Here is a 123,565-nt window from a genome sequence, read left to right on the forward strand (position 1 = left end):
CCGTCTCCATTGACTGCAGAAGGACCAAAGACAACTAACATTTTAAATAGCTAGTGTTCAATGTGATTCATCCACCAGGGCAGAAAAGTAAGATGGTGATGAGGAATGTGGATAAAAAGTTTGTATCATGAGCAGAACTCCATGGTCCTAGAAAGGCATGTGGTGACTTCAAACCCAAATTAGAATAAGACTGGAAGGTGATCAAGAACTCTTAGTAAACATACAAATGTAGAGAATTTTGCTAATTTTCTCATATCAAGCATAAGGTTACAGTGACTAAACTAGCAGTAATGCAAACTGCTAGCAAATCAGACTGAAATATGTGTGGAATGAAAACATGTATTCTTTTTCCAGAATACTGTCTGGAATAAATGAGTATTTACTTAAAAATGAACAAAACTTAAAGGAAAAAAAAAAAAAAGTGGTTGTAGGTAAATGTGGTCAAGGGCTATGTCTGAAGTCTAAGAAATCTTATCCCCAAGCATCAAGAATCAAGAAAACATTTGAATAAACTCTGGTCTACAAATTGACAAAAAAATCAATTTCTCAGGCAGAGGCAATGCTGGTCTAGTTTGACATAAGAAAATTAGATGTCTTTCTTTATGTGTATTTATATATAAATGGGGTCCCATGGTTCCAAAAGAAGAGTGGAACTCACTCAGGAAAACTCTACTTTTCAGTTGTCAATTTTGCCTTCCAAACAAGCAACATTTGCAGCAGCTGTCCCAGAAGAGGTGGAATAGTCAGTAAGTCTCTGAAATACCTAAAAACCAGCTATTAAAATGCACATCTTTTAAAGATCAGTGCTGAAATGCAACTTGTTCCAGCGGGCACGTTGAATTCCTGACGTCCAGAAAGTCATAGATTTGAGGGCGTCTCTCATGGAAGAACCTTCTGGAAGCTATAGTATCTAAAATAAAACCTCAGACCAGTCAATCAAATTACGTTCGATGTAAGGCATGTAACAAACTTGTCACAGAATCCAAAGCTCTACTGGTGGAACATTCTGGATGATCATACCAGCCATTATGTAAATGTGGAAAGGTGTTTAGCATATGAATTATTAGAAAAATGTGCAGTAGATGTACTGCAGTAATGAGGGCAAAATTTGAGAGAATAGGCCAGTTTAGAAAATATTAATCCAAATGCTGATAAATGAAACTTCTTCACAGCTCACATTCCACGTTACTTATGACCACAGCTGATAGAGGCTGGGCCAGTAGCAAAATGAAACTATGGCAACAGATGCACTTACGTGTTTGTCTGACACTAACCATTAACAAGCATATTTATTGTTCCCTTCAGGAATGATTCTCTCAATTGTCTAGGAGATCTCAAATAGGTCACCAAATGCTGTCTGAATGCTGAGAAAGAGAAATGAACACAACAAAAAAAAGAAGAAAAAAGTTATTTTATGGCATAAAATGAAGCAAAAAAGAATTAAGGAGGAAAAGTTCAGTAAAAATTTTCTTAAGCTTGTAAGCCAGTACTTTCTGTAGACATATGGATGCCCTCCTTCTGGTCTAAATAGAGAGAAAGAGCAAGTGAGGGAGAGATTTTGTCCCTGTCTGACAAGGGTAGAGCTAAGTGGTAGAGCCTGGAGCTCTTTTGAGTTCTTTGCTCCTGTTGACCGACACAGAGGAGCCTCTGCTTTATGCTACAAATTTTCTCATGTGTCCACTTGCAAAGGAGAAAAGACAGTCATGGCATGCTGTAAGCAGTTTCCTAATCCTGATGAGAGGAGCAGAAATAGGACCCTGAGATGTACATCAGATCACAACCTGCTGGCCTTTGTTGGGCTTTGAATAAGAGCCCTACTGTGACCCACAGGAATGGATCAACTGTGGAGTGACTGGTGTGTCTAGGGTTGCTCTCAATTTGCACATTCAAGTGTAAAGAGTTCCCTTCTTGTTTCATTTCACACTCAGCAGAAAACAAATTCCAGTGCTTCCTCGTTTTTAATCAAATAAATCTAATTTCTGTTCCCTAGTCACCTAGAGAAAAAAAAAAGCCCTTCCTACCAGTTGTAATGTTAAAGCATCCTTCTTTGCAGCTTTTACCCTTTTAAATGTTTTTTTTTTTATTATTATTATTATCATTGCTTGAATCTAATTGAATATCCATCTCATTTCAAATATCATTTAAAAATATATATATCTTTTCTTTTGCTTAAACCAAACTCTACTCTCCGTTTATTATTCAATTCAGTTGGATAATTGCATTCCTTAATGTCATTACCCTCTATTTTTCCCATTTCTTTTATGCAGAGAGATTGCAGGCCTGAATCTGATCTTTAGTAAAGTCAGTAGAGTAATCTAAAATAACTGGATTTATTCCAGTTTTTACTGTAATGTAATGTTATCAGAAGCTAGCCTGTTTGTTTCAGACTTAGTTCATGGCTTATGTTATCAACAGAATGTTACGACTGTTCTGAACATCAGTATGGGGTTATACACATAAATTTTGCTTAATTATGTTTTTTCCACTGTTCCCTGGTGTAAACCAATATGTTTTGTGAAAATTTCCTAACAGGGCTTCAGAATTGTGTAAGGGGGAGACCACTGCTTGTGCCTGTTGGTCTTCCACTGTGTTGGTGCCTTCAAACTGTTGTAGTAATTTGATGCCACTACATCACAAGATCCTACAGCACTAGCAAGACTACCTTGTCTGAAGGATTGTCATCTTTCTCATGTGTTAGAGGTAGAAAAGGCATTCCCTGTGCAGTGTGGTTCTGCAGTGGGGTAGGGCATAGCTGGGGGTCATCCCTGCTTCATGCAAAATGGCTTGGAAATGGTGATGGTAGCTCAAGAGAGGAGATGCTTCACAAGTTGCCAAGGAAGCAGTGCTGTTGATAGGGTCATTACAATTGTAGCCCATATGTGGGGTTTGGATGGGAAAATTCCTCTTCCACTCATACTCTTCTGAGGCTTTGGATGAGATTGTTGGCTTTTCTGTTTGTGACAGGATGGGGCTCCAGATTTCTTCTGTGAAATAAACAGTAAGTGTATGTGAGGGATCGAAGCATCTGTGTGATTCGATAGCTGCTTCCATCCATCCTTCATGCCGACATTAGCAGAGAAAGGGCAGTGGCAGAAGAAGCCCGAGGAGAAAGGAACAATGCTGGGAGCTGTCAAGAGTTACAGTTCTTAGCAGCACATAGCTGGAAATTCAGTTAGCAGCCTGATCAAAAATAAAGGGAAAATTATTCTGTTATTGTGAATTATATGCATAGTTCTGTGCTTTCCCCAGCATTTAATTGCTTTGGGTTTTGTTCCCTCTATATATCTGTGTATGTTGGAGTCTATACAGTGTTTAATGTACCATTAATAGATTTGTATTGTGTCAAAGATTGCAAAGACACCCACCATGCTTGCCTGCTTAGTGCCTGGATTTCACATGTAGTACCCAGGAGTCAGCACATTTGTGTAGGAGGCTGTGGGCTGGGAGTGGGCAGAGGGGTGGGGATGAAGCACAGCTTTCCTTCCAACCTAATGAGTGCCTGCCAGCACAGCTGAGCTGGCAAAGGGAGTGTTGTCATTTGCTTCTGGCATAGTCCACACGACTCATTCCCATTTCTCCGAGCCAGGCAAGAGCAAGAAAAATGTGTGCCTTACTAGAGGACTCATTTAATGCACATACTCCATGTAGCTGCAGAGATGCTGATTGACCTTCTCCCTCAGGTCATGCAGGATGACTGGCAAAGCAAGAGCAGGAAACCAGCAGGTGTTAAAGCAGACAAAATGTACTGATAAGTTGGGGCAGTCGCAGCGCTTAGAGGCAGGTAGGTATCTTTGCCCAGAGTCATAGGTGAATCTGCTTGCGCTCCTTTGGGGTCGATAAGGGGAGGAGGTGACTGTGGTCATCACCTCTAAGTGATCCGTTTGATTCCCAGCTACCTATGGAGGAAATTTAATGAAACTAGTCTACTGGGGATACCGATAGTCAATCCGTATGTCTGCTACATTTCTCCCTAATTGTTTCACAGAGTCAGTGAGGTTGCAAGGGGCCTCTGGAGACACTGTACTCCAATACCCTTCTCATGCAGGGTTCTCAGGCAGGACTTTGTGTATTGCTGGGGGTGGAGACTCCACAACCTCTTTGGGTAACTTGTACCCATTTAAAAAAAAAGAAAAGAAAAGTTTTTCTACAGCTTTCAGAATTTCCTGAATTTCAGTTTGTGTCCATTGCCTCTTATCTCCCTGCTCACTACTAGCAGTGCCTCTCTCTGTCTTCTTTAAATACCTCTTGGGAACTTGCACATTGATAGGAGCCCCCCTGAGCCTTCCGAAATCCAGTGTGAGCAGCCCTAGCTCCCACAGCCTCTCTGTGTATGACATACGCTCCAGCCCCCTCCAAGGCCCTACACTGGGGTCTCTCCAGCATGCTCAAGTCTCTCTTGTACTGGGGTCTCAGAACTGGATCCAGAACTCCGGGTGTGCCTCACCAGTGCTGAGCGGAGCGAAAGAATCACTTCTCTCCACCTGCTGGCAACACTCTTAATGCAACTTGGTAAGAAAATAGTGTTATAGAACTGAGGTAAGCAAAGCAAGCAAGAAGGCACAAAACTGGATTTTTGGAGACCTGACTGGACATTGCTGTTGCTGTCTTTTCAAAGGAATTTAGGTCCTTTTTTCAGCACAAAATATGACATCTTTAGCAGTACTATTTACTCTTCCATAGAAACAACCAGAGTTCTATTTGTTTGCACTTGGTATCTTTCAAAATTGAAAACCTGCCGAGGAGGCCAAAGGGGAATAGAGTGAAAGGGAAAAAGGAAGCAGGTGGGATTGGAGCTGTGTTACCATCAGTTTGGAGTTATTTTGAAATCATTAAAGAGCAAAGGAGCTTCCGTAAGTCATGTTTTGCTATTGAAATTCAACTTTTTTTTTTTTTTTCTTCTGCTTAGGTTTTAATAATCAGAACTTTAATCTCATTATTAACTGATCTCACGCTGGTAATTTAGTACTAGCAAACCATGTGGGAAAGGCAGACTTGACGAGCCTGTGTGGGAATAGCTGCAAAATACTTCAGGGAAAAGCCCTGCCGTTGGCCAGGGGATTTGGGTGATGGCCGTATGGAGAGCAGGGAGTTTTTAAACCTCGTGTGGAACATGGGGTAGCATCACAGGAAAGATATTGAGCAAATGATTCATCAGGGGAGAACTGGAAGGCATCTTCGTATTTTCCCTGCCTGCTGCTGGCACAGTCTGGGCTGCCCCAGGTTTGGAATCTGTTCTTTAATAAAATTCCAGCTTTTAAAACTGACCCTCGAAGTGTAAAAGCAGCCGTTCAGGTGCTGCTGTGTGACAGCCGGCGTCCTGCTGCCCTAAGCATTTCTGGGAGGACGATGTCTGTGGGTGGCTGATGCGCTTCAGCCAAGAGGGTGTCTCTTTTAAGTTCAGCCTTTATTGCTGTTGCTGTGTGGGACACAATATAAGAGTTTCAGTATTTTTCTTGATCTCTAACCTGCATTGTATTGCTCTTGCTAATATTAATAAGCATTCTCCTACTAAAGAAATTTCACTGAGAACAAGCTCGACACCTTTACCCATACTCAAAACCACCCACCTCGCTCATTCATTCTTTATCATGAATTTTTACCCCATACTTATTTGGAACCAAAGCATGTTGCCTTTTTTTTTTTTCTCTTTATTTCCCCCCACTTTTTTTTACTGATTAGAAAATGCAACAGAAAATGAATAACACTGCTTGAATAGTCACATTGCGTGGTTGGAAGCATGGAATTTGGAAGCAAATTTGTTTTTTGAAAGAATAAAATTTACTAGACAAAGAAATGCTTGCAGAGTGACCTTTCCTCTTGAAGATTTAGTGATTGTGCAGCTGTGCTCTCCTGTATTTTCCTAATGCATATTCATAGATCTTCACAAGGAAAAAAAAAAAACACAACATGTTTGGGAAACCATGATTGTAAGTTAATTAAAAGTAGTTTTCATTTTAGAGAATTAAATGTGTTGGCAGTGGCATACTCATTGCTAATGGGTGATTGTACTTTTTCAATAATAATAAGGGATTCAATGAAACTCCAGAAGATGTTAGAATGTGATTAACTGGATAATCTATGTATTTGAGTTTTTATTCCCAAATAAGCTGGATCTCCCAGAGCCAGAAGTGTGCGTTTATATTTGATAATTATATGAGCCTCTTGAGCATTCTTACAGATTGTAATTCAATTCTGTAGGAAAAGAGCTTTGAATCGAGAAGAAAGAATGGGTGCCTAATTACAGGCAGGCACTGTGACCAGCTTGGTCAGCTTGTGCAGTCCCTCATCTCAAACAGAGCAAGGCACAGCATGTCCCGTACTGTACTGGAGCAGCAGGTAAAAGTACAAAGCCCATCAGTCCCAAATTATACCTTTTTCAAATACTGGTTTGTTTCTGTGGAACACTTTAGGAAGGTCTTTATTAAGCCATGCTTTTCATTGATTTAGTAGAGGATGGAAGATTTTTAGAACACAATGAACAACCTGTGTCTGAACAAGAAGCTTACCAAAACTAGAGGCCTGCATCACCAAGGCAGAAAAGCAGTTGTCTCTCTGTATCTGATATTAGAAGAGGTTTCATATGTGGATGTTTGTCCAGCTCTTTATTCTTACATACATGCAGACATGCTCCGTGTTTTGTGCCCACACTAGCAGTAATAACGTAGCAAACTGTGGAACAGGTTGTCTGCTTCCATCGCAGTGTAAGTTCATGGACTGTAGAGCAAACACAGTGAATGCAGACAAGTGTTTTTTGCACTAGCAATAATAGAAAATCTGTCAGTCAGAAATACTGGATCTCTGCCCATCTGAAGATGCTTTTTTTTTTTTTTAACACTGAGGTAAATATTAATGGGGCTAAAGATCCAAGTGAAATGAGATAGTTGAAAGCATACCTGGCTAAATTATGAGATCTAGAATCATAAATGGCCTGGGTTGAAAAGGACCACAGTGATCATCTAGTTTCAACCCCCTTCTACGTGCAGGGTCGCCAACCACCAGACCAGGCTGCCCAGAACCTCATCCTTGAATGTCTCCAGGGACATCCACAACCTCCTTGGGCAACCTGTTCCACTGTGTCACCACCCTCTGTGTGAAAAACTTCCTCCTAAGATCTAACCTAAACCTCCTGTGTCTCAGTTTAAAACCATTCCCCCTTGTCCTATCGCTGTCCATCCTCATAAACGGCCATTCCCCCTCCTGTCTATACACTCCCTTCAAGTATTGGAAGGCCACAGTGATGTCTCCCCAGAGCCTTCTCCAAGCTAAACAGTCCCAGTTCCCTCAACCTTTAGAAGCTGTCTTGTGAAACTACCTAAGGTAGTTGCTATAACTGATGAGAATTTTTAAGGATCCTCTGGGTCCTAAGCAAAGCACCTTATGACTGGTAATATTGTTTAGAGAAGGAAGAACAGAAGGCAAAAAAAGGATGGGGCAAGTGTTCTACGTGCCATAAATTGCAACCCACCATTCAGCATAACAGCCAGTTACTAGACACCTGCACGTACAATTTGGCCTGTGGGAGTTAACAGAAAGGTCGAACTCTCCAGTGTTTGTGCTGAAGTGACCTCTGTACTTTCCAAAGACAGGATTTCTCAATTTTGTACGAGCTGAATGCTTTGTAGAACGACATTGTCCTTCTTGGTGCTAGGGATGCTGCTGGTGGCATGGCACCTGGGGATGTATTGGTCGTGCAGAAGTGGGGAGGAATGAGAAGCTTTGTGCCTGATCAAGGATGGTTCCTGTGAAGTTTTCTAAACGTACTGATTTGCTGAAACAGAGCAAAGTACCTCTTTCTGAGGGAAAGAAACTAAACATAGAAATAGGAGAAGATGCCAAAAGCGATAGATTAATATCAGCAATGGGTGATGCTGTGGACTAGAAACCAATGCATTCAGTGCAATGCTGTCACTAGAGACAGATGCTATACTGGAAGATAAAAATGGAAATGCTAAGCTAGGCTCAGGCAAGAAATTATTCATCTCTTTGCAGCGCTGTACAGGACAAGTTAAGTACCGTGTGTCATGCAATTACAAAGTAACTAAGAGACATCTCCTGTCGTGAGCTAACTGTAGTTCAGTAGTACTGGAACAGGTTAAAGGAAAGGATTTCTCAAAAAATTATCTCTAAAGCTATCTCTAAGGAAAGGTCAACATCAGTATCTCTGGGAGTTCTGTACTTACATATGCAAACATGCATGTTTTGTGTTTCTGTGTGTTTTGTATCTATGAATGCAAGGTGCATATGACAAATGTAATGGATATCTCTGGAGTTAACAGTGATGCTGTCTGTGTCATTGCTTCCCCACGGTGCAGCCTCTCAACAGCCCTGTACCTGTGAGGAGTAGCTGCTAATGCCAATGTCATATCAGAGACACTGTCAAGAGGAAGATTCTGTGGACATCCCTGAATATGTGAAAAGTTTTTGTTACATTAAAAAAAATAAAAAATGAAAGAACTGAAGTCAATGTTTTCAGCTTTCGTATGAAGAAAAGCTAAGAATGATAAGAATCACTAATATGGAGGCAACTTTGTGATGTGGTAGTAGCACTACAGAAATGAGATAGTACTTTCCAAAGGATGGGGAATCATCTCACCAAACCAGAAAGAAAATCTTTCACTTAGGCGATATTGTTATTAAAGACAAGATATTTCTTTTCATCATTAATTTGAAGGTAGATGAGCCGTCTGTGTCCAGGCCTTGATGATAGATGTACGTTGTATTTTTCACCATTTCATCCTCTGATGTTCAAACATAGCCTTGCTTCCTGTTCACTGGGGGAATCTGTAAAGCTGTGTTTGACTAAAAGGAGCAGCGAGTGACTGCAAAACAAGTGATGCGTTTGAGTTTTGTCCCTAATCGAGTTTAAAATGATCACAGCAACTTGGCTAATTATATTAATTTATTTCTTCTTAAGGCAAAATGGGGAAACAGAATAGCAAGCTGGCCCCTGAGGTGATGGAAGATCTGGTGAAGAGCACGGAGTTCAATGAACATGAGCTAAAACAGTGGTACAAAGGATTTCTAAAGGACTGTCCAAGTGGTAGGCTGAACCTTGAAGAGTTTCAGCAGCTTTATGTAAAGGTAAGTTATTAATTTCCTCCTGTTTGGCTTTACAAGAGGTTACAAGTGGTGCAAAGCAGCACATGGTCTTGAGCTGCCCTTCTTCTAGACTGAGGAATTCCTGGGAGAAGCAGTGGTGAATACAGAGAGGTTAATAGGAAGCATTGCCCTCACAGTGCCAACTCTTCTGATAGCTACGGTAACCAAAAGTTTAAGAAAAAAACCTGTGGGTTATGCAAAGAAATGCACTTTCTGTAATTTACGGGCCTGTTTCACCTTCAGTGAGTGGCTGCAGTTCAGTTCAGTAAACCATACACTGCCTGTGTAGTACCACTGGAATATCAACCCTGTGACTGATGGACCTGCACTGTCCTTCTGTTAGTTCCAACAAAAGCTGTGAGCTGTGGTGGCAGTATGTCCTGCATTATGCACTGTGTACAAAGAATTTCCTTCTCTAAATTTTAAATGCTGCCTTTGTGTTTTCCCTACTGTCTCTCTTGACAGGTATGAAAGGAAAGCCAGGTTGCTCAGTTTATTTTCTTCTAATTCTTTATTATGTTATCAAATGCAACGTAGCCTTTTCCTTATATTTAGTCTGTAACAAGAAGTGCATGGGGGCTGCATTAAAAGTGTGTTCATGTTACAAAGATAATTATATTTTAATTCAGAATCGAGTGTCTGCCTGAAGGTCAGAGACTTCAAAGTAATTTTAATTAGGAAAATACAGGATAGCAGTGATGAAGAATAGGATCAGAATAGTTCATAAATACAATGTCAGGCTGAATAAAATTTTAAAACAGCTTTTCAAATGTGAGTAGATAATACTGAGTAAACTGATGATTCCTGCAGAGGAGTGGGACTGTCTTTTTCCTTAAACATGTACTAGAGCCCAATCCTGAAATTCTTCAGCCCTAAACCAGATGACTGTAAATTTTCACCTAGCTCCTTCTTTTTAATGAGTGCCCTTGCAAAAACTGTTAACTTCAGCTTACATAAATAAGCCTCTGTCCACATATTTTAATATTAATGGCTAGAGATGTTGCCTCACAATCCTTTTCTTAAAAAAGACTGACTTTTTAATAACTGTTATTTTCAGTTGAAAGAATTTTTACTGCCTCAGGTATTGTGCTTGTTATCGACTGATAATTTATAGCTTCTATTTTGAATAGTACTTGGTGTACAACCCTGAGATTAGACATCTAATAATTTCTCTTACGTGTTTCATGAGGAATGTAAATGGCCTCTATAAAATATTCCCAATAAAGTAATAAAGTATGTCAAGTGTTTAGCTTTTTAGAAATCATAATTTTCTTTTTGGGAAAGCTGCTTATTGATTGATTGATTGATTTTTTAATGATTTTGTGTGTTTTGAGGGATAATTTCTTCCGAAATAGCTCGGAGCTGCTAGGACTTCCTCCCTTCAACAGGCTGTTTGAAGTGTTCACAGATAATTCACGAGATACTTCACTCATCAGAGAGTAATTTCAGTATTACATTTACAAAATGGTAGTGCAAAATGTGAAATGAAGAGTACAAGAGTACTGAAATTTGGAGATAGCCCTGTATTCCTAGGGAGCTGTAGTATCTGGCTTTCGGTTTTATGACCTTACATATTTTTAGAAGTGTACACCAAATAAGATGGTCTCCCTTGCTTTGGTAGTTATGCTTTGTGAGATCTGCTCTGTAATGTCGCTGTCATATATTTATTTCCAATTTGCAGAAGAGAAATACGATTAGCTGTAGTAAATCCAGGCATTTATTTCTCCTTCTGACGCAGAATTTCTTCTAAACTAATGGCCTTTGGCTGTCTGAGAATGGGGACCTCTTATCTGTAGGGTTTTCTGCCTGGTAGCAGACAAAAACCCAAACTCAACATTTAATCTTTGCGGGGGAAACCACCAACAGGAGATCCAATCATTGATAACATTTCAGTTCCTTTAATGAGTAGTTGGGGTAAAAAGGTATGAAGCTCATTTTGCTTCATAATTTCTCTGTGTGAACTTTTAGTGGGAGAGATGACATTTTAGTTCTTGGTCGGAAAAGGATATTATTGAAAAAGATTTCTATAGATTTTCACATGGATTGGTAAGAGTGTTGGCCATTGTACTAAGATGCTAAGGAAGTTCTTTTCTTGTACTCATATACAATGGAAGATATCTTCAGCTTAAGCAAAAGAAAACCAACACGTTTTAGGATTCACGGGAGCATTATTTTAAAGTGAATGTCCTGATTATCTCGTTACTATTTTATTTTATTTTATTTTATTTTATTTTATTTTATTTTATTTTATTTATTTTTTACATAGTTACAGAGAGAGTGCACAATCCTAGGGCACAGAAGCTGCGTTTTTATGGATGAAACTTTTTTAGAAAATGCATCCTGGAATCACACCTGATGTATTGCTGTTCTTAGTGCCTGCTCATATGCATGCACTTACTTCATAGATCCAGGCTAGCACTGGTCTGGGTTAAAGCATCCAGAACGTGTGTGATGTGGATGCCAGGTCCTCAACACAAACTGTTTCACTGCGTATTTGTGTCGATTGTACTGTGCTGTTTACTGATGCAGATGAAGACTGTATTGACTAAAAGGGGGAATTACTGTAGCTTGGCATGGAAATGTTTGCTATTGAAGTTTCCATTAGGAATACAAATCAGGCAGTGCTTAAAATAAATAGCAGTTGTGCAAATGGACTATACACAAAAATTATTTGCAGCACTTTAAGTGTCAGTGTTTATAGAAAATATTTCATCAAGAACAATCTTTTAAATAAACATCAAATAAGAGGAAATATAATTGTTACTGTTGTATTTTTAGCATTGTTTGTAGTCTTGTAGGTTCATCAAAACTTCTGGTATGCTTTTTGGTGCACAGATTCTTGTTCAGATGCAGAATCTTTGGCCAGATCTTAGGTCTCATGTCTAATTCCAAGGTGCTGAATTACTTGAAGGCTTGTACAATTTTCGAGTTAATTTCCTGATGACTTCTTTATGCACTATAGGCCCAGAACCACCAAGAGATTTAAATACCGCCCCACGTTAGCTGCCCCAGCAGCCTACACAGAGCATGGCAGCAGAAGAAACTCGTGGATACCATTCTGAGAAAGTTAAACATCAAGGCAGGTTGAAATAAACCAGTATGCCAAAGCAAAACCACAGGGTAATGCTCAGGACAGGAATGTGTATGAGGCTCAACATTTCTTCAGGGTTTATGCATCTGTTTCCATGTGGGAGTGGTATCCTTCAAGCCTTTCCTGCAGAGAAATATCTAGGACATTTGAAGTCAAAGCAAAATCAGGTGACTGAAGTCCTTTTAACTTTTTCTTTTAAGGAAGGCAATATGAGAGCCTTATCTTTACCACTCTGCTTTAAGTACTCTTCAAGCTGTAGGAAATCTGGAATCAATTAACATGTCTCTGTAAGGAGTTTGAATCTGCTAATACTCCCCCTGCATCCTTTCTCTACCCGTGATGAAATGAGTCCTTCTGGTCTGCTCACAGCACTCCAACCAAACTCTTGCTGCTAGAAGTGGTATTAAGTATCTTAGTGGGTCTGTGGACAGTCTGGAAAACACAGTTTGGATCTCCAAAGTGAATGTTCTAGCCATTAAGCTAAATCCTTGCTTGTTTCCTTCTTGTTTTTATGGTTATTGTTTTGGTTCGGTTTGTTTTTTTAGTTGTTGCTTTGTTTTTTATTCTATCTAAGAACTCTTTATTTCTTCTATCTTATGTAAAACATCATTAGCATTGTGGGCAGAGAGATGAAGGAATTAATATACAAAATTCTCATTAAAATGAAAGATACAAATAAAACATGCTGGACTGTTCCCATCATTATTTAGGGTTTCTTTCAGTCTAGAGGGCCAAATAAATTTTGCTTCAGATGTTTTGAAATCACTGGGTTTGGATGAATATGCCCTAGAGTGTGCAAGTGTGCATAAACAGTAGTAATATTCACAGGAATTATGCACGTTTATTAACTGGAAAATAGGCCTCTATATTGTGATACTTGTTGGAACTAGGTCACTGGACACGAGAAGTATATCGTCTGGATTATTAATAACAGAAACAAGCACCAATGGTCCCCTACCTGAAAGGGTAGGGCTGTGAGTCACGGTATAATGCTAGCTAGCATTAAATAAAGTGGGTTGCTCAGTGAATTTATTGCACATCTATTATTTAGCTAGATTTTGGGGCTTTATGGATAGCGTGTAACTGAAAAATATAGCAATGCCATTTGATAAATTACAGTCAAATAGCTGTCTTATTTTTGGTTTCTATCTCATATTTCCTGCCTTGAAGGGAATTGATTTCTAGTTGCTCATTTTAATGTGCATAAAAAAAAGACTCTCAAAAATCTGTTGAAATGTAAATGGGTATATTTGCATCTTCTTCTTCTCTATCCAAATTTTCAAGATGGAGTAGCATCCTTCTGAAGAGGGCATATTGCTCCTTGAAATATTAGGTTACAGCTGCATTTCAGACTCAATGCATGTTAAAAAGTGGAAATCCAGAACAGCACAACTGTGCTTGCAGATGACCTGAGCATAGATGCAGTTCCTCTGGCAAAAGCTGATTTTCCTGAGATATATCTCTGTTAACTGGAAGAGCTGTACTGATTTTGCAAGTGCCATCTGACCACTGAAGTTATCCCTGTAACAAGAGTAATTTTTAGGAATGCTATGCCAATACTGCTGTATTGCTAAAGATCAGGCAGATTATTAAAAAAATTGATGTATCTACTGATATATTGATTTTGTATATGCTGTTCATACTTTCCAAAAAATGACATTCACAGTGCTTGCAGTCTTCCTGGACGACATGGTAGTGTGTTCCTGCACAGTAGGGCACATAATGCTACCTGCAACTCAGAAAACCACATGCGTATGTCTTTATTTGTAAATAGGATTCTAGAAATCGTTAAATAGGTTAATAGTACTCCTGTGTTATTGAATTTTTTAAATTGATATGGGATAATAAAACCATTATTGTTACATTAGAGTCAATTAGAAATAGCATTGGATGCAAACTAGCAAAGCAAAGAATATCTCTGGTCCAGGGCCATTACAGGGTGGCTCTGCAGGAAGCAGCGCGTGTAGTAAGAAATAGGAGTTACAGTAGTGGCATCAGTGAATGTTTTGCTTGGTGGGAGGACTGTGGAGCAATCTGCTAGGTGAAGATCCTTAAGGCATTCCTCAAATATTTAGTCAAAATCTGCATATTTGAGAGAACTATAGACAGAATAGTTAGAAATATATGATGCTTAATGAGGAAAAAAACCTTTCAGTAGAAGTACAATTGAAGTTTTTGAGAAAGGAAAATTAATATAGCAGAACTGAAAAGAGGAAAACAGTCACAACAGTCCACAAGGGTGGATAGTGATAATTCTCATCCGTTGTAGCAACTACCTTAGGTAGTTTCACAGGGCAGCTTCTAAAGGTTGAGGGAACTGGAATTGTTTAGCTTGGAGAAGAGAAGGCCCTGGGAAGACGTTACTGTGGCCTTCCAATACTTGAAGGGAGTGTATAGACAGGAGGGGGAATGGCTGTTTATGAGGGTGGATGGTGATAGGACAAGGGGGAATGGTTTTAAACTGAAACAGGGGAGGTTTAGGTTAGATCTTAGGAGGAAGTTTTTCACACAGAGGGTGGTGACACAGTGGAACAGGTTGCCCAAGGGGGTTGTGGATGCTCCATCCTGGAGACATTCCAAGGCCAGGCTGGATGTGGCTCTGGGCAGCCTGGTCTGCTGGTTGGTGACCCTGCACATAGCAGGGGGTTGAAACCAGATGATCATTGTGGTCCTTTTCAACACAGGCCATTCTGTGATTCTATAATGTAAAGTATTGCTGAAAAGCAAGTGTATTTGCAGTCCAACCTTGAAGACTGATTGGATCGTGATAAAGTTAAGACCAGAAGAGACGAGAATTGCTCTTCATACAGAACTTGGTTTATATTTTAAAAAAAAAAGATACGGTCTTGCTGCCCTCTCACCTTTCTAGCAAACTGCTTTTCCTATTTTTCCTCCTCTTTTTCCACGTAAACACAAACAGTCAGGTGCTCTGCCAAAACGCAAGCCTTCTAGAAAACCACATAAAAGATTTGTTATATGTTTCAAACAGAAGCTGAGATTGTGCTGTGCGAATTTTCAAACAAAGGCCCAGAGTGCTCCTTCCACATAAAGACTAAATCAGACAAACCCCAAAGGCAGTGTTAACTTTGAAGCTTGACTGAATGATTTGGGGAAGGGGAGGATGCTGGTAACATGCCTTTCTGCTGCATTTCTTCTTGCACACATCCCAGGAAAAACACTGACTGGAAGTCATTTTGTGGAACATCTTTTGAAGTCTGTCTTTAGTATACAGAGCTTTAAAGATGAACAACTGTACTGAAGAATAAAATACAGTAAGAAAGTAAATTAAATTTACATTTAAGCTACAAAGTAGAATGAGAACAGTAATTAAGAGGACTGGCATGCTGCATAGTGAACTCTTCTGTAATTGTGGCCATTGAACATAGCATTGGATACTAAGAACCTTCAACAAGGTAGAATAGATTCACTTCAGGTTGACATCTTAACCTCACTGAAACCAATGAGATTTTTTATTCCTGATCTTTATTAGAACTTAGAACTGAGCTCTTGAAATTGTTTGTCACCCTGAGTCCTGGCAAGTCTGGTGCAAGCTTCTTTAAAATCCAGTCCTGAAAGCTGGATCTGGTGTGTGGAGAGCTCCTCTCCTGAAGTATAATAACAGACACAGTACTAAATGTCACTGAAGGAAGCAGTTATTTAAAAGCTGAATCTGAATGGGTGAGTGGTGAGTGTAAGGGTCCTGACATTATTAGAAGAGTAGTTTTGGAGGCAAGAAGGAGAAATTCATTTATTTTTATAGTATTATGGATAGTGTCCAGGCCTGTGGAATGAGCCCTGCTGATAACAGTTCAGTTATGTATGCTGACACCCCTTCCAGGAGAGGAAAGAGGGATGGTCACAGATCCGTAAAGCTGTCTGAAGGCATCTCCAGTGCTTGGAAATCCCAAATGTGTGGGGTTTGAAGGTTTGGATAAAACCTCTGATTATTACTAAGTATTGAATAGTGCAGTGGTTGTGTGTGATTCCTGAAGTGTCTAAACTAAAACGGTGTCCAAAAGATTGAAAAGAATATGTCCGTCAGGGCAAGGCAGTCCAGCTGAATGCTTAAAAACCTCACCACGTACATGCATCCCTAGTTTACAACTTATCGTGATAAAAGAAGCCAGACTGAATAAATTCTCCAGCAACAGCATGTAAATCACTGCTTTTGTTCTTTTATTGTTATTATTTTTGAAGTAAGCTAGACGGTTCCAAAAAATTCTCATGCCCTTTTATAAGGAACTTTGTTTCTTTATGGCTTAATTTTGCTTTGTGTTGGATTCCTTCAAAGAAACCAAAACAATTGAATTTCGAATGCTGTAATTATTTCTGTAGGAAAACACTGCATTCATGAATACAGTTATGATTCCCCTGAAGGATAATACAGAAAGTGTGGTGCAGCCATGAAGGAGACAGCCACTTCTAACACCTAAATGTCAAAGACTTCCAAAAAAAGACCCAACTGCAAACAACCCGTGGTCAGAGCCAGGTTTCAGAGCTGTCATGGTGTTCAGGTTTAGTGTTTCTTGCACTGGTACTTATTTTAACAGTATTAAGGTAGTCCTTGGCACAGTTGTCAGGACTGATCAGTAGTTCACTGCCTTTCTGAAACCTGTTACAAAACTCAAGTAATTTGGACTTCTTCCCCCCTGAAACTTTGTGTCTCCTTGCTCCCTTCATACCACCTCAGGGTTTTCCTTCTCATCACAAGGCAGGCTGCTCACAAACTAGTGTAAACCTCTCGGGTCTGCATAGTGAGAGGCTTTAGTGATATTAAGTGTCTTTTTTTAAGACGTATTCTTTTCTTTAGCAATCAACTACAATGAAATCTCTCTGTATTATGTATGGATAGTCAAGAAATCAGTGACTGAATCACTTGCTTGACGTTACCCTTTGTTTCTTCAGCAGTTTTTTCGTGTGTTGAACTATAAGTAAAGTCCTTCATTTTATTTGTTTGAAGTAAGGTGATTTGTTTCTTACCCTTCCTATCACATGGTTTGGGAAAAGGTTTCTTTGTCTTGTGGGGAGCATACATGCACATCATAGCATTGTATTCATGACCAGTAGTTGTATCAGAATCTGCTTCCATTATCTCACTTACACACAAAACCTGAGAACCACTTTCTTGTTTCATAAGACATAAATGAAACGAAGGGTCTCATTCAGAACCTGGGATTCTGAATGAGTTCCTTCACTCCAAGAGTGCACACCACATCTTCAGCCCCATTCTACTCTCTCATCTCCAGTGAACACTTCATTCAGAAAACATCATTCCTTCAGAAAACTACCTTAGTAATAATAAATTTCTGTACTTCCCAGACAGACATTTGTGAGTCGCTATAAATGGGTAGGAATACTGAAAAATTATAGGACCTCAATTAGTTTGGAACACTGCAATGGCTAGCCATTGCATCTCAGCTTGCATCATGTGCTTGTGGTGTTAGACATGGCATGTCACAGTTAGCACTGCAGTACATGCTGCTGTGGGTAGCTGTGGATATGCAGGCAATGAAATGAGAGGTGTTTTAAGATGGTTCTGGGCTATGGAGAATCCTGGAAGCTCAGCTGGTTGTTAACTTAAATTCAGTTTTTGTCGTCGTGTAGACAATGGTTTAGATTCCAGTCAGGTTCCTACTAATCATAGTCTGAACATTTCCAGTACCTTGGGATATCAACTTTATTTCTCTTCAATGAGAGTAAATTCCATCTTTTTGTGTTTAATTAAAGCTCATAGGAATAGACGTTTCACCAACAAACCTATTGATTGCTGAATTGACGACTTACCGCTACTTGGCGTGAGAATTAGCTATCTTATTGTATATTCAGTCACAAACAAAACAGAATGAGAAAAGAAACCATGTGATGTGGAAGATAAAGTAATCAACACAAGGAAATTCAGATGAGAAGAGACTGGTGCCATTTTGCAGAAATACAAATGAAGCATTTTCAGAAGAGTTAGGTGTGAACTCCAACTGTATAAGAAGCCATGAAACTTGGCTGTCTGGCTGCATTGATAGCCCAGAATTGAATAATCAGTTTTAAACAGAACCTCCTTGCAGTCCACAGAAACAGCAGTATAGGCAGAAGTGTGAACCAACACTACAGTTCAACTCAAAGTGAGTATCAAAGTCTATTTGGGCTAATAAAAAAAAAAAAAAAAAAAAATTGTAACAAATTAATTGAAATAAGATTGTATATGGAGCTTGTCAGCATTTTTCAACAGAAGCTTATTTAATTACCAAGTTATTTCTAGGTACTTGTATCCCTTTGGAAGAATATGTCCTAGAAATACTGTTATTCCTTAGTAAGAAACTACACATCTGTATGCATACTCATGGCTCATCACAGCTTTCTTTGAAGGTTACTCACTGTTTTGCTTCTTCTTGTCAAAATGATCATGCCAAATACCTAAGAACTGCTTAAAAATAAGGAACCTTTCATGTTTGCACGCTCCAGTTTGCAGTATTTTGTGTGTCCATGCTGACTAAGTCTGTGCTCTTCTTATTACACCTTTTTGGTAATGGAAACAGTTTCAGTTGTGTAGGTCTTTGTTAATGTAGCAATGAACAGTGCCCGATTTTATAATGCATGTCAGTGCAGATGGTTACGTCATTAATGAAAACCAGATACTGTGCAGTGAAAGCCTTGCAGGTAAAGCCCGCAGATGACTTCAGAAGCCAACCTCCCTCCTATCATTGTTCTTTTTCACTGGAATACACTCCAGCCAGCTGTTTCTCAGCCAGCTGTTACACAGCGGTAGCTGGGAGGTGATGTTCTTTGGATGTGGTCCCAGGGAAATGCTTGTGTCCTCGGTTCCCTTCAGAGTCTTCCTGCCCACATGCACACGCCTTTGCCCTAGAAGGAAGGGATGCAGATGTTCCTCTCACTAAATCACAGCTTCTTGCTTTCTTTCTCGCAGATGCTGGTCAGGTGCTGTGCCCTCTACTTGATTAGCATGATTTAGAAGTAAAACACATCTCCTTTCCTCAGGGTCCAATTTCTTCAGTTCATTGAGTCCCGTATTACATGTAGGCTGGTAAATCTGTTACAAACTTAGGCACACATTAAACTTCTTCCAGTTTCTTGATGAGAACAAGTAACTTAGATAGTGATCCACTGCCTTGAGTTCACACTTGCATAGCGGTGACCAAATCCCAAAGCTGTCTTGCAGGAATACAGCCCTACTATTTTGTGCACATCTAGAGGTACAGAAAGCTAAGCATCAGCATTAAAGTTGTGGTACTGAACACAATTTCCTTCTCATCTTTTTTGTTGCTCATTTGTGCAGGAGGGACTCCTCGACTCTCCATTTATTGCTTTAGAACTTCATGGTTCCCAGTATTTAACTCCTTTAAATATAAAGTCTATACATGATTTTTTAATACTTCAGTGACACTTGGTCTGAGAAAGGTAAACGTACTGAAATTCAGTATTAGGTAGTTCTTAAAAAGTCAGCTAAAAGAATGCAATTTAAATTGTGACCAGCTCTTCAAAGCTTATCTAGTGTCTTATATTTTTTTGAGCTGGAAGAACTGCTGGTATCTGAAATATGATTCTGAATATGAGAGTTCATAATGGAAATAGTTACATTATTTAATTGTAAGGATGCCATATTAATATTGGCTTACTGAAGCAATTATTTATCTATCAATTAGTTCTTGCTACAGACAAATATAGTGTGTAACGTGGGTTGCCCAACAAATTGCTGTCCTTTTGTTAGTACTGCCAAATCCACACTGCAAATTAGCCCCTATGGTCTATTAGTCCGTCTGCTCATTTATTTTTAAGATTCTTTTCCCCTGGAGTTTTCCTGCATGGCAGGCAAACGATGTTTAATGGGCCTGATTTTATTTTCACAGGCATAAATTCTGGAGTTGTTTCTCATGCACGGCCAAGAACAGGGAGAATAAGTATCATCTCTGTTTCCAGCATCTACTAAGCTGGGGTGTCCTTGAAACATGAAAGAACACGAAAGAGAGTATATGGTCTAAAAGAACACGTGTGGAAACCCCGTCTTTACTCTTTGAAGATTAAGTATAAAATCTCCAGCAGGTTCAGGGCAATAAAGCTGAATAAAAAAATAATTCTAACAAAAATGGAGGAAATACGGTCTTTGTATGAAGCAGTTTCTGGTAAAGTCATACACCTCTTTATTACCTCTTTCTGTGAGAATAATGTTTCTTCAGTGTAATCAAATCTGTTTCCAAAGACAGAATTTAACACACTCTTTATAAAAAATTACATTAACACCTAGCCAAATGTATTAAAGGCTTTTAGAAATGATTAATTTGGCACACAAACTTCTAGTAGGATCCTGTAGAAGGGAAATGTCAGTGAGAAATTAGCTCTTGAGCTCTATCCAGCAGGCAGTTGTCAGTGTGAGGTGAAAGAACCACATTCTGGCTCCATTCAAGAGTGGAATTTTTCTTGCACAGGCACAATAAATACAGTTTTTTGCTAGAAATAAAGAGGCTGCCAAATCAACCTATCTGAATAAAAATTATGTTGTGCTTTGCATGTGGGAAAAGTGGTCAAGAACAGTTAATCCCTATGAAAACAGTATCTGTGCTTTATCTCCAACTGGACATGCTTGCAGGCAGTTTTCAGTTACTTGTTTCCATTTTCTATACATGCACCCAGTGTTCTTTATTTGCACCGGATTATTCATCTCAATTGTGGTTGGGTTTTTTTTTTTACTCTCATCTATTTTGGGTACATGGCCATGCTTTCTTCATATTACCAAAATACTGTGGACGATTTCTCAATTTCCAGATTCATAGAAATGCTGTCCTACATATTTGCTACAAAAGCAAATACGCAGTCCTAAGAGGACCGCTTATTTTGGTGGGATGGCAAATATTACTGCCCATCTACAACACTGATCAAGTACACTTTTTTCTCTTCTGCTTTCCTTTTATATGCAGTAAAAACGTGGAATGGTGTAAAAATCCCACGTGTGGTGTGAGTGAGTCAACACAGCTCTCTAGTGAAGCGTTTGGTGCAGACTACGAGGGGATTCATTCTCTTCCGGTTTTCACTGTCAGCATGTTGGTGTAATAGCTGGGTCAGCAGACAGCTGAAGTCGTGTCACTGCGCAGAGAAGAATGCACATCTTGGAACCAAGAGCAAGGGGAAAAAGAAACAAACACAAAAAAACCACCAAACTTTTTATGAGAAAAGGAATCTGATCTCTCAGTGGAGGAGGAGCTTGACCAAAGTGAGAGTAGTTCTTTAGTATGATCAGCAATGGACTAAAAATGCACTTTTTGAGTTCTTGAAACTCATACATTTAGGGCCTCAATTCTTGTCATTTCTGGGTCAAAACAGAATGCAGTATGGTAAAGAAATAGATGTTTTATGCCCCAAGGAGCAAAATACCCTTCCTCTTCCTGAAATGGGACAGAAGATGCAACCTTGTCATCTCCAGGTTCCTGCACAGTCCTAATTGTCAGGCATACAGAGTTCTGCATGCTCTATCCCTGTCTTTTTTTTTTTTTTTTTTTAACTGGACTTTAAAGAAAAAAAAAACAACCCTTCCCTACCCTTCCCCTCCCCTCCCTTCCCTCCCCTCTCCTCCCTTCTTTTCCCTTTCCTTTCTCCTCTCCTCTCCTCTCCTCTCCTCTCCTCTCCTCTCCTCTCCTCTCCTCTCCTCTCCTCTCCTCTCCTCTCCTCTCCTCTCCTCTCCTCTCCTCTCCTCTCCTCTCCTCTCCTCTCCTCTCCTCTCCTCTCCTCTCCTCTCCTCTCCTCTCCTCTCCTCTCCTCTCCTCTCCTCTCCTCTCCTCTCCTCTCCTCTCCTCTCCTCTCCATCATTTTATTTGTTAATTTTTTTTGCAGTAGTTTCAGTCAAGTAGTTGTGGTGTCAAACAGTACAAATTTGAGTAGTGAAAGGAAACCAAAAAGAGAAGGAATAAAGTAAGTGTAATCTCATTATAGACATTGGAATGTTTAAAATGGCATATGTTTTTATAAACTTGTTTTAATCCTTAAGACAGGTGATGAAGGGAGTGTTGTTAAGGGGGACATTATCTAGAGAATCTATTTCCATATTTAATGCTATCATAGAATCAGTTAGAAGGGATCTCTGGGAATCATCTAGTCTAACGCCCCTGCTACAGGAAGTTCCCTATATTAGGTTATACATTTGTGATAAACATATAGTTCTGATAGTAACTGCACTGCTGTCTTTAAATAGCTGTTCCTTAGGTTATAAGTGAACAGATTGAACAGCCACTAGTCCTGTTGAAATCCATGGGAGATCTGACACCTTCTGTGGGACCAAGGCTTGGACTGCATTTTACCAGTTTCTTCTTTTATAACATGATATACTCTGGAAAGGAACAACAGATGGTCTTGCAGTTCTTTTTTTTTTGTGTGTGTGTGTGCATGATGGGAACATGTTCATTGCTTTTTATCTTTTGCTTTAGAATTCCTTCTCTCTCAGTAACTTCCGCAGACAAGTAATCTGTTACCAAGTATTGCCATCTCTCTGAAAAAAAGCAGTGAGATTATGGAAAACCTCTCTTGATGGCATTTGATAATGACTACCTTTTCTTTAGGCAAATGAACTTTAAGCATGATATGTAGTTGGAGTATGCATGTAGTCGTGGCAACCTAAAAGACTGAGTAGTGATCTAGCTGATCTCAGGATTGCCCATCAGAAACATTAATTTTCCAAGGCAAGGCCTTACCTGCTTAATATTATTGGATCTTCACACAAAAAAGTGTGCTTGTAAGAATTTGTAAGCTATTTATTTGCTTGACTTAGTGCAGATTCATACCACAAAAAACATGATTGTTTCTGATTTTTATTAGTTTTATGATAATTATAATAACTACTTTAAAAGTCACAAGCCAGGAAATTCTAAATGAGACAGTGTAATTATAATATATAGCCATAATAATGCTTCCTTCCATTCCTTGCTTGGGTATTGTGAGGCTTAATTAGTTAATGTTTGTACAGCAGTAAAATACAAAACACCATACAAGTATTAAGCATTTTTCCTGCTTTTTTTTTTTTTGGTGTAACTGATTGTTTTTCATAAAGATCTTAAAGAGGGACAATTAAAAAACATCTATGAGATCCAAACTATATTTTGTATCTCTTTTGCTGGTAGTTGGAGGGCAAATCACTGTTAATTGCATCAGTATTTCTTAAGGAGACGCAGACTCCATGACAATGGATTTGACCCAGAAATATTAGTTGATTATCATATTTCTAGGCCTAGCAACAAAATCAAAGTGTTCTCATGGGATCCAGAGACACAGTTGATGGAAATGCATAGAGAATGAGTGAGATGAGCTGACAAACCATCATATTTAGAAGGGATAAAAAATAACAAAAAAATGGTATTCCATTGGAATAAATAAAACATTTTATCATATGTTCACTGTAAGAAGATTTCAGTGTGAATTTCTGCTGGACAGAGCTTGGGAAAGAAATTAAACATGAATAAATCCAATCTTGTGCAATATGTACATATGCAATGTGTAAATAACAAAAGGAGTTGGAGCTCTGGCAATGTGGCATTGCAGACTAGAATATGATGTTTGTAATTATGTCTGGGTTGATAGAGTAGCGCACAAGATCTAGATATCAAAATAACTGCTTTACAGACTGTAAGAACTAGTTTGGGTTAGGGATAGAAATGGGCTTAAGGCAATTTTCAGGAGATGATTAGTACAGAGCTCAGATCTTGTGTGTTTAAATGCAGGACATGGTTTATTTAGTCACACTCATCAGTGTCTTTGAGCTCCTGCACAGACGTAATCTTCAGTTGCCATCTGAAGGTTAGTTTATCATTGAGGCTTCAGTAGGGTCAATGGAAAGAGAGAGGCATTTCCAAATAATGATTCATTTCATCTGCTATATATAAAACCGCCCTAGTATCTTCACTGAGCAACTGAAGGAGAGTTCTCAGAAGAATCAAGCTCATCTTAGACATTCATTTTTGGCAGAATGTACTGTTTCTGTGGAAATACTATTCTATACTGACTATAAAGGGAAACTCAAGTTTCCTACTTTTTAGACTTAGGCAGTTACCTTCTAAGCTAAATTGTATCCTGCACATGCAAAGAATTTGGCGATGGTAGGCACAACCCTTCAGGATGCTACATGCCAGCACATGCATGAAGCCTTCATCTTTGACCTGGATCATGTTCATTCATTTCTTTCAGTCTGGGGGCCATTTTAGGTTCCTTATTGTTGATAACCTAATCAGGTTCACTGTTGTTGTAGAATTAGGAAGCATGAGATATAATTGATATTTCATTTCTGTGAGTCTATAGACCTGTTTTTAAAAGTAGGTTTTAATGAAATAAATTGAGATAATACGAAATCACAGTTCTGTAAAGGCAGCGAAAGTTCTGCAGTCGACTTTCACCCACTAAATGAAATGGGAGGTGATCTGTTTTGGTAGTAATCGTACAGCGGTTAAAGTGCTACAGTGGTCAATACATAAAAACAATCATAATTAAATATTGACTCTTGTTGGTTTTTTTTAACCTCAGTCTATTGTCTAGGTTGTGTCAGGCTGGTCAGCTATGTGTTCAAGACTGTGTTTTGTTTGGAAAGAATTTTTCTAATCTAATATTGCCACTTACTCTGCTTCCAGCCAATTTATAAACATCCGCTTTTAGCAGGCAAGAGCTTTCCACTTTTGTAACGGCGAGAATTTCCATTATTGCATTTACATGTGTCTCAGCTGCTGCTAAGCAACAGGGCTGAGCTACCTGCCAAAGCTGGGATTTAAATCCCAGATCTGTAAAAAGGATGGATAGAAATATACAAGTGTAATGCACTTAAAATAACGAGTGAAGTATGTGGTTTTGGAAATACGTGGAAATGGTATGGAAAAGGTATAAAAGCAATAGAGTTCCAGTATAGAAACATGTAATTAAAGGTAACGCGTTGTGTTAGAGAAAATTTACAGTGAATTGGAATTTTTCGATGATCTGTTCTTGAAAATAAACTGTTGCCAGGTTGGTTTTGTTTTTGATGCTTCTTACCACGAAGTTCTAGGTCTGTGTGCAGTGTTAGCTGTCAGGAAGCAAGGAGAAGAGTGAAGAAATGAATAAAGAAACTCGGCTACAAAGGTGGTGAAAGGTCTGGAGGGCAAGGTGTGAGGAGCAGCTGTGGTTCCTGGGTTTGTTCAGCCTAGAGGAGAGCAGGCTGACGGGAGGCCTCATGGTGGCCTGCTGTTTTTTTATCTTGTATTTGGCATGACACATTTCACCGGTGGTTTCTAAGACATGGTTTGGATGTTGGAAATGTTTTTGCTGTTGATAATATAAGCGAGGCTAAGGATGCACCCATTATGTGTGGTGCTGTGCCTGCACGCAGCATAAAGATGGCCTTTACTCTGCAGGGCTTACAGTTGGATTTAAGAAGGAAAAAGTATGAAGGGGAAATGGATCGCAAAACTCAAAGTGGACAGAAGGACAGTGCCGACAACTGCAGAATCCACAATGCAAAAGCCTGCTGAATATTGCCAAGCCTTTGGTAGCCACAGGCAGATTTGGAGAGGATATTTTGAAGAGGAGGAAGTTGTGGGTGTGTAGTGGAAGGACACATACCTAACACTGCCTGCACCCAAACTGGGTGGCATCAGTCCTTGAAGAGGAGAGAGCTGGTCTCTATTTGTGTCCCTGTTGATATGATGAGTAGGACAGGATGGAATGATTTTACAGACAATTTCTACTTGGTATAATGTAGAAAGAGGTTCCACAAAGGCTGCAGGTTATTCTCTGCTTTTGAAGCCATTTTATAATTCTTGAAAACACTCCTTTTGAAGGCCAAGTAAGAAAGAAGTTACTGTCTTTATTAGAGCATTTAAGAGAAGTTTTCTACAAAACGGTTTCTTTTTTACACACTTTACAACACACAGTCTGATGAGAATATAATGTAATAAAATGTCACTTTAGACAGACAGTTTATGCAATAAATTCCTAGTACCTTCTTTAGCTCCTTGTATTTGTGTGGAAATGTGTAAACATGATCCCTTAATGCTGGAGTTCTGGGGAGCAAAGCAAGTTTCACACACTGCTTGTACTTTGGCGCACAGTTTTACTAACAACACTGTTGAAACAAGGCAACAAAAGTGTTGTGACAATTGGGGCAAAACATTTAGGTGCTGAAAAGCAATGAAACAGAATATTGTGCAAAAAGATACACATTTATGGCAGTGGGAAACAAGAAGGAAATAACTAGATTTCTAACATGATTCAGAAAATTCAGGACCAGTTTATCTTATTGTTACAGAACTGCGCTGTCCTTTTTAAAAGGAGATTTGGCAAGTGTCATGGAAAAATGACCTACAAGAAATCAGATTAAATCAGTGGTTCCTTCTAACTGAACTCAGATTCTTTCTTCAGCACCGCAGTAGCTATGTCTGCTTTAGCTGTATTTTGGCAGCATCATTTGTATGGGGTCTGCAAATCATCCACTGGGATTCACATATTTAGGGTCTGCTGGGCAAAAGGCAACACAGTGCATTCCTTCCTCATATCTGGGAGTTCTCTGAGGGGTAGGTGGGCATGTGTGTGAAGGTAATTGGATGGAGGTCATTCACTGGTCTTTGAAAGCCTTCCAACAAAATTGCTGTCTAAATGGGAAATGAGTGTTACCTGGATTTCTTTAAGGTCACCTCTTGTAAATTCTCTAATCTGACCCTACGTGAAATGCTTCACACTCTGTTGACTACAGAGGACTCTAAGGAAACAAGTCTCCCTTGAACAACGCCAGCCTTTGGAATTGCTCCCTTTTATATCCATGCTGGGCCTTTAACTGGATTTTCTGGATTCCTATGTCTCACTACGCTTTATTACTTTTGTTGACTATAAAATGCTAATGCTGTTTTAAAGGGCAGTGTATTCTTAGCCTTAACTGTCTTTTCTTCTGGTTACACCTAAAGCTGTAATGAGAAGCAATGGCTATCATCTCATTTAAAAATCCTACCGCTATTCTCAGAGGAGTAATTTCTATCTCAAGGAGCATGGTTATCTTTCTTTTTCTCATATGTATTATGATTCATAAGAGGGATCTAATTACTTCTTGAACAGCAGTGCCTGAAGGTGCCAACCTAAAGCATTTGGAATAAAAAGATTTTCTCATTGGCACCAATGGAGGAAAGCCATGGGAAGAAAAGTTAACCTTCAGATAATTTGATTATTTCTTATGCCAGGACTTCCATTAAAGTGAGCTCTCACCTGGGCCCATGTGTTTTAACTTCACTGAAACAATTTGAGCAAATGTACCTGGGGAGCACTTGAAAAGCAAGATAAAGACTAAATAGCGTTCTGGATCACAAGTAAAATGCTTCTAAGTAAAACAAAACCAAAATAAAATAAAAACAACAACAACTGCACTTTGATGACACCAGTCAAGGCAAGCATTTATCATTCTATTCAGTAGCCCAGTTAAATAGGAGCACGAGGGAACCATGTCCCTGTTTGCCAGGTTAACTAGATGAGTGATTCCTTACTTTCACTGATTTGGGATCAGAGGGAGGTTGCGTTTGTTCACGGTTGTGCTGGCAGCTGTGCCTGCAGTGATCCCAGCTGGGACTCCCAGGGGGACGAGATTATGTTATTACTCCTGAACCAGAAGCTCTTGAAGCTGGAACGACAGAGCTCATCCAGAAAAAGCGGATAGCCTTTGTTTCATCTCTCTTCAAACTGCCTTCCCGAAGCGTCCTTACAAAATACTGTTGTGTGTTGAAAGATAAGAAACAGTGCTGTTTCACTTACGGATAAAATAGGATCAGTCTATTCAGAACAGAAGGGAAAGTCATAGTCAGATGTGCAGTTCTTGTAATGGACAGACAGCAGGAACAAGTCCAAAAGCTGTGATGGTTTCAGTTGTTAAAACAATCCTTAATTCTTCTGGACAACCATCCTTCGCTAAACTGAGAAGAAATAAATCACAGGCTGGTCTTGTGAAGCAGTGTTTTAGCTTGTTAAGGACGTGCCTTTCTCTCATTGCCACAAACGACATCTTCCTTTTGTAGATAAAAGCACTTTGCCACCACGAAGGGTTGCTGATGTCAGTGAGCTACCTTGTGATGTGCAATCGGGAACGTCTGGCTGTTGTTTGGCTTTCTGCTGCTTGTGGAGGGCTCCATGTGTGCTGTGTGTAATCTATACGCAGGGTGTGAGCAGTGGCTGTTATGGATGGCAAGCCGTGGCTGTGCTTTTTACAAGCTAGGGACCCCCTTCCTACAGTGTGTTTGCTCTCTGTGCTCTTTTTGCCAGCTTGTGAGAACTTCATACCTCATCTGTTCTGACCAAGAAAGAAGGATCTGGGATGTGTGATTCAGTGCCAGGGTCTGTGTCTTAAACATCTCTGTCTTATGTTCTGGCTTCAGAAGTGAAATCTGGGTGCTAACATTCTACCTGACGTATTTGAAGCACTCCCAAGGAAATGCTGTGAGTTATTTGTGAGTGGACTGATTTGCAAAAAGCTCCAAGAAAAGTCTGCATGGAAGGAAAGTACTTTTGGAGAGAATTCATGCATATAACACACACATAGGCCATCCTTGTTGTATACTGTAAATGTTAAAAAAAAACAAACAACACAAAAACAACAAAGAATTTTTTGATTTGATAGGGCTGACCTACCTGGACAATTCAACATGAAATAATTTTTCTTTTTTTGATTCACACAAACTGTATGTGCCTACTTCTGGGGTAGGCATAGCTGAGACAGTTGAGACAACAGTCACAGGAGAGAGCTGCTTCTCCAGGGAGAAACACCACAGAGGGAGTTGTAGGCTAGGGTCTGCTCTCCAGAAAATGTGCATTCCAAGAGCTGGGCTGAAGATGGCTGTGTGCCTCTATTCCAGATTCCTGGAGCTAGACACCAAAGCACATCCCAGCCTTTTCATGAAAGTTGTGTGCCTGCCACCTTTAGAGTGTAGCACCTAAAATATTTCTGGGTTTTGGATGTAATCTTACTCGAATGGATTTAAACTTAGTTTCCCAACTCCCACTAGGATGTTTTGACTCTTGGTTTTAGTGTGTCCTTGTCAGACTCTCTCTGTCCTCCGTTCTGTCCTCTGTCAGAGCTTCTGGCTGAGGTCACTGCTAGGTCCTGCTTAGTCTGTCATTTTGTGTCTGTCTGGACAATATTTGCTGTCAGCTTACTAAAGGAAATAAAGATGATGTGATTGAGCTGTGTGCATGTTTGGAACTGTCTTTCTGACTTCCCCTAATAAGTTTTGAATCTGTGTCCATGATTCATGCCGTTCGGACAGAGGAATAAAAGCCTCCATGCAAAAAAAAAATCCTACAAGTTTTACATAACAAAGATTCACACCTGTGAATACCCTCATGCAGGAAAGACACCACTGTCTTACATATCAAAGAAATGTCATGGGCACTCTTGTCAGATACAGAAAGCAACAGAATTTCCCCAGGTCTGCTGCCCTTGTTGTCTATTCCTTGTTTAATGCATTTGATGTTGCATTCAATATTGTTCTTAATATTTAAACTCAATTGTTAAAGAGCTTAATAAGCTATTTAATTCTTATCTGTTGTGATGTATGTATCCTTAACGCACCAGTGATGTGAAGTGTTAGTGGTGTGGAATAGGACTTAATTAATAAAATAATACCTCTTCTTAATAACTACATTTGCTCAAATGCCCCCATTTTAGAAGCATTTTGGATTTGTTGGATTTTTCAGGAATGACCAGTTTAGTGCCTCAGACAGCATCATACAGTATTGCTCATTTCTATCATATAGCATTGGTCATTTCTTCCAACAGGTGGAATCTTGTAGCTTCACTCCCAAACGTTCCCTATTGCTGATAATTGGAGAAGTATCACCGGTTTGCTACCTGATTACTGTAGAGCTTGCATTAGAAAAGAACTATTTATAAAATCAATGCAACCAGATCCTAATTAGAAATAATATTAGCAGGCAAGATCATATAATAAGTAGAAAACACAACATTGCAAAGTAACTTCTGTTTGCATTATGGCTGAATTTAATAGATGCTTCACTGCAACGCACCGTCTTAGTAAGAAATAATCCCTATCCCTTGCCCTCTTTGTCCCCATGCAAATTCACGTGGTTGAAAGATTCAGTGCAAAATATCGTGATGTGCATCACTTGTCCATCAGGGTCATGTCATAGATGTACTTTCCTCTTTGTAAAACTACCCAAGTGATCTTTTCTCAAGTTAGATCATTAAAATAATCTTCTTTCTTTCTAATCTGGGATGATCAGCTTTGAATGAGGTTTGGGGGTAGGGCTTTCCAATTGCCTGCTGTTATTATACAGCAATGATTGTACTGAAATTAAAAGTCTCTAGAGCTAAGCCGTTAATGTCATAAATGAACAATTTATTATCACTTACTAGGAAATGCATTTTGTAATGGGAGAGAGCTCAAGAAAACTGCAATCTGCATTGCAGATGTAAGAGGACAGGTTCTCAGTAAAAAAAAAATCAATAAAATTAAGGAGAGGCTTGATGTAGATGCTGCACTGGGTAGACTGGATCCCCTGTTTATGGTAGAGGGTTGTTGCTGAGGGCCAGCCTCCATGGCTGTGCAGGAACTGCAGTCCCAGCTGTTGCTGATGGAAAGGAGTTCTTCTCTCGATATTCCCTCTTTATGCAGGACTTACTGCAGTATTCACCTTCGTGTCTAAAATGCTGTGTTGTTTAAGATGAGGATTTTTGAGGACGATACATTGATTTTAGCAGAAAGCCCTCACGTAGAAGAACACTTGACCATGCAGCTTCCCACTGCTCTGAGGCTGGGCATTCCAGGGGATGCAGTGTGCAGGATGAGCCACATAATCTGGCTCTACATCAGCAGCACCACTCAGAACTGGGCTACTAATTGCAGCACCTTTTAAAGTGAAGAGCTTTTAAAATGCAAAATGGAAGAAGTTGACACACAAGAGAGGCTTGAAGTAGTTTCACTTAAAGCTGAAAAAGCTTTTGGGATACAGTCCCATTTCATCCAACCTGTTTGCAAATTAATTATGCTAAGCAGGTTCTTTTAATTACATTGCTTGAAGGAAGAGCAGCAGAACACGTAAATTCCATGGGAGAGAGAGCAGAAATTTCCGCTGCCAATTACTGAGCTCGATTCAACAGAGGCTGATGCAGCATGATGTGACAGAATGTGATTACTTTAACTGAAGTCTAGAGAAACTCACAAATTCCTCATTTTTGTTTTTGTAAAAGTCCTGCAGAGTCAATTGTATCACACCAGGCATGACATTTTTCCAAAGCATTAACCTTTTTTATTATGCAACTTTTGTGGCAGAAAAGCCTGTAGCACATTCAGGCAGTTGGCTCTGGTGTGGGGCAGATCTGGGTTGTGTGACTCAAATCACAGTGCGGGTCTGTGCCGTGTGCCGAAATGTTTCTCCTTCCTCACTCTTGCTGAGAAAGGCAAGCGAGAGGTGTCAGTGTGGGATACACCATCACCATCTAGTGGTTACCGGAGAGCTGGAGGGAAAGTACTCAGATTAACCAGCAAATTGGGAAAATTCTCACCTGGACCTGCTCCATTTCAGTATATTTCTTTGTCTTCTTAATGAAGGTATTCAAAGAGAAAAAGACAACAAAACTTGTTGGCTGTCCCTGACTACCAGCTGGAGCGGCTGTTAGAATGACGAGCGTAGACCTTGGGCAACTACAAAATACAATAGCAAAGTGCCCTATTTTTATCAGGTAACACCGAGTACGAAAATACTTGGGCGTTTGAGTCCTGTGTGTCCAAAAGTAAGTGGAGAAGTTTAAAAAATTGATTAAAAATTAAATCACGACTCGTTTGCAGAATATCTGTGCAATGCTTGAGGAGCTACTCCAGCTACAGAAGGCAGTGTTCAACTCACCTAGCTTTTGCACTGCTGGAGTCTGAACAGGTTACCTACTGAGCACCTTCAGTAGCCTCCTTCTGAGAGGAGAGCTGATGCCACCTATTTTGAGCAGCTGCCTGTTTTAAGGGCAGGTGTCAGGATATGTGATTTCAGGGCAGATAAAGTAAGCTAAATCTCTTCCAAACAATAAAGGCACTATTATTAGGGCAAAGTGGGAGGATCTGTTTTACAAGCTATAGAATAATCTTTTTCATTTTCTAATGTGAACGCTAGGTAGCTTACCCAGGCTTTGGAAATTCAAGCCTGTCCCTAATTTTAAAGAAAAGGCCTGAAGAAAGCAGCAGTAAGGAGTTTTCCTGTTCATAATTTTTGAGAATAGAGTATCTTTAGATTCCCTTCCAGCCCAGCCTTCTTATGATTCTCTGGCCCATGATTCTGACTGTGCGAATACGAACTGCATCCTCCGTCCACTTCTCACTCCTTTCCTCTCAGTGTCTTACTCACTGCTTTCGTCTGCTCTCTGCCTTCCTTCCACCACTCCATGGCTCAGTCTGTCTGCCCTCTCATCTGCTGGGACAGGCTTCTGTTTGGAAATACCAGGGAGAAGCTGTGGGCAGTGTAAGCAGGTCTTGCTCTACCATGTTAGTGGGAGAACCAGCTTGGGTTCAGGGCAGTAGGGTTTCCACAGCTCTCTTCAACCCATTTTTTTTCTTTCTTTATCCTCTGTTCCCTCGTTAAGATTTATTGCCCTTGAGATATCTCAACTTGACACTAACAGAAAACAAGGCTTTTTGGCAAGTGGCTCGAGATCCTCTCCCAGTGCCCAGTCAGTCCTCGACCTTCCTGTCTAGATATTAACAGCACTACCAGTTCTGTTGATAAGTTTTATTTTGCAGATACTACTAGCAATTAAAGCAGGGCCACTGTCTCATTTTCCATCACTGCAAGACAGCTGTCAGATATTAATGACCAGCGTTTGTTACAGCCAGAGCTGGATTAAAACTGATGACCTGCATGTGAAAGACTTCATATCTCATTACCTCAAGCTATTCACTCCTAGAGTTCTTTGAAATGTAGTGCTGTTTTCTGTCTTGGTCCTACTAATCCCGCTTGCTGCTGTCTATGTGCTCTGTTCACTGAGGTGTTTGGGGATCGATATGCTATGGTTTTCTCGCTGGTATTGCACAGATTTTTCATCCATCCTCATTTTTGTTCACTCTCATTGACCTTAGGAGATCTAGAAACTGGATAATAACCCAGGAGTAAGAAGATCAAAGATTTTGTATCTAGGTCACTACTAATAATCCAGTGGTTGGTCATTACAGTGTATGTTGAGTAGCTGATGTAAATTCTTTCAATCGCCTTCCATGTAGTCACAAAATAAAATGCGTAACACTTGTTGCCTTCAGTGGGTGTTTGATTAAGAATGAAGCTTCTGTGAGGAAGGCATGTATTTGGGATTTAACTCCAGTTTAGTAAGCTGATTTCACTCATTTCTGTGAGATGGGAAGCAAATAAGATCAGGTGTTGGAAAATTACCATGTCCCGAGCTTAGACATTTGGTGTGTGCTTCCTTTTTGGGGGAAGATTGTTGAAGTGGTGGTCCTACAGAAAAGCTGCAGCTGCTCTATGCTTCCAGAGAACACAGAATATGAAGAAATGAAGGTTCTAGGCAGGGCTCCAATGCAGGGATGCTGCCAGAGTTCAGTCTGCATTTTAATCCGCTATCGCACACATTTTCCAGTCAGACTGGTTCAGCAATTTGGATGGTCCCACCCCAACTCCTGGACAAAGCAAGAGAGACACATGACATGCACACGTGTGGGGGAGAAATCATTTTGCTGTGTGTGCTGCCTAGCTACTGGCAGATATAAAACACCATTATAGAACAGAGAAATGTTTTGAATTCTGTCATGCATGCTTTTGGAAGGAGAATGATGTTATTAGGAGTGAGATTCTGTCCTGAAATGGAAATACATAATTCAGTCTGTGGTTCAGTTAGTTCTATTAAAACTTTGTCTTTATTTCTGCTGTCAAAATACATTTAGAACAAAACCTTCAAGTAGAAGGCAAGAAAGATTAAATTGCTTTTATCTTTTCAAGTTAAACTGAAAAGAGATGTTAGTGGAAGGGGAATCTGGAGGTAGAGCAGTCCCTGCCTTTTGGGATCCACTCTCCAGGTGGAGGGAGGAGGACAGGCCTACAGGATCTCTCTGCAAGAGTGGGGGATCTACTTTCAAATGTCTTGCTGTGCCCCAGAGCTCTCCAGCTCCCCAAAGCTCATTTGGATCCTACCTGGGTTTTATCAGACATTGAGCTTCATATTCGCCACAGCTGTGGACAGTCTTTCAGTAAACCTGTAAGCCTGACCTTAAAAATGCACTGTAAAAATGAGTGTTGCAGTATTCCAAAGAGGGTGACTAACTTGAAGGAAACAGTCAGGACTTGCTTGGAAACTTAACTCAGACATAAAAGACTCACCTTGGCTCATCGGTTGGCTTTGGCTGTTGTTCCTGTTGCCTAAAAACAAATTCCAACCTTTCCATGGAGAATTTGGAAGAAGATCTGATTTGTGATCCAAGGTATTTAGAAACCAAGATCTCACCTGCTTTACATGGAAACTGTAATTCCTGGGCTTTTCAGAGAGCCAGAAATTGACTTTCCCTCTCAGTACTTCAGTACTGCACTGCTTACTGGCTCGAGAGCTGTGGAGGATTCAGCCATGCTAATTCTTGCAAATACCCAAAATTGAAGAAAAAAAAAAAAAGGTTCTCATAGTTGTGTTTGGATTTGGGAATCCTCCTGGGGAGTTATGTCCTTTCACACCTCTCAGTATAAGCAGCAGTTAAATTTTCACCTCCTAATGTGAACATACTGTATAATTTCCATCAAGCTTTGGACTTTTGGTGTCAGCACTGGACACGTTGTACATGTATAGGTTGATTCTGACTTAGCCTTCAGTGTGCCCTGTACATCTACATCTTGCTGTGCTTCAATGGGGACTCAGTCTTCAAATGTGAGGTGCTCCCCAGTCAAAAGTCCCATACAAATGGACCCAACAAATAATGAAGTGATAGGCAAGGTATAAAAAGTGACAGTTGGTAGGTGGCTTGTTTATGTATAATCTTGTCAGTTTGTACCTTCTATGGTCTTGCTTTGCTGGTACTCTGGTGTCCACCCATGTGGGTTGGTTGTGGGGTTAGGCTGATGCTAGCAAATCCCTTTGGGATCACTCAGATCTCTGTAGGTGTGAAAGCAGCTCTTTTTAAAACTGAAAGCCTGTTATTAACCACACAGCTCATGAATCAGTATAGTTAGCTATATCTACAGATTGTTACCTCTCTGGAGGCAATGGGATCTTCATACCTGTCAAAGGAGAAGCACAACACAGGTTGCTGTGGCTAGAAACTGTATGTGGCCCTCTTGTGAAAACACAGCCATCAGAAGTCAATGTGTTATGCCATGCTTTATAAATACAGTGTAGGTCAGTTGTTGCTTCAGACTGACATCTCGGGGAGTGCGCTTATAGGACAACAGCACCAAATCTCTCTTATTAGTGTGCTCGGGGTTAGAGAAAAAAAGCCCAGCTTCTTTCCCTTGGCTCTGCAGTCACTCTGGATTTTGGGAACTTCATCAGCATGCTAAACAATACTGCCACTGCATCTCTGTGACAGCTTAGGTTATATTTCAGCTTTGTGACAGGTCTCAAACACATGATCTTGTGACCTCAAATTTACATCGCGTTCAGGCTTCAGTACCACACTACTGCTGTCTCTCAGTGTCATTTTGCATCAGTGGTTAGAATGGTTTGTTGCAGATATTTATGAATTTTACTGGGAAAAAATCATAAATTTTTCATTAGTAGATCCAGAAAGGTTATAGGTATGTCATCAGTTAAAGACAGGAGAGGGAGAACAACACTTCATATTTCAGATGAGAATTAAAATGTTGTTCTTTCCTAGGCTAGTCATGTATTTGGGATATCATGCAATTCTTCATAATGGAAGAAGTCACAATGTGCTCAGCAGAATGGGATGCATGTCATGCCTGCTGTTGTGTATCTGTCGTGGGACGTGTCACCCAGCACGACACAGCATCTCTTGCCACTGATAAAGAAGAGTGAAGCAATGAACTCTGCATCGGTGTTTGTCAGACTGACTGCTAAACTACACGTGGCAGACTGTTTAACTACACTGGCTCACAAAAACATTTCATTTCAATAAACAGTGCTGCCAGAATAGAGGTAGCACAGGTGATGCTGTCATTCCAATTAGACACCAGGACTGTCCACAATCAGAAATCTGGTCAATAGGAGAAGCCAGACCCAATCATTATTTAGGATGGAGGGTGGGGATGGAAGAACTATTGATGCTTAGATCCCTTGGCAGCAGGTGGAAATGCTTAAGTTTGAGACTTTTCTCTACCAGCAGAACTCTATTTAGGTAGAATGCAGATAGTTTTCTTTTTGAGCCTGGAAGACTTGGGTCTATCCAGACTGTATTTTGGCAGCAGTAAGAAGCCCTGGAGTCTATAAGCTCCAGTAGGCTATTTTTTTTTATTGAGATATGCCCTGTCTGAGGCACATTTCAAATTTCTTCTCTCCTATTGTTCAGCAGGGACTATATATATGTATGTATATATATATTCATTGTTTTTTGTTCAGCAAATACTTGTTACTTCCTCAGAGGCTGAATTCCCTGGCTGGTTTGTTGAAGGCCTTTGCCTGGGTAGTATTATCACTCCTAGGTATGTAGCTGTCGCCGAGTAAAGAATTCTGAGATTCCTTTACAAGGAAATCTGGTTGCAAGCTTAGTTATAAAAATGCTGTCACCTCTCCATAAAAATCTCATGCTATGAGAAGGGGGCCTTTGCCCTATTTTTATGAGAGCATGAACACTAAAACATACTAAATGCCAACTCTGTCATACGTTTTAAATCAGATGCCACGTGGAGATGCATTCTACAGACAGCTGCCTTAACAGAGTGGTTGTTCATCGAATGCCTCTAGCAGATGATTTATAATGTTTTGAGGCTTGAAAATCCTTTGGCCATCAAAAAGACCCTTTAAGCCAGGAGTGTGTTGAGAAAGGAATGCAATAGAGGACAAAGAGAAGTGCTCATGCTTGAGCATGAATATGCCTACCTGTTAATTCTGTGTAAATAGCAGCCAATCAAGATGATGCTTTCTTGGTTCATTCTAATCTTCTTTTGTTGTAATTTTTGTTGTTGCCTTTGTTTGAACATTTAACATTTTACGAGATTTGGCTCATTATTTTTCATCCTTGATTGCATCTGACATGAAATGTGACTCTATCAAATATGTGTGAAATATACTACGTTAGTGTTCCTCTATAAATAATTAATCTCTAGAGACCATTATATGCAGCCAGGTCATAGAGGAGGTGTGAATGAACTTGGAAATGTCAGGAACTGGGATGTATCTCCCAGCAGCAAACCTACAAAGTACATTTTTGCAATTGGCATCACCAGGAACAGTCCTGGAAGGATCCTTCCTGGCAAGTATAAACCAGCATCCTTCTGGAAAACCGTTGGTAGTGTAGAGTTTGTTCATGATTACACAGTTTACTGTTCTACTATTAATGTGTGTAGGGCTTTTTGTGCATCATTATCGACTCTAAGATACAAAAATATTAAAGGTGATGAGATTTTCCCCGGAGGTGTTCCAGATGAGGGTAGATGTGGCACTGAGGGACATGGTTCAGTGGGCATGGTGGTGATGGGTTGGTGGTTGGGCTGGATGATCTTAGTGGTCTTTTCCAGCTTTAATAATTCTATGATTCTGTGATCTGCTGCTCTCGTAAGATAAGAGAGCTAACTTATCCAAAGGCAGGTATGACTTATCTTCCTCTGAATTCTCACTCCTATACTGAACACTTTTTAATCTACTATTCTTGTTATTGTACTGCCTGCTTGCTAAGGACTGAGTAGCTGTTATTGTTTATTCATGAGAGCCTACAAACTGATTTATTTAACGTTTAACAGAATACTTACTTAGGGGAAAATTCAAATCCATTACTCATATTCATCACTCAATGTGGAAAAGCAATAGTTCCTCCTTAGGGTGAGCTAGTTATCATAATTATACTGCTGGGCAGTTCAGATGGCATCACTGTACATTTTGAGTGTATTTTTGAGGTAATGTTTATTAATGGAGAACACTGATTTTGATGCATCCCTCCATTTATTCTTCACTGTGTATAAATAGACTTTGATTTTGCTTCTTACAGGTGGACTTAGTTGGATTTTGAGGTTTTAGAGGTTTTTTGTTGCTGAGGGGAAAAATTCAAATGGAACTGATTTGGAACCAGGATTGCATTCAGCACAACAGTGAAGGCATCAGCTGTACATTTGTGCATTTTGTGCAGAGTGTAAGTGGTATGGATACCTTCAGTTTGTCTGGTGCAGAGAGTGTAATGTAATCCAAAGGAGAAGATGGCACTACACTAAGCTTGTGTGAAAAAGAAAGCAGCAAGGAATCAATGTTAGAAAAGCATAGTGCTTATCTACCTTTATTGTATCCTTTTCAGCTGACTCATAATTTTGTTATTGAAACTTTAGTCATGATCATGTCAGATAGTGCATGAAATGGGAGACTTTGGTGATTAAAAATGAGCACCAGTAGCAGAGTTCTTTAAAAATGCATAATGATGCATTTTTTTTTAATAGAGTTTTCTTCGCCTTTTTAGATAAAGATCATTTTAAATTTAAAAGTCACTTTTTCTCTGCACTATTCAGAATTTACTTTATGCTATGCTTTTGTATGGCCGATTTTGGCAGGTCTTATTGCATTCTACTAGTAAGTCACATACAGAGTGAGTATATGAACTGTAAGATCTTAAAGGAACCAAGTGCTGGGTAAACTCATAACTGGCTCTGACATCTCTGACAGAAGAGGCTGCTCTCCCCATTGTTGCTTTTTCCTTCAGAGCAGGACATGCATGGCGGTGGCCTTCTGATGGCAAAAAGGACCTTCAGCTGCTTTTCAAAGGTTCCATGTGCTAAAGAATTGAAGTTATTCAGGAATTTCACTGCATTATTCCAGCAGGCAGATGCAAGAGATGCCTACTTCTCACCTTTCCCCCACCAAACATCTTATTAATTTAAATTAATTTTGTAGAAGCCTGCATTCCCCAAGAGTTTTTTGGAATAAGAGGGTTGAAAGTAGGGGAAAGCTCTGTTCTGCAGGATGATACTATCTGCTTTAGCTGACCAATAACCTAAAAAGGAGAAATCTTCAGAAAAATTTTAGCACTGAGTATTGCTGATATTCATTGCTTTGTGAGCACAGACAGTAATTGCAGCCTATCCAGGGAGGTGGAGTCTCCATATGAAGGCAGACATCCATTTGGCACACGTGGGTGGTTTTACATCTCTTTCTTTCATACATATGTCTGATCTTTTCCATCAGAATGCTGTTATTCCATAGTACTTACATACTGCTGGGCTTGCAAGTCTTGGCATTGACCATTTAAAAGGTTCATACTTTAAGAGAAAGCCTAGGTATGGAAGAAAATATGGAAGAAAAAATTATGCAGAGAAGCTAGAATCTTAAAATCCCACTGTATTGAGTATTCTTTTATTATTCTCCGTAAGTAAATAATTGGAAAGGTTGCAGATGGATGAATATCTGATGCAAGTCTACAAAATTTTCAGAAGGAAGCCTGAAAACCTGTCTGCTCATAGCCTCATTGCAAAATAAAAGCTTTGAGGTAGGCCTTGCATAACTTAGAAATGTGAGCCTATTTCCAATTTCAAATGATTAGAAACTTCATTTTCATACAGTTCCTCTGTAACTTGTTGGATTGCTTTCAAATTCAGTACTGAAAATGAAAGTCAATAAGATGTGCCTACAGGCAGAAGGGAACAAAAGGAAGATGATACCAAATCATTGTCACCTACCTTCTATGTGTTCTACAAAAAATTGCAACCATCCTTCTCTGCCTACCCTAGGGGTCTTCTCCATTTCCTCAACCTTTTTCCCTTTTGTTCTGCATTGAAACTTTATTCTGCAGTACATCTTTTGACCAACTCTGATCAGTTACCAGTTTGTCTGAGCTTAGGGACAGATATATGGTCTCCAAGCAAAGAGATGTCAGGATTTACCCATGTTGGTTCTCAAGTACTCTGTCATTAACTCAGCATAGCCCTTAGGAATTGTAAAAGGTTTGCAGTTTGTGATATGAAACAAAAAATAACCATGTCCACTCCATCCCCCAGAATTGGTTAGGCACAGAGGGATGAAGATAAGGGTTACGTGCACATGGCTCCACGATGACTGGCTTGGAGACTGCAGCGATGATCCAGTTATTTAATCTTTATATATGTTCCTGTTGAGACCCAGCTGTCTTCCAGGTGTGTGTCTGGGGGTGCAGGCTGGGGTTCCCTTTCTTAGCCCAGCAATGAGCATCAGGGCATGCTGGTTTTGCGGGCAGTCAGCTCTTTCCATTTTCTATCCTTGAATACTTACTGCTTTTTTTCAGCAGAGCAAGTTCTTGCAAAGTGCTTGTGGTATCATATAGCTTTCATCTTTCTCCACTCCTTTGGTCTCTCTGGACTTCATGTTGTAGTTTTCTTCCTTGGACTGAAAGGTTTATGGACTGCCCTTCTCCCAAAGGCTGGATGAGCAGGAAAAGAAATGTGAGTCCACCAGTTCCCAGCTCATTGGAGTGAGCTGTGGTTGTGAAGGAGTTGCTAGTTCTCTCTAGAAGCTAAGTCAGTTTGTTTGTACCTCTTGAATTGACAGGTTTTGTTCTCAGTATTAAGAAAAAAGATTGGTAGTTCAGCACTCACTGAGATCTTACGGAATCATAGAATATCCTGAGTTAGAAGGGACCCGTAAGGACTGTTGAGTCCAACTCCTGGCTCCATGCAGGACCACCCAAAAATCAGACCACACGACTGAGAGCATTGCCCAGACACTTCTTGAACTCCAGCACCTGGGGCCGTGAGCCCTGAGCAGCCTGTTCCATAGCCAGCACCCTCTGGTGAAGAACCTTTTCCTGTTACACAACCTGAGCCCCCCTTGATGTTCAAATCCTTAGTTCTCTGACATTCTCATCTACAGTCATTTTCCTTCTCTTTCTGTAGTTCCCTTTCGGCAGCACTTCACTATAACAACTCCATAATGTTTTAAAAATTTTATGAGGCTGTATTACATAAGGTGTGTGAGATATTTCAGGCAGAAGAATCTTTTCTGCGGCTCCATCTGTATATTCATAAGATGGATATCTCAGACTATAGTGACTCGTGATTCAAATCCCTTTCTGGCTGGAAATAGCACTTACTGATGCTTCCATAGCCCTGTTCTTTTGGGAAATCTGTGCTAAGGGCTTCGTGGCCCAGCAGGCATAGCAATCAATACTCTGAACCTTTGGAGCCAAAACTCACTGGGAAGATAAAGCATTTTTGCAGAAATGAAAAGGAGTCAGATGATCTTTGAGGGAAACAAAATAAAAAGAAATGTCCCAGATCAGTATATTCTCCATCTGGTATGTTCCCAGATTCCTAAAGAGATATAACATAATGTCAAGAAAAAGGATGTTGTAATTAGCCTGGTGCCTAGCTGCAGCGCAGCAGGATCCTGACATTGTCGTAGCCCTGTGCTATCACTGACCTTGGCGTACTGGAAGACTGTGCCAAACTTAAAGTGTTCCAGCGTTGTTGCTCAGTTAAGGGAGAAATAACATTTAATCAGCCCTACTCCCCCTGCTATGGACCAGCAGTACTAATTGTTTTGACACAGTTCTCTCTGAAGATTTTTTCCTTTAGCACCGAGTAATAACTGATGTGCTAGCGTATTGACCTATAGCACTACCACAGTTCAGTTAAGTTCCTCATTGTCCAAATCTAATCAGAGAAAAGCTGGGATTGAAAATCGATTCAGTTCCTGCTAGTCAGTGACTAATTCCCCCACAGTTGTGAATACAGAGATTATTTTTCAGTTGTAGAGTCAGACCCTGCCATATATGTGTTTCAGAAGGGGAAGTGTCTAACTTCCCATTCATCTTCCTGCAGCACTTGGCATATGCTGGCTCTGCTTTTTTACTGTGGGTCTTTGCTTTTTCATAGGCTTTGTTTTGTGCTTGTTTTCTGCCCTCTGAGCCTGGCCTGTATCACAGACAACTGCAAGGAACCAGTACTGATGATCCGCATTTGCTCCTGAATTATCAAATATTTATTCTCTGCATGCTTCAAATTGTCCATTTCTTCAATGGCTGCAGAGGCAGTGTGACCTAGGTCTTACTAATAATGTACAAGCTAGTCCCTGTTTGTGGAAGCCTGAGCAAGATACAGACTCTGCTCTGATTCTACTTCACCCTGTGCAACTCTTTTCCCACTGAAGGGGAGAAGTGGTATTCCTTGGCTCTTCTATTTCTTCCTGTGTGAATAACTGACAGCTGCTTATAAGCCTCCCCATATGCCTATGGAAGCACACGTGTTCAAAGTATTACAGCTACCAAGCAGAAACATAATTAGTACAGAGCCATGAGATGATTGGTCTACTATTGGTTAGTTCTCCCCAGTGCTTGCTAGCTCTATGCTCCCATCAGAACTGTAGATCAAGTGGTCACAGTCTTCTGTTGTGCTGATCCTCACCACATGTGTCTGAGCAGGGGATGTGTCATGGCAGTACACAAGGAGAACTGAGACCTGCAAAGTCATTTGGGCTCTGATATTTGGTGTTCTTTGGGATTATCCATCACCGACATTCAGTGCTGCAGCTCAGCTGTCCAGTTTTTCTCAGCCTTTCCTTAATTTTAACAGTATTTCATTCTTCTCGTGTCCTTTGCTGAGATCCATTTCTCATGTTTCCATAGATTGCCCTCTCTGGAACTGATGTTTTATCTCTATTTTTTTCTATTTTCCTTGCTGTAGAAGTCAACTTGCTGATTCCTGCTTTGCAGCAATGAGTTGTGGCAGTGCTGAAAGATTCAAGTTCATATCTTTCAGCTGAAGCCCAGATGCATGTGTATTGATCTACTGTAATTCTGTGCCATGATACTCAGCAGAATACAGTCAGACTCATATTTTTGGATGACTTGAGAAAATAGCTTAAATATAGGCCTCGGAAGGAATGTGGCTAATTGAACCCATGCAGACCTGTGTTACCAGGTTGTACTGCATGCTCAGATCCTGATTGTGACAGCCCTGGAGCTTTTGCATCCATAAAGCACAATAAAAACACTAGTTGAGACAGAAAAGTGGCTCTGTCCTGATTACATAGCAGGGATTCACGTGCTTTGGATGAGAAATGCTTTGGTATGTCTATGACAAGCCAGAGGGAATTAATAACTCCTGGAAGGCAGAATGGGAGAAGAGGGTAGAAAAAATAATTGGGTCATATTTTGCTCTATGTAAAGGCAACAGCAACAGGAAAACAAACATGAATCTGACTTCTAAAGCAATGCAGCTACATTAACACAAGAGAAAAATAGGATTATGTAGTGGCTTCATTGCCTGTTCCATCAGTAGAAGTACGTACGGACAAGGTAAATGTCACTGTTTCTTGGATTCTGCTAGTGTCCATGAATAACACTTGAATAACTTGAATGACAACTTGAATTTAAAAAGCCACAGATTCTGATGCACCATTTTTATTCATCTATTTGCATGTTGGAAGGCAGAAGGAACACAATTCACAAATGGTGAACGAGTTTATTAGAGTGCCATGTTTACTCTTTCCAGCTTTATTGGCAAAGTAAAAATAGCTAGGAAAAGATATTTTTGTTCTCCACGAAACTCTGCTGCTCTTCCCTGCAGTTCTCACTTGCATCATTAACCCACAGAGCCAAATCAGCCAGCCAGTTTTCCTCTGGCTTTACCTGTGGTGGATCCCCCATGGGACCCACTGGTGCAGCACTTGCTTTGGATTGTGCAGGGCTGAATCAAAGCAGTGCTGCTTCTCCCCCACAGAGATCTGCGCTGTAGCTGAGGGTGGCCACTGAGAGAGCTTTTAGGCCTCCCTTAGGATTTCTCTGCCTAATGGAGCGATGATACAAGGCGAGGAGGAGCAGGGGATAGGATGGAGAAGAGGTACTAAATATCATGTTTGAATTTGTTTCTCGTATTCTCAGTCATGTTACAGCATTGCAGCAGTAGCACAGTGTGGGGACGTGATCCAGTTCCATCTCTAGGAGTTTCAGTAACAAAATTGAATTATTATATCCAATACTCGATTTCCAGTGAGTGAAATATGAAGAAAACAGCCCAGCCCATTCCAAGGCATGTGGTCCAGTGTGTATGTGTTCCTCTGTGCCGAGGTCTGCTGCTCTGTGGCTGAGAGCAGAGAACAGGGCAGGAGCATCTGTGTTTCTGTGATCCAGATCACTTAACATTTGATCAAATTGTGAATGGAAACATGCATAACTTCCAAAATTACTTCTGCTTTCATGGAGTCAAATTTCTGCGGTTCTTCTTCCTTGTTGCATCTGTATAGCAAAGCTCTGCCTGGGAAAGCTCTGAGACTCAAATGTTGAGTGGTTATCTGAGTTTGTCTGAATGCTTTTCATTTAAAGGGCACTTGGGGATAGTGCCACAGAAGGATGTTGATGTAGCAGGGTGTTGGTAATTGCCTCTGGAACAGGGTGTCCAAAGTCTGCTCAAATGAGATGTGTGAGGAAAAACCTTGGAAATCTATAGACCAAACATGTGGATAGCTTAGACTGGTGGAAGATATGGCTATGGAGATGATGGCTCTGCACTCGTCCTTGCCTGGATTATCTTTTTGGGCTTTGCCTTGGTTATCTAAACGTCCTTGGGGAGTCTGGTCTTCAGTAACACCATTTGGATTGTTCAGTTCATTAAATATTTCATTCATTTCAAAGAATGGTAACTTAGGGAAAACCGTTGACAGAACTAGAAATAAAGAAATGGTTTCAAATTTGTGTTATCATAGGCACTATTCAACCCCCACTGGGGTAATTAGATTACTGCTAATTGTAGGTATTGTGTTTGGCATTATGATACAGACGGGATTAAAGGAGAATTGTAAAAATTCCCTGAGACCAAGTCGATTTTAACTTACTTACTGGAGGAAATCTTAGAATCCAAATCTTCTGCCTCCTTAAAAAGATGCTCAGGCACTGATTTGATTAGGAAAAAAGTTGTGTACTTTCTGATCCCTCTAGAATCATAGAATCACTCAGGTTGGAAGAGACCTTACAGATCATCAAGTCCAACCACAACCTAACTGTACTACCATAACAATCTGCTAAATCACGTCCCTGAGCACCACATCCAAACAGTTCTTAAACACATCCAGGGATGGTGACTCAACCACTTCCCTGGGGACCCTCTTCCAGTCCTTAACAACCCTTTCTGTAAAGAAGTTTTTCCTGACATCCAACCTAAACTTACCCCGGTGCAATTTCAGGCCATTTCCCCTCGTCCTGTCACCTGTCCCCAGTGAGAAGAGATTATTAGAGAACTTGTAATACTGCTTCGTGCAAGCTGTTCCCATTTGGGAACTCAGAGCTCCCTGATCTCCAATGATCCGCAGCTGGCATTTTCCCCCAAGTTCAGTTTGTCTCAGGCAAGAAGGGAAGTGCATGTGAGGGTTTCACATCTAGACAGAGAGTTTTCAGCAGGGTAAGGACATTACATCATCCCACTGCTGGCGTTGTTTTGGAAAGCCTGTTTTGTGGACAAGTGCTGAAAGTATGTGTTCAGCCAAAACACAGGAGCTCCCACGCAGGAGCACATTTCAAAATCCAAACCCTGTGTCCTAGGTATTGTGGTCTTTCTGAAACCCTCCCAGGTACAAGAAGGATGTCCAGAAGCTTTCCAGAACAGTGAACCTTCAAGACATTTTTCTTCTCCAAAATTTAGTAGCAAAATAAGAGATTTGTCTTTTCCCGTTTCATTTCCTAATTAGTAGTTGTCTGTATGGATAACAATTTTGTCCCACACCTGTGTGTTACCTAACTCGTTTGGAAAATCACCAGGCCAGGAAAGAGATGGGACTAGACAAGAAGAAACGAACAACCAGTGTTTGGTCACTCATAGAACTGAGTGCTGCAGAAAGCCCAGGCAGACACGGCTGGCCTTGGTTTTGGGTGAAAAGAGTAAACAGGATACAGTGTGCAAAGAGGGGGTACACTTTTCAGTAGCACCACTGCAGCAGCAGAAAGGGACTGCTTGCCCTATCGTGTAAATTCATCTCCTGGGCATGGGGCTTCCAAGGCTGCTGAGGAACCCACTGACCTTCCCAGCCATTGTAGGCCTCTGACAATCCCCATTACATTCCTTTGCTTGTTTTTGAGACATTCAGTGGTACCACATGAGGCAGCCTAAACTATGTGTATTCCATCTGCCAAAAATGGGTGCTTGTCTTCCAGAATTGTGTCTCCCATTTCCACTTGGCTAAGACCAGTTTAACATGGAAGCCTACAAGGCTGTTTTTAAACAAGTTTTGACAATGTTTTTTAGTTGTTCTGAGCTAAAAATAATACAGATCAGCAGGTACAGACTGGAGAAGTGTCATCAGTCCCCAAAGGACCTTTTACTGCATTTGCTCCCTAGAGGGAGTATACAGAGAAAATAATTTTAAAAAAGGCATCAATCCCATTTGTTCCCTTATAAGGCTGTAAGTGCCTGAAAGGCAGTGGCCTTTCTCAACTGAGAAAATTCACTGCCCTGTTTGTGATGAAAAAATTAGGAGGATGGTTTTCTCTGTTACATGCCATCAATGTTGTATGACTGGCATGAGAGACACTTCTTGCTGATGCTCCTTTAATGGGGTGAGATGTTTCAGATGTTTCCCCATGACTATTTAGAAATTGCCATCAGCACCTCCAGCCACCAACCCCTCCTAATGCCACTTCTCAGCCATTTTCAGAGGTGACCTTCTTCACTGCAGCCCAGTTCTTTGGTTCTGGCACTGCATTTCAGTGATGGGAGAAGCAGCCAAGAGCCAGTGACTGGATGCTGACCATACCAATCCAAATGGGAAAACAGCTGGTTTAGCAGCAAATGCTGACCTTAACAAAATGCCACTGGAAAAGGTACAGTGTTCCCATCTCTCTGGTTGTGCCTCCAGACTGCATTCCTGAAAGGACGGGGGAAGGAGATGAGCATTGCTGATGCCTCTTCTGTGATAACATGAAGTTCAAAACACAAAGAACAGCTGAAATCCCACATGTGACGGTCATTTGAAACACTTTTCGGTTACGGTGATCACTAACAGCAGCTATTAAAGATGAGCAGCCCCATATCCTTTAACCAAATCTCAGTTTTCACCTTACCTACTTGTATTAGGTTACCAGCAAAAGAGAACGTGGCTTTGATTTTTCACAGTGAGGACTATTTTATGAAACAAATTTTCACAAGGATCCCACACATGTACTTGGTTGCAGCCTTCTAAGAGCTGTTATTGCCAAGCCGAATGAAATACTATTAAAATTCAGCTTGCTTGCTGTATTTCATAGTCAGAGAATAAGGCAGTAAATAATAACAGCTGTAAATGTAAATGCTTGGGCATCAGGTATCTGATTTGAAATAGCTTCTAACGCAGCGTAGATCAGATGAGAGTGAGTCTGGCTCACAAGTCTGGCTGTGGTGCTGAGAGCACCACCTCCTTAGCACTGCACTATCACAAGCTGCATCTTTCAGTGCAGTTTACTGCATGAAACAGGGTTCAGCAGCCCCAGCTCATTACAACCTGGGAGCTGCTTCCCCCGAAGAACACAGGCAGTGAGATGAACTGCAACGTGGAGCAAATGGGACCGTTGCCAGAGGCAGCTCCACTTTCAGATACCGTACCTCTAATGGCGGCACTGAGTTTGGACCGCTGGGTTGAACTTGCAAGGCTGAAAGCTGGAAACCATTTTATTATTTTATTTTGCAGTTCTTTCCGTATGGAGATGCTTCCAAGTTTGCCCAGCACGCCTTCCGAACCTTTGATAAAAATGGAGATGGGACCATCGACTTCAGAGAGTTCATCTGTGCACTGTCCATCACCTCCAGAGGCAGCTTTGAGCAGAAGCTAAACTGGGCCTTCAACATGTACGACCTGGATGGTGATGGGAAGATTACAAGGGTGGAAATGCTGGAAATCATAGAGGTGAGAACAGTGTGGCACTCAAAAAGAACACATCTGAACATGATTCACAAAATCTTCTAGATTTTAAACACACGAGGCTGTGGGCTCTATCATTAAAAAAGCACATTATATACATTTATCTGATACTGACACACACAGTAAGTGATTTAAACACACTGATTTCAATGGACATGTAATCATTGAGAGTTGCTGTAAGTACATATGTGCACATGGGCTTTTAAATATCAAGAGGTACGTTTGTTTGCCAGTGAATGGATTCAACACAAAAACAGCATAGCAAAGGATTTGCAAAGCCCATTGCAAAACCACCAGGCATGCACGAAATTACTGCTAAGGTTTCTGCCTGAGTGGCTGAAATCTTAATGGAGGTTAAGTTATGGCAGAAATGTACAGAGATAACAGCACGCAGTTCTAAGCAGGCTTTCACTAACAGAATAAAGATTTGAGACAACTGTTATATATAAGGAGAAGTATAAAGTTTACTTCCCCAGTCTCTGCCAGCCCCTAGCCACAGTGGTTACTTCCAGGCTTTGCTCATGAGTACACACGGCAAGCTTTTCAAAGGAGATGACTTCTAAAACTGTTTATTCATCATTTCCATGGAATTTCTCAAGGGAATCACTGAAAACCAAACAAACCGTTCACCAGAGAATAGGTTACAACAGTTTGGTGCTGTAAAACAAAGAAATTTACTCCAGCATGCAAAAGGCAATTGCTGAAAGAAGCCTACACCTGAAGAAGAAAGTAAATCTGTGTTTTCAGTGAACAGATTTCAGATTCCATGAAAAAGAAAAATGCTCGGGGAAGCTGGCAACCACTTTACTGAACATCATTCAGAACATCATTCTGGAATTTGAACACATTAAAAAAAATAAATGAATAAAGTACAATAAAATCAAGCTAACCCTTATATTGACTTTTCTATTTGGTTTCTTTCCAAAGGCCATCTACAAAATGGTAGGCACTGTGATAATGATGAAGATGAATGAGGATGGCCTGACGCCTGAGCAGCGGGTAGACAAGATCTTCAGTAAGATGGATAAGAACAAAGACGACCAGATCACACTGGATGAATTCAAAGAAGCTGCAAAGAGTGATCCTTCCATTGTATTACTCCTGCAGTGTGACATTCAAAAATGAGCTTGTGTATAATGCATCATAGACTGCACAGAAGTTTAATGTTCCATTCAGTTTGCAGCTATTTCCACACACACAGAAATTTGCTTGGACTACCTATAAATGGACTTGCTTCTTGTGTTTGAAACACTTGTGTGCATGAGAATGTCATTTGCTAAAGAATTTTAAAAGTATATATTATAAAAATAAACTGCCACAACGTGATGTGTGCAATGTCATTTCATACCAACCCTATTCCTCTGAAGCCTGTGCAGCAGTCCTGTGCTGCAGTGAATTATATTATTTATTGTTCATGTTTTACTGATGCTAGCTCTGTGTCTCCTAGACTGAGTAATGTTAGTGACACTGAATTCCCATGGTAATGTTAATTGTTTATTATAAACCACGCCACCATTCTGCTGTAAAGTAGTATTGGACAGACAGAGGGAAGAGTTCCTCAGTTCTTGAGTCTGATCCACACACGTGCTCGTATTGTCAGTGGATATAAATGTACTTCATTTGCATGCCTTTTAGGTTTGCCTTAATTCTTACCTCATTTGCATCCCTTCTATCTGGAAAGAGCTGTGTCAGAGGAATGCAGTATAAAAAAGCAAATCCTGCTAAAATGTTCCCCTTCAAAGTATATATAAATATATATATATATAATGTTTAAAATATTGTTTTATCGGAAGTTTAAAGGTTTTATTGGAAGTGTATTGATCTTTGCCTGAATTTTCAAAAGCTTCCACAGAGGTTGCAATATATATGTCCCAAATAAATTTATAACATTTGACCTTTTCCCCTAATTCTTATTTCACGTCTTCAGCATGGTAATAGAAAATCTATAAATCTATCTTTACTTATCTGTCACTGTACTACTGGGAAATATATATATTTCGTTATGGAAAGCATGAAGAAAACTTTGCACTCACTCGGTATAAGAGTCATGTTATACAAAATGAACAGTTGTAGTGCTTGTATTTCCAACAGAGCAGCTGTTTATCCTCTAAGATGTTAATGCTAAAATTAACAGTATACCTACTAGACCTGTGCTTACATCACTTTTTCAGCTAGCTGGAAGACAAATACAGTTTATTTGCTTGGCCTAACCCTGGTCTTCTAATGTTTTTCCCACCTTAAGAGTTTTTCCACTTACAATGACATGAAACCACCATAGGCATTATATAAATAAATACTGTCAAAAATGTTGGCTGATAGTTTTGCAGTATGGTAATTGAGAAGGGATCAAAGAACAACCTTTGTTCTCAACTCTGTCTGCATCAACCAAGGTTATGCCCATAGCATGGCAAGTATGAGCTCTGCACAGCCCTGGGAGAGCATGGAGAACACGTGCATTCTGCAGACAATCTTCCTTATACCAGGTTTCCCAGTTGCTTTAAACAAAGTCAAGTGTTCATACTTTTACACCCACGAAAAAATCTGAAAGGGTGACGGTTGCATGTTGGATATTTCTACTTTGCCTTCGGAAATAAGGCCATAATGGCTAAAAATCAGACAATAAAGCACGGCACAAAACAAATCATTGTCTGCAATTTCAAATCTAAACAGCAAGGGAGGGGAATCAGTCTGACCACAATCACAACCATCCCCTCCTATTTATTTTTTCCTCATATTCCAAAGAAATAAGAAAACACCGAAGTTTCAATTATTATTACTATTTTTTTTTAATACCAGAATTTTACTTAGCCTACACAGGTAGTATTCTTGCCAAAATAGTGGTATACTTTGTGTGTTTGGCTGTAACTTAAAAATAAAAGTTCTGAAACTGTAACATACTTCTGAGTACGATATGCCCGTTGTTTCCATGTAGGCTAAAATTACCAGTGATACAGAAATGTTGAATAAGCCTGGGATTTTATGCCTTCTTTGCTTACACATGCTTATAAGGGCTGCCGTGCATCATTCCACGTTTCCCTGCACCTTAAATCTACCCAAGTGGACACGCTCCATCTACTTGAATAAAACATTACGGACTGCACTGCCACCCGAAACACCTACAGCTCAACCTAGACTCAAATGTAACAGCATCACACAAGTCTCTCTGGGTAGCTGGTACAGGAAACTCAGCTCTTTAAGAGCCAAGAATGAGATAGCTCTGAGAATTCACTGCAAAGTATCCAAGCAACTGCTCCAGTCTTGGTTTACTCAGAGCTAATTCTCTACCATGAAAATAGTTGCTTGTAACTATTATACAACCAGGCACAGATTTTCATCAAGCACAATGCTAGATTAGAACACAGTATATGATTTGAATCAACGACTGGAATCATTGCCAATTGCTCCAATATTTGAAGCAAGCCTGTAGAAAACTTCAGAGCAACCTCAAGTAGCTCAGTAGAAACGTCGTGATATTCCTTAATCTCTTTTTCCCCCAAGCCATTATAAAAGTACTACTGAAGATAAAGGTTTTCCTCTGCCTCTGCACTCTTTTATTTTTTGGAAGCTGAAGAAAATCAGGAGGAAATAAAGCTACTGAAGCATTCTAGTTCCATCATAAAACCAAGTCACTCTGAAGATGTGGTTCAATACCACGTAAGAGTATTGACTTCCAGAAAAACACAAATTTGGCTCAAGTTCCAGGAAAGTTTCATCAAGGATGCAGTTTGCATGTCCCATCTCCCCTCCCCTTACCAATGTTCTCACACAGATACCTACAACTTGCTTAGGACTAAAGTATTTACCATCACACCACAGGGTTACAGAATCACTCCTTGGTAGGAGCCTGCAGAGGACCTTACACTTTGCTTGAAGGAGGTGCAGTACTATTCAGAACCTGAAACCCTGCAAAGGAAGGAGGCCCTACAGCCTGGCAGTACGATATGTTTAAATGCCCCCTACCTCATTGTGAACAGTCCCTCTTCCCCATTGACTGCAGTCAGAAGCTCAACACTGCAATTCAGAGCCACTGTCTCCCATTCTCTTGCCATGCACTTCAGTAAGCAGCCCGGCACTGTTCTGCCATTACCTCCTCTTGCACGGGGCGAGCTTGCTCACCGTCTGCTGGCCCATTCTCCTAAGCTTTCAGAAGTAAGCATCTGAAGTCTTTAAAAGATGAGTAGACTTCATTGCTGGAGTTTCAACCCACCAAGAAAACCAACAGCAGTTCCAGAACATTTTCTTCAGTTCACAGTTATCTTCTTTATCTTTGAGACATCCACAAATTTAATGTTGTTTAGTTTTTATACAAGCACCATTAAAGAACACAAAGTACCATTCTGTAGTCAACTATGATTTTTGCCACTAAGTCAATTTACAATTTAAATTGCAATGGTATTTTACTGAGGAGCTGCTACTTGGTAAATAACTCCAGCAGTAATGGTAGGACTGTTCTTTCAACAGTCTTAATGACTCCTATAACGTTAAAAAGAAATTTGGATATATATGCCTGGTAGCTGAACTCTAAATGAATTGTTTCTGAAGAGCTCCCAATAACTGCAAGTTCCTGGAGAGAACTGGAGGGTATTAATTTGGGGCAGTTTGGAAAAATCTGTTTTTTCTTTCTCCGTTCATCCCCTCATTAAAAGTCACTAAAGTACAGTACCAGGAAAAAAAGAAGCCAACAGTTTAGAAGTTTCTTTACTCTCTCTCAAAAATCTTCCACTACATTCCTCCATATTGAAGGACCTCCATCATTTCATTTTGTTACAATATAATGAATGCCTACAAACTCAGTCTGTGCAAGAGTGAGAATTAAGAATCATAGAATGGCCTGGGTTGAAAAGGACCACAATGATCACTCAGTTTCAACCCCCTGCTATGTGCAGGGTCACCAACCACCGGACCAGGCTGCCCAGAGCCACATCCAGCCTGGCCTTGAATGCCTCCAGGGATGGGGCATCCACAACCTCCTTGGGCAACCTGTTCCAGTGCGTCACCACCCTCTGTGTGAAAAAATTCCCCCTAATATCTAACCTAAACCTGCCCTGTCTCAGTTTATGGCCATTCCCCCTTGTCCTATCACTATCAACCCTCATAAACAGCATATACAGAATATATAAGGAATATACAGACAGAATATGTTAAGACATAACTTACTTGTTTCTCTAAGCTCACATTCAAGGACAAACTATTCCCTACAAGCTGCTGGGGAAAGAACAAGCCCTTTTTCTTGCTCTGAGAATACAGTGCAAAGAAATCTTCACTCTTGTGATTATGAAAATCCGCACTACTCAGAAATCGTTGTTCATGTTCAGCTGTGGTGCTTCTACTGCGAGTACATAAATTAATAAATAGAGTTTTACTTCATGTATGAACTACCACACATTCAAGAAACAAAGCAGAACAAGGAATAAAGCACGATCTTTAACTTAAGGCCAATCTTCAGAGCACAGAGACACTAAAGCATGATCACAAGCAGTAGTTCTGGAGTTCTGTTTATTAAAATATAACTTTGCAGTTACACAAAATTCATGTCATATTCCTCTTCCATCCACCCTCTCCCCCCATAAACAGAAACACTCAAATAGTTGTTTGTGAAAAGTATGAGCTGAGCTGTAAGGATTTTAACCAGGAAAACCTTGTGCTATAAAAACATATACAAGTACTTCTAAGAGTAAACAAATAAAATATGAAATACAGAAGCTTCTTTTCCTGAGGGTATGTAAGAAAAGATCCTCTTACCCAACAGTAGGAAACAGCAACTTTACAGACATCAGTGAACATTTATCCCCAATATTGTGCCATATTCACATGCCTTATACTTAATCATCTTCCTCTTCTTCGTTCCTATTACGGAACGTCAATGTTCTTTGGCCTCTTTCAGGGTCTTGCATTCGGAGGATACGAATACGGGAACTTACAGGCAGAAAACTGAAAATAGAGCATGCATGATTTAAACAGGGCACCTTCTTCACAAATTTTTCCATTTGATTCTCTCTTTAAATAACTGTATTTTTTTCCTTTGACCATTTTAAAACATTAACATCAGGCTTCACTAAACTGAAAGCAGAACTTCGGACAAAGACCAACTTCATTCCTGCCATCTCTAACCTGAGAGAAGCTCCAACTGAAATAACCATCAAATGCAGTTCACATTTGCCTTATAGATCCTGATATGGCACATATTTTTACAAGTATACCTTTACCCTTTCAACTCTTTGAAAGGATAGATAACAGTAGGATAAGGGGATATGGTTTTAAGTTGAAGGACGGAACATTTAGGTTGGATATCAGGGGGAAGTTCTTTACTATGAGAGTGGTGAGGTGCTGGAACACCCAGAGAGGTTGTGGATGCCCCGTCCCTGGAGGTGTTCAAGGCCAGGGTGGATGGGGCCCTGGGCAGCCTGGTCTAGTATTAAATGGGGAAGCTGGAGGCCAAGACTGTGGAGGGGGAGTAAAAGGAGCTTCATGATCCTTGAGGTCCCTTCCAACCAAGGCCGTTCTACAATATTATGAAGTATATTTACTCACCATCTAAGAATGAAGTTACTAACCATACATTTATACTAGCTTCTCCACTGATAATTCTTAATGTACTTTGTCTGAAGGTGGCTCCACACAGAGAATTGTTACAATTCTATTGAATAGATTCAGAAATTCCCTCCAGGTATTTCCATTAAATACTGTATTAGGAGGGAGAGACAATTATAATTCATTAACCTCATTTTGAAGAGTGCTTAAAGATCTCTGCAGGCTTCAGTGATTACTTCTGGCTAGCAGAGAAGAACTGGCTGCAGGAAGGTAGATAGGGAGTGACTCCCCTTAACTGGGCATAACTTCACTAAGGAATTATACAGTGGGATTTTTCTGGGGACTATTAAATTAAACAAACAGCATCAAAAACAGTAAACAAATTATCAGGTTGTAGATTAAAAAAAAAAAAAAAAAAAAACAAACAACTCAGCATAAACCTCTTGAAAGTACAGTAGTATTAACAGGAAAAATGGAAAATGGCAAAGCATTGTGTCAATTTTGTGAGGGGAGAAGAGGATCCCACCTCATACAAGGAAACATTTCAAAAAGGATGCATTGATTGAAGCCCCACTGAATGCAAAGGGACATAACATAAGGAAGAACAACAAACATCCTGCTACATTCCCAGAACTATCAGCATGGAACTGCTTAGTTGTTTATGTACTACTACTATTACACTCATCTCTCTCACCTCACACTCCTTGCAATCGAACATCCATGCATTACTTCTGCTAGGAAATCTAATAATGTGATTACCTCATGCTTTGTGGGGTGAGCAAAATGAACTGCCGATGACACTGAGAGTCAGCTACCTTCAGAATCATATCCATTGCAATTCTTCTGTTGAGCATATCCTAAAGACAAAGTTGTTTAGAAGGTGGTGATACTGACCGTGTACTTCACTGCATTATCACTGCACACACTGAGGCAACAAGGTATACATAAGTTAGGAAGTACTGTAATAAGAAGACCTATCTGAATTAATTCATATACAGTAAAGCTTAGCTAAACAAAAATCCAATAAAAACAATGCTTGAGAAACGTTAGGGTTAAATCCTAAAAGCTATCAACAAAACTCTGGGAAATCCTTACACTTTAGATCTTAGTATATACGCACAATAGAAAGTTAAGTTTCTATCAAAAACAGTCCCACATTCCTACTCATATTCTTTTCCTATCAGCTTTGATATACACGTACAATATTTCTTACTTCATTTGTGTGCTGAGGTGAACTTTGTTTTATTTGAGTAATGTTTCCTACAAAATTCTGCCTCCTATATTCCTTTTGGAACAGTCCTGTGTAGCCTTGTTCATCTCTGATTGCTTGGATCATTTTGTTTATTTTTACTTGTTTCTTTGGCTTTTCTTATTTATTATTTCTAAAAACATTCCTCTGAAGGCTTACTAATAAAGATGTATACAATGAAAGATACAAGCAGGGATGAAATAAAGCTCTGATTCCAAAGCTTGCACGGGAGAGCAGCTATTTCCCTTACAAAAATGCTGATGGAGTCCTCTTGTGGCAGGTCTCCAGCATTGCAGCATAAGGAACTACACAATGCTTAACAGAATGCTGCACTTAATGGCCCAGCTGTATCAAAACAAACTGGGTGGAACTACTTACTGAATATAGAAGATTAAAGTTCACTGATGGGCCTACAGTTCTGATTATGCATTTTTGTCTGGACAGATGAATAAAATTCTGTACAACTAATTCATAACACAGGATCTAAGCTTTTCAAATTTGTAGAATCCGTGACACAAACAGGCAAAGCTCAGTCATTTATCACATCCATGCTAAAAAAAACAGCTGCTGGACCATTTGGATTTATGCATTCCTTTCTGAAAATCTTTATGTGTGAAATACATCATCCTTTTTTCCCCTCTAGATCTTTGATTCCCAGTAAATTGATCAGTGGAGGAAAGGGACACTGAAGGCAAGACTACCTACTACTGTCTTTTATCCCATAGAACTGTCCTTTCTCACAAACCACACTGGATGTTAATAAGGATATATATCTTTTACACATACATACATGTAGGTGTATGTATATGGATTGCTAACTGCCTATTCAGGGAAGTAGTACACAGATATGAGCTTGATCAGTTCTAGCTGACAGGAGTATTTACTGCCCCTCATTCAGCATTTCAGCACCTTGGAAAGGAGCTACTAAGTGAAATACAGAGCAAGTTTTTATGCAATAACTCAACTGATATACTTGCACTGAAAAAAAATATTGATCACAAAAGTGGTAGAAGTGGTTACAATGCTAAAGGCCCAGGAGAGTCACTGGCAAAAGCCAAGGCACATGCTAAGCTCATGACAGTCACAGCAACAAAGATAAATAGTAAGTGCTTGGAGAAGTAATAAAGAGTAACAGGCCAATTTTTAAAAAGTAAGCTTCCAAAACATTGCTAAACTTAGTGAAAAAAAGTTCCCTAATGGCACTTCTGTTTAATATTATTATTGAGAGTTAACTGAAATGTTCAAAACTCTAACCAATCACAACTCAACTGTTTTGCTAATTTACACAAATTAGAATGGCACATGTAGTTTAAACTGTACCATGTAGACGTCAAATTCATCCAGGCATCTGAAAGGAGATTCAGTAATGGACCATAGAGAAAGAATGAAACAAACTGTTGAGAAGGAACGTTCGCCTCCTGATAAAGATCTCACATTGCTCGGGGCAGGTCTGTCCTCCTCTCCAGGCTGAACCTGGAAATAAAAATAACAGAGCAATTTTTAAACGTGGAGACTTACTAACAGAGAAGTTATTTTAACTGTAAATGCGTTATATATGGTGTAGAGACATCACTTGAGAAGAAATGTATGCATTTCCCCACTATTCTGGAAAGGATCCAGAATGAAATGGCTCCAAACTATTTTAAAACACATTTCTAGGACCATCACAGCTTTCCTGACTATGGCAGAATGCGCTGAACAGATTAAATAAATGATTCTGCCAGCATTTTCTTGTTCAATTCCCTATTTTAATACCTATGAAACATTATTTATTAAAATGACAACCAGCATCGTATTACAGAAAAATCCAGTGATTACCCCAGCTATAATAGAAGAGCAGATAACTGATTCACAGCTGCAGTTACAGGAGGAGCAGTTTATTCATCAGAACAAGTGCAACACTGAAGACATTTGGTTCCATTGCTTATGGTGACACCTTGTGGCACTCTACCTAATTAAACTCAAGCATTTTCTCAACTTGTTAATTAAATTACTTTTAAATTAAATTACTTTTAATAAGCTAAGCAGGGAAACATTTTGTTGTTGTTGGTTTTTCACTGTTATTATTTTGGGTTTAACTTCCTTGACTACATTTAGATCTCATGCATAAGAAACATGAAACATCAGCTAAAAAAAAGAGTTAACTGATAAAGTTACACAATGACTTGACATTTTTGAGTGTTCTGGATATCTGTCCTTCACCTGTTTAATGAGGACAATGTCAACCACTATTTATGCCATCGCTACACATTTTCTCCTCAATTCCTAGGACTGAAGTCTCCCACAGACAAAGGCTTTTGGGGGGGGGCACGTTATGAGATACATATTTACAGAATACACAGAAGATATGTAATACTGGGAGCTAACAGCCACTTAAAGGAAATAGCCATCAAACATTCACACAGCTACAGCAAAGCTTCCTATCAATGATAGAGGGATGAATAATTTTGAAAGTAATTCAAATGACTGACGAGTGAACTCCTAATATTAAGAACAACTGCTTTAACACATTATCACGCTTGAAATAATATAAAATAACTTACTGTTATCGAAAGTGTCTCATTTTTGTGATCAAAAAGTATTCTTCCACTGCAACCTCGAATGCGCAACAAGTGGTCAAAATACAGTTTGCATCGCAAAGAAAGGAGCCTTAAGTCAATTAAATCACAAAAACATCAGGTCAGTACACCTTAAAAGACTTGAAAAACAACAGATTTCTTTTTTTTTTTTTTTTTTTTTTTTTTTTAATTTCAATCAGCAGCTTCACATCAGAATCTTGAATGCTGAGCCCTACTCTGTTAGTAACATTTTCCTATATCAAACACACTCTATTGCAGCTGACTTTAAACATTGGATGTATTGGAGGGACTCATGGACACAGACTAACAAGCAAAGAAATCCAGAAGTATTGGCTTTATACTTTCTGCAAGTTTAACTCCTGCTTTAATAGACTTTTCATATGCTTGTTCCACAGCTCTAACAAAGTGGTTAGTCTATGTCTTAGTTACAACTGGGCCAGAGTAGCTGTTCTTCATAGCATTTGGTATGATGCTATGTTTGGTTTTATGAGAATAACAACATCGATAGGTGTCACTGAGCAGTAAGGAGGGCACAAGGAGCTGAGAGGGGATGGAACCAGACCAGCTACATAAGGAACTGGCTGGAGGGCCAGGCCCAGAGCGTGGTGTTGAATGGAGTTAAATCCAGCTGGCAAGTGGTCACAGGTGGTATTGAGCAGGACAAGCCCCAGTACCAACCCCTGGGGAATACCTTTACTGGTGACCTGGATGAGGGCATTGAGTGCACCCTCAGTAAGTTTGCAGATGATACCATGTTAGCAGGAAGTGTCCATCTATCTGAGAGTAGGAAGGCCCTACAGAGGGATCAGGACAGGCTGGATACCCAGGCTGAGGCCAATAGGATGAAGTTCTACAAGACCAAATGCCAGGTCCTGCACTTTGGCCACAACAACCCCAGGCAATGCTACAGCCTTAGGGCAGAGTGGCTGGAAGACTGTGCAGAGAAAACAGACCTGGGGGCATTGGTCACTTGGCTGAACACGAGCAGCAGTGTGCCGAGGTGGCCAAGAAGGCCAATGGCATCTTGGCTTGCATCAAGAAAGGTGTGGCCAGCAGGAGCAAGGAGCTGATTGTCCCTCTGTACTCAGCACTGGTGAGGCCACACTCTGACTGCTGTGTTCAGTTCTGGGCCTCTCACTACCAGAAGGACATGGAGGCTCTGGAGCATGTTCAGAGAAGGGCAGTGAAGCTGTGCGGGGTCTGGAGCACAAGTCACATGATGAGAGGCTGAGGCAACTGATCACAATGTTTTTCCAACTGCCTGACCAAGTGACCTCTAAATTGTCAGCCATAATAGTACTGGATCTGAGAGAAAATTGGGTTAGAAAACTATGCAAGACAAAAGGAAGGTAGAGGAACATGACTAGTAGCTGTGCTGAGACATTAATCACTAGAACTCCACAGGGACTCAACAGCTGTGCGCTGCCTCACTTCATAAATAGCATGGAATTTAAAAAAAAAAAAAATCAGTTTTGTCCAAGTTCTGTCCAGTATCACAGTCTGTATGATCTGTCAAGTATGTCAGAGCACTCACTACAACTTATTCAAACTATCTGACACCTGCTGGCATATTTAAAGCAAACGTATTTACTTTCAAGTGTGTTTAAAAAAATACAAAGAAAAGTACTATCAAAATGAATCCCAAATATACTTAGAGCATGTGTTACAACGTCAGTCCTACTCACTCTTAAAAATTTCCAACAGTAAGGACCTATAACTTTAGCACTGTACATCTTAGGCTTTGAAACTGATTTAACTCTAAGACAGCTGTATCACTGTAAAAATATTTAATTCTCATGAGCCTGCTCTGTAATTCTCCCCCTGAAGCACAGGCACCAATTTCACATCACCAGTATACTTTGTTGGCCAAAGAATGCAACCTCAGAGACCACTGAACCACACTCCTCAACTAGCAGACCCAAAGAGCAGCAGAAACAACTTTTTATGATGAACATTCAAATTATAATCAAGTATAGCGCCAGCATGTGCGGAAATTTTTCTTTTTTGTTTTATTGTTTAATAAGTACTTATATCTACATCCTAGCTATCTGAAAATTGAAATTACAGTAAAATGACCTTACCTTAAGAACCGACGATAGATGTTGAATCTCTGTGTCATTATTTCTTCCAGCAGCCTAATAAATTTCTTTAGGTTACTTACTTTACTGTTTGCATCCTCATATCTTTCCTTTGCATCAAGAAATCGCCTGTTTTAATTAACACAAAGCTTAGCATTAACGTGTTCTAGACTAAAATCAAGCAGTTACTGCAAATGCTGAAAATCAATTTAATCATTCAAATATTCGAATAGAAATTGTATCGTAAGGCTCTATATTAAAACTAAAAGCATTTCAACATGTCAGGTAATCCATCCTTCACAAATGAGAAGAGAACAAATAATTAAGTTTTACTTCTATTTGTTTTTCTGTTAAACAGAATCTCATGTACTAAAGAGAATTAATGATTGAGTTTCCCATGTACAAGAATAGCCAAATGAAATACACTGCAGCTTAAATCTCAAGTAACTGTCTAACTTCTACATTAGTTATTCTGACTAGAAAAATGCTTAATGCTCTGTGCATCCCACAACAAGAGTGAGTTTTGATCTAATCATAACCAGTCATAACTGGGGTACCTCTAAATACTTAAGTGCAAGTGTTTAATTATTGGTTGTTTCAGAGTATCAACCCTGTGTGAAACCCACCTACAGAGGAGGTTCAACTCTCCTAAGACCATTCAGTACTGGCTGACTGAGCAATCAATACAGCATGGTTCTACACATTCATCTATTGCACAAGCATAAAAAAAATACATGAATGCCCTCTAAGAAAACTGGTGTTTCCTCTCTCTCTTCCATTTTACTTGAACTAGACAAACACTAACAATGACTTACTGTATTATTTCTTCTGTGTTTCCGCGGTGACTTTTTTCTGTCTTTATCCTCTCTCTCAAGCGATTCATTTCTGCATCAAGACTCTTCACAGTGCGGCTGACTTCTATGCGCTCTGAGTAGATTTGCCTAGCCTGTGCAGTTTTTTCCTACAGAAACATTTGAAATTCTATTAGCTGTTACATCTTTAAAAAAGTCTATTAGTCTTTGCTGCAAATATTTTGTGCTATGGAAAAGGCAAGGCTTCCAAGCAAAACAGAAAGTTTTTGTAATATTCTTTGTGTAAGCTCATTACAACAAAATTATTGTTGCCATCAATAATTTGGGGTTGGTCTCTTCTCACTGGTGACAGGATGAGGGGAAATGGCCTCAAGTTGCACCAGGGTAAGCTTAGGTTGGGTATCAGGAAAAACTTTACAGAAAGGATTGTTAAGGACTGGAAGAGGCTCCCCACAGAGATGGTTGAGTCACCATTCCTGATGTGTTTAAAAACCGTTTGGATGTGGTGCTCAGAGACATAATTTAGTGGAGGGTTGTTGGAGTTCGTGTAGTATGGTTAGGTTGTGGTTGGACTTGATGATCTTTAAGGTCTTTTCCAACCTGAGCAATTCTATGATTCTAGTTCAGTACTAACAACAATATCTGGCAATTTTAATTTATTCACTGTTACTTATCTGATACAGATAAATGAGGAACTAAATGCACCATACTTCAATAGGACTTAGTCATCTAAATGCTTCCATAAAGGACTTTAGAGTTAGTCTGTAAAGCTTAACAAGTTCAGTCACTGAAAGTTCAGGTATGAAGTACAGGAGAAAAATCTGGGTCCCAAAATGCAGAACAATAATATTCAGATTAACTTAAAATATGCATTTCTGGGTGAAGGCATTCCCATTTTCGCATTGCATAAATGCAGAAGAGTAATTCCTGATGGATAATCATTAACTTATCAAGACTAACATGGTGCTCTGCCAGACAGAGATGCCTCGATTCATCTTACAGAAAGTTTATTTGATGTACAAGCGAATAACTTGAAACATAAGAAAATATTCTGCTTACCAAGTATTAACCATCGTCTGTATACTATAAAAGTAGAATGATTTATTACCTCCAATTCTTTCTCTTTGGCAGCTAATAATTCTTTATGTTTTTTTATGCAAGTCAAATGTTCTTTCTTTCTGTCTTCATAGTACTGCAAACGACGTCTTCTGTTTTCCACTTCTGAGTCCGCTTTGTCCAATTCATCCTATTTTGAGAAAGTCAAGATGTGAAAAGTGAACTGTCTGAGGCAGATGCCTAAGCATCTCTCTAATATATACACACTTTTCAAGTGTAATCTGACAGCAAGAACAGTGGGTGTGCACAAGATGCTGGAAGAGGACAAAACCAGAACCACTGATCCAAACGGACCAACGGGACTTTCCGAACATATGATGTCACGCTCAACAATAAAAGCTGGGAAAAAGGGTTGAGAAGGGAGGACACATCTGGAGTAATGGTGTGTGTCTTCTAAAGAAACCACTAAGCGTGATGGAGACCTGGTTTCCTGGAAGTATTTATCGGTTATTTTCCTTACCTGTTTCCTTCCTCTTCTTGTTTACTCTTGATTTCCTAATTCAGGCTGACTACATATCAATACACAGTTTATGTGAGGCACGTAAGAGATTTCCGCAGTGGTAAGTCTGAGTTTCTACTCATTCCTTTCTTTCATAGATTTAGAACACTTTTTACATGCTGAACTCTGTTATTTCTGTTTTAAACCATTAATTCTTGTAGTATGAGATTGCCAAGATTCCATTTGCCAACACCAAATTTTGCCTTTATCTTAGGCTTACTATTTATCTTGTGTTAATTTTCTACAATTTCCAAGTATATTCTCTAATCTTGAATAATTGAAACCATGTAATGATACCTTCTGTGATTGTGTAGCTTTATAGAATAACAACCATTTTGTATGGAACTCCAAATAATATTTTGAAAACTGACCAGTTGTGAATATTCTTAGCCAGGCCTTGTCAGAAACAAGTTGAAACCACAGATGATCTATTTTCTCAAGTAGGCCTTAAATCTATCAGGAAAAACCATCCTCCCTCCATTTAAACAAAAATTAAAATATGGAAGTGTTGCTACCTTAATTGGATTGGTGATATCTTCTACTTGATTCATTTTCTCTTTAATTTCTTCAAATCTTTTCTCAGCTGCCCGAAGAATCCCATTCAGTTCTTCCATTTTTCTGCTTTCTTCCTGCATTTCTTGTCTTACAGATTCCATCTTTTTTTTATTTTCTTCAGCCACATCTTCCTGTCAAAATATAATAAAATAAAGAACAAAAGGAAGACGTGTATTTACACATTTTTACAAGAATATAGGAAGAGTAACTGTACAGTCACTGTTCCCAAGACAATTATACCATTACTAACTGATTATCACCATACATACTTCTTGTTTTAGAAAGACAAATATTTGGAAAAAAACTTTAGTGGAACCTTGTATCATACTAAGATGCTTCTTCACAATCAGACAATTGTGAAAGCAAGGTAAGAATGAAAGACAAATATCAAGTGAAATAACAGCTAATAATACACAGTAGTGATAAGGAAGTGCAGAAAAAAAGAAAAAAAAAAAAACAAGAAATATCCAAGAAAGGACTAATCAGAAATAAACACATAAATTAACCCTTAGCAGAAAACAACAGTAAAATCTTTTGTTGTTGACAAAGTAGCTACTAATCTTTTTACAAATACAAAAAATAGAATTATATTTTCCTACAAAGAGGAAATTGAATATTTTCTGCTTCACTAAAAGGATAAACATGCATTTCCTACACCTACAGGACGTGACTGTCTAAAAGAAAAAAACCCTGAACCTTAAAGGAGCTCACAGAATCATTACCTAATGATTCTTTACTTGTTGAGTATGCTTTGAAATTTTTACTCACACATGCACACATGCACATACAGAAAGACAGCCTACTGATAAAGTATGAAGGATGGGGCAACCACAACCTCCTTGGGCAACCTGTTCCAGTGTGTCACCACCCTCTGTATAAAAAACTTCCTCCTAATATCTAACCTAAACCTTCCCTGTCTCAGTTTAAAACCATTCCCTCTTGTCCCATCACTATCTACCTTTGTGAACAGTTGTTCTCCCTCCTGTTTATATGCTCCTTTCAAATACTGGAAGGCCACAAAGAGGTCATCCCAGAGCCTTCTCTTCTACAGGCTAAGCAAGCCCAGTTCCCTCAACCTTTCTTCCTATTATGGTCCAGAGTGTCCTTTATCTATGCTGTGATGCTGCTGCTTCTGACCTCCAAGCCTACATTCACTGCTTTTCCCCAGCCAACGTTTTATGGCACTGCATAACCTGAAATAACCAATGGAAATTCACAGAATATTTCTTGACACCACTACCTTGCCTTCCATGCACCTGCAGTGCACCACTCATTTGAAGAAGAGAGGAGGAAAAGTAGGAAAAAAAAAAAAAACACAAAAAAAACCCACAAAACAAACATCCATCAGAAATAAAATAATACCACTGACATAACTGTAGACTTTCTGTAAAGTATACAATTTTTTGCTGTTTATCCAACTTGCACCCTGAATATAGGGTATCTAGGGTGCCTGCCCGTTTCTAATTGTCAATCATTACCAACATTCAACATCCCACAAACTTATTAGTTAAAATTGGGTAATCTTTCCTTACTAATACACGGATGTCCATATACTGGATTTCATCAACATTCTCGAGGTCTGCTATTTCTGCAGCTGTTCTTCGCATTTTTATCTAGAAAAAAAGTAAATAATATTAAGCTTACCTCAAAAAGAAAAACCGTTCATTCACTGAAATCTACACAGAAAGAAATACGTTTCAACTTACAGCTTCATCAGTGGCTATGAGAGACAGAATTCTTCCTGCTTACCTATGGAATCCATTTCTATAAGGCAGAACTTAATGTGAAAATAATATGCACTTTAAATCATTAAATTACAACCATGTTTCCATTCAACGTGAAATTTGAATGAAAAATATTTTACATTCATTTAATACAAATTAATGTGCCATTTGTGTGCTGGTTCTTATTGGTGATTTGCTGAGTATAACCTTGATTGGTATATATCATATTTCCTAACAGGAATAACATCATTAGTTACCATAAATATCTATCATACCCACTTGCATGGGAAGTCTTGCAGAAAACAAGTACTAATATATAAGTTGTAAAATGGTTTAATTTATCTTTTTTATTAAACAAAACTTTAAAGTGTGGAATATTCAACATACTAAAATAGATCAAGAATATAAATGAAAAACAGGAAAAGAAGCAATATTATGGGAATAAAAAGGCAATGCTCAACTGAAATACAGAAGGGGAACATAGCAGAAAGAAGCCTCTACTAAACACTGCAACAATTTTCCACTTATGTCCCAAAATAGCAGCAGAGATTTTATTTATGAGCTTTAGCATAACAGTGAAAAAAAAAAAATGAAACAAGAACACCATAAAGAACAACAGCAATATTGCCAAAACTTCCATCACCCTAAATGATGAAAGTATTCTGTAGTTGCTAGCATATAAAATCTTCTGCGTTTTCACACAAATGCCAAAGCAAGGGTAAGCATAAATACTCAAAATTATCATCTGCTCAAAGGGAAAGTCAAAGTGAAACAGGAAACGACTGAGCAGAATCTAAAAAGGAACACTGTGCCTATGTTTACCTGTAGTTCTTTTTGATGCTGTCGATGATGATGAAGATGACTTTCATTCTGCTCAATTTCCTTTTCAGTGGAAGACAAACGTTGCTGAGATGCTGCCAACTGTGCTTTCCGGCTTGCAATTTCATTCTCCAAGAGACTTTAAAAAAAAAAGTGACACTAGGATATTATTATATATACACACAACCACAGATAAATGTGTGACAAAGCAAAGCATAGAAAAATATCACATAAAATATCTTAGGTTTGTGATCAGTGAATTACTGATCAGTAAAAAAAAATACCAAACCTCTGCAGTAGAGCTCACAGTTGATAACTACCAGATAATGGTTGTTTAGTCCCAGATGAACAAAGCATTGATGTAATTTGAACCACTGGTAACTCTTGTTAGCAACTGTAGCAAACAGGCTAAATATCTGAACTAAACTGCAGAATTACTTACAGGAATATTTCCTGAGAGAAATGCTTTGACTAGGAAAAACCTACTTCCAACAACAGAGAAAACAATATGAAAAAATATTCCATACATTCTCATACTTTTCTTTCCATTAAAGATACCAGAGACTTCTATGAGTTCTTTCAGCATGTAGTAAGCCTATTTGAAATGCAAAATAAAACCTATATTTTTTATTATTATTATTATTATATTTTATATTATTACTATCTATTGATAACTAAGCTCTGCCAGAGTCCTTGATCCCTAGAAAAGGAAGGCAAAATTTTACTAATATCACAGCTCAAACAAACAAACGACACCCATAATCTTTGTGTTTAAGTGTTCAATCAATTTCTTAACTATTGTTAAGGATGCATAAAATGGATTGGACTGATTATGTCTCATTCCAGAATCAGAATTTAATAAGTTTCACATACCCCATTCCTCATGAATGTTTCATTACTTTGGGTCACATTTGGTATTACAGTGTCCTCAATTTACTGGGTGAGAATTCAAGATTTTAAAAATCCAACCAGATTTCAAAGATGAACTACTAATTTTTTTTCATAGTAAAGGCACTGAAAGAGAAGTTTTCCAGAATTCTCCATTCTGAAAAATGATATGTAAACCTCAGAGTGGGAGAGAAAGGAGACTATTGGGAGGTGGGTGTCTCTGATGTACACACATCCAAACAGACAAATACAAAATTCCATCATTCAAATCAATAAATACATGTATGGGTATTTTAAAAAACAAAACATTGCAAGTTGCTAACCTTATTTCTGCTTCAACATCTTTGCTTAGATACTTGGGTCTGAGGTAATCAGAAGAATAATATCGTCTGTTAAATACTTGATCACCTTCAGCAGTGAAAGCTTCTCTACAATTTTTTGGAGGATTGTTAGACTGCATTACTTCACGAGCTTTATAGCTACTCTGAAAAACAAAATTGCCTCATCATACCTATAGAAAATTCACCACAATTACAGAAATCAATTTAAAACCGATCTAGCAGTTCTCACTAATGAAAAACAAGAAATGCAGAAATTGAAGAATAATTTGAAAAAGTCTCTAATGTCACAATCTGCTTTTCTCCATTGAGTAAGACGTTCACGTTCTCAAAACAATCCACGTCCTCAAAAACAATCCACTTAGTTTAGCTGCCAGTTTCTAAACTGTAAATTATGTAGTCTGATCAGTCCCTTGTAATTTGCCATGGGGGAAAAAAAAAAAAAAAAAAAAAAAAAAAAAAAAAAATCAATAATCAAAAGGTCACTACACACTAAATATATTTAATTATCAGAAGTGGAATACACACCGAGGAAATAATGTTTTAAAGAGATCTGCTAAGTACATCAAACAAAATTGAATTAAAGATTGGGAAATCTGCTGGTAAAAACAATTGTCACTGTCAGATTAAATGGTCACAAGTGTCTTTGTCTGAGGAAATTACTATTTATACACTCATACATGCTGAAGTATTACTTCCTCTACACCACACTTTTTTCAATTTTTTTCAGATTCAGTTGAAGTTGTTCAGTTAGGTCTTAAAAGGACCAGATGGAAACATAATCAGATGGAAAATGATTTCGCATAGACATGAGTGGGCGAATGCCAAAAAGATTTGGAATTCTCAAGCACAAGCCTGCTACTTGCTAGGTTTAAGTGGAAGTGGTGACTACAAGTTTTGGTAACACATGGACTACGGAAAACTGACACATCCTTTATCTGACAAGTAGTAAAGAGGCAACAATTCGGAGGCTGATCGCAGGTACACATTTTAGACTGGAAAATCAGATAAATTAGGGGCCCAGAAAGGTGATGTGCATTCTCAGAATAAACTGGGACAATCCTGGAAAGAAACAGGGAGAGCTCTGTAGAGAAAAATGCCAAAGAATACCCAGGGATGTTGGACAGTGACATCCCACATAGCAGAAAATCAGCATGATTTTTTGATGGACCAGAAGTAATCTCTGCTCAAGAGAGAAGTCAAGACCTATGAGCACAGTGATGTGGCGAGACAGTGAAGGAAGAGTGAGGAAATAACAAGAGTAAAAGCTCTAATCTTACTGATTCTTAAATAAGGCCCATATTTAGGGCCATGATGGTCATTGTCTAAGCAGAAAATGGTGTTCAAAGTGGGATACGGACAGCATATTATGTGTCATGAGTGCCTTTATGGAAGGCCTACCAGGAGAAATGCACATCTGTGTACTGCATTAAAACACTGATAATTGTTGCAGTTTGGGTCCAGTGAGCCAGAGACCTCACCTCCTCTCAGCGAGTCTGGAAGTTATGCTTCATAGAATCATAGAAGGGACCTTAAAGTCCAACTAGTTCAAATCCCTCAGCCTTTCAGGGATGGAAGAATTCCCTACCTCAGTGTTTGTGATAAGCAAAAACCAGAGAAGGTCCTGTATTTACTATACAAAGAGATAATGCCTTTCTTTAAAGGCCTGTAGGGAGTGGAGAGCCTTACTTTAATTAGCAGGACTTTTTCTATACCCCTCACATTGATCAAACAGTTAGCAACCGCTGCACCATCTATTTCCAACGCTGTGAGAACTGATGGGAACTCTGGATGATGAACTGCACTAAAGAAAAGAAGAAAAAACAACCATGCATAAAACTTACACAAGATTCTTCAAATTGTATTACAAAAAGTTCCTTTCAACTCTTAATAATTTGAATCACTGAAGCAACGTAGCAACACTCCAATCACAACTTACCTGTGTCTAACATCATAAATCTTATCATGAAATTTATTTACAATTATCGAAGGTCTAGCTCCACGTGGATAATATTTTGACATCAGTTGCTGAAGAATTCTTTCATCACTATGATTATCGCAGCAAAATGCCTGAACTAAGGTCTTTAAACAAGCCTCAATAGCCAGAGATAGTTCAGGATCTTTCGGATGAATGAAAGCACCTAAACAAACATAAAAGACAAAGCTTTAGCTTTTGTCTATAACATATTTAAGCAGTGCACTTTTATCACTTCAGGTTTGTTTGTTGGTTTTTTTGTTTGTTTGTTTGTTTGTTTGTTTTTTATTAAGAGAGTCTGAAATAAATCTCTGTTAAAAGAAAGAAAAAGAAAACCAAAATAAAAGCAAACTTTAACTAAAGAAAATAGCAAAACAGACAGGCTACCCCTGAAAATACAGACAATATCTCTTCCTAGGGAAGCCTACATATATAGGCTTACTGCTTTTTTTCCCTCCCCCTAAAAATTCTAGAAGGTCACTGTTAATTCCATTGTGGCACATATCTGACAGCAGAAAAGGAAGAGCAAATCAGGGCAAAGATCACTTGCTAACAATTTCACGCTTTAAGGCTAAAGGCAGAGGAACAGCTACACTGCAAATCAAACTACTGTGAGGATTCCCATTGTATATCACCTTTTGGTAGTACTGTGTTCACACATCCTCACTCTGCAGTAAGCGCCTGGTACTCCCATTAATTAAGTATACTGTCTTTGCATTTACCTCTAGAACACGCTGAAGCCCTTACTGCCACTTACAAACTGAACAGAGCTTTGAATCATAGAATGGCTTAGGTTGGAAGGGACCTCAAGGATCCTTAAGCTCCAACGTCCCTGCCTGTCAGCCTCACAGAATCACAGGGTTGGAAGGGACCTCAAGGATCATGAATCCCCAACCCCCTGCCACATGCAGGGCCACCAACCTCCCCACCAACCTCCCCCAGCCAGACCAGGCTGCCCATGGCCCCATCCAACCTGGCCTTGAACACCTCCAGGGACGGGACATCCACAACCTCTCTAGGCAGCCTGTTCCAGCACCTCACCACTGTCATAGTAAAGAACTTCTCCCTCATATCCAACCTGAGTCTACCCTTCTTCAACTTAAAACCATTTCCCCTTGTCCTGCTATTATCTACCCTTTCAAAGAGTTGGCTCCCCTCCTGTTCATAGGCTGCAATGCGGTCACCCCGCAGCCTTCTTTTCTTCAGGCTGAACAAGCCCAGCTCCCTCAGCCTGTCCTCGTAGGGGAGGTGCTCCAGCCCCTCTGATCATCTTTGTCACCCCCTGAACCCTCTCCAACAGCTCCCTGTCTTTATTGTACTGGGGGCTCGAGACCCCAGCTTTGAATATCTCTGGCAACACAAATGAAATCAAACTTTCCAAGAAATTTTTTTCTAAGCTGCTCCATGCAAAACATCTCAAGCATGACAACACCACCAGGCAGTCACTGTATATTTTAAGTAAAAACCTGTCTACGTTAGGACAGTGCTATCACCAAGCTACAGTCAACTGGAGCACAGAAGGGAGATGTGAGACATAAAGCCTATCATCTCGCTGAAGTAATACTCTACACAAGATCTATGCAGCATGCAGAGGATACCTGCAACACAGAAGGAAGCTCAGCTATTTGCACTGAAATCTTAGCTATCGTATAGTCTTTTAGTATACATTGGCACCCATGTACAGAACTTCCCTCTGTATTTCCCAGACTAAAGATACATCTGAAGCTTCACAAACAACAGATTTTCTGAAGTTCACTGTTGACATTATCAGCTCTTCAATAAAACCCACAAAGAAAAAGCCCAAAAATTGTTTTGGAAAAGCTAAAAAGCTGTCATTCTTACCTAAAGGTCCAACAGGTTTGTGTTTAAATTGCCCTTGCCTGAAGGCTATTTCAACTTCTTCAAGCAATGATGGCATATGCTGTCCAAATCTTTTGAAGGCATTTGTTTTACTATCTCTCAGCTCTCTCAGGTACTTCTGTTTAGCATCCAAGTCTTGTCTCACATCAGAGTCTTCTCTCCTAAGAGAAGATATATTTTTTTTCCAGTAGAAGAACAGCCTTGATTTCACAGATATAGTTATCCTATTTTTCAAAAACTAATATAATAGGACAGCATGTCAGGACTTCAGTATTTCAATGTACAGTGAGCTACACACTTGCAACTATTTTTAGAGCTTCAAAGAACATGAAACAAAAAACGAAAAGAACCCCACACAAGAAAATGCTACTTTGCCACACAGTTTTACATTACTTTTCTTCTTAACCACGGTGAGAGGTAGAAACAGAAGTCACAAATGAAGGTAAAAATGCCATCAAAGCAGATGAACAGAAATGTTTCCAAAAATATCAAGCAGTACAATTTCACTAACATTTAACTGAAGAAAAAAAGCATAATAGCAGGAGAGTATTCTAACATGATTTTTTAATACAAATAAAGACATAAAAAAATGACATAAAAATGACAAGAAAAAAAAAACCAACGAAGAATCAATATAACTTTCTATTTTCATATTTCACTATCTTCTCTAAAGGTAAAAGATATCTGAAGTAATACTTCAGGTGTAATATGCAACAATTCCCAAATCTCTTAGAACAATAAATACCAACATCACCACAAAGCTCTCAGGTGACCATTGTACAAAAGTTCAGGTTCCCAAATCAAAACCTAGGAACACGTTGTTTTTCTAGTTCAATCATGGGTAAATAGACATCTAAAGCAAACGGTTCAAAGTCTATAAATTTGTACTTAGATACGACATAATAACTATCCTGTACAGTTTTGTTAACTCTCCAAAATTTTCTAGCTTCAGTCATATTTTGCCAAAGAAAAGTTTAGCAAGTCCTATGATAACTAAGGAAGGAAGTAGGTGGGGGAAACAAATACAGAAACTGGAGCCTAACATGTCAAGAACACGAAGAATTGCAGGTATTTAAGAAGAGATCTCAACAATATGAAGAAAAATAGTTATGTTCAAAAACTAACTTACTTAAGCTTAGCAAATTCTTCTTTATGCTTATAAATAGCTTGCTGAAACTGATGCATCTGTTGGCCAATCATTATTTCTTCATCATGAAGTGCCTTCAACTTCTCCTTTAACTCTGTGATTTTCCTTTGTTTTTCCAGCCTTTCAGGCTCTGAAGCCTGATAAGCACTAGAAAAGTCATCATACTTCAGTATTTGAAAAGAGAACGATGATTTGTGATACAGACTTTATTTACATGCAACATATATAAGATCTATGTATCAAAAAATTATATTTAAGATTCAGAGCATTTACAATATCTACAAAACAGGTACCAGTGATTTATTTCATTTTCCATTTGTAATCATACATAACTCTCTCCTGGTTGCATTCCTATTACATTTGATTTAATGATTAATTATATTGCAACACTGTGTAAGCTAGAAAATGTCATCAGGAAAAAGAAAAGCCTTTTTTTTCCTGCCCAATTGCCTCATCATCATCCAATGGAAACCTCGTTATACAAAGTAGAGATATTCAAATATTTGAGTGGAGCCTGTGAAAGTTTAAACAATTTTTTTCTCTTGCTGTAGATTTTCTCATTACTCAGAAGAACTCACTCTGTACATATCTATCCACCAACAACACAACGTCACAGTACGAGTATTTACCTCTTTTTCATTTCCTCAATTCGGTTATGTAGCTGTTCATCATCTTTTGCCAGACGTTTCAGCTCAGTTCTGACACGATTATAAAGCACCTGTGAAGGAAATAGGGCATATTAGTTTAATGGCAGAGTATTTCAACACAATTACAATTTCGAGGAAGTAAACACTGAACTGCATCTGTACAACAAACAATTATCAATACTTGAGACAAGAACTTTAATTTAACTTTGTTATTCCTTCCATTTCACCCATTTGAATCTTATTAGTGCTGACTTAAGCTGTCCATTTCTTAACACCTGTGTAAAGATATAAACTCTATGACTGCGAACAGAAGCTGCTTGCCAGTCAAGCCAGAAATTACACCTATTTTAAACTACACTGAGCTATACAACATTCATAAAGCCTAGACACAGACAAAGAAGTACATATGGGTAGAGCATGGACAGGATCAAGATTTTAAATAAGTTACTTTGCCTACCTCAGCTTCATTGACTGCTTTTCTTCTTGTCTGAACTTCAGCTTTTGAAGACATACACTGAGTATGCAGGGCTTCAGCTTCACCATTTACTGTTATCAACTGCTCTTGTATTGCTTTGCACTTTTCTTCTGCTTCATTTACTTTTATCTTTAGGGCAACAAGAGAACGACATTTGTGTAGAAATGAAAAAAAAAAAAAAAAATCTTCAGAATCTCTTCATGCTATAGAAGAAATACCACTGAAAAGAATCCATTTGCTGGCATGTCTTATATGTAATTGACACTACAGATATGCAAAGAGGAAAATAAACATAGGAGCACACTCCAGAAACCAATGAACTATCAAACCTTCTTTTCTTACTCAGGTTTTACTAAAATATGAGACTACTTCTGCAGTAAGGCCAAGTGCACTGCCATGGAAAGAGATGAGACCACCATCCAGACGAAGTTTCCTCAATACCACACAGATAGATGTGTATGGCCATAAAGTAAAAACACTTGAATTGCAGAAATATATACTTCTAATTTTTTGCATATTAAAAATCTCAGTGAAAGTGAGTGCCAATTCAGAAAATTTGGAGGAGTTTTAAGAAGCTAAAAAGTTTAAAATAACATTGTACAGAATTTTTCTGTTTCATACATAACTCTGAATGTTTGTCTTTTATTATTCTTTCCTGTTACCTCCAGAAGACTAAAGTACTATCCAAATAATTTGTTTTATTTCCAAGCATCTCTTTGAATCACTACACTCTACTGTTATAGAAATAAACATTGAGTAAGGAAGGACTCTCAACCATGAAACAGTTTAAACTGCCATTTGCTGCAACAAGCAATATTAGCCATCCCAAATTCCCAGTCAACACAACATAACCTTTACCTAAATGAAAGCTATCAGCGTGAAAGCAATACACACATGTACCCCTAACAACCAGCAGAAAACTAAGCATCTTATTATTTTTGTCCAATGAAATGTGGAATGCAAGTGTTACTGTATTGGCCATCTAAAATGGCCAAATAAGTGTGTAAATGGTAACCACTGCTATTTGTAAGGTTGCAGCATCTTGTAAAAAGCCAAGATGGCCAGCTTCAGCATCTTAAAGTTAAAGGAGCATCCAAATTAAATACTATTTCTATCCCTGAGCTGAGGAAGCTGGAAATTAACATACAGTTTAAAACCTTTTATGTACCTGACATTCTTCCAGCTTCTGATCAAACTTTTCTGTATTTCCTTCTTCAGCTTTGATGCCTTCTCTGATCGGCTGTATTTCTCTCTCCATCTCAGCCACCTAAATATCAGCATATATCAGAATGTCTGCAGTAATTCAGAAATAATTTAAAGTAAGCTTCTCTTGAGGAAACACTTTATCAAGAAATTTACCACTGCCCAGGCCATTTTATGTTTCAGCTCTTCAAGACGTTTCTGCATTTCGTTCACACACTCAATGCTTTCATAGCGCTCCTTTTCTTCACAGTAAATTCGCTTAAGCTCTTTCAGACGCTTTAAAAAAAAACCAAAAGAGTTCCACTGTGAGTACATGAAGCTACAATGCAATGAGACATTGGAAAGGTACGTTTTGGAGCTTAGCAGTTCAACTACTAATTATTTCAGTGCTCAAAACAGTACTAAAAACGATTATAATTTTAATATACCTCTACTCCTTGTTCTATCTGAAGGCGTGTATTTTCTTTAGTTTTCATGATATACGAATAATCTTCTTTCATTTGTTCCAACTGAGTTGCCTTCATAAAAAACTAACGGGGGATTAAGAAAAATGCAGATGTCAGATTCAGCAGCATACCTAAATGAACTTAAAATAATTATCATAGAAAAATCATAGAATCATAGAATGGCCTGAGTTGAAAAGAACCACAATGATCATCTGATTTCAAACCCCCCAGCTACATGCAAGGCCGCTAAGCACCAGACCAGGCTGCCCAGAGCCACATCCAGCCTGGATGTGACTCATTCCTACTGCTACACGTGTTAAATAACACCTACAGTAAAACACCCATGGGGTACTTTTGTCCAGTGAACTAACTCAGCAGTGTACAAAAACAATTATGAATTTATCAATGCCATCAGAGGAAAAAAAAAAAAATTCAAAAAACTGTTTTTGCAAAGTGTATAATTGCTCCAATTAGATATTTAAAATTTAGATTTCTGAATATGATTTTTCTTTTCCTACCTCTTGATAGCGCCTCTACAAATTTGAAATCAATATTTTGGCTTCAAATGTTTTGTTTGCTTGTTTCACTGGGCTGCATTTTTTAAATAATTACTTGAAACCAACTGACTAATTCTGAAAGTTACCATTTATTATTTAATCAAAGCGTTACATGATTTTTCTTACCTTATACTTGTCACCCTCATTTTTAGACTGTAAGAAGAGCTTACTCATCTCTTGGGTTAAAACAGACACAGGATTTTCTACCTGTAATATTGGATATGTTACTTCATTTATATTTTAGGGAAAAAAAGACTTATAATCTCACATCCCTGAAAGGGACACACACACACACACAGACACTCCAAATACAACACTGCAACACAATAAAGGCATCTAAGGAATTGTTTTCACAAGAATCAGTGACTTCAGGGAAGTTTTATTTACTTAACAAGTCCTGAATTGGGAATTTTGTGCAACAATGTTTAATTCTTCTTTCATCAACTGCCCAAAGTATCACATTCAACTCAAAGAATTGCCCAATATATTCTTACACAAGTTTCCACAATAAAATCATTACACAGTAACAGAAGTTTATACTGTTTGACAGGTGCACTATTTTGAATAGTGCACATCAAGTATAAAGTAACTGATTTTTCATTAATCACTTAAGTAGAAAAAAAAAATAAGGAAAAACAAAAAACTGACAGAACAGCAAAAACTGAAAGAATCAGCAGGTGATTAAAAAAAAAAAAGCTTTGCATATGAAGGAAGTCTACCAGTGCTATCTTTCATTGACAAGATATACCAAGCTTGTAGATGACAGTGAACACTGACCTGCACGGAATAAGGTCTTATCCAGCACTGTACAAGGTATATTAAATTTTAATGCTCTCTTGCCATTGTAAGTGATCATAACGAGGAAAAGGCAAACTTCTCTCATTTAGAAAAATGAAACATCACAAGCTAATGTCTTAAATTAAACAGAATTGAAACACTAATAATTACCTGTATATTAAAGTGATCCAGCATTCCTAAGAGTTCCTCCTTTTTTGAAGAAATCACAGTACCTGATGGGGAGAGGAAGAATGTTTGAGAGAGAAAAGTAACTGCTGTGACATGCCAGCATACTGCAGTCTAACATGCCAACACAGATACAGAAAAGTTAACCTTCTAAGAAAATCCTTAAGAAGTTAACCTTCTACGAAAATTCATTTAAAGTAATTAAACCATTAAACCATTTAAGGATTGAGGGCAAAACAAACTATCACCAACCAGATTTGCTTTTCAGTCTGTATGTTCTGCTCCCTTCCAGATTAATGTGCGTATTCACAATAATAGAGTCTCCATACAGTTCTGGTTTAAATGCATCTCTGCCTTGGTTTTGCAGTGTTACTGAGATATCTGCAGAACTAAAGGAAAAAAAAAAACAAACACAAAGAGCAAACACACAAGCATCCACCAATAGCTGAAATGAGTTATAAATTAAAAAAGAAAAATAAAATCAGAACTTAATAATTTTCTACAAAAAGTCATTCATAGTACAGATTGGAACAAAACACACTGATGATATCAAAGCCAAAACAGCATTGAAGACAACTGGACAGAAAGATCACCACACTGTTTTGTTTGCAACTTCAGGTAAGTCATGAGCAAAAAGCAAATGTGCAGACTCTCCCACTTTTCCTTCATACCTCAGTACCTTCATCTTCAAGTTGCATTATCAAGCTCCTTTCTGGTTGTTCCCTTATCTCCAGGCTGGCTTATAAGCTTACAAATTGCTTGGCTCGTATAGCCATCCCTGAACAAAGTAACCTATAGTTCACTACTAAAGGTTTGTTTGTTTTTCTTTTTGGAAAAGAAGGGATATGGTTTCAATTCTGAATTCAGATATTCTGTTTCTAATGGGAATGCTGAAATGTTACTACACAAGGTAGGTACTGAAGCAATTTTACTCCAAATATTTCTGAAAGGAAAAGTCTGGGGCTTCAAGTTGCAGCTTTATGTAAAGACAAGGTTTTAAACCTCATCTTTTTTTCTGGTTCCCCTAAACGCACTATCCCCACTCTTGCAGCAGACATTAATTCACATCCTACACATTAAATAATCCCCCCATGTGTCAAGGTCTTTGCACTGTACATACACTCATGTCACTAGAAAGACAGAAAGAATTAAACTCGTGCACACAGAACAGTAATGATTCATTTCTGGTGAACTTTCTAAATGAACTCTTCAATCTGTCTGTAGGATATTCCAGTACATCTAATACATGAGAACTAACTTAAGCAGTATCCTTTATGTGCATTGGCGAATAGCATGCTACTGGTACATTTCCATTTATTTTTAACGTGGCCCTTTCAGCATTTTGATTTTTATTTTTATCTGTTAGACCTAGTAGGAGATCAGAGAAGAATTAAGTTGCCAGAATACTGAGCAACTAACCTGAATCAGTCTAAAAACATATTCCACCTTAAAACTAAGGAAGTTATACTTACGTCTCTCCACTTTTTACAAACAATTTTAACGAGGAACCTCTATTAGTAGCAGTGGCTTTTCCTCCAAGCCCAACAATCAGCGCAGTTAAAACAGAACTTTTTCCACCTGTAACAGAAGCACTGAAGGTTTTTTTTTTTTCTTCAAACAAAAAACAAGGAAACAGAAAAAAACAAAAGTTACTGTGTCTTCACCTTCAGTTCATTTGTACTAAAGTTGCCAACTGCTTACATATTGAAGCAGTTGCATCTCAGCTTGTCAGATATATAAAACAGCCACAAATCTAGGAAAGAATATCTTAAATCAGGCATTTCCAAGTTTCTCCCCCAGAAAACATGCTGAGCCAAACTTCTGCTGCTCTCCTCATTAATTTGTGTTCAATGAGATGTTCTATCTCAGGAAGAAAGAAAATTCCGTTTCTTAAAAGCACACAGAAAACACATATAATACAAAAGAAACCAACACATATCATCATATGTTAACACATAGTTAACTACCAGGGAAATTTTAAGCCCTCTTTAACATCTATGTACAACTTTTGAAATTCTCCCTCCAAAATAAATTAACTTGGGTAAGTACAACATCCTGCTAAAATGGTTTTAAGTTGACATATACTTGGACAACTACTGTGTATTTAAAAAATGAATACATGCCTATGTGAAACTTAAATTTATGTATAATTTAGCTATGAAAAGTTTTACTTATCTTTCATAAATGTCTGAATTTAAAACTCTTTTCACTAGCTTTGCACTACTGGCATAGACTGTGATTCTCAAGTGTAAAACTGAATCCATCTACAGCCAATGGAATGAGGCTCAACCAGACAAATGCCGGGTCCTGTACTTTGGCCACAACAACCCCAAGTAACACTACAGCCTTAGAGCAGAGTGGATGGAAGACTGCACAGAGGAAATGGACCTGGGGGTATTGATTGATGCTTGGCTGAACATGAGCCAGCAGTGTGCCCGGGTGGCCAAGAAGGCCAATGGCGTCCTGGCTTGCACCAGAAGCAGTGTTGCCAGCAGGAACAAGGAAGTAATTGTCCCCCTGTACTCAGCTCTGATGAGGCCAAATCTCCAGTACTGTGTCCAGTTTTGGGCCCCTCAATTCAAGAAAGACATTGAGTCCCTGGAGCGGGTTCAAAGAAGGACAAATCTGGTGAGGGGTTTGGAGCACAGGTCTTATGAGGAGCGGCTGAAGGAGCTGGGATTGTTCAGTCTGGAGAAAAGGAGGCTCAGGGGAGACCTTATTACTCTCTACAACTACCTGAAGGGAGGTTATAGTGAGCTGGGGGGTCGGCCTCTTCTCTCATGTACCTGGTGATAGAACTAGAGGGAACGGCTTCAAGTTGCACCAGGGAAGATTCAGGCTGAATGTTAGGAAATACTGCTTCTCTGAAAGAGTGGTCAGGCAGTGCAACAGGCTGCCCAGGGAGGTAGTGGAGTCACTGACCCTGGAGGTGTTCAAGGAACGTTTGGATTTTGTGTTGAGGGACATGGTTTAGTGAGAACAAATGGTGACTGCTGGATGGTTGGACTGGGTGATTCTGTGGGTCTTTTCCAACCTTGGTGATTCTATGATACAGTCCCCAAAGATTCAGAGATGAACTAGCAATTCTTTTTCAAATAGAAATCATACATTTTAAAGTCTCAACAAAAGTGTTCTTCCATATAGCAATGATACAATTAGTACTTACTTCCATTGTTTCCAATAATAAAATTGAGATTCGATCCAAACTGAAAAGGCCCCAACATCGAATGGCACATGAAGTTCTTCAGCTGGATACTTTCAATTATCCCAGCTTCCCCTACAGTCTAAATAATCAGATATTACGTCAGATATTACGTCACTTGTGTGTTTTAATGAAACACATTTCACATATTTTAAATATAATGAGAATTTAAATGACTATGATAAAAAGCATGAATGGTAACAAAAACAAAAGGAAATCAGCATTCATCCATGATACTATGAAAATTGCTCATTACAGAACAGTTATTACGTCAATCAAGATCAAAACAGTTAGTGAAAAGTGATCAGTTCTCTAACTTTTATATGACATCAAAGATTAAGATCATACATTACAGACAATTATTAGAGCAGTTAATAAGGAGTATCATAGAAAGACTTCTTGTTATTGAAATAACACTTCATGTACAACTCACAAAGTACTTTTCTGACAAGAGATTTTTTTTTTTATTACCAATGCTTCTGAAAAAAAGTTTTCTAACCAAGAAAAAATTTCAGGAGTGACACAGAACAGAGAATACTGTTCAAGAAAATGAAGAGTAATATCTCAATTTATATCTCTCTATAACTCAACATCAGTATCTTATAATATGCAAAGCTATATATTTAAGCTCAGTAAATATTTTTAAAAAGACTACCATCAAACTTGAAATTCAACTACTGCAGAAAAAGAGAATATTCACGTCTTCAAGTTTCATTGCATTTCAAACATTTCTGTTATTCGTTTGCAAGCATCAGCTATGAAATGAAAGCATTCAGTGCTTTTTTCAGCAAATCGTGTTTTTCTAAATACACTTTCTACTTTTCCTAATGCAATAATTCCATAAAGTCTTTTTGCTTTACTTGTCAATTTCAGTAGTATTCATTCCATAAAACTAGGATACCATACTGTACTATAGCGCCTCCTATTTTATTATGTTGCTTCATAACGTCAGAGGTGGATGGTGGTGGGATGGGAGTAGAGGTTAAACCTTCTTGCCAGCATTCCATTACATTTTGTTCTGTGCAGCAGAGTGGCAATCTGATAAAATGGCATCAGACATGGAAGTGCAGATGAAGCAAAGGTGTATCACTGGATCGCTTCACGTGCAAAAAATGGCACATGTTCAGCCTGGAGAAGAAAAGGCTCTGGGTAGATCTGATAACAGAACTGCAATATTCAAAAGATGGCTATAACAAAGAAGGGGACAGACTCTTTAGCAAGGTCTTTTGTGACAGGACAAGGGGGAAATGGTTTCAAACTAAGATGGGAAATTTAGAATGGATATAAGGAAGAAGTTTTTACCAAAAGGGTAGTGAGGCACTGGAACAAGTTGCCCAGAGTGGTGGAGGAAGCTCTGTCCTTGGAAATGTTCAAAGTCAGAGGGATGGGGCTCAGCACCCTGATGGAATTGTAGGTGTCCCTGCTCATTGCACAGGAGTTTGATTAAATGATCTTTAAGGGCTCCTTCCAACTCAAACAATCCTATGATTCTGTGAAATAGGAGGCACTACTTTTCAAGTGACCTACACATTGCTTTATGATCAACTGCCAAAAATACATGATCTAAAAAGAGTGAACTCATTCAGAAGTCCTATTACAGTCATTAACTCTAATTGTTTCATTTTGTTGTATTGGTTCCATTAAATCCTATATTTAAGACTTACTTCAAAAAAATCAACCAAAGCCACAGGTTTACTTTTTTTTTTTTAATATCAATTTTTAGGGGGATTTTTTAGAACAACTTACCGATGTTAAAGAGAAACAGCTATTATCAGCTGAAAACAGTGAGTTTTCTTCATCACTGGACTCCTCACTATGTTCATCTGTGTGTTCTTGTCTCTGTCTTTTGTGGGATGGAGGCTTTGAAGCACTTTCTTCCTTTCTCTTACCCATGAGTACTGAGAAAACATGAAAGTAACAGAAGATTGAAACTTATCTGTTAAATGAGAACACACCAACAGATAACACCACAGACTGTATTTATTTAAATTGACACAAGAAATATAAAGATCATAGCAAATGTTGCATTGAACTAAAATCTCAGTGAATTCTCAGAACTGAAATCTCAGTGAATTTAAGCTTAAGCTTACTTTGCAAAAGGCTTTATAATAAGAAGAAAAACAACTTCATTATTCTAATCAAGTTGAGTTTCTGGATTACCAACAGAGGTCAACCTGGATTCTATCTGAGATCCCAAAAAGCAAAAGAGAGGATCATTTAGATTTATGCAGTTTCTGCAGAAAGCATACCTGTCTTTGTAAGGTTCTGTCTTTGTCATGGAAAGCAAAACGCTGTTATTTTACTAATGAAGGATTACAGTTCTCTGAGAACATACCTACACATGTATGCATATACAAATACTTCCTTTACAAATTGAGAAATAACCCATTGCACTAATGTGGCTACTAAACGAATCTTGCAAAAGTAACAAAGTCTACTCAAGTCACATAAAACCAAAACATCAAGTATTAAGACTAGTCAAAACGTAGTCTTTTCTGTAACAGGATGTGTTTCTTATTCCTCAAAAAACACTTACTACATTCGTAACATCTAGAGACCGAAAACACTACAGAAGGCAAGCAAGATCACATTCAGACATAGAAGAAAAAAGGTCACATTTCTACAAAGACAACACACAATGGAATAGTAGTCCATACTATTGATAAATGTTCTGACCATGCTTCAACTGATATCCACCACATGATTTTTTGATGCCAAAATATGTGGAGTAATTGGAAACATTTGGGAATGTTTTCCTGCTCAGGATAGACCCATCTGCACATTTTCCCGTGTCACCTACTATAGGGAATCTGCTTTAGCTGGGGGGGGCTGGCCTTGATGATTTCTAGAGGTCACTTCCAAACCCTAGAATTCTGTTGTTCTTCTACCTGAGCCATCTTAATGTTCTGGTATAACATTAGCCTGATTTCAACAGACAAAAGACTCGTACTTACAAGCATCACAGGCAGTAGCATTTATTACATCAAACACCACAGACATTAAAATTTGTGACACCACTACAAAGACTACTGAATTTCTTCTGTGAGTATTCCTTGACTTTCATAAGCAGTGATTAATAATTTCCTCGCTGTCTTAGTGCACACAGTTGATAAAAAACAGTATACAACTCTTTGTATTAAGTGTAATGGAGAAGTTTCAAAAGACAGAAACACAATAAACATCCCAGCTGATGTTCTTTTACATTACACAGTCTAATACCATACTTGTAAAGCAAGCAACAAATAGATTTCATCATACAGTTACATACCTTTTACTGTGTTACTTTCAGTCTCTTATAGAACCATCTCTTTGTTACTCATATCAGCAAAGGGTTACTTGTAAATTCTTGGAATTTATCCATTACTCTAACATGAAGATAGATCTTTGTTCACTCTGTTGTTCCATTGAAATCCCACTCTACAAAGAAGAAAAAACATATATGTCTTAAATGCTGTAATTAATATTAAAGACCAGCGGTATGAATTCCATCAATTGGCAAAAATAAACATTAGTACATTTTAAGACATAAAATAGGTTAATGGGAAGTCAACAACAAATAACATTGACAAACGTTAACAGAAGTTTGCTATGAGGACTAGACACAACATACATCGTATTTTAAATGCAAAGTCTAAATTTATGGCTATATTACCATATATAGGACTGTGAATGGAAATTTGTGATGACAAAGTCAGGAACATCAGTAATATAAGTGATAATCAGACTGCCATTCCAAAAGACAATACAAAAGCATCAATTCAGTAAAGAGCATGAAACTTACTAGCATGGAACGTACAAGCACAGTTACAAACAAAGCCCACAGCAACAACCATGAAGAAATAAGGGCAAGACAAATCCAGTAATAAAAACATCACCGATTAATGCAAATTATTACAAGTATTTGTTATGAATCTAACAAGAGCACAAAAGGAAAACACAGTGTCACTTAATACAGGATAAGCACTCTTACACTTGACAGCAGAGAAGTACTCCCATCACTAAAGCCACAGCATAGGAAGACAGGGTGCATTCACTACACACAGCACGCACAACAGGACAGGTGCGGCCTCACCAGGGAAAGGATCGCAACCTTCGCTCCACCGCAGCCGCCCCCAAACACTGCAGCCCCACGGGGTCAATCGCTCCTCGCCCTACCTGCCCTCGCCGCTGGCAGGACCGTTATTACGGGCAGAAAGTTGAACGCGGGCAAAACACCGCTTCCTCAGGGAGAGGCGCGGAAGGGAACGCGTAACGGAAGAGCCGCCAAGAGCGCGGCGCATGCGCGCTGTCCGCCGCCCGCCGAGGGGCCGTTTCCGTGCGCCGCCATTTTCGGGAGGGCGGAGCGGAGAAGTGCGGAGTGAGCGTCTGCGGTGGAGGGATGGTGGCCGGCGTCCTCGGATAGGAGAGTTCCAGGGCTCGGGCGGGACGCGGGTAGGCGGCCCCTGCGCCTGTGTGGGACTGCGGTCGGATCGAGGCGGGAGTTTCAAGTGTTTAAATTGGAGGGAGGGCTTCTTCCTGGGCACAGCTGTAGGGCGGGAGGACGGAGTGCTGAACGCCTCAGCTGTGCTCCATTGAAAAGGTTTGTGTGTGTTTTTTATGTGTGTTTTAGTTTATGTTTCCTGCCGGCGATCTTACGATACTGTGCTTATCGCCGGTGATTCGTCTGCATGTAAAAAGGAAACCAGGCTCAGCCTCTGTCTTTAGAAGCCTCCATCTCTGTGAGACCGAAGGATGCCCCTTTCTGTCGTTCCGTTGCATCCCCACGTGTCTTTGGAGAAGGTTTGTGTGCGTCTGTTGGTTTCCCCTGGTACGTCCGAGAAACGGATCGCTCTGTGCTTCAAGAAGTAACGCTGCGTGTTTGTTTGCTTTATTCCTAATTTTAACTCATTTTATATCCTGACGCATAACAGCAGCAACGTAATTTTACTGTGTTATGCCTTGAGTGCATACGACTAAAACCGGGTTTTGTGTTTGAAGGATTACAGAAACGCAATTTGTGTTGATGGTAAAGCTTTCTTTGAGAATATGATTTAAAAAAAAAAAAAGTATAGAATGCCTGCAGTGGTAGAAGTGTTACATTCCTGAATGGCTGCCTTGTTTTAAAGTAGTACAAAACAACTTGCAAGGAGAGACTTGTTCCAGGTGTTGGATGAGGAGGCTTCTTGATATTTATGTGGCTCTGCTCACAAGAGGCAACAAAGTGGAATATCCTCATGTGTCTTAAGCAAGTCAGAGTTCGTCAAGTCAGTTTCAAAAGAGGGAACTGTATTCTTTGTGTACAGTTTCAAATTCTGGACACAAGAAATAAAAATATTTGAGATCTTATTTCTGTCTTTTGATATTGAGGGAATTGAGAGAAACTTAAATAAGCATGAGGCAAACTTGGTGTGATAAGGCAGTGCAGGAATAGATGGATACTGTGAGGGTTTTCCCTCTCTTTTACAAGTCAGAGGCTTCATATAGAAGCAGCAAGATATGAAAACCAAAACTATCCAAGGAAAGTGAAGAAAAGGAAACAGCAATGGAGTAGTATGGATGACAGCTGCATTAAAAAAATAAGAGACAAAGAAATGTACTGCCAAGGGGATGTATGTTATCAGCTGGTGTTCCTTAGAGGTATTTTAGAGCCAGTCACACATTAAAAAATTGAAAGTAGTAAGAAGAGAGATGTTAACGTGTTCTTGGAGTTATGCTGTTATAACTTCAAAAATGGTTTTTTGAAGGAACTTCTTGAGGTTGTCTGTGTTGACTCCTTGCAGGTGGATCCTACAGCTTCACATCAGGAAGTAATTTCCTCAGAGAGTGTGGATATTGTTTTCTTTCTTTTTAAATAAGACGTGGAATTTAGTTATGTGTGGGATGCTTTAGAAGTAATTTATAGCTTGGTTTACTTGTTTCAGTTGAATTTATATTGTGTTATACTGTATTATGGTGGTTTTTACATTCAGGTTGTTAGAAATGATAATATGTAATGCAATGAAGGTACCAAGTAATAAACCATCTGTAGAGTGCTTGTGTGTTCTTTGCTCCTAAAAGCAAAACTGATAATGTCTGGGTATTTGTGTTCTGGTCTTAACGTTCATAGTATGTCATGTTTCATTTGATGAAAATATTTTATTTTCCTTAGTCTTTAAAGCTAAAACCTTCCTGCTGACAACGAAGAAGGTAGAACAATGGGAGTGACTAACCTGTGGCAAATCTTGGAGCCTGTGAGGCAGCCTGTAAGCTTGAGTAGTCTCAAAGGAAAGACACTTGCTGTCGATCTAAGTCTCTGGGTTTGTGAAGCACAGACTGTTAAAAAGATGATCGGAGTAGTTACCAAGCCACATCTGAGGTATGGTATCCATATAGATAACTGTAACGAAATGTTCTAGAATTGTATGATTTAGTTGTTCTGAACTTATGACTCGTTAGCTCCAATATTCAAATTACTGTGTTGCTTTGATTCTGTTATTATAACCTGTGCTGTGTACATAAAGGGTTTGAAATGAAGGCACAGTCGTACTGGTTAAATTCAACTTAATGCTTGGCTGCAAACAGGAGAATTGGTTGAACTAGGTGTGTCATTATTGAGGCCTCATCAATGGGTGAGAGGCGTGCAAGCAAGGCTGTACTAGTCTTACTGTGGTACCATGCTGCATGATGTACAAATTATCAAGCTGCAAGAAAAAAGTCAGCATACTCACTGCCATGTATTCCTGAGGCTGTGTTGGAAGTTGCTAGGGAAATTTAAGCTGTTTATGACTGCTTTTTGGAGGCTGGTAGAGTCATAATGTACCAGGAGTCATGCGTACTTCAGCCTGATTTTGCTTATGAATTGGAATTCTAGTTAGATCACATACTGAAGTAAATGTGTTTAAATCATTCATCAGGCTTAAAAGCAACATTGAAGTATGTCTTCAATTTATACGAGCCAGTATAAGCAACCATAACCTGAGAGTGCTGTTTTCTGCAAGTGATGCTGACAGTAGGTATTGTGAAACTACATGCAGGTTTTTAAAAATGAGCAGCTACTGGTCAGCACAGGAATATTGGCTTAGTAGCTGCTGTTAGATATTTCTGTGGCATCTGTTGAGTTTCTTTGATATGAAATATTAGTGTCTTCTTAGAATCACTTCTTAACATTTTGTTACTAAGACTGGATAATTAACTAGAGAATGAAGCTTAACATGAGTTCTTCACTTCTCTGTGATATTAAGTCTTACATGCAGTGGAATGGAAACATCAGCCCAGATACCTTGCACAATCTTTCAAAAGTGAAATGAAGGGATGGACGGATTTCTACCAAAAAAAAAAAAAAAAGATACCATTTCAGGTAGATGGAGAGTAACTTATTTTGCTAAGTATTCTAGAGAAACTACTATTTAATTGGATTTATATATATGTATATATGTTATAAAAATAGAACTTGCTTCAAGAGATCAGCTTATCCTCTTTTACCCATAACAAGTATACAGAGTTAAATCTAAAGTAATGGTCTTTCCATGTCAATTGAAGTGTTATAAATGTTTGTTGCTCTTGTTTGAAAGATTAACCCAGGAATTATAGGGAAGGACATATACTGTGTGATTATTCTGAATATAGCTATTGTAGACCAGGTAATTATTGCTGTCTTGTACATCAATGGTGGGAAGAATTTTGTATTTCCGTATGAAATAAATTGGTGTAATAATGGTATCTATGTATCTGTGTAACAATAGTATTAGTCATTTACATCAGATATACCAGCATGATAGACTTGGGCTTAATGGTAGAAAACAATCAATGCAGATGTACTTGGAAGCAGATTTTGAAGAGTGCATTTTATGTGGCTTTTAAAATTTTTTCAGGTTCTTAGAATGTAAAAACAAAGAGTATTTTTAGGAGTATTTGCTTGGAAATCTTGTAATGCTGTTACAAGTTGGTAGTGAAACAACCTCAAGTAAAGACAAGAAAATAAAAACAGTTTTATAGCCTGGGAATAAGGAAATCATGGGAGAAGAAGAACAAGCCGAGATTGAGCTAAATTCTCAGACACAAGAATCTAATGAGGTTTAACAAGGCCAAGTGCAAGGTGTTGCACTTGGGTCGAGGCACTCTCTGGTAAGAGTAGAGAATTAGTAGAACTCACTGAGAGCAGCCCTGCAGGGAAGGACTTGGATGTCGTGATGGACAAAAAGCTGAATGTAAGCCAGCTGTCTGCTTGTGCAGCGCAGAAGACCAACAGTATCCTGGGCTCCATTAACAGGGGTGGCCAGCAGGGGCAGAGAGGTAATTGTCTTCCTTTACTCTGCCCTTGTGAGGCCCCATCTGGAGTGTTGCATGCAGGCCTGGGGCCCCCAGTGCAGAAAGGATATGGAGCTGTTGGAGAGGGTGCAGAGGAGGGCCATGAAGATGACCAAAAGGCTGGAGCACCTCTCCTATGAAGAAAGGGTGAGGGAACTGGGCTTGTTCAGCTTGGAGAAGAGAAGGCTCTGGGAAGATTTCATTGTGGCCTTCCAGTACTCAAAGGGAGCTTACAAGAGCTTATGAGACTTTTTACATGGTCTCATAGTGATAGGATAAGGGGAAATGGTTTTTTTGAACTAAAAGAGGGGAGATTTAGGTTGGATCTTAGGAAGAAGTTTTTTACTCAGAGGGTAGCAAGGTGCTGGAATAGGTTGCCTAGAGATGTTCTGAATGCTCCGTCTCTGAAGGCTTTGGTTGGGATCCTGGGCAGCCTGATCTAGAGGTTGGAAACCCTGCCCACAGCAAGGGGTTAGGACTAGATGATCTTTAAGGACCCTTCCAACCTAAGGTGTTGTATCATTGTGTGACTGTCCCTGGAGTAGACTGAGGGATGTAAGGAAACCTGATTTCTTCAGATGTTTTCCTTAATTCTGGAACACCTTACTTTATTGCAGAAACCTGTTTTTTCGGTATTCTTTTTTCACGTCAATGGGGATTAAATTGGTGTTTGTCATGGAAGGCGAGGCCCCCAAGCTGAAGGCAGACACCATGAGTAAGAGAAATGAGATGCGATACGGAGCTTCCAACAAACATGGGGCTGCAAGAACAGGGAGATCTCTTTTTAAATCTATTTTGAAAGAGGTGAGTAACTGGGGTGTGTGTCTTGGTACTTTTTTTTTTTTTTTTTAAACGTGATAGAAACCTTTAAGAGTTTGAAGATGAACTCAGAAGAATTAGTAGTTTTCTGCAGAACAGATTTCAACAGTATTTGGAATTAGAGGGAGCACACCTCTTGCAGTTGTGTTTTCCAGCATCAGTTGATTATTGCAGTAGGGTGGCAGTATCAGAACAGTTTTCTTGTTTGATGCATCTCTATGTTTTATGCTGCAGTGAGCCACACGTGTAACTGAGTGCTTATTACAGAAATGCAGCTTCCTTGTTATTTGGTGTAATGTTGGAAATCTGTTGCATTACCTGAGAAGCTTTGTCTGCAAAGAACTTCTGTTCAGTAATTTTCATTTTAATTCATTATCGCAGGTGTTTTGCCATTCTTGTGTAATCAGAGTTTTGTGAAATAAAGTATGTAGACTCATGGTTTCAGTAGCTGAATGTATTCACGTTCTGTTCTCAAACTTGTAGAAAGTATGTGTTTGTATGTATCTCAGTATGTCTCTAATTGTGGTCCAGTATTAGTTGGGCCAACAGTACTGTATTTAGTGCTTGATATTTTGGGGCAGTCTGGCAGTTTGTCCCTTATCTAGGACCAGCACAGACTGCTGAGTAGTCAGATTTTGTGAAGGAGTAAGTGTTAATTATGTTGTGTAATTAATGTATAGTGTATTAATCCGTAATTAATGGTCTTAGTTGAGTATTTTTTTGACTATTGCAGTAAGATACTTTTGTAAAGCAATTGCAGTGATATGTTTTATATATACTCTTTCAGAGTGGACATATAAACTGAGAAAATACATGCTAATAAGTGGATATAATCTAACATTCAATGTACATTTTCTTTTGGATTCTTTTACTTAGTGCCTCCAGCTGCTGGAGTGTTTAGGTGTCCCATGGGTTCAAGCAGCTGGGGAAGCAGAAGCAATGTGTGCTTACCTGAATGCAAAAGGCAGTGTTGATGGGTGCATTACCAATGACGGAGATGTTTTCTTATATGGAGCTCAAACAGTTTATAGGAACTTTGCCATGACCTCTAAGGTAACGTACATCAGTAGGATCAGAAGGGGATCTTGCCGGCTCTTCAGAGTCATCCCAAAAATGTAAATGGAAATTAAAAGGAGGCCCTCGAAGCAATTGCTTGGATATCATGCTTATCTACTAGTTTGTGTTGATTATTACTGTCCTTTAAGATAAGAACATTTTGGACATCCATGTAATGGGTTTAAGAACAGAACAACTGAAGATCACTTAGAGCACTGTCATCTCTGTTTGTGGTGTTCCGTGGTGTGCAATAAAGATAAGCGATGTTTTTTTTTTTTTCCTTCTACAGTGGAGAATTTTAGTGAAATTGCTTCCTATAAATTCCCATTTGGAGTATGTAGAGTGGTCAGCCTCCTGGCTGGTCTGTGTGTGTGCATCGTACATGTTTGGTTTACTCATTACAAATATATTTGCCGTTAATGCTCTTAGTCTTAAATGATGAATAGGAGAGAGATTATGCGTCTGTATTGTAACTAACAGGTTGTTGTGATCATTCAGTAAAAAACAATTTATGACCTTGAGCTGGAAATGTTTATTAAGAGTGTGTTTTTTCTAAAACTGGCAGAACCAAATTTTCTTAGTTGACACTTTCTCTGTAAATCAGAGAAAAGATTTAATGTGTTTTGCCTGGTAAACCTACAAAGAAAGTGGAGGAAAAAGGAGATTAGGTTGGTATTTCTTATCTAAAAGGTAGTTTTTAAATAGTTGGTATCCATGCTTGCAGCTTGAAATTCTAGAAGTGCTGTTATTCTCGTGGCGTCCATGTGCTACATTATAAATTTTAATTGCTGCTTTATAGGATTTATCCGTCAGACTCTTCTGTATTTTGTAGGGTAGACCCGTTGTAGGGTAGAACTGCAGACATGGCAGTTCCTTCCCTGGTGTCACAGAAATGAAATAAATGATAAATGTCTTTTTCAGGAGTCACATCTTGATTGCTACACAATGTCCTCTATTAAGGAGAAGCTTGGTTGTGACAGAGAGTCTTTGATTGGACTAGCTGTTCTTCTGGGTTGTGATTATCTTCCAAAGGTAAGCAATTACTTACAGCATATCAAGGAAGACTTCACATGCTAACAGAACTGTGTGCAATACGTGATTGCTGAGACTGCGGATGCTTAATAAGTCATATTTTTTTTGATAGTTTAAGGTGATCAAAGTGGAGCGTTAATCTTTCTAAATCTGATGTATTCGTCCTGACTTCAGTCTTCATCTCCATTGTGTGAAAGTTCAGTTTAATGATACTGAGCAAACGTGAGAACTGCCTGTTAGCACATATAGTGCAGCCCTGACGTAGTAGCTGAGGAAAATGAGAAAAAACACTGTGTCCTTTGGGATAGCTAGTAGTCACTGTTTGAACTGCGGTTAGTAGTAACACTCATTCTGGATAGAACTTAGAACTTACTTAATTCATTACTAAATAAAAGTCTCTTTTTTTTTTTTTTTTTTTTTTTTTTTTCCTCCTTGAAAGCTATTGGATTGCTGTCGTTGAGGCTTTAAACAGTTTTGGAATGGAAAGGAAAGGGGATGAAACTTTTATTTCTGTGAAGTCCGTCATACGGTGACCATAGACAATAATGCTCCCATTCTGGTTGTCTGAGTTAACTCTTAAATCATGGTGTTTCAATTTAATAAATCTGTCCTTTTAAGCAACAGGTAGAGTGCATCACTCTAATTCTTTCCTCTTTTTTCTTTAACGAGAGACTTGCTTCTGCTATAGTAATCTGTATACACTTCATTATCACAAAAGAAACACTACTGAGGAGGGGAGAGGCTGAAAATAGTGGCTTATCGGTAGTTTCTGTAATGCATGTAGCAGCTGCCGGTGTGCTGAGTTCTTGCATAGTCCTAAAATGGCACAGTTATGTAGCACCAGGCCAGTCTTGAGTTGCTGCAGCCCAGCAAAGCAAACAATTACACAAACTTCTAAGGAAAGCTGAACTACAGGAGTGCAGCAGGTGTGGGGATTGGCAGATCAGGTAAGTGAGAATACTTACCTGATCACTTACCTGAGTATAACTGCACTTGCTTTGTTCATTACATACAAAAATGCTGTTTTCCTTGCAGAAGCTGAGTACCGGATTGTCTGCTCAAGTGTCTGGCCGTAGTCCAGTGACTACTTCTAATTGGTTTTGAAAATTGATTTATTTCATGCAGTTGCATATATTCTATTCAATCATTATGTCTGAATGAAACTTGTAGCAGTGCTGTAGGAAGGACACTCAGTATGGTATATGTGTTCAACTGCACTGATTCTTAGTAAAATAATGGGTGTAAGAATTGAACGAGGAACTGAAAAGCAGCACATGCATTTAAATTGTTCTGGTTGTTTTTAATCAACTGTCTGCTGCTCTTCAGTGAATTTAAGAGTTACAGTGAAGTCCTGGATTTCTGTCCTTGAGCAACTCCTGAAAAGTTTACTGTTTCCATCCATTACCTGTAGTGGTAGTCTGTTTTCCCATATAGGGCATGTGTACTGCAGATGTAATAATGTAGTAAATATCAAAATCAAACAAGGAAAGAGGAGAACTTATGTAAGGCTTGAGATTTTTAATTAACTTTCAGAAAATGCTTCTGCACTATTCACTGTAAATCACCTATCAGCTAGAAAACTTGTATTAGATGTTTCCTTGCCATAAAGCTGCTTTTTCTCCTGTGACTGAAAGCTTTTTGCTGTTGTCGTTTTTTTGTTGGTTTTTTTTTTTTTTTTTTCTCCTCGAGTTTCCAGCATTTTGACTTCAGATAGAGAGTCTTTGTCTTTGCAAAACTATTATGAAGAGTTTCAGCTGGCTGGCACATAGCTGGTAAGAACGTAGAGTCCAGTTTCAGATAGGAGGGAGAAAAAGAGTAAGAATGGGGTTGGAAAATGCAGGAAAAAGACAGTAGGAAACAGGAAAACATGTGCCTTAATCTGAGTTGCTTTTGAGGGTAAGGCTGTTCTGTGCATCTTGTGCGTCACACTGATTGCGTAGCTCCAGTCTTTTGCCATTTCTAATCATAATTTTGTAAAATATATATATATTTTTCTCAGTTTAGCTCAGTGCCTTGGGATTGTTTTTTTTGTTAGTCTGTTATTTCTGTTATTTCTAACATTTCATAATGTTAGAAAGGCAGTAAAGATGTGTGTACTGCATGTGTCCATTCCTTAATGTTTCATATTTCTGTCTCTATAGGGTGTTCCAGGAGTTGGAAAAGAACAAGCTTTAAAATTAATTGAGACTTTGAGAGGTCAAAATTTACTGCAAAGGTAAAGTGAAAGTTTACCCTGTATGCTGAAGTACTTTTAGTTCACATACTTTCTGGTATGAGCTTCAGCTCCAACACAATGCTAGTAATATTTTTTAATTTTTTTTTTTTTTTTTTTTTTTTTTTTTTTGAGAGTCAAGTGGCTGCATTGTTGTTTGCCTAAATGAATTGCATGCTGTGCTTTGTGAACTTGTGGATTGTTTTAAATATTAGCTGACACCCAGCTTTAGAGTATGTTGTTGCATTGGAATAGAAGTCACAAGGACTGATAATTCTTATTTTTTTAACTGGTTTGTGGATTAGGACATGAGGTTCTAAATGCTTTCTGTGTTTGTTATCTTAATGTGCATGCCAATATTCATAATCCACCACAAGTATACTTGCAAAGCAAATAATCTAGTTTCTTAACTTAAGAAATACTTCTTGAGCAAGTGCTTGAGAAGTGCAAAGGCCTACTTGGGTGTTTGATTTTTAAGTATGAAAGTATAAAGTATTTCTTAATCCTTTAAATATCACCCCGATAGGTTTGAGCAATGGAAAGACCAATCTGAGCATGATAGTAATCCACCTTTGGTTGTTAAAAGAGTAGTGCACTGTTCTGACTGCCATCATCCAGGTCAGTGTTGAAAGCGTGGAATTTTATTTTTAGCTTAATCATTTGTTTGCTCTTGATTCTGGATGTTGGGGTCATTGGCTGGTTGAATTTCTGTGACTAGCATTACAAAATGCTTTTCTTGTCATTCAGCTTCTGACTGCACATTTTCTGCACTGTGTATCTGTATGAAGACTTTTTGAGGGTGCAAGTGACGTTTCTCAAATGTGAAACCAGTTGATAGCAGAATGTTAATACAGTGCATTTGTGTGATCCCAGATATTTACCTTTTTAGCAGTGTCACTAAAAACAGCACTCTGTAATGGCAAGCAACTTCCTTTTTCTCCTCCCTAAAATGGCTCTGCATGAGGACTGAACCCACTGCCATTGTTGGATTTTGTTCTAGCTTTTTCTTCAAAATAAATTAGTCCTAACCTCGTTTTTGTAGTTTCTTCAGTGAACTCATTTAAAGGTATTGCTTTGGATGGTAATGAGAAGGGGGAAGAAGCTTGTTTTATGTCTCCTTTACTTATTATTTTGTCAAAATGTCCCATGCTACTTCTGCAGCATTCATTTGTGGTAAATTCCTTAGCACAAGGTCTGGAACAGTTAGGGACAGCCTTAAGAAAATAATTAAAAAATAACACATTATTTTTGTCAGTTTTTATGGTAGTTATATAGCTTATATACTCAGATATGCTTACAGCTGTTATTCATTTGTGTTCTGACCTTTATTTTTTTTTTTTTTTTATTGCTAATATTGTTTTGGGGGGTTTCTAAAACTTCCTTTCTCATCGTGATTTGTGCATCTTCTATAGGATCATACAAGGAACATGAGCGCAGTGGATGTAAATTCTGTGAAAGCACTAGATACTGCAAACCCAGTGACTCCAAATACTGCTGCCCTTGCGAATGGCATCAGTTAGAGCAAGTGAAACAAGCAAGTGCAGTGGAGGACAATATCAGAAAGTAGGAATGTTTTGAAAAGGAACTGCTTTCCCTTTCATGTGCAGAGTGAGCATTTAAAATGTGTATTTTTCCTATTTGTTGTTCAGTTTCTAACACATTTGTTTTACCTGCAGAAAAGCTAAAAGTTGTGAAGGCTTTCCATTCGCTGAGGTAAGAAGCCTAGTTAAAGATTAATTTTCCAAATCAATTAATTGAAATTTCAGGCTTTTTGCCCTTTCTTCAACTGCCTCTTTTCTGTTTTTTATCTCAAGGTTATCCAAGAATTTCTTGTAAACAAGAATAAACTGAACAAGATAATGGAATGCAAAAGGCCAAATTTATTGTCATTTCAGGTATATGTGAAAACATTGAATATTCAGCTCTATGGATTTTCTTATTTTTTCCCTTAGGGAAGTCATCTGTGATTTCCCCCCCCCCCCGTTGGTAATTCTACAGGAAATATAATGAAAGTACCTTGTCACAGCCTTTAATACGCCTCATTCTTTTTGAAAGTCAAAAATTGGCAACTGTGAAAAATTAGTTGATGTAAATAGGCATATAGAAGAGCTCAAGTATAGTAACTAGGAAAAAAGGTCACTTCCCGTTGTTTCATTTTTCATTGTCTAGCATTACTAGAGTGGATTGCTGAGCATTGGATCATCTCTAGTGTATAAAATACGGTGTGTTTATGAGGCATAATGCTTCAGGAATGTTATCTTTCTCCCACCTTTCGTAAAGGTTTTAACAGGTGTGGCTCTTGGTTTTTACTCACGTTTGCCTTGTCCTCTTACCAGCTGTCGTGGTTCTATGTTTCTTGTTTGTTTGTTTGTTTGTTTTTACTTTGGGTTTCAGTATTCTACATCAAAACATCATGTAGTGTACGGGGTATTAAAGTGTTAATGCCCAATCCCAGGTACCTATCCCTGTACATTACAGAAGTCACGGGATCTGGCCCTTCCGGGTGGGGGGGGGCACTCTCTTGCTGCCTTGCAGTGGGTGCTGGAGGGTGCTTTCCTAGCCGTTCCAAGCTTTTCAGGTTTGACTCGGTTCCGGGAACTCTCTCTCTCTCTCTCTCTCTCTCATCTTGTCTGATTTATTAATCTCAATTTCAATTAAATTGTATATATTGTGTTATCTTGTATTCCAATATTATAGTAAAATAAGTTTTCCTCCATAGATTGTTGCCGCTGCTCTTTTCCTCCCTTCCTTCCTTCCCATTTTTGTGGGACTGGGGTGGGGGGGGGGGAGGGCAGAGGCCTGTCGCCCCTGTCACGGACATAGATTGATCTGGTCAACTCCGTGACAGATTTTTGGCGCCCAACGTGGGGCACGAGCTGCTTTTTAGCTGTTAGAACGGATCTTTTTTTCTCTCTGCTCTTAGAGAGCTTCGTTAGGGAGCATTATCAGTAGTTCAAGTTTCTGTGCTGGAAAACCTGACCTTGAAAGATTAGGCGTACTGCCAGTGTTCTGGGATATTTGTAAACTTTGAGCACTACTTAGTCTGGGTAGTGCCTTTTTTTTTTCCTGCTCTTGTTAGCTTCAATTCATTAACCCCTTTTTTAGCAGGCACCTCTGATGAACCCACTCGTTATCGTGGGGGCGCTGTGTAAAGGATTTAAAGCAATGGTGTTACTCACAACCTACTGGCCAATAATCCATCTTGCACTTACGTGTGTTGGAATTGCATCCGTATATAGGTACCTAATGGCGCTGATGGAGACACCTATGTTTTACCTACTTGCAATGTGGTATGATTTGAATTTTGACATTTACATCCCGGAAGGAATGGCTAATTTCACAAACAACTACATCCCAGAAGGAATGGCTAATTTCACAAACAGCTACATCCCAAATGGAATAGCTAATTTTACAAACAACACGATGTTCAGACCAGTCTCCGGGTTTTCTTTTCGGTTTGTCAAACGTTTTTTGAATCCTGAATTAATAGTCATGGTGGTGTGCGTGTCATCAATTCTCCTGAATGTATTCCAATTCATTTGTAATAAGACTTCTCCAAAACTAGAGAATGATGACTGGCAGGGGATATGGAGAGGTTTAGGAAAGGTCTTAGAAGCATGGGGACCCGCAGTGTCATGGGATTTTACTCTTGAACACCTGTGGGATCCTGAGAAACTAAGCCAGTATTTGAATCAGGGACTATGCGGCTTACATAAATCTAAGGAGGTACAACTTATTTGGGGTTTGGCTTGTGCTTACCGTGCCCTATATAATACCATTTTGGAGAGAGAGAGTTTCCGAGCTGAGGTTCAAGCCAAAGGGGAAAATCCCCAAGTCAAATCTAATCAATCACAGGAGACACCAGTAACAATACCGGTTGCTCCTGTGGAGGGCAAGAAATGGAAACGAGTGTCTTCGCGTCTTGAACGAAAAAGAGAAGAAGAGGAGGAGGAGGAGGAAGATCCAGGTGAGGGGCCCTCCTCAGAACCACCACCATCGCGAAAGGCAAAAGGGAAAACTAAGAGACGTGCAGAAGAGAGTGATGAAGAGGAAGTCTCTATTACTACTCGCCGGCCTCTAAAGATGACTGAAATCCAAGGTTCAAGAAAGGAGTTTACACGGCGCCCGAATGAAACTCTTGTTTCCTGGTTGGTTCGCTGTTGGGACAGTGGGGCCCATAGCTTGTCTCTGGATGGTAACGAAGCTCGCCAACTAGGTGCCATTGCCAGAGATCCAGCTATTGATAGAGGAATTAGTCGATGTTCGGATGAGGCTACCTCCCTCTGGGAACGAGTGTTAACAGCCGTGAAGGAAAAGTATCCCTTCAAAAATGGCTTGAAGATTGCGATGAAAAAATGGGATACAGTTGAAAAGGGTATCCAGTATTTGAGGGAAATAGGCGTGGTGGAAATGTTGTATGACCCTGACTTCGTTCCTAACCACCCACACCAAAACCGCGACCCTGAAAAAGTGAGGACAACGCCTGAGATATGGCAGAAAATCGTGACAACAGCACCGGACAAATATGCCTCTACACTAATGTCAGCGTGTGACAGATTCAACGAACAACAGAGAACGCCCTTAGTTTATGAATTAATTGTTACGCTCCAAAATTACGAACAATTGCTGTCCCCAATTCATACTGCCGTTGCTGCTATATCAAGAATGATGACGGAGCAAGTGTCTCAACTGATTAACCGTGACAAACCTGTAGCAGTATCAGAGACGCTTGATGAAGATCAGGATAATCAAAAGAGTCTAGCAAAGGATATGAAGGAGATGAAGGAGATGATGAAATTTATGCGAGCCCACCTAATTAAAGACGATGAACCTTCCTTCTCACGTGCACCATCAAAGATCTCAGCTGTTAGAAGCAAACGCTCTCCGGCTCAAGTAAGGGGTAACACACCGCGAATTGCCTTATGGTATTACCTACGTGACCATGGAGAAGACATGGGGAAGTGGCACGGCCAACCTACTCCTGTACTACGAGCCCGGGTGAAAGAATTACAAAGCAGATCAACCACCAGTGCAGTTGCTCCAGTTACCACAGGTAATGAATAGAGGGGCCCTGCCCTCAGTCAGGGGGGGGAAAGGGATAATAGAGTATATTGGACTGTGTGGATTCGATGGCCTGGCACATCAGAACCACTGAAATATAAGGCACTGGTGGACACTGGTGCACAGTGCACTCTGATGCCCTCGAGTCACCAAGGGACAGAATCAATCCATATTTCTGGAGTGACCGGTGGCTCTCAAGAATTGACTGTGTTGGAAGCTGAGATAAGCCTCACTGGTAAGGACTGGCAAAAACATCCTATTGTGACGGGCCCAGGGGCTCCATGTATACTAGGTATTGATTATCTCAGAAGGGGGCATTTCAAGGATCCTAAGGGGTATCGATGGGCCTTTGGAATAGCTGCTGTGGACACAGACAACATTAAGCAGCTGTCTGTTTTGCCTGGCCTGTCAGAAGATCCATCTGTTGTGGGGCTGCTGCAAGTAAAAGAGCAACACGTACCGATTGCTACAAAGGTGGTGCACAGGCGTCAGTACCGCACCAACAGGGATTCTTTGCTCCCCATTCATAAGTTAATTCGTCAGCTAGAGAGCCAGGGAGTGATCAGCAAAACTCACTCGCCTTTTAACAGCCCCATATGGCCAGTGCGTAAAGCCAGTGGAGAATGGAGGCTGACGGTGGACTACCGTGGCCTGAATGAAGTCACACCCCCACTGAGTGCTGCTGTGCCGGACATGTTAGAACTCCAGTATGAACTGGAGTCAAAAGCGGCCAAATGGTATGCCACCATTGACATTGCTAATGCCTTCTTTTCCATTCCTTTGGCCAAAGAATGTAAGGCACAATTTGCTTTCACATGGAGGGGCATTCAGTATACCTGGAACCGTTTGCCCCAGGGGTGGAAACACAGCCCAACCATTTGCCATGGGTTGATCCAAACTGTACTGGAACAGGGCAGTGCTCCTGAGCACCTGCAGTACATTGATGACATCATTGTGTGGGGCGATACAGCAGAAGAAGTCTTCACAAAAGGAGAGCGAATGATCCAAATTCTTCTGAGTGCCGGTTTTGCTATTAAGCGAAGCAAAGTGAAAGGACCTGCCCAGGAGATTCAGTTCCTAGGTATAAAGTGGCAAGATGGCCGTCGTCACATCCCGACAGATGTGATCGACAAAATCACTGCTATGTCTCCACCCACTAGCAAAAGAGAGACACAATCTTTTCTGGGTGCAGTGGGCTTTTGGAGAATGCACGTTCCAAACTACAGCCTCATTGTAAGCCCCCTTTATCATGTGACGCGAATGAGAAATGAGTTTACATGGGGCCCTGAGCAGCAGCAGGCTTTTGAACAGATTAAACAGGAGATAGCCCGTGCCGTGGCCCTAGGGCCAGTACGGACAGGACAGGGTATAAAGAACATCCTCTATACCGCTGCTGGAGAGAACGGTCCCACTTGGAGTTTGTGGCAAAGAGCCTCAGGAGAGACCCGAGGCCGACCCCTGGGATTCTGGAGTCGGGCATACAGAGGGTCTGAAGAGCATTACACTCCAACTGAAAAGGAGATCTTAGCTGCATATGAGGGGGTTCGGGCTGCTTCCGAAGTAGTCGGTACTGAAACACAGCTTCTTCTGGCACCTCGACTGCCAGTGCTGAACTGGATGTTTAAAGGAAAGGTTCCCTCCACCCATCATGCTACTGATGCCACTTGGAGTAAGTGGATTGCGTTGATTACACAGCGAGCGCGGATGGGGAACCTCAGCCGTCCAGGAATCCTAGAGGTCATCATGGACTGGCCTGAAGGTAAAAAGTTTGGAACACCACCAGGAGAAGAAGTATCACGTGCTAAAGAAGCCCCACCATACAATGAACTACCAGAGAATGAAAAGAAATATGCCCTGTTCACAGACGGATCGTGTCGTATTGTGGGAAAGCATCGCAGATGGAAATCTGCTGTGTGGAGCCCCACACGACAAGTTGCAGAGGCCACTGAAGGAAAAGGAGAATCAAGCCAATTTGCAGAGGTAAAGGCCGTCCAACTGGCCTTAGATGTCGCTGAACGGGAGAGGTGGCCAATGCTCTATCTTTACACTGACTCATGGATGGTAGCAAATGCCTTATGGGGGTGGTTACAGCAGTGGGAGCAAAATAACTGGCAAAGAAGGGGTAAACCTATTTGGGCTGCTGAACTGTGGAAAGACATTGCTGCCCGAACAAAGACTATAGTCGTAAAGGTGCGTCATGTAGATGCTCATGTGCCCAAGAGTCGGGCTACTGAAGAACAGCAAAATAACCATCAGGTAGACCGAGCTGCCAGAATTGAGGTGGCTCAAATAGACCTGGACTGGCAGAACAAAGGTGAATTATTTCTAGCTCGGTGGGCCCATGAGACCTCAGGTCATCAAGGGAGAGATGCAACATACAAATGGGCTAGAGACCGAGGGGTGGACTTAACTATGGATGCCATTGCACAGGTTATTCATAACTGTGAAACATGTGCCATTATCAAACAAGCCAAGAGGATGAAACCTCTCTGGGAGGAAGGGCGATGGCAAAAGTACAAATATGGGGAGGCATGGCAGGTTGATTATATCACCTTGCCACGATCTCGCAATGGCAAGCATTATGTGCTTACTATGGTGGAGGCAACCACTGGGTGGCTTGAAACATATGCAGTACCCCATGCTACTGCCCGAAACACCATACTGGGTCTCGAGAAACAAGTCCTGTGGCGACATGGCACCCCAGAAAGGATTGAGTCAGATAATGGGACTCATTTCAAAAATTCTCTTGTAAATACTTGGGCCAAAGATCATGGCATTGAGTGGATTTACCATATTCCCTATCATGCACCAGCCTCTGGTAAAATAGAACGATACAATGGATTGTTAAAAACGATGCTAAAAGCACTGGGTGGCGGAACATTTAAGCACTGGGAGAAGCATTTGGCAGAAGCCACCTGGTTGGTCAATACCAGAGGATCTATTAATCGTGATGGTCCTAACCAATCCAGTTCCCTACATACCGTAGAGGGAGATAAAGTCCCCATTGTACATGTAAAGAACATGTTAGGAAAGGCAGTTTGGATTCTTCCAGCTTCTGGAAAGGGCAAACCTCTCCGTGGTACAGTTTTTGCCCAGGGACCAGGATGCACTTGGTGGGTAATGCAAAAGAATGGGGATGTCCAGTGTGTACCACAGGGAAACTTGATGCCGGGGGAGTGCAGTTACTAACTCTATGTATATATATATGTATATATATATATAGCCATGTGTGTGTAATGCATTGTAATCATTTTTGTTGTTGTTGTTGTTTGTTTGTATATATGTATATATATATATTAAGCATGATGTAACGATGTAGAATAAGGGGTGGAATGTCGTGGTTCTATGTTTCTTGTTTGTTTGTTTGTTTGTTTTTACTTTGGGTTTCAGTATTCTACATCAAAACATCATGTAGTGTACGGGGTATTAAAGTGTTAATGCCCAATCCCAGGTACCTATCCCTGTACATTACAGAAGTCACGGGATCTGGCCCTTCCGGGTGGGGGGGGGCACTCTCTTGCTGCCTTGCAGTGGGTGCTGGAGGGTGCTTTCCTAGCCGTTCCAAGCTTTTCAGGTTTGACTCGGTTCCGGGAACTCTCTCTCTCTCTCTCTCTCTCTCATCTTGTCTGATTTATTAATCTCAATTTCAATTAAATTGTATATATTGTGTTATCTTGTATTCCAATATTATAGTAAAATAAGTTTTCCTCCATAGATTGTTGCCGCTGCTCTTTTCCTCCCTTCCTTCCTTCCCATTTTTGTGGGACTGGGGTGGGGGGGGGGGAGGGCAGAGGCCTGTCGCCCCTGTCACGGACATAGATTGATCTGGTCAACTCCGTGACACCAGCATACATATGTGGTAACTTAAGTTACATTTGCAGGCTTTGAGGTTTTTTTTTTTTGTTGTTTTGTTTTTTTAATAATAATTTATTGGTATCACTGAAGCAGCCAGCTTCTGTACATAACAAGCAGAAACATTTATTCTGAATTATGCATATTTTCCCCCAGAAAATGGCAGGCCTGTATTTAGCACAATCTTACCACCTTCCAGGTACAGAGGCACTTCGATTCCAAGTGCTCAAAACTCAGAAGTGACATACAGGGTTTGCTCCAAAAGTAATGCCTACTGCTTGCTTTCATGCAAACTGCACCAGCTACAAAGAGCACAATGCCATGGTTTGATAGAGCAAATTTTTTGCTACAAAGCACTTTTTTTTAACATAATCATCACTATTAGCTATTTATTTTCACCACCAATTAGCAAGAACCTGCATGCTGCATTAGTAAAAAATCTGCACCAGCAGAGGTGGCCCACTGTTTCACAGCTGCTATGGCAGCATCATTGCTAGGAAAACTGCCCATGCAGTCTGTCTTTGATTGGCCTAAACAGATGGCAGTCAGAAGGTGCCAAATCTGCACAGTCCAGCCAAGACTGGCAAAGAGTTCCATGATCTTTAAACTGGTGTGGACCTGGCTTTATTGTGTTGTGGTCTTCTCTGGCCTGGCTGTGGAAGTTGGAGCCTTCAGCTTAGTCAACATCATGATGTAGCAGTCAGAGTTGATGCTTTGTCTGGGTTGCAGGAAATCTAGAAGTGTCGTTGCTTTCCTATCCCAAAAGATCACATCAGTTACCCAATGAGGGCTCCATCCTGAACTTTTTCTTAGTGGGGAATTCACGTGTCACCACCCCATAGACTGCCATTTTGGCTCTGACTTGTAGCCCTAGCTTGTCACACAGTGTGACAGCTCTGCATGGCCATCTGGAACATGACTTTTCTTTCACATCACTGTTCCTTCAATTTGTTACTGGCAGCAGGTAGATCTGTTCATTTACAGAGATAAGTGTTCCTCCACTTGGTAGTGAGATATTGTTTGGTGTTTCTTTAACTTATATGTTTAAAGCATCTAGTTCTGTGTTTCTACTCTACAGCTGTTGAAGTTTGATATCTAACAGAGTAAGCAAGTTTTAAAGCATGGGTTTTTTTTGTTTGCTTTACACTAACAGATATTTGCTTCTGAGAAGATGGAATGGACAAAGCATTATGCTTGTAAAAAGCTATTAGTGCTGCTGACACGTTATGATATGATCCAGAGAAAATCTGGATACATTGATTCAAAGCAACTGCAGGCAATTCGGTAAGGTAACAGGTGTTCTTCAACCTAATATTTTACTTCTGCTGCTGGAGGAATTTTTAATTTTTTTTTTTTTTTTTTTTTTTTTTTTTTTTTTTTTTTTTACAAAAATGTAATTATTTTCTTTCCTCTCTGATTCAAGCTATGTGCTCATTTTGAACAGAGTTAAAAATTTAAATGAACATATATAATAATATGTTGCTGCTGCACAAAGTTGTACATATGTTTTCTTATGTTCCAACAGAGTCTGCTTTTTCCTATGCTTACTATTCCATTCTATTTCTTTGGGTCTGTGCACATGAGGTTTACCTTTTAAGGGATTACTTCTCAGATACTTAGTCAATTTTGATTGACTTCAGTGATTAAAAGATACAAGCATGGACTTATAAATAAACATCTGCATACTCAGTTGTGTCTAGTGAAATTATTGCCTTCCATTTTGTTTCTGCTACCTCTTCTCTCAAAAAAATTCAGTCCTTTGTCATTACTGACATGGCTGTGGATCCTGGGTACTTAAAATGGACAGCAGGAAAAACAGCGCGATACAAGTAACAATTTTCATCTCAGTATTTTCCTGGCATCCAGTTTCCGTTACTCAGGAATTCTCTGGGCCAGAGTTGGTATCATTTGGATCTGTCAGCCCTCGGTGGATCTTTTAAATGATCTAATATTTTGTTAAGCCTATGTAAACTTTAAGAATCTACAGTGTCTGTTGGCAAAAGATAGCTAAGCTTAACTTCACAGTATGAAAGAAATTATTTAACTTCCAGAGAGGTTGTTTTGGGGGGATCTACTTTCTTCTGTTGTAAGGTTTATTTGTCATTCCATTTCTTGGTGCTGTGCAGTTTTTTATGGACTTCAATTTTTGGAAACAAAAAGAAGTCAATTCAGTATGGCATCATCTCTTTTGGATTGATGGGTTGATAGTCTGTTAAAGTGTTCCTTGTGAAGAAGCTGTTTTGTTTAGCATTATCTTACAGAAGAGTGACTGGATTGAGTGTGATGTTTGGAGGCTGCTTTTTAATGAGTTGATTAGACAAGTTACTGATATTTTGCTTTGAATGAAAAAATTGATATGTTCTGTGTATGTTTCTGTCTAGTGTTTCAAGAGTTTAAAGGTCAGATCTTGATCTTATTTTCTTTTTCAGTCGTTTAAAAACGTAGTAATGAGAAAGCACCAACCTCTTTACATGTAGGAACTTTGACTGCCCTTGTTCGGTTCACATTCTGTCTTAATGACAGCCCTGTTTATTATCTTACTTCATGCTTTTATGCAAAAGATGTGAACAGTAACATCTGTTCAAATTACTGTCTGTGGCAACAGTTGTGGCATAGTTGAAGATAACACACTGATGTTTGTGGAAGTTTGCATTAGGGTTATATGTTCAGAACAGTTCTGATTTCAGTTATGCTACTCGGAGCAGCGTCATTTCTCTTAAATGAATAATCACTATTCAATATCTAGAGCCAAAATTTTAGTATACAACTTGTGCATTTAAAAGAAAAAAAAAAGAAGCATATTTTTATAATGCTATGCTAAGTTCACTGCTACAGACATTATTTTCTTCTGTTCTGAATCATTATAAATTAAAATAGTGAAATATTTTTAGGTATCTTAGATTCTCCCTTAGATTCCTCGTTTCTTGTTCAGACAAAATCATCTAATGTGTTGCTTTCTTTTCTTGCAGAATAGTCAAGACACGTGTTAAAAATGGAGTTCCCTGTTTCGAAATTGAGTGGGAAAAGCCAGGTTGGAATTGTTTCTGTGCTAATTATTGAACAGTCTAATTCATAGAAAAAAGCATTCCTTAAAGAGGAAAATAGTTTGATAGCATTATGATAAGAGATGTATGAATAAGATTGGGAAAACAGTACTGTGAAAGAAAATGTCACATTTCAGATACCCTGAAACCAAGAGCAATGCTGAAAATTAAGACAAAACCAAACACAAATAACACCTTCCCCCAAACAAACAAACGAAAAAACAACCATTTTAACCACTTATCCAGAAAGCGAGAGGCTTGGTTTCCAATTATTTTTTTTCTGGTTAATAAGATCTGGACTCTTTTTCATGTCATGCCGTGTCTTGTTTCATGATGAAAGACTTCAGTCCTCAGTGTGTCTGTATGACGTGGGAGCTTGTCAGAAAGCAAACGGCCGTGCCATAGCTAGGCCTCAAACCCTGTGCTATTTGTCTCTTTACATATCTTCCTTACACTCAAATACTTTTTTCTCATTCCATCCTCTGAAATATTTGTATATATATTTCTAATATAAACTCATTAATTTTGATAGAACACTATGTTGACGCAGAAGATGAGCCTGCGGAGTTGTATGTAGTTACAATAGAAGAGCAGCCTTTGTTTCAGGCTGCTTATCCAGATGTTGTTGCTCTTTACCAAATGGAAAAGTCAGAAGTTCTGGCAAAGAAACAGAAAAGTAAGTCCAAAAATTTTTGTCTTAGGGACCTTACCAAAGTACAAGAAACAAAAGTAGATATTGCTCAATGGTGGGAGAAGTACAATGTTTGTATGCTTTTTTTTTTTTTCTTTCAGACAAGAAAAACAGATCAAAAGAAAAGGAGTTATCGGATGCTTATAGTGAAGTTACCAATTTTCTGTCTCAAATGAATTTCAAGTCTGCGTGTGAAATTATTCCTGTGCCAGATCACATATCTGATGGAAAAATTCCACCTGAGTATCAGATATGCCAGAGAAGCACGGAATCAAAAGATCCAGAGATAGCTGCAGCTTCTTGTGTAACATCTGTTCAAATGTCAGAATCAGTTGGACTTTCTCAGACAGCATCACCTTTCTTGCACTTAAAGAATACATTGACTGACTCATCTGTGGTGCCAGCACAATTTACTAAGAACTCGGGAGTGTCATCCTCTGTAAGGGCTGATCTACAACTGAGCAGCATTGATGGGAAAGGAACCTTCTTCAGCACTTCACCAACCCATGGGTATAATACCTGTGATCCTGCACCTGACTTGACTGCGTACATAAAACATTCATATCCACTACATCACAAAACAGTAAAAAATAGCTTGCAGTATTCTGGTGCTGCACAGTCAGATCCAGATCATTCTGATAGTGCAGATGATTTGCTTTGGGATGGCCACATGGAACAACTTCAGAAGTTGTCTTTAAGCGAGCGTATACTTAAGAAGACTTCTGTTCCATCAAAGTCTGTGCTGCCAGAAGATGTAATGCAGCAGGAGTCTTTCAAAAATTTTAAGCACACAGAAGCAGCATTGAAACTTGATAAAGATTATTTCTCTTCCTCGTGTCAGTTAAATAAACTAGTACGAGACAATAAAAACGTGTTCCCAGAAACCTGTGCAAGTGAATCCCGCGCACCTGTTTCTAAAGAAAACGACACCCAGCATGGAATGATGCAGAAAGACTGTATTATGAGCTGCTCAACATCTCGAGTCCCCAGCAGGCAAACAACAGAGCCGTTGCATACTGTGTGTGAAGTGCTTCCGCTGCCTCTTCCTTTGCCAGCAGATGTTGTTCCCGTCCATAACATAACGAAAACTCAGACTGCTTGGAAAACTTCTTTCAAGAGTGTGTGTCAGAGCAAATGCTCTTCTAGCGAGGACAGTGATGATGGGAACATGAATAAAAATCCAATATGTAAGCAGAAGAAAAGGCAACTGAACCCTGGCCAGTTAAAAAAAGCTTCTACGAAGAAAAGGTATAACACTGCTAGTGGCAAAAGTACCAGCAGTGACTCAGCACTTGTAATTAAAGGGATGGAGAAAACCACCAATTTTAAGCAAGTTGGTGAGAATTTGTCATTGGAAGTATCTCCAAAAAATTCCTCTGTAGTTGAAATTGATTGTTTCCAAAGTTCAGAACAACTGTTTCAGGGCACAGGTTCCTGTCCTGCACAAGTTGACAATGATGTTCTGATTTCTTCGTGGGCAGACAGTCCCCTTCCCCTGTCTGAAAGACTAAAAAGAAGACTCAAAAGTAATTAGGTTGCTCATAAAATAATTATGGTAACGATTAACTCTGAAACTTCACCTCTTACAGAGCTCTTTAGTTTCTCCTGTGCTATGTTGACTGGAGTGCAAACATTCATGATGAATAAGAAGTGTTGTGAAATACTTCATACTGGTGCTGAAGTTTGAAACTAAAATGATGACAGAGGTACTAAATCAGATATTGTAGGCAAATATTAATTATTCTGGGCTTGGTTATGTTCTGAATGAGTAAACAACAGACTCTGGTATACAAGGGAGCAGGATTGGTACTTTTGAATTATGAAGTCTTTTTTTTCCCTGCCAGGTTGCTAAGGCTATTAGTCCTTCTGCTTATACAAACAAACTTAGTAAAAAATGCCTGTTATTGGATGTGTTTAATAAGGCAAATCAGCACAGCACTTTACAGCTGGAACTTTCAAATCTGCCCCACTGACTTAATTCTGCTAGTTTAAACTGTGCTTTTCAAATTATGGGATGCTGGATATATTGATTATCTCTAACAGGTCATCTGAAGACATGCTGCGGTGTATGTTTGAGCACAGCTAAATTTATAATATGCTGTGCCCTATAATAAACCTCTTTGAATGTTTGCACCTTCCAAATGAATAAGCCATATAAGAATGTTCTGGTTTTGTGGCTGTCACCTCTGCTGTTAAAGAAAATTTGATATCAGCTTTAACCATGTTTCTAAGCTAGGGCATTTTTAATTTACACAGGGTATGCAATTTCATGTAACATTCATGTATATGAAGAGAAAGGTTAAATACAGAAAATCAAAATATGATAACAGTATTGCAGGCTCTCTGAAGAGTATCATGTACTGTAAATGTTTGATCTTTCAGCGAGAACTTAAATGCAGTTGATTTTTGAAGGTGTTTTTTTCTTTCCTCTTAATAGTCAAGCAAACTGATCATAAACAAAAAAAATCGTCTTCTCAAGCGTATTAGAAAATTCTTCCTTACCTGTACTTAATTCATAAATTTTCTTTGTTCTGGCCAGAATGAAGGCCCATCTTAAATGCAGGGTTTATATTCTCCTTGGTTTATATTATTCATGCACTAATGAAAAAGTCAGTTATTTCTTACAAAGGCAGAAACCTTAGAAGTTAAGAAGCAAAGCTCTAGCTGTGTTTAAAGAAATAGATAATATAATCTGTCGTTAGTGAAATTGGTAACTTCTTAGTTTGGTCTCTGGCAAGTAGCAGAAGCTGATCTGTAGTAAATTTTCTAAATGAAAAATGAGCTATATATAGATGAGCAAAACTTCCAAAACTATTGGAAACATCTCTTTCTGGAGGCTCACCACCCAGTTGATGTGAGCATACAGCTGAAAGAACAGAAACGCTATGGAGAATCAGAGTAGCAGTCACCTGCAAATAAGAAAGGGGGAGATTCCAGATGTTCCAGTCAATTGTGGACAGACTGTGTGTGTGTGCGTGGAAAAACACATTTGTTTGATCCTGTTTCTTTCTTGCTGCTGATTTTTGAATACTGAAGGTTCTAATCAGCAGCTTGAATTTTCAGGAATAAAATATCAGCACTGTACTTACTGGAAGGATCATAAATTTTTACCCATACTTTGTGAATTTCTGTGCTCTAGATTTTTGTTTAAAGCTGGTGGTAAGCTATATTTTTGGAGGAGTTTTTTTTTTTTTTTTTTTTTTTTTTTGTTATTGTCGCTTTTCAGATTTCTGGAAAGACTGCCTTACTGAAGGATTTTCCAAAAATACTGTGCCATAATTAACAACAAATTTGTATTTTATGGATTGTGAAAGTCAGAAATGAGGTGCATTCATGATCTTGTAAGAACTGCAGTGGAAGAAAGTTAGAAGCAGCAATAGATTTGAAAATAACTGCATAGGACACCACCTCTCGCTATTTCTGCTCACTGCAGCAAATCAGCATGGGAACATTTATCCTTGGGGGTATCATCAGCTTTGCGATTCTCTGCAGAGGGGAGATCACAGTTTAAATGCATTTGGAGTTCTCACCTTATCGTAATTTACTCAATGCGAGGATTAGGGCCAATTTCTCTACCTTGGAGCTGTTCTGAGTGTCAATGCTGACTGCAGGCTCTCACATTTGTGAAGCAAATGTTTAAACATATTGAATCAGTGTAACAGATAATAACGTCTGCAGAAAATAATCCTAAAAGATTATGCTGAACTGGTTGCAGGTATAAGTGAATGTAACACATCTGCCTGTTACCACTGAATATGTTATCATTTATCCATCCTGGTCAGCCAAAACAATCTGTATCAGGATGCTTCATACAAAGCAATAAAATTATATCTGCTGTGAAGATGGAGCAGGTAAGATGCATACTTCTCTGAAGGATTTCCTATGAAAGCACTCCCTCAGCTGTATCAGCTGAGGGTGTCACTCTTAGTTGATACCTGGAGTAACACGGACCAGAAATTTAGGTTCTGTCTTAGCAGTATAAATACCATTATTTCCATTTTAAAAGCAATATTGTACATTACTTTAACATAGAACACTTATATAACATATGTTAATGAGGGGGAATGTTTAGGGGTCTTCGTGTGATTCTATTTCAGTTCCATGGGGAAATCAACCAGAAAGTCATAAAGTACTGATATGGGAATGTATGCATAAGAAAAATATATATATATATATAGTGGAAAATGATCCAAAAAATCCTTATTTTCTGTATAGCCCACTACTGAGCTGCAATTGCTTTTACTTTTCTTTTTTTTCATTGGGGTGTATTACTGACATACTCGAGTATGTTCACAAATGCTGCTAACAAGAATTTTGTTCAAAATCATTGTGTTTATCTTAACAGAATTGATCAATGAAATCAATATGCAGTTGACAGAAATATTTTCTAATTTGAGAATGAGGTATCTAAGCTGAATTTTGAGGATTAGCATGGGTTTGGCTGTATGCTACTATATAACAAAGAAACTGGGAAGATGGGGTGAAAGAGACTAATGGCCGCTGCTACTTGAGACAAGATAAAGTCTTTTCAAGTCTAAAAAGGTGTCAAACACTGCCATGTTGTATCAGTAGATAAAAGGGAAACTGCAGTTAGAATATTATTGGGAGTTGTTGCAAACTTAAGTGCTGCTGGCTAAACTCAGCGCTAGATTTAGCGCTTTTCCCTTCAGGAAAGAAAACAACTGTTAAAAGAAAAACAGAATGATGGCAGGTGACAGAACCACTCTCGCACAGTTCTCTTCCTCCTATCCATCACTGTGGTTACTGCCGGTACTGAACTGAATTTAAGACTAATAAATAAAACCAGAAAACTTTTAAAAGTTCAGTAAACCAAAGCTTTGTCTCCTGAAAGAATTTTCCTTGTAGGGTTTGGGGAGATTTGTTCACTAAGCATAGCTGGGAAGGCAGATATCCTTAGAAAATTTTGCTCAAAGGAAACTCCTGACTACACTCATGTACTGATGGATATTTGATGCCTGACTGAAATACAACAAGCTAGCTTCATGGGTAATTATAATGCAAAGTAAATTGGTGTTGAAGTAGCTGTGTGTGAGCATTTGTTTTATTTTAAAATGCTATTTGCTCAGCCAAATTGCATGTGCTGCTACAAACATTCTTTTTGAAAGGGCTTTTTGTCAGGCTATTGGTATTCTCAGGTACAGGAAGGGGGAACTTCAATCAGTCTGTTCTGAATAAATTGGTGTGCAAATTTACTAGGTGAATCATAGAATCACTAAGGGTGGAAAATACCTCTAGAATCCCAGAATTGTAGGGGTTGGAAAGGACCTCTAGAGGTCATTGAGACCAACCCCCCTGCCATCATATCATATCATCCAGCCATTAACCTATCCCCATTCAACCATGTCACATTTCCTAGTTTCATGAATGCCTCTGGAGACAGCAACTCCACCACTTCCCTGGGCAGCTTGTTCCTATGAATTACCACTCTTTCTAAGAAATTTTTCTTAAACTCCAACCTGATCTTCTTCTGGCAAAACTCAAGGCCATTACCTCTTGTCCTATTGCATTTACTTGGGAGAAGAGGCCAGCACTTCCTTCACCACAACCTCCTTTCAACTAGTTGTACAGAGCACTAAGGTCTCCCCTGAGCCTCTTCTATCTCAGCAATTCCCTCAGCTGCTCCCCATAAGACATGCTCCAGGCCCCTCATGGTGTCGTGGCCTTTCTCCGGTGCCTCCATGTCTTTCTTGTAATGAGGGGTGCAAAACTGAATGTAGTGCTTGAGGTGCAGCCTCACCTGCACCAAGGGGCATGATCATCTCCTTGGTCTGCTGACTGCACTGTTTCTGATACAAGCCAGGATGGTGTTGGCCTTCTTGAGTGTACTGCTGGCTCATGGTTAGACAGCTGTCAATACCACTTAGAGCCTTTCCCTCTGCAGTTTTCCAGCCACTCTGCTCTGAGCCTGTAGTGATGCATGAGGTTGTTGTGTAGGAACATGGTCTTACTGAACCTTTAGAGCTGGCCTCAGTCCATCAACTCAGAGGAATCCAGATTCCTCTGTGGAGTGTTTCCTACCCTCAGGTAGATCAACGCCTCCTCCTAACTTTGTCATCTGCGAACTTACTGAGGGTGCACTCAGTCCCCTCATCCAGATCACCAATAAGCAGGATCTGACCCCGATGAATACCATTGATGATCAGTTGCCAGCAGAATTAAACTCCATTCATTTTTTGTCTGTGGTTTGTAAAGACGTACTGTTTTCAGTTGTTAGCATATTAAAAAAAAAACATAGAGCATGTGTTCCTCAGTTGTCCTGATGTAAGATGTTCTTTTTGGCAGTACCACAAGAAAACACTATGACAATCACATGCTGATTTTTTTAAGATGCAAAAGTCATGTTTTGCTTTTCTTCCCCCCCAAAATGCCTTTTCCAGCATCACTCTGCCAGCACCTTCCATGTTGCTATCTCTGGTGTTAGTGCTATGAAAGGTAGGCTTTGAAGCATCCTATAAATAACTGATTGATTTCCATATAGCAGCCTAACAAATTGCATGAACAAATAAAAATCACCCTTTGTATGTTCTGCACTAAAGTCTTACAGGTAGGATATTCTCCCCATGTTGACAATATGAAGAATGTAACTATAAAATGAGCTTGTAAGTCTTGCCTGAAGGGATTTTATTGTGCGGAAAAATTCCTTCAAGAAAATTGTATTCCTTAGAACCACTGTGATGTGTATCTGTGTATCTTACTACAACTTGTTCATGACTGGGTGTTCATCCTGTAGAACACCAGTAAGTGAAGGCTTTTGTCTTTTTTTTTTTTTTAACCAGTGTGTTAAAAACAAGCAAACAAAGAAACAAACAAAAAAAAACCCCACCACCTTTTGTGCTGGGAGGTCGTTAAACACAAATTCAACATAAATTACTCTCAACAGTCACAAATATCCTCCAACTGCCAGGCCCAATTTACTGCAAGCCCAAGACTTTGTGGTAGACTTCGTGACAGTGAACAGGGAAATGCTTCAGAGCAGCTGAGTCCTCTTGTTGTGGCATGCATGTAAGTATCTGTATCACCTTACAAAGCCTTCTTGTTTGAACACATATTACCTTGTTACTTTCCTTTGGGGAAAAGACACCTTTTGTATATTGTATTTAACAGATCATTCAGAGTGTGACTCATGTGGGTCACTGTGGGGATGGGGATGTATCAGTAGGGGAATATATCCAAACTATGACCAACAGAAGAACCAGCGAGGTGCAAGATATCTGTGCAGAAATTACCACCCCGGATGCTCTGGTCAGCCTCACCTGATCCTCGTGGAGGTGCTTGCTGAGTGGTCTCCATTCAGCACCCCTCAGACCTTTCTCTACCCTGACCAAGATTTTCCTGATCAGGGTGCATCTTCTTCCAAAGATCCCAATAACGCTCTCTTAAGAAAACCTCACTGCAGTTGTTAATTTAACAAAGCGAAGTGCTAGAATTTCCCCTTATGAATCAGCATTAAATGTTGTGCAGTACTTCTTAAACTCTTCCTCTTCAAGTCAGTTAATCAAATACTTAATGTGCCTTAGTCTATTTTTTAAACTACAGCTCCCTGAAGAAAGGTTGTTGCGAGGTGTGGGTGGGCCTCTTCTTCCAGGTAACAGTGACAGCATGACGTGTAATGGCCTCAAGTTGCACAAGGGAGGTTCAAGTCGGTTATTGGGGAAAATTTCTTCTCACAAAGAGTGGTGATGCATTGGAACAGGCTGCCCAGGGAGGTGGTGGAGTCACCATCCCTGGAGGTGTTCAAGAACCGTGGAGAGGTGGCACTGAGGGTCATGGGCTAGAGCAGTCACAGGCATGGGTTGATGGTTGGACTATATGATCTTAGTGGTCTTTCCAACCTTAATGATTCTATGATTCTATTTTAAAAAGTGGGAAGGAAAGAAACGTATTTTTTTTCACTAAGAAATTAGTTAGGTTTTCAAAATAATGGCAGTCTAAAATAAGAATGGATATGGTATGTGTCCAGAGAACATGCTTAGGAAATGCACATTAGTGGAATCCCCTAATTTTAGTTCAACCCCATAGCAAAGAAGCCAGAGGATAATTGTTAGTGTGTAAATCTCAGCAGCTCATAGTTTGTCAATTAAAAAGAATAACATATTGTGAAGACTCTTTTTGACACTGTAATAACCCATTGCCACAGGTCTCGCTTTAACTTTAATAACAACCTCATGTGATCAAAAATTGTATTTTTGGATCATTTGAAGTATTCGTTATGCAGATATTCTGATCAGTGAGTTATTGGACCATTAGCCAAATAAATCCGAAGGTAATAAAGCTCACAGGAAGATAAATGGCTTTCTTTTTCTTGTTCTTGCCAGCCAATTCAGGCTAATTTAAGCCTTTCACAGAATGGTGATAATGAAGGATTTGTTCTCAGCAGAGTTATGGCAGGTGATTTGCATTTGAAAGTTTGACACATTTATAGGGCTTTGATCTTTTCCCTCCATTGCTGTCTCTCCCTCCTGGCAGACACCTACACCCACGTTTTGCCAGGTGGAGCATCCAGGGGCTCCCACGGCTCTGAGAGTTGCTTGGAAGAAATACACTAGAAAAAAATAGCCAAAAATTACCCAAAAGTCACCCAAAATTGCAATTCTGTTGCTGAATTTGAGTGGCCCTAATACCATGCAAGAAAAAAAGTATGTTTAACTTATTTTATTAGATTTCATTTCAAGCTAGAGCAAGTCCTCATGGAAAATTTTGAACAATTAGAGATTCTGATATAATGTCTATCCAGACAGGAGGATTGGCTGCTTCTGTCTGGGTGAAATTACTCTTAACAGGGCACATCTCAGTGTATGACACTGAGAATTTTGTCACCTAGCAAACCTGAGAAAAGATGGCCATGGAGTTGTCTCTTAAATAGTATTTTTTGCTTGGTTGTTAGACCAGAAAGGGAAGGTGATCAACTGGGTGTGAAAGCAATCTCCAGCTGGAAGAGGAAGCCTGGAAATAAAATCAGAGATTTATTGAGATCATGAGTGCATGTGAGCAAAATCAAGAGTAAACCATAGGAAATATAAAGGATGTTCATAGTAGTGTTTACTGTCTTACCCTGAAGTAAGAAGGGACTCATAGGATTCAGCAGGAACTCATCTGAACATTTGAAATGAGATCACTCTATCCTTCATGATTGTAAAATTGAATATAACAGTTGTTTCCTCTGCTGTATTAATGGTGAATTCCAGATCCACATGCTAGGAATTCATTTTCTTCTCATCTCAGAACTGATTCCTAAGGGAGGAACTAACTAAAAAGATCTGGGATGAAATTTCTTCCTGTCCAAATAATACATGTTATTTCTCCAAGCTGAGCTCTCCTTCTGAAAGAAGAGAACGCTTAGAATCAGAGAATCAGAGAATTCTTAGAATTGGAAAGGACTTTTAAAGGTCATCTAACTCAACTCCCCTGCAATGAACAGGGACACAACAGCTAGGTCAGGTTGCCCAGGGTTTGAGCCTTGAAAGTCTCCATCAACCACTCCTCTGGGCAACCTGTTCCAATACCTCACCACCCTCACTGTAAAAGACATTTTCTTAATAACTAATCTTGATCTCCCTCTTTAAGCTTGAGGCCATTTCCACTTGTTCTATCACCACAGGCCCTGCTAAAGAGTCTGTGCCCCTCTTTCCTGTAGCTCCCCTTAAGATACTGAAAGGCCACTGTCAGGTCATCTCACAGCCTTCTCTTCTCCAGGCTGAACAGCCCCAGCTTTCTCAGCCTGTCCTCATAGGGACACATGGAGGTTCTTGGAGGAAGAAAGCCTGATGGAGCTTGGGGATGCTTGGAGCTGGCTTCACGCTGCATGTTGTGTTTGGGAGGTTCTGGCTGCCCTAAGGAACGCTTAGAAGTCTTTTTAAAGCTGTGTAATGAATGTTGATAAGCTAGTGTCTGAAGTATATAGAAAGAAGCAGGGACTATGTAAATGTTAGCTTACATTATATGCATTATAATAGGGAGTCCCTACTAAGTCTGCAGAGTCTTTTTGTTCCCTTTCAACTAGAAGATGCTCCTACAATCTAAGAGTTAACTTCATGTTGAATGTACTTGAAAATTCAGTTACTGATGCATTTTGCTCTTCAAAAGAGAGCACTATCCATCTGTGTTACTTTGCTTTCAGCACATCACAGAATGTCAGCTATCAGATCAGAGCAGGAGACTGATGAGCGTGCACCGAAGCCTGACAGGTCGGGTCAATGTCAGGGGGAAATTACAATTCCCTTTTTTCTCTCCCTCTTTTTTTTTTTTTTTTTGAATACAACCCATTTGCTAGTATTTACTTTAGAAGACTACTTCCCTGAAGGGGGGGGGGGGGGGGGGTCAAAAGCTTTAAAGTGATATTGCCTGGAAAATTTAGACTTAGTTGCTTTCTGATCATGTCCCCATTTTATGCAGTGTTTTGCAATAGGAAAGTGCCAGCAGCTTAATTCAACCCTTGTGGTAGGCACCATGAAGATCTTATCAGAGAGGGACCCCTACACTGGCATAATCACTGTCTGAGGAAGCAGGAGATGGGGGCTCTGGGGTTCTGCAGGCAGCAGTGATTTACTGTTCTCCTTGGTTTGCCCCCAGAATAACAGACTCTTAGTAAAGACAATCTGCCCTCAAGATGTGCATATCTGCTGGTGTAAGAACTACCTGCTCATCCATGAATGCACACATCAATTGCCATTAACTATGCAGGAACTTAGGGCACACACCAGAAACCTATGTCTCATCACAGTGATGGGGCAGCCAGCAGCATGCAGTGAAATGGGGTGCCAGTATGAAGGAAGTTATCTCCTTGCTTTTTGACCTAATAGATAAGAATAAGCTTAACTTACTGGCCCATAGATAAATTTTCCTAGTCAGAATTTAGGATTTTTTGCTCTCCCTTGTCTTTAAAAAAATAGAAAATAATAAGAGTTTGCTCAAGTAAAAGTTGGCCTCAAGTAGTGGCTTCTTGCATCTTTTCAACCTTAATAATTACTATAGATATTTATTTTACTTATTCTATAACCTATGCTTTGGACAATTCCAAGTGGATAATGAAGTGTTTTCTACTTCTAACATTAGGTTTATCCACATAGCTGAGCAGGTAAGCAAAGATGTATATGATTTGTACAGGCAGGAGATTTTAAGAAGGCATCTTGTTCTGCCAAGAAAAACAGAAGGAGAATAGGAAAGAGTCTGAAAATTAAATATACAACCAGATCAAATCTTAAGAAATAAGGAAGGAAGAAAGGGAAGGAGGGAGAAAAGAAGGAGGGAGGGAGCAGGAAGAAAGGAAAGGAGGGAGGGAGAAAGAAAAGGAGGAGGGGAGGGAGAAGGAAAAAAGGAAAGGAGGGAGGGAGAAAAGAAGGAGGGAGGGAAGAGGACGAAAGGAAGGGAGAAAAGGAGGAAGGAAAGGAAAAAATAAAAAGATATACTATCTAGTCATAGAGAGGAAGATGGAATTAGAGACATTTAGACGAGACAGACAGTAAAACCTGATTATAAGGCAAAGAAAGGGAACGAGGTCTACAGTTGTTGCGAATATTCCTGTGTGCTCATACACTTGTCACTCAGCTGTCTCAAATCAGTCCAACTGCCTAAAATGTAATCAGAAAGGAAATGTATTGGTGTCCTGTATAACCAAAAGTATAGCAAGAAGTCTGTAAGAAATCACTGAGAGACTGAAAGCCCATAAAACTCAGCACTTGAGGTGCTCATTGTGTTTTTTTTTTCCACTGGGAGCCTCTGCAGAGAGTTTGAATGTTCTTCTTTTCCCTCTGCCATCACGTGGCTGCAGCCACCAGGTTTACCTGGAGCCTTCTCAATCCCAGGGTGGACAGACCCACCTCTCCAGGCCTCTCCCTGCACACCACATGCTCCAACTCAGGGTCACTTTGCTGGACCCACTCCAGCCTGTCAGCCCATCTGCTTCCACCGGTCTTCTGTGCAGTGGAAGCAGTCAAGCTGCTTCCTGGCTTGTTATCCTGCTCCTGTGCTGCGTGAAGCTCTCCCAGCCCCTGGAAAAACTGTAAGAGTGGTGAGGCATTGGCACAGGCTGCCCATGGAGGCGGTGTGGTTACTACCCCTGAAGGTGTTCAAGAACCATGGAGATGTGGCACTGAGGGCCATGGTTAGTGGGGGGCATGGTAGGGATGGGTTGATGGTTGGACTAGATAATCTCAGAGGTCTTTTCCAACCATGATGATTCCATGACTCTTTGCTTTTGCTGTCCCTGTACCTCCTGAGGGTCTTCTCAAACAGTTTTCTCTGCCCAGATCCCTCTGAGTGGCACCTCTGCCCTCCAGTACATTAATCATTCTTTCCTCTCTATGACTAGATAGTATATCTTTTTATTTTTTCCTTTCCTTCCTCCTTTTCTCCCTTCCTTTCGTCCTCTTCCCTCCCTCCTTCTTTTCTCCCTCCCTCCTTTCCTTTTTTCCTTCTCCCTCCCCTCCTTCTTTTCTTTCTCCCTCCCTCCTTTCCTTTCTTCCTGCTCCCTCCCTCCTTCTTTTCTCCCTCCTTCCCTTTCTTCCTTCCTTATTTCTTAAGATTTGATCTGGTTGTATATTTAATTTTCCATCGTTCAAAGTTTAGCTATTAAAAATAACAGCAGCTTTGCTCAAATACTTTTGTGGAACCATTATAACACTGAGTTTAATTTGTCAGGCAAATTACAAAGGCATCTGGAGCAAAAAAAAAAAAAAAAAGAGAAGTACTTAGTACAATTCGCATTCATCAGTGGACCGAAAGACTGATTTGCTTTTTGTGGAACTGAATGTGATTAAAATTGAGATTTGGCAACTTGTGATTTAAAGTCCCCACCCACAGGTTAACCAAGTGTTTGGGGAAGGAAGCCTGCAACATGCACACAGCACTCTATTTCAGAACAGGGGAAATATGTAAGTGCTAAATAATATTTATAATCTAACACCTGTTTGTTGCCTCTTACCTTAGACTATTGATCCATTTTATAATTATTAAACTGAGCTGCAGGCTCTGTTCATAGCATAACTTCATTTAGCACCAAGATGAAATATGGTTTCTATTAACAATGAGCAGCAATTCTGCACATCAGTGCTCAGACACGAGGGAGGGAGAAATGAGCAGGTCCTGATGGGGTTCACTGGATGGAAAGGAACAGCCTGAGATGAACTCAGAGCAATTGAAAAATAGTCTCCTTTACAAACACTCAGCTTCAGCTCTGCAACTGGAATTGTAATAAGCACAACTGAGATTTTAATTCAAATTTAGAAACACAGAATCATAGAATTGCGCTGGTTGGAAAAGACCTTAAAGGTCATGAAGTCCAACCGCAACCTAATCATACTCCCCTAACTCCACTAAATCATGTCCCTGAGCATCATATCCAAATGGTTTTTAAATTTTCAGGGAAAATTTCCTGGCCATTGGAATTTCTCAGAAGAATTAGTGAGGTTTAGAAAATCTGTCACACTGCAAAATGAAGCATTTGGAGCACAGGGCACAAAGGATCAGTGCAGTGGCAGGAAATTGGGAGTACCAACCTTGAACTTTGTCTGGGACAATTCTGTGCTGCCCCAGACATGACAAAATGAAACATCTGGGTGTTTACAAAAAGATTACAAGAAAAACTTGGAAATAAACTATATTGTACTTTACGAAACTTGATCCTATGCTTTTGAGTAGAAAAGGAGGCACTGCTTAGGATATTAAAATGTTTACAGCAGGTATTCTTCCAGCTCTCCCACGAAAAGCTTTGAAATAAATCAACTCAATTTCAGTAGTCATTTTGTTCTAAAAACATGTGAAAGTTAATACAGTGAATATGCACTGAGAGATAACGGAGTTCTCCCACCTAAATGACTTCTATTATTCTGATAATATCTGAAACTTCTCATTTTCTGAGCAAAATGAGCCTCGTTAGGGCCCCCTCCCCCTCAGCTTTGCCCTTTCCTTCTGGCTGAAGTAGCCAGTAGACATTAAAGACCAACCACATAGCCTAATCTCCTTTCAACTTCTGTTAACAGAGGTATTAAAAAGACATTCCTGAAAAATCAGCTGAAAGCCACTAGGTAATAAACTCCCTACTTAAAAGGTGGATAGGTGTAAATTCCACACGTAGGCCTTTTCATCTAGGAAGCCAGTTGCTTGGAGATCAGATGTTTTAAATGAATTGCGGAGCTGATGTCACTTTTCAGTCAACAGAGACTGCCACTATTTGGAGGATCAAATAGATGTGAGGATGTAAAGCAAGTAGACAGGTCCTGCTCCTGCCAGGGCAACTGCAGAGAGGTGCCTGCCACCATTCAAAGCGCTGGTGAAATCTATGATACTTAGCATGACATCCACAATACTTGTCCTTCATCAGCAGGCTCTTGGTGTGGTATTTTGGAGTAGAGAGCGCTGAAGAGTTTAAATGTCTAAGGCAGGATTTTTAACAGCTCTGCAACTCACCAGTTTCTGGTCTTACTACAAATGAATAGCAGTATTTTCTCTCATCCTAGCCACCAAAGGTGGTGATAACAATTAGGGATCCAATTTGCACATGGTTTTCACTGATTGTAGTAAGGAGTTGCAGTTACTTTTTAGGGGAACTCAGGATCAGCTCCAGTTCTTACTGCCTTGCTTCCCCCTAGGAGTTGTAGATAGTTGTTCATCCATATTCTTTGGAATAATGACCTCAGAAAAAAAGATGTGGATATTTGCTGGTACAGTGCAGCTTACTTATCTACAAATTCTACTGATTTCAGCTGAGATTGAATTCAAGTTAGACCCTCTTCCAGAACTATTAAAAAAAACTCAAATAAATTCATTTAAAAACAAACAAACAAACAAACAAAAACAAAAAACAAAAAAAAAAAACACAAAACAAAACAAAACAAAACAAAAAAAACACTTCTACTCCAAATTAAGGGAAAGCATTAAAAAAGAGAGAAGCATCGCCCAGTGGCTAATGGGACTCTGGATAACAAATGGGCTAGATCCTTTTCTTCCTTTATTGCCAGCTTAGGCGTAAACAGAGGTGTCCAGTGTTACTTTTTGGAAGTGTTGAACACCTGCTGCGTCTACTGAAACCAGGGAGACCTGCAGCTGCTTGCACCACGTTTTACATCTGTGCGGCTGGGTCTGTGCAAAGCAGAATCATCAACAGCCAGCTGCACGGAGAGTGGGAGGCAAAGCAGAGAGTGCTTGGAAAACCATGTTAAGTGAGAGATGAAGTGACTTTTAAGAGCTTTGCAGATGTAGAATAAAGTTGAAAACATATCATCTTAGAGCTATGTTTGTATAATGTACTGCTTGTCAGTGCAGTAAGACCAGACTTCTGTCCTAACTCTCAAGGAGGTGGACTGCTAAGTGCTACTGAAATATATTCATACATTTCATATGACTTTTTCCTCACTATTTCAAGTCTGTTTACTCTCCAAACCTCACAGATTGATGGAAATATGATCTGGAATTTTTACAGACTTAAAAATGTATGTCAATCCTTAAATATCTACATAATTACCTGCCGTATCTGTGAGTGACATACTACCTGGACATCTTATTTTAAATGTAAACCCTGAATCAGACACACAGAGAAGCTAAAAAAAAATTCAATTTTATGCTTTTCTTTTAGATATAAAAAGTTTTGCTCCATCTATGCTTCTCCTTCCTTCTGTTATAAATACAGAAATCTGATTAGGGAACCTTTCATTTTAAAAGAGATGAAGATGGAGATGTTAGCCTTTATACTGCTGAATAAATTACTGGAATGGAAATCAAAACTGTCAGTCAAGCAGAAAATCCCTCATCATTTTGTAAGTGTGAGTATGTCATTGGCGTTAGCCTCATTTCTTACTGCCTTGCAATCTTTTGGCATTACTGGGAGAACAAAAGGGACTTCTCCAAATCTGCTCAAGGTCGAATAAAATAAAGATTGCAATGCTCCTTTAAATTTCTTCTTCTTCTTCTTCTTCTTCTTCTTCTTCTTCTTTTTTTTTCCTCCATGCATTTAAACTTTAGGAAGGTGACATTTGAAACACTAGACTTTCTTAGTTCTTTAATGGATGAGCATCAAACAGTCCTAGAATATATGAGAATATACCTGGTATCCACCACATAGCCATACCCTCCTCTGTATCACATTTTCAACCCTGCTATAGTGGAACACCATGACTTCTATCATTTCCAGTATTTTTTTTTTTTTTCCTATTGTAACTGTCCCTAATTTGTGAGATCATTTCCCAACCGATGATTCACACATTGCAGGTAGAGATGTGGTTGCAGACAAAAATTAATTACAGAATGACAGAATCACGGAATGAATACAAGAAAAACTAAAAACCATGATCCTCTGTTGAATTAAATAGTCTGTAGAACATACAGGAATCCTGGACCTTACATTGCTTCTTGATTTTTTGACATTTACCATTATTATGCATTGGTTAGAGATAGCAAACAAGTAATTTGTTGAAATCTTTGCTTCCAAATTTGGCTGCCTTCAATGGCAGTAAATTTTTGATTCCAAAATCAAAATCAATGAGAAGAAAGGGTCATATATATATAAATATGCATTTATATATGCACTGTGAAGGTACTATAAATACAAATACAAATATGAGGAAAACACAAAAAGAGAATGGGAGATTTTAACTGGGACAAAAGTTACTCATTTTTATGCTAAATCTGTTTTTGAGTCTGACTTGTGACTTGGTGACCTCTGAAATGGTACTCACTCAGCTCTCTAGTCACAAAAATACCTGCTGTAAATCTTCTCTTAATTTTAATTTATAGCAGGAATTTGTTGTTCTTTGGACTATTGCAACTCATTTTCCTTAAAGAAAAAAGAAAAGATCAGAACAACACAGGATAACTGGAAAACCCAAAGCAATCCTGACCGAGGTAAGGTGTGCCCTGAGTTTCCCTGAGCATGAGATATATTTCATCACAGACAAATCATCTCAGACTGGTTTGAAATGCTAAAACCCTTCACATTCACTTTGTGGTTCTTTCTTACTCACCTCATGATAAAATCAGTAATTCTCCTGCAAGCAGCTTCCAAATGTTTTGATTCCAAACTCAACAAAAATCCATAAGAGACTTCAGTGAATATTGGATCAGCCCCTATTTTCAGTGCACATAGGATTTTCCTCTTAGTGGTTGTAGTGAGGATTTTGTAGTCACAAAGAAATGGTATCTTCCAGCTTGCTTTGATTATGTGCCATCTAAAAGCCTTTCTCCCTTTTCTTTTCAGAGTGGATTACTAAGCACACAGAGGTCATTACACTGAAGCTCTAAACTAAATCCGACCCTACTTTTCTTGGTCCTTCAGGTTAGCACTTGCTCTCTCTTTCTTTTCATTGTATATTATATCTTGCTTCTATTACAGATTAATATGAAGCCATGGCTGGCAGCCGAGCTGCTCAGTGGCTACAGAGCTCAGTAGTTTTCCCTCCTAATGATTTGCTGTGTGGTCTTGAGCAAGTTCCTCCTTGACTCCACTTATCCATTTCCTTGGGGAATAAAGACCATTAATCATCACTGTAAACTCTTCAGAGACCTACAGATGAAAAGTGCTGATTATTAATACTATTCATTTTTAGGATATATATTTTCATTTGAAATGCCTAACATCTAACTTCACTGTTGTATTCAGTAAGGGATGGAAAAGTTTTTTTTTTTAGCAGGAAAACAGATTCATAGAGGTAGAAATTCTTATATAAATATCTTCTAGTCTTCTCTTACATATTTCTAACCTCTATACAGCTTTGAATTAAATTCCTATCTAAGACAACTGCT

The 123,565-nt window shown here is 39.4% G+C and overlaps 3 protein-coding genes across 4 annotated transcripts; 2 read left to right on the forward strand and 1 right to left on the reverse strand.

Moving 5' to 3' along the window:
* Positions 1-8,919: 8,919 nt before the first annotated feature.
* VSNL1 (visinin like 1) lies at positions 8,920-49,244 on the forward strand (the record flags this gene model as incomplete). Of its 2 annotated transcripts, XM_079550898.1 has the most annotated exons (3): positions 8,920-9,081; positions 47,889-48,104; positions 49,047-49,244. In XM_079550898.1, the coding sequence occupies 3 exons, from the start codon at positions 8,920-8,922 to the stop codon at positions 49,242-49,244; spliced, it is 576 nt and encodes a 191-aa protein (XP_079407024.1). The 2 variants fall into 2 exon arrangements, with proteins under 2 accessions (XP_079407024.1, XP_079407025.1); XM_079550899.1 differs by lacking the exon at positions 47,889-48,104.
* Positions 49,245-53,941: 4,697 nt separating this feature from the next.
* On the reverse strand, positions 53,942-81,675 carry SMC6 (structural maintenance of chromosomes 6; the record flags this gene model as incomplete). Its single annotated transcript, XM_079532952.1, has 26 exons — positions 53,942-54,050; positions 55,410-55,507; positions 57,220-57,372; positions 58,443-58,548; positions 60,560-60,685; positions 61,372-61,517; positions 62,477-62,614; positions 63,499-63,669; positions 65,071-65,151; positions 66,085-66,220; positions 67,293-67,453; positions 68,997-69,111; positions 69,247-69,448; positions 71,125-71,303; positions 72,272-72,436; positions 72,919-73,007; positions 73,394-73,540; positions 74,580-74,678; positions 74,771-74,890; positions 75,043-75,144; positions 75,744-75,824; positions 76,566-76,627; positions 76,833-76,969; positions 78,053-78,158; positions 79,747-79,864; positions 81,529-81,675. 26 exons carry the CDS (start codon positions 81,673-81,675, stop codon positions 53,942-53,944), a joined length of 3,294 nt encoding a protein of 1,097 aa, XP_079389078.1.
* Positions 81,676-85,955: 4,280 nt separating this feature from the next.
* On the forward strand, positions 85,956-107,348 carry GEN1 (GEN1 Holliday junction 5' flap endonuclease; the record flags this gene model as incomplete). Its single annotated transcript, XM_079549946.1, is given in 15 exon segments — positions 85,956-86,116; positions 88,665-88,851; positions 89,743-89,919; positions 90,844-90,954; positions 93,096-93,169; positions 93,693-93,784; positions 94,579-94,729; positions 94,843-94,879; positions 94,981-95,061; positions 103,233-103,275; positions 103,851-103,880; positions 103,883-103,976; positions 105,049-105,110; positions 105,656-105,799; positions 105,916-107,348. Coding segments are annotated over 15 exon segments (2,877 nt in total).
* Positions 107,349-123,565: the final 16,217 nt, after the last annotated feature.

The sequence above is a fragment of the Tetrao urogallus genome, assembly GCF_951394365.1.
Source record: "Tetrao urogallus genome assembly, chromosome: 2".
NCBI lineage: Eukaryota > Metazoa > Chordata > Aves > Galliformes > Phasianidae > Tetrao > Tetrao urogallus.